General features: G+C 48.4%; 1 protein-coding gene across 1 annotated transcript; it reads left to right on the top strand.

Moving 5' to 3' along the window:
• Positions 1-33425: 33425 nt before the first annotated feature.
• LOC141053908 (ICOS ligand-like) lies at positions 33426-121355 on the top strand. The gene is made up of 6 exons (XM_073551075.1): positions 33426-33619; positions 48840-48874; positions 56479-56835; positions 57481-57765; positions 119588-119728; positions 120633-121355. The coding sequence occupies exons 1-6, from the start codon at positions 33603-33605 to the stop codon at positions 120668-120670; spliced, it is 873 nt and encodes a 290-aa protein (XP_073407176.1). The 5' UTR covers positions 33426-33602; the 3' UTR covers positions 120671-121355.
• The last annotated feature ends 19837 nt before the right edge of the window (positions 121356-141192 follow it).

Below are 141192 nucleotides of genomic sequence, written 5' to 3' on the forward strand. Positions count from 1 at the left end.
ATAGAGGGAGTCGGCTGTCTTAAATCCCAATCTGAAACCCCAGATCTCCAATTGTCATCCTCATTGTCAGGTGGCAAGCCTCTGTCAATCAGATCAGCTCCATTACCTCCAGTAACCACCAGAGGGAGCCCAGAAAGAGAACTCGCAACCCCTCTGTCAATCAGACCAGCTCCACTACCTTCAGTAATAACCAGAGGGAGGCTAGAAAGCAAATTCACAACAGCACCCCCCCTTGAGGAGGGGTCACCGAACCCTCATCCACGCCACCAGGCCGATTAGGTAGGGCTCGGTGAAAAGCACGAACCAATCTTTCGGCATGAATGTCAGAAGCAGAGACCCAAGAATTATCCTCCTGGCCATAACCTTTCCATTTGACCAAGCACTGGAGTCTCCGTCTAGCCAAACAAGAATCCAATATTTTCTCTCTCATACTCCAAATTGCCTTTAACCAATACAGGGTCAGGAGGCGCCACCATAGGAGCTACTGGCTCCACAAACCTCTTCAGCAAAGATTTATGAAACACGTTATGGATCTTAAACGTAACTGGAAGAGCCAATCGGAAAGAAACAGGATTAAGAATCTCCAAAATCTTATAAGGTCCAATGAATCTTGGCTTAAATTTTGGAGATGCAACCTTCATAGGAATGTTCTTTGAAGACAACCAAACCATATCACCCACTTTAAACTGGGGACCAATGGTCCTATGCCGGTTGGAAAACCGCTGGGCCTTTTCCTGCGAGAGTGACAACTTATCCACCACTTGGTCCCAAATCTGCTGCATTCTCTCTAGCACAGAGTCCACACTTGGGCAGGCCGAAGATTCCACCTGCCCTGAAGAAAATCGAGGATGAAACCCAAAGTTACAGAAAAAGGGTGACATCAAAGTGGCAGAACTAGCTCTATTGTTTAGCGCAAATTCGGCCAAGGGCAAAAATGAGACCTAATCATCCTGATCAGCAGATTTGAAACATCTCAAAAAGGACTCCAAAGTCTGTTTTTTTCTCTCAGTCTGCCCATTGGTCTGAGGATGAAATGCAGAGGAGAAAGATAACTGAATTCCCAGTTTGGAACAAAAAGCTTTCCAGAATCTGGAAACAAACTGGACTCCTCTGTCCGACACAATGTGTCGTGTAGACGAACCACTTGTTGTAAAAACAATGGCACCAACTCAGAAGAAGATGTCAACTTTGGGAGTGGTACTAGATGGACCATCTTAGAAAATCTATCACAAATCACCCAGATAACAGTCATTCTCTGAGAGACAGGAAGATCAGAAATAAAATCCATTGAGATATGGGTCCATGGCCTCCTGGGCACCGGCAGAGGCATCAACAACCCACTAGAACGAGAACAGGGCTGGACCGAGAACAAGTCCCACAGGACTGCACAAAATTCCTGACATCACGAGACAAGGCGGGCCACCAAAAAGACCAACTCACCAAATCTCTGGTACCAAAACTACCTGGATGACCAGCCAACGCAGAGCAATGAATTTCAGACATTACTATTTATCTCCACTGGTCAGGGACATACAATTTTCCCATAGGGCAACGTTCAGGTTTGTCCTCCTGAAATTCCTCCAGGGCACGTCTCAAATCGGGTGAGATGGCGGAAACAACTACACCCTCATTTAGAATGGTAGTAGGCTCGGTCACATCAAGAGAATCTGCAAAGAAACTCCTAGAAAGGGCGTCCGCCTTAACATTCTTAGTGCCCGGAAGAAAAGAGAACACAAAATTAAAATGCGTGAAAAACAAGGCCCACCTAGCCTGTCTAGGATTCAAGCATTTGGCTGATTCAAGATAAATTACATTCTTGTGGTCGGTGAGGACCACAACTTGATGTCTAGCTCCCTCCAACCAATGTCTCCACTCTTCAAATGCCCATTTCATGGCCAACAATTCCTGATTCCCCACGTCATAGTTACGTTCAGATGGGGAGAATTTTCGAGAAAAGAAAGTACAGGGATTCATTTTAGAAGTCACTGGATCTTTTTGGGACAAAACGGCTCCTGCACCAATCTCAGAAGCATCTACCTCCACCTGAAATGGGAGTGAGACATCAGGTTGCCGTAGAACCGGAGCTTAAGTGAATCTCCGCTTAAGTTCCTGAAATGCCGAGACTGCCTCTGGAGACCAATTCACCACATCAGCGCCATTTTTGGTCGAATCAGTCAGTGGTTTGACAATACTAGAAAAATTACTTATAAATTAATGGTAGAAATTAGTAAAAACCCAAAAACTTCTGGAGAGCCTTCAAAGAAGTGGGCTGAACCTGTATCTTGACCGGGTCCATTTCAATAGCTTACTGGGTCAAAATGAATTCCAAAAATGAAATCCTCTGTACACCAAAGAGGCACTTCGATCCCTTAACATCCAGAGAATTTTCCCTCAAAATCCGGCACACTATCCAGACATGTTCCACATGAGAATCCCAATCACTGGAAAAGATCAAAATATCATCCAGATAAATGATCAAAAACTTATCCACAAAGTCCCGGAAAATATCATTCATAAAGGACTGGAAGACAGAAGGGGCATTAGTGAGCCCAAAAGGCATCACCAGGTACTCAAAATGTCCCTCCGGAATATTAAATGCTGTCTTCCATTCATCCCCGTGCTTGATGCGAATAAGATTATACGCCCCCTGAGGTCAAGCTTGGTAAACCATCACTTTTCACTCTGGAAAATATATCAGAAATCAGGGGCAGCGGGTACTGATATTTAACCGTGATTTTGTTAAGGGAATGATAGTCAATACATGGCCTTAATGAACCATCTTTCTTGGCCACAAAAAAAACAGCACCTAAAGGTGAAGAGGATGGTCTAATATGACCCTTCTCCAACAACTCGCATAGCATCATGTTCGGGTACCGATAAGTTGAAAAGCCGACACTTGGGAAATTTACACCCGGGCATTAACTCAATTGCACAGTCCTATGAGGAGGCAAAGACGCGGACTTACTCTCACTAAATACATCAGAAAAATCAGCCAAATAGTCAGGAATATCATGAGACTGAGGAGAGGTGGAGAAAACAGGAGTGTCCCTAAGAACACACTGACAACCCCAACTTACCACAGACACAGATTTCCAATCAAAAACAGGATTATGAGTCTGCAACCAAGGAAAACCCAGAACAATAGTATCATGCAAATTGTGCAACACCAAAAATATACAATTTTCTTGGTGGTCCGGGGCGACCCGCATTATCACCTGGGTCCAAAACTGGGTTTTATTCTCCGCCAAAGGAGTAGCATCAATACCTCCCAAAAGGATAGGCGTCCGCAGGGGTATCATGGGAAAACCATAACGTTTAGCAAAGTCCAAATCCATCAGATTCAAAGCTGCTCCTGAATCTACAAAAGCCTTAGCGGAAAATGTAGACAAGGAGCAGATCAGGGTAATCGCCAAAAGGAACTTAGGTTGTACACTGCCCACCACAAATGTGTGAGCAAAATGCTTTTCTCGTTTAGGGCAAACAGAAATAGTATGAGAGGCTTCTCCACAGAAAAAACACAGCTTATTATGCCTTCTAAACGCCTGACGTTGCGCCCTAGACAAAACCCTATCACATTGCATGGGTTCAGACGTTCGTTCGAGAGGCAGCAACGCCTCTCGTGTAGTTTTATTTCTACGAAAACGCTGATCAATTTGAATGGCCAATGACATAGATTCGTCTAGACCAGAGGGAACAGGAAATCCCACCATAACATCTTTTACGGTTTCTGCCAAACCCTTCCAAAGGAGAGCTGCCAAGGCACCATCATTCCATGTAGTAAGGACTGCCCACTTTCGGAATTTTTGACAGTATAACTCTGCAGAATCCTGACCCGGTTCAATGCCAATAAGGTTTTCTCAGCTTGATCAATAGCATTAAGTTCATCATACAACAACCCCAAGGCTTGAAAAAATGCGTCCACATTAGTCAGAATAGGATCTCCAGGTGTCAGAGAAAAAACCCAATCCTGGGGATCGCGGCGCAGCAAGGAGAGGACAATTTTAACCTGCTACACAGAGCTCCCCGATGAGTTAGGCTTCAAGGCAAGAAATAGTTTACAATTATTCTTAGAATTCAAAAATTTGGACCGATCCCCAGAAAACACATCAGGAGTAGGGATCTTTGGTTCTACAACAGATGATTGAGCGAGATAGGCAGAAATTCCCTGCACTTCAGCAGCTCAACACGATCGGACAATTGCTTATGTGGCGCCCCCAGGAGTATGGTCGCCACAGTGGCTTTGCCTTCCTCCAGGGAAGGGTAATGCCAGGCTTGGAGGCAATCATAGAATCATAGAATCGTAGAGTTGGAAGGGACCTCCTGGGCCATCTGGTCCAACCCCCTGCTCAAAGCAGGATTCGCTAAATCATCCCAGTCAGATGTCTGTCCAGCCTCTGTTTGAAGACTTCCATTGAAGGAGAACTCACCACTTCCTGTGGCAGCCTGTTCCACTCATTGATCACTCTAACTGTCAAAAAGTTTTTTCTAATATCTAATCTGTGTCTCCTCCCATTCAGTTTCATCCCATTGCTTCTAGTCTTTCCTTGTGCAAATGAGAATAAAGTTGATCCTTCTACAATGTGACAGTCCTTTAGATATTTGTAGACAGCTATTAAGTCTCCTCTCAGTCTTCTCTTTTGCAAACTAAACATTCCCAAATCCTTCAACCTTTCCTCATAAGACAGGGTTTGCAGACCGGTCACCATTCTGGTTGCTCTTTTCTGAACTTGCTCCAGTTTGTTGATGTCTTTTTTAAAATGTGGTGCCCAAAACTGGACACAATATTCCAGATGAGGTCTGACCAAAGAGGAGTAGAGGGAAATAATGACTTCACGTGATCTAGACTGTATGCTTCTGTTAATACATCCTAGAATTGCATTTGCCTTTTTTGCTGCTGCATCACACTGTTGACTCATATTCAGTCTGTGATCTATTAGTATACCCAAGTCTTTTTCACATGTGCTGTCACTTAGCCCTATTCCTCCCATTCTATATATGCTTTTTTCATTTTTATTGCCCAGATGTAGTACTTTGCATTTCTCCCTGTTAAAAACCATTGTGTTAGTTGCTGCCCACTTCTCCAGTTTATTTAAATCTTTTTGAATCCTCTCTCTCTCTTCTCTAGTATTAGCTATCCCTCCTAGCTTTGTGTCATCAGCAAATTTAATCAGTTTACCCTCAATTCCTTCATCTAAATCGTTGATAAAGATGTTGAACAATACAGGGCCCAGGACAGAGCCCTGTGGTACCCCACTTGAGACATTCTTCCAACTGGATGTGCAGCCATTTACGACCACTCTTTGGGTCCGATCACTAAGCCAGTTATGAATCCACCTAACAGTTGCCTTGTCCATTCCATACTTAATCATTTTTTCAATAAGGATTGTATGAGAGACTTTGTCAAATGCTTTGCTGAAGTCAAGATATACTATATCTACAGCATTTCCTTGATCCACCCAATCAGTGATACCGTCATAGAAGGAAATTAAGTTAGTCTGACATGACTTATTAGTTACAAACCCATGCTGACTCTGTTTAATCACTTCATTCTTATCCAGGTATTGACATACATGTTGTTTAATAATTTGTTCAAAGATCTTTCCTGGTATAGAAGTCAGACTCACCGGCCTATAGTTGCTTGGGTCCACCTTCTTCCCCTTTTTGAAGATAGGAACAACATTTGCTCTTCTCCAGTCTTCTGGCACTTCTCCTGTTCTCCAAGAATTTTCAAAGATTATGGAGAGGGGTTCAAAAATTTCTTCTGCTATCTCCTTCAGTACTCTGGGGTGTAATTCATCTGGACCTGGAGACTTGAATTCATTTAGGTTAGCTAAGTGTTTCCTCACTATCTTTCTGTTTATAGATATCCTGGATTCTTCTATTCCCTTAATAGGACAGTGAATAACAGTTGATGTTACATTTCCTTTCTGAGAGAAAACAGATGCAAAATAGGAATTTAAAAGTTCAGCCTTCTCAACATCCTGTCTTACCATTTCATCATTTTCATCCTGTAAAAATCCTATAGCATCTTTGACTTTTCTTTTACTTTTGACATATCCCCAAAATCCTTTATTATTGCTTTTGACATCTCTTGCAAGCCTCAATTCATTTTCAGCTTTAATAATCTGATTTGTGCCCTGCAGGTTCTGCAGACCGCATTATATTCTTCTTTAGATATGCCTCCCTCTTTCCATTTTATAAACATTTTTTTCTTCCTTTTTAGCATGTGCTTAAGTTCTGTGTTCATCCATCCTGGTTTCCTTAAATGCTTCCTATTCTTCCCTCTTTTCGGAATTGTTAACAACTGTGCTTTGAGAATTTCATTTTTCAAGATTTCCCATCCTTCCTGGACATTTTTGTCTTTAAGGATATCCAGCCATTGGATCCCTCCAATTCTCTTTCTGAATCCCTTAAAATCTGCCTTTCTGAAATCTAACCTTGATGTCTGAGTCTTCACAGGTCTTCCGCCTCTAGTTATCCAAAATTCTAAAATAGCATGGTCGCTACCTCCTATTATTTATTATTATTATTATTTTTTTTTATATAGCGCTAACATATTCCGCAGCGCTTTACAGTTTGCATCATCATCACTGTCCCCGATGGGGATCACAATCTAAATTGCCTATTAGTATGTCTTTAGAATGTGGGAGGAAACAGGAGTGCCCGGAGGAAACCCACGCAAACACGGGGAGAACATACAAACTCCTTGCAGATGTTGTCCTTGGTGGGATTCGAACCCAGGACCCCAGCGCTGCAAGGCTGCAGCGCTAACCACTGAGCCACCGTGCCGCCCTGGGTCCCAGCCACTTTTACCTGGGAGTCTCTCTCGCAGTCAATCTATGCATGCAACACAGTTCCACTCCAGGCCAGCAGGGGGAACTCTGAACCGGGATTAAGGGGAGGAGTGCTCTCTGAGGGCCAAGAGGAAGGAGTGGTCAGTAGTTAGTCTGCGGAGGGTGAAGTGTGCAGACATGTAGAGAGAAACTGGAGGTTGAGCTGGGAAAGCAGAGCTCCCTCACAGTGAGCACATGAACTGGAGCCTGGTCTCCACGGTTGTATGGATACTAACGGTCCTACAACAGATACCAGAGGAGTAGGAGGCTGTGAATGCCCTACTCCTATCTAAGACTTGAGGGCACAACAGCAGCTTGGATAGAGAGCCGGGACTCAGGAGAAAGGAACCCCCAAGATAGGCTACAGCTGTCTGCCGTGCAAGTAAGGTTCAAGAGAACATCTGACAGGAGGAACTTCAGTGTAACTCGGTACTAGGAGTACTTCATTCAAACAAGCCCGTCTGCGAAGAGAGAATCCCTGAGTTGCTTCCAGGCTAGCCTTCTCCCTTACCATCTGTAATCAGGACTCTGGACTGCAGTTATCAAGTAAAGGTACAGAAATTGCACCCCGCTGTGTCTTGTCTGCTTCCTACCCTTACGGCACTGCTACATCCCCGTGCCAACCACCTCTACACTGCCCTGGGACTATAGCTTCACCTGTGGGGAGCTTTTACATTGTTGCTGCACCCTACCATCAGTCCCAGCGGATCTGCATGCAGCATCGGCTTAACACCTCCCTTGCCGAGTACCACAGGTGGCGTCACGAACTATTCCAATCCATTAACTACATTCCCCCATTACTTGGGTGCCCAGGGCCACGGACCGGGTCACCACTGCTGTGACACATTCCCCTGACACCGGCCAGGTACAGAGTACCCCACAGCCCTGGGAGGGCGACCCACTTAGTCTCCATTTAGAGAAAGAAAAAAAAAATTCCTCCTGCAACCCCTGAAAAAAAAAAGGAAAGAATATATATATAAAAAAATTTGACACTTTTTTTTTTAAATTCTTTCCTTCTTTAGAGTACCGTAGAGTCTACAGTTAGGCTGGCGATTCTGTTATGAATGAGTCACCGAGGAGGAGAGCAGGCCCAGGCTAAGCCACAGAAAACCAGAGAGGTTGGTAACTGAGCAGATTGCAGACCCCTGATCCTATCCACACAACTAGCAGCAGCCATGGAGCGTACCTACGATGATCCTAGATGCCTCGGCACAGCCGGAGAGCTAACTAAGCCTAAAGCAAGAAAGGGGAAATCTAAAATGCTCCAGAACAGACCCCAAAGGAATAGATAGCCCCCAAACATATATTGTTGAAAACACAAACGCAGGCAGGAAAATAGACTGAGCAAATGATGGGACCCACACTGACTAAACAGGAAAGGAAAGACACTGCCTGCAATCACGCAAAAAACCCTGCAAAAAAGTCCAACATGTCTGATGCACAAAAACACTGAAGTCGCACGACTTCGCCCCCTACTATATCAGCACTCTGGTATATTCTGAAAGCAGAGCAAAAAGAGACCAATCTAACAGGGAACAAATCAAACTGGCACAAGCACTAACATATGGGCGGTGATTCAGCACAGCCCCAGCCAGAGCTGTCTGACCCACACAAAACAGAGATAGACAAAACCAGATCAAATGGAAGCAGAATAGCAAATGAACCACTTAGCTGAACATGCAGAGACAGAGCTGGAGACATCAGACCTCAGGAGGCACTGGAAGAAAATCACCAGCAGGGATAGAGGGAGTCGGCTGTCTTAAATCCCAATCTGAAACCACAGATCTCCAATCGTCATCCTCATTATCAGGTGGCAAGCCTCTGTCAATCAGATCAGCTCCATTACCTCCAGTAACTCCCAGGTGGAGCCCAAAAAGAGAACTCTCAACCCCTCTGTCAATCAGATCAGCTCCACTAGCTTCAGTAATAACCAGAGGGAGGCCAGAAAGCGAATTCACAACAGAACTGGGTGGTTCGAACCTTCGTTGGCGCCAGGACTACAGGTGAGGCCCATGCGCTATTGGACTGTTGAATCACCCTCAGCTGTAACATCTCATCAAACTCCTGGCACATTCGTGAAAAGATGGCCAACAGTGCATCCGCCACCTTATCTGCCCTAGTTGAGGATAGAGCCACTGCCTCCGGGTACCGAGTAACGTAGTCTACCACAGGGAGGATGTATTGCTTTCCTGAACTGCTGGGGATGGCCAGTGGGCACACAATGTCCACCACGAACCTCTGGAAAGGCTCTATCACAGGCAGAGAGATCAGAGGAGCCTCAGAAATAGGCTCTGACTTTCCCACTCTTTGACAGGTGATACAGGAACGGCAGTAGTTGGTAACATCCGTTCCCATCTTGGGCCAATAGAAGTGTTGAGACAGCCGGGTCTTCGTTTTGCTGATCCCCAAGAGTCCAGTGAGTGGAATCTCATGGGCAATCCGAACATCTCACCCCTAAATTGTTACGGGACGACCAGCAGTCTTTCCCTTAACCACTCCTTTTGGGATTTACCAGGAACTGTCTCCCGGTTCAACCTCCCTCGTTCCCAGAACACCCTCTCCTTATCAGTCTTGGAGGTGGGCTCCTGGGCGAGGCGTCTCAAGGTATCCAGGCTCGCATCTGAGTACAGAGCAGCCTGGAACTCCTGGCTGGAGACAGCCAGAAATGATGTCAAGGTCCCCTCCTCATGGGAACCCTCTGGGACCTGCTCAGGGTCGTTCTCCGGTTCAGTCAACCGTCTGACTGAGGAGGGTCCAGAAGGCAGGGCGTTACCTACATTCTGGGCACTCTGACTGCGGGTGACAGGGGCTACAAAGGCTGCCTCCCTGGAGATTTCCACAGTCCCATCAGCCGGCGCTGCTATGTTTACTACCTCCCCATCCGCCCCCAACACCTCCTCAGGAGCAGTGCTATATATGGGGCAGTTACCTTCCTCTGTGGTACTGGTCAGTTGCATGGAGTCATCTTCCTCACGGTTCCCATGCATCTCCCTTAGCACTGTTGCTTGCTCCTGTTAGGGGTTACTTAGCCATTTCACTCCGCAGAATGACGTGGCTGAGCACTCCTGTACCTGTAGACACATCATCATTATCAGATAAATGGTTATCAGGTAAATCACTGTCAGGCAAAGCATGCAATTTCACATCGTTATCATTAGCATTATCAATACCCTTTGTAAGAATCTGAACTGTTAATGGCTTCATGGGGGCCATATTGTTTCCTGTTTGTTTGGTCTTGCCCTTAATTCTGCTGGACTTTGCCCTTACCTGAGATGGAGTTAATGGCTTCATGGGGGCCATTTTGTTTCCTGCTTGAGATGCCTTGTTTCCTGTCTGCTGCATATATAAAGGGACTCTGCACACTATACAGTGCTTGAGTATCTTGTACCTCACCTGCTACCAAGCTAGAAGGACTAGTATCTTGCTTGTCTCTTCGGTTCTTCGGGATACCCTGCTTACTTCCGGATTCACGTTCCACCTGAAAGACTGTTGCTTCGGACCTGCTCTGCACCCACCTCATCTGCGATTGGCTCTCCGCTTGGAGCCCGGTCCGGGCTACGGACCTCTGGATCCTGCATTCCCGGACTTGAACTCGCATCATTGGTCTATACTGATAGCTCCTCATGTTCCTGACTCTGCCTGATGCTTTAAACCACTGTTGTTTCCATACGTTACCTGGAGCTTGTTTCTCTGCTATATATTATAAAGCAGCAGGGAAAGAGTCTTGAGGAGATCATTTTCATATTCCCAGTGCCTTCTGGGATAAGTGAAGAGTCTCCGCGAGCTCAACGATCACTGGGTTTTGGCCGCTGCAGCTGAAAAGAGGAAATCGGAAAACCAGGGGAAGAGTCTTGAGGAGATAATTTGCATATTCCCAGTGCCTTCTGGGATAAGTGAAGAGTCTCCGCGAGCTCAACAATCACTGGGTTTTGGCTGTTGCAGCTGAAAAGAGGAAATTGGAAAACAAATTTTGGCTCCTCTTTCATCGTTTTTAAGAAATCTCAATATGGAAGAGGCCAGGAGCCATTTGGTGAGCTGCATTTCTTGCTACATGTTCACAGATTTACCAGTGGAAAAGCCAAACTTCACATGCCACAAATGCGAGCTTGTGTCCCTGTTGGAGGAAAAGTTGCAAAATCTCGAAGCGAGGTTAGCTACGTTGAAGATCATTAAGGAAGGTGAAGAGTTCTTGGACAGAGCAGAATTATCTCTTCATGTTACAGAAAGAGAAAAAATTTGAAGTGCACCTGAAGAAACAGAGGAATGGAGACATGTGACCCAGAGAAGCAGGAGGATCGGGAGACAGTCAGCACCCATACTGCTCAGAAACCAGTACCAGGCTCTCACGCAGGAAAACGATGAAGAAATACATCAGGATAAGACTTTGCCCACAAACAGCAACCTTGTACGCCCTCAGAGTCCTCCTGGATGGAGAAAGAAAAATGTTGTGAAGAAGAAACAGAGTGGTGGTCATGGGGGATTCCCTGTTGAGAGGAACAGAGGCCGATATCTGCAGACCGGATATAACTACAAGAGAAATGTGCTGTCTTCCAGGTGCAAAAATTAAAGATGTGTCTGACAGGATATCAGGACTCTTCAGACCTACAGATGACTACCCATTCCTGCTACTACATGTGGGGACAAATGACACCGCAAGAAACGACCTGGAAACCATCTGCAGAGACTTTGAAGACTTAGGCAAGAAAGTGAAAGAACTGGGAGCGCAGGTGGTCTTCTCTTCTATCCTCCCAGTGGATGGCCATGGAACAAGGCGGTGGAATAAGATTCTGCAGGTGAACAACTGGCTACGTCGATGGTGCCGTCAGCAACGATTTGGATTTATGGATCACGGAGTGAACTACTTATACGATGGACTACTTGCTAGAGATGGGGTGCACCTTACGAAGACTGGAGAACATGTATTTGGAAGTCGCCTTGCTACACTTGTAAGGAGAGCTTTAAACTAGAACAACATGGGAAGGGAAACAAAAGACCAGAAAAAGCCATACACCTGACAAATGCTATTGAGAACTCTGCTATTAGAAGTGGAAAGGAAGAACAAAGACAAAAGAATCTAAATAATACAAATATTGGAGAAAGAGAAACCAATCACAAACTAAAATGTTTCTATACTAATGCACAAAGCATGGGCAACAAACAAGGAGAATTGGAACTACTAACACAGGAAAAGAAATATGATGTCATTGGAATCACTGAAACTTGGTGGGACAATACACATGATTGGAATACAAGACTAGAAGGATACAACTTATTTGCTAGAAACAGACTTGATAAACGAGGAGGAGGTGTCGCATTGTATGTTAGAAACGCGTATATCTGCACAGAGATTGAAGCTTCAGAGACTGGGAGTTCTGTGGAAACTGTTTGGGTAAGAATACAAGGACAGAACAATGGAAAGGACACCATTGTAGGCATTTAATACAGGCCGTCTGTGCAAGCTGAAGATATGGATGAACTCTTTATGCTTCAAATGGCCAAGTTCTCCAAAAAATATGACATAGTGGTCATGGGAGATTTCAACTATCCAGACATTTGTTGGGAATCTCTCTCAGGCAAAACTAACAGGTCAAGGAAATTCTTATCCTCTCTTGCTGACAACTTTATCTTCCAAAAGGTAAAGGAGAAAACAAGGGGAACTGCTACCTTGGATCTAATCCTTATGAACAGGGAGGAAATGGTTGAGGAGGTAAAAGTGGCTGGGACCCTAGGAGGTAGCGACCATGCTATTTTAGAATTTTGGATAACTAGAGGAGGAAGACCTGTGAAGACTCAGACGTCAAGGTTAGATTTCAGAAAGGCAGATTTTAAGGGATTCAGAAAGAGAATTGGAGGGATCCAATGGCTGGATATCCTTAAAGACAAAAATGTCCAGGAAGGATGGGAAATCTTGAAAAATGAAATTCTCAAAGCACAATTGTTAGCAATTCCGAAAAGAGGGAAGAATAGGAAGCATTTAAGGAAGCCAGGATGGATGAACACAGAACTTAAGCACATGCTAAAAAGGAAGAAAAAAATGTTTATAAAATGGAAAGAGGGAGGCATATCTAAAGAAGAATATAATGCTGTCTGCAGAACCTGCAGGGCACAAATCAGATCATCTAAAGCTGACAATGAATTGAGGCTTGCAAGAGATGTCAAAAGCAATAATAAAGGATTTTGGGGATATGTCAAAAGTAAAAGAAAAGTCAAAGATGCTATAGGATTTTTACAGGATGAAAATGATGAAATGGTAAGACAGGATGTTGAGAAGGCCGAACTTTTAAATTCCTATTTTGCATCTGTTTTCTCTCAGAAAGGAAATGTAACATCAACTGTTCTTCACTGTCCTATTAAGGGAATAGAAGAATCCAGGATATCTATAAACAGAAAGATAGTAAGGAAACACTTAGCTAACCTAAATGAATTCAAGTCTCCAGGTCCAGATGAATTACACCCGAGAGTACTGAAGGAGATAGCAGAAGAAATTTGTGAACCCCTCTCTATAATCTTTGAAAATTCTTGGAGAACAGGAGAAGTCCCAGAAGACTGGAGAAGAGCAAATGTTGTTCCTATCTTCAAAAAGGGGAAGAAGGTGGACCCAGGCAACTATAGGCCGGTGAGTCTGACTTCTATACCAGGAAAGATCTTTGAACAAATTCAGTACCTGGATAAGAATGAAGTGATTAAACAGAGTCAGCATGGGTTTGTAACTAATAAGTCATGTCAAACTAACTTAATTTCCTTCTATGATGGAATCACTGATTGGGTGGATCAAGGAAATGCTGTAGATATAGTATATCTTGACTTCAGCAAAGCATTTGACAAAGTATCTCATACAATCCTTATTGAAAATATGACTAAGTATGGAATGGACAAGGCAACTGTTAGGTGGATTCATAACTGGCTTAGTGATTGGACCCAAAGAGTGGTCGTAAATGGCTGCACATCCAGTTGGAAGAATGTCTCAAGTGGGGTACCACAGGTCTCTGTCCTGGGCCCTGTATTGTTCAACATCTTTATCAACTATTTAGATGAAGGAATTGAGGGTAAACTGATTAAATTTGCTGATGACACAAAGCTAGGAGGGATAGCTAATACTAGAGAAGAGAGAGAGAAGATTCAAAAAGATATAAATAAACTGGAGAAGTGGGCAGCAACTAACAGAATGGTTTTTAACAGGGAAAAATGCAAAGTACTACATCTGGGCAATAAAAATGAAAAAAACATATACAGAATGGGAGGAATAGGCCTAAGCAACAGCACATGTGAAAAAGACTTGGGTATACTAATAGATCACAGACTGAATATGAGTCAACAGTGTGATGCAGCAGCAAAAAAGGCAAATGCAATTCTATTATGTATTAACAGAAGCATACAGTCTAGATCACGTGAAGTCATTATTTCCCTCTACTCCTCTTTGGTCAGACCTCATCTGGAATATTGTGTCCAGTTTTGGGCACCACATTTTAAAAAAGACATCAACAAACTGGAGCAAGTTCAGAAAAGAGCAACCAGAATGGTGACCGGTCTGCAAACCCTGTCTTATGAGGAAAGGTTGCAGGATTTGGGATTGTTTAGTTTGCAAAAGAGAAGACTGAGAGGAGACTTAATAGCTGTCTACAAATATCTAAAGGGCTGTCACATTGTAGAAGGATCAACTTTATTCTCATTTGCACAAGGAAAGACTAGAAGCAATGGGATGAAACTGAATTGGAGGAGACAGTTAGAGTGATCAATGAGTGGAACAAGCTGCCACGAGAAGTGGTGAGTTCTCCTTCAATGGAAGTCTTCAAACAGAGGCTGGACAGACATCTGACTGGGATGATTTAGCGAATCCTGCTTTGAGCAGGGGGTTGGACCAGATGGCCCAGGAGGTCCCTTCCAACTCTACGATTCTATGATTCTATGATATTACATTAAATTCTGAAATATCATGTCCTTGCCTTCACTCTGACCCATGTCACAGATCTCCACAGAACATTGTAATAATCGTATGACACCCTTAGTATCAGATTGGGGAGGGGGATCAGGGACATAATATGCAATCATTCTCCCCAAGTCAGTCCCCAACAAAACATCGGTGGGCAAGTTTTCGGACAACCCCACTTCCTTCACCCCTCTCCTGGCACTCCAATCTATAAAAACCCGGGCCATCAGCAAGGGACAGTGGACGCCCCCAATCCCGGTGACAGTCAGGGTTTTCCCCGCAATAATTTCTTTAGGGGCCACCAGTTCGGGTCGGATGAGGGTTCATTCAGGCCCGATGTCCTTGAGGCCTCGCGGCATGGTCCCCCACGGTGATTTGCTACACATTGTCACAGACCCTCCCAACCGCCCCATCTACAAAAAAAAATGGCTGCGTTAGGCCCTGAGGCCTTGGCTGGGGTGTTCTTCTGCTTCTCCAGACAGGTCGCGCTGATATATCTAGTCCGATTGCAGGAAAAACACTTGTGAGGGTCAGATGTAGGCCTGGTGTTGGCAAAGGGGGCAGGACCACCGGTGAGTCAGCTGGAAGGGGCACTGGGGTTGGTTGATGAGTCACCGAAGGAGGAAAAAACAAAATACCAGCTAAGTCCAGAAAAACCAGAGAGGTTGGCAGCTATCGGATTGCAGACCCCTGAACCTATCCACAACAACTAGCAGTAGCCGTGGGGGGTTCCTACGGTGCCCTAGACCCCTCGATCACAGCCAGAGAACTACGTAGCCTAAAGACAGAAAGGGGAAAAACTAAACTGCCCCAGAGCAGACCCCAAATCAATAGGCAGCCCCCAACATATAATGACGGTGAAGCAAGATGAAAACACTAACACAGATAGAAAGATAGGTTGAGCAAATGATGGGGCCCAAGTTAACTACATAGGACAGGATAGGAAAGCTGCTGCCATCCGCAAACACCCTATCAAAATGAGCCAACCGACTGATAGGAAAAACAGGCCCTGAATTCGCTAGGCTTCAAAAGACTATATCAGCATTCATGTATATTCTGAAGACAGAGCAAAAGATCAACAGATCAGAGACAAAAATGGAATTCAGCTCACCCCCGGCCGGGGATGGCAGAACTCCCAAAAAACAAGGAAAAACAAAAGCAAAACTGAAGAGTACAAAGCAGAGCAGAAAAACTTAGCTTTGAGATGCAGGAATCAGACTGGTCTCCAAGAATCCAGCAGGAAAATCACCAGCCAGGAAGAAGGGCGTCGGCAGCCTTATATCCAGTCCTCAATTCCAGCCACCCAGTCATCATCTAGCTGCCCAGGTGTTTGGTAATCAGTCTCACTACCTTCCTTCACTAGAGGAGGGAGTTCATCAGACCTCAATGGTGAAGGGAAAAATGAACTCACAACAGTACCTCCCCCTTGAGGAGGTGTCACCGAACCCTCATCCATGCCACCAGGGCGATCCGGGTGAGCCCGATGAAAGGCACGCACCAATATTTCGGCATGAATATCAGAGGCAGAGACCCAGGAATTAAACTCCTGACCATAACCCTTCCACTTAACCAAATACTGGAGCCTCTGTCTAGCCAGACGGGAATCCAGTATCTTCTCTACCTCATATTCCATGTTACCTTCAACCAATATAGGGTCAGGAGGTGCCACCACAGGAACTACTGGTTCAACAAACCTCTTCAACAAGGACTTATGAAACACATTATGAATTTTAAATGTGACAGGAAGAGCCAACCGAAAAGAGACCGGATTAATAATCTCCAAAATCTTGTAAGGTCCAATAAATCTAGGCTTAAACTTAGGAGAAGCCACCTTCATAGCAATATTTTTTCATGACAACCAAACCATATCACCCACCTTAAACTGGGGACCAACGGTCCTACCCCGGTTGCAAAACTGCTGGGCCTTTTCCTGGGAGAGAGACAACTTATCTACTACTTGGTCCCAGATCTGGTGCATTCTCTCCACCACAGTGTCAACACCTGGGCAGGCAGAAGGCTCCACCTGCCCTGAAGAAAATCGAGGGTGAAAACCAAAGTTACAAAAAAAAGGTGACATCAAAGTGGCAGAACTAGCTCTATTATTTAAAGCAAATTCGGCCAAGGGCAAAAATGAAACCCAATCATCCTGATCGGCAGAAATAAAACATCTCAAATACGACTCCAAAGTCTGGTTTGTTCTCTCCGTCTGCCCATTGGTCTGAGGGTGAAACGCAGAGGAGAAGGACAAGTGAATTCCCAGCTTGGAACAGAAAGTCCTCCAAAATCTAGACACAAACTGAACTCCTCTGTCAGATACAATGTTCTCAGGAGTCCCATGCAAGCGAACCACCTGTTGCAAAAACAAGGGCACCAACTCAGAGGAAGATGGCAACTTAGGGAGTGGTACAAGATGGACCATCTTAGAGAATCTATCACAAATCACCCAAATAACAGTCATTCTCTGAGAGACAGGCATATCAGAGATAAAATCTATTTAAATATGGGTCCATGGCCTCCTGGGCACCGGCAAAGGCATCAACAAGCCACTAGAGCGAGAACAAGGTTTAGACCGGGAGCAAGTTCCACAGGACTGCACAAAATTCCTGACATCACGAGACAAGGCGGGCCACCAAAAAGACCAGATCTCTAGTACCAAAAATACCTGGATGACCAGCCAATGCAGAGCAATGAACTTCAGACATCACTCTCTTCCTCCACTGGTCAGGAACATACAACTTTCCACTGGGACAACGCTCAGGTTTGTCCTCCTGAAACTCTTCCAGAGCACGTCTCAAATCGGGCGAGATGGCAGAAAGAACTACCCCCTCGCCTAAGATGGTAGCATTCTTAGTCACAACAGGAGAATCAGCAAGGAAACTCCTAGAGAGGGCGTCTGCCTTGACATTCTTAGTGCCAGGAAGAAAAGAGACCACAAAATCAAAACGTGTGAAAAACAAGGCCCACCTAGCCTGTCTAGGATTCAAGCGCTTGGCCGACTCCAAGTAAATCAAATTCTTGTGGTCAGTAAGGACCACGACTTGGTGTTTGGCTCCCTCCAACCAATGTCTCCACTCCTCAAATGCCCATTTCATGGCCAACAGTTCCCGATTCCCCACATCATAGTTACGTTTGGATGGGGAGAACTTTTGGGAAAAGAAAGCACAAGGATTCATTTTAGATGTCACAGGATCTTTTTGGGACAACACCGCTCCTGCACCAATCTCAGAAGCGTCCACCTCCACCTGAAACGGGAGTGAGACATCAGGTTGCCGCAAAACCGGAGCAGAAGTGAATCTTCGCTTCAGCTCCTGAATGGAAGAAACAGCCTCCGGGGACCAATTCAGCACATCAGCACCCTTCCTAGTCAAATCCGTCAATGGCTTGGCAATACCAGAAAAATTAGCTATAAATTTTCGATAAAAATTAGCAAAACCCAAAAACTTCTGGAGGGCCTTCAAAGAAGTGGGCTGAACCCAATCATAAATGGCCTGTACCTTGGCTGGGTCCATTTCAATAGTTGACGGAGACAAAATAAATCCCAAAAATGAAATCCTCTGTACCCCAAAAAGGCATTTCGATCCCTTGACATACAGGGAATTCTCCCTCAAAATCCGGAACACAGTCCGAACATGTTCCACATGAGAGTCCCAATTCTTGGAGAAGATCAAAATATCATCCAGATAGATAATCAAAAATTTATCCACAAAGTCTCGGAATATATCGTACATGAAGCACTGGAAGACAGAAGGGGCATTAGTGATCCCAAAAGGCATCACCAGGTACTCAAAATATCCCTCTGGAGTATTAAACGCCGTCTTCCATTCCTCCCCATGCTTAATGCGAATAAGATTATACGCCCCCCTGAGGTCAAGCTTGGTAAACCAGCAAGCACCTTTAACTCTGGAGAATAGATCAGAAATCAGGGGTAACGGATACTGATATTTAACAGTAATTTTGTTGAGGGCACGATAGTCAATACAAGGCCTTAATGAACCATTCTTTTTAGCCACGAAAAAAAAAACAGCACCTAAGGGTGAAGAGGATGGTCTAATATGACCTTTCTCCAATGCCTCCTTAATATAGGATCACATAGCCTTGTGCTCGGGTACAGATAAATTGAAAAGCCGACCCTTGGGGAATTTACACCCCGGGTTCAGCTCAATTGCACAGTCATAACTCCTATGAGGAGGCAAAGATGCAGACTCTTTCTCACTAAATACATCATAAAGATCAGCCAAATAGTCAGGAACATCATGTGACTGGGGAGAGGTGGAGAAAACAGGAGCATCACTAAGGGCACACCGACAACCCCAACTCACCACAGACAAAGATTTCCAATCCAGAACTGGATTATGGATTTGCAACCAGGGAAACCCCAGAACAATGGTATCATGCCAATTATGCAACACCAAAAATCTGCAATTTTCTTGATGGTCTGAGGCGACCCGCATTACCACCTGGGTCCAAAACTGAGGTTTATTCTTCGCCAAAGGAGTAGCATCAATACCCCTCAAAGGGATAGGCATCCGCAGAGGTGTCATAGGAAATCCACAACGTTTAGCAAAATCCAAGTCCATCAGGTTCAGAGCTGCTCCTGAATCCACAAAAGCCTTAGCGGAAAATGTGGACAGGGAGCAGATCAGAGTAATTGCCAGAAGAAACTTAGGTTGAACACCACCCACAGAAAACGTGTGTGCACAACGTTTCTCTCGTTTAGGGCAGACAGAAATAATATGCGAGGCATCTCCACAAAAAAACCACAGCTTATTACGCCTTCTGAACTCCAGACGTTGCGCCCTAGACAAAACTCTATCACATTGCATAGGTTCAGACATTTGTTCAACAGCTGGCAACACCTCTCGTGCAGTTTTGCGTTCACGTAAACGCCGATCCACCTGAAGGGCTAATGACATAGAGTCGTCAAGACCAGAGGGAACAGGAAATCCCACCATAGTATCTTTTACAGTTTCTGACAAACCTTTCCGAAAGAGGGCTGCCAAGGCACCATCATTCCAGGTAGTAAGGACCGCCCACTTTTGGAATATTTGACAGTACAACTCTGCCGAATCCCGACCCTGGCTTAATGCCAACAGGGTCTTTTCAGCCTGATCAATAGCATTAGGTTCATCATACAACAACCCCAAGGCTTGAAAAAATGCGTTCACATTATTCAGAATAGGATCATCAGGTTTCAAAGAAAACGCCCAATCCTGGGGATCGCCGCGCAGCAAAGAGATGACAATTTTAACCTGCTGCGCGGAGTTCCCCAATGAGTTAGGCTTCAAGGCAGAAAATAATTTACAATTATTCTTGAAATTCAAGAATTTAGACTGATCCCCAAAAAACACATCAGGAGCAGGAATCTTTGGTTCAGCAGCATGTGAATGAGCAAGATAGGCGGAAATTCCCCGCACTTCAGCAGCGAGCTGCTCCACACGATCAGACAATTGCATCATCTCCATTGAGAGAAAAATTCCCCCTACGGCCTCAGAGATAGAGGAAAAAATATGCACACAAAAAAAAAAAAAATTCTGACACTTTTTGTTTTTTTTTTTTACAATTCTCTCCTGCTATTGAGTACCCTAGAATCTGCGGTATGGCTGGTGATTCTGTTATGATGAGTCACCAAAGGAGGAAAAAGCAAAATACCAGCTAAGTTCAGAAAAACCAGAGAGGTTGGCAGCTATCGGATTGCAGACCCCTGAACCTATCCACAACAACTAGTAGTAGCTGTGGGGGGTTCCTACGGTGCCCTAGACCCCTCGATCACAGCCGGAGAACTACATAGCCTAAAGACAGAAAGGGGAAAAACTAAACTGCCCCAGAGCAGACCCCAAAGCAATAGGCAGCCCCCAACATATAATGACTGTGAAGCAAGATGAAAACACTAACACAGATAGAAAGATAGGTTGAGCAAATGATGGGGCCCAAGCTAACTACATAGGACAGGATAGGAAAGCTGCTGCCATCCGCAAACACCCTATCAAAATGAGCCAACCGACTGATAGGAAAAACAGGCCCTGAAGTCGCTAGGCTTCAAAAGACTATATCAGCACTCAGGTATATTCTGAAGACAGAGCAAAAGATCAACAGATCAGAGACAAAAATGGAATTCAGCTCACCCCCGGCCGGGGATGGCAGAACTCCCAAAAAACAAGGAAAAACAAAAACTAAACTGAAGAGTACAAAGCAGAGCAGAAAAACTTAGCTTTGAGACGCAGGAATCAGACTGGTCTCCAGGAATCCAGCAGGAAAATCACCAGCCAGGAAGAAGGGCGTCGGCAGCCTTATATCCAGTCCTCAATTCCAGCCACCCAGTCATCATCTAGCTGCCCAGGTGTTTGGTAATCAGTCTCACTACCTTCCTTCACTAGAGGAGGGAGTTCATCAGACCTCAATGGTGAAGGGAAAAATGAACTCACAACATTACCCCCTCTTCAGCTGGCGATGACTGGCTTCGGCACCTCCAGTTTATGGTTAACCTCATAGGTGTCGGCGATCTGCGCTGCTATGTCCGCGTCTTTTGGCTCTCGGTCCATTACGAACTGTCACACCTCAGCTGGGCAAAGATGTAGAAACTGGTCTTTGATCATCAGGTCCCTCAGCTGCTCAAAGGTGGTCGCTGACAGTCCTTGGGTCCACTGCTCAAAGTTGGTCCTGAGTCCATGCACCACATCGCTGTAACTCTCATGTGGGCCACGTTGGAGGTTCTGGAACTTTTTGCGGTAAACCTCAGGAGTTTGCTGGTACTTCTTTATCAGGGCCTGCTTGATGGCCTCATAGTCTCCATCTTTGTCTTGAGGTAGAGCAGCAAATGCCTCCAGAGCTTTGCCTTTTAGCCCTGGGGTCAAGTATTGGGCCCATTGGTTCTCAGGTAGCTGGTACTGTCTGCAGGCTTTCCATAACGGGAAAGTGCTCTTGCCAGGGTTAAGGGGGTTGAGCGTTGCTGGACTTGCTGCTCTGCGTGGTAGATGGTAGTACCCCCAAGTTGGGCCATCTGCAGTTCATGGGCCCTCCGAGCTTGGTCCTCGGCAGCTCGGGCCTCCCGCGTAGCTCGGGCCTCAGCCACTCGGGCCTCCCGCTCTGCTTCGAGCTCAGCTCTCTCTCTTGGAATTTGAGGACCATCTGCAGACATCTGCACGGGGTCCACACAAGAACCGTGCAAATTTTTAGTGAGAGGAATGATTGCTCAAACCAGATCACTAATGCTCTATTATCACACCACTCTGCTACCAATATGTCATGAACTGGTGTGTGGGGGGGGTGTATTTCCCCCCAGTTCATCAGGGGGGATTTATTTTATCCCACTTTCCAGTTCCGGTTTGGAACTTGTAGCTCTCTGGTGCCCTCCTTACCCTCAAGTCAGTCAGGGAACTACACCTAGTATAAGTAGTCACCAGAAAGGCTTCCTTGCTGTGTACTGGCTATTGGATATGGGTCGCCCCCCCAGGGCTGTGGGGTACTCGGTACCGGGCCAGTGTCAGGGGGATGTGTCACAGCAGCGGTGACCCGGTCCGTGGCCCTGGGCGCCAAGCAATGGGGGAAACATAGTTAATGGATTGGAATAGTTCGTGACACCACCTGTGATGTTTGGCAAGCAAGATGTTAAGCCAACGCTGCATGCAGATCCTCTGGGGCTGATGGTGTGTTGCAGCATAGATGGTGTAGCTCCCCACAGGTGAAGCTGTAACCCCAGGGCAGTATATAGGCGCAGGCGGTGTGAGGAATGTTGGTACCCAGGTGTAGCAGTGCCGGCAGCATTGGCGCACAATTGAATGGAAGACACCGGGGCTTGTAGTTCCAAAGCTTTACTCACAGTTCGTGGTACACACTGGTGCCTGCCTCCTTGCCGTGTCCTCCGGGGCAGAGACTCAATCAACCTACCGGGCAAGTCAGGCTTCTCTCCAACACTCCACCAACATGTACCTTTCCTGAATGACTCCTCTATTGCGCCTTTTAGTGTGAAGAGCTCCAGGACCGTGGTACTCTGAAGTTCCTCCTGTCAGATGTTCCTAACAACTCTCCTTGTACGGCAGACAGCTGTAGCCTACTTCGGGGACTCCCTTTATCCTGAGTCCCGGCTCTCTATACAGATGCTGTTGTGCCCCAAGTCTTGGATGGGAGTAGTGCATTTACAGCCAATTACTCCACCGGTGTCTGCTTCAGAACCATAAGTGTCCATACAACCTCGGGGACCGGGCCCCGGCCTTGTGCTGAGAACCTATAGGCAGGGTTCCTCTTCCAACCCACAACTCCTCTCTGTTCTCCTACTCCTTTGTTCCGCACTGTTCCTTCTCTCTTATGGAAGCTTAGGTTGCAGATCTACGTCTTTCTCCTTCTGTTCCTTTCCTAGGGAGCTTGTTCCACTATGACCATTCCTCAGCCTCACCTGACTGTCTTCCTCCGCCTTGAGCTCCCCTCAGGCTGACCTCTTGTCAGCCTGCTCTCTGACTCAGACTCCCCGTCTGACTGACCTCCAGACTGACTTGTAATTCTAAACCTTCCCAACCTTTTATATATCTCAACTCCACCCACCTCCCAGCACATCTCGTGTTACGAAGCAAGGACCCACGAAAGGTGCTCTGCTAACCTCTAAGCATGGAGCCGCAATCTGGTCCATTGCTGAACTATCCTGTGTGTGGGTGCAGGTGTTGGAGTGTGGAAAGGAGTTCCCAACTTACCTAGGTGGTGGGGCACTACACCTTAGGAGAAGTTGCAGTACCTCTGTGGCGCCTCAGGGGCGCCACAGATACACTGCAGTGAGGGCGGTGTGACTATTCCCAGTCTCTGGTGGGTAATACACTTATAAAACTCTATCCGTCACTGCCAGGGTCTCCCCAAAAGCCCAGAACACTTCGGTGCCACCAGCTCCTGATTTTATGACTAACAATGGGTCAGGAGCCAACCCAATCAGTAGCGTTGACTTAGTTCGGCGGTCGTAGCAATATGTTATTAGAGCAAGGAAAACCAAACTAGTAAATATTATAGCATTTACTCCAAAAAGAAATAGGCAGTGTTTGCAAAAATATGAAAAGGTATTACAAATGATGCAATTACAATATGTACAAACGATTACAAAATAAACATGGTTTGAAGGTTAGCTTACATGTTTCTGTTACTGGCAAGCCATGTGGCGATGGTTGGTGGGTGAAGGGAACGTCCCAATTCATCAGGTCAACTTGCATAGCCTCTTGTAGCTAGTTCCCCGGGTAAATGAGTTTTACACCCTTCCCCAAAACTAAGGGTCTGCCCCCCCGGATGACCTCATGGGGTGGGCGGAGATATGGAATGCACTCCCCTTCTCACAAGGACTGAGAACTTACTAACACTCCAGAAACCTTAGAGGGTGACGGCAAGACTATTGTTTATCTTGTTCCGAGATTAGCTTTCTATTAAGTCCACACATGAAGTGGCTGTGTACCTGGGATGGGTAGAAATCCGTTTCTCAGCTCCTGCTGGACGCTGAAGTTTCAAAACCCACCGGCAGGAAGTTATACCGATGCAGATGTCGCAAATATATTTGCTCTGCCTCTATGGATAATAATCGGTGCTAGGTTATTGAAGTTTGCAGGAACAAAGAGATTCCACAAGACCATTTTGCTGGCTGAGTGGGCAGCTTTCAACACATTCTCAAGAGAGGGGGGAGAAGGAGGGAGATAGACACAATCAGGCTGGGTGAGAAGAAAAGTTGCCGTGTGCAAGGAGAAGGGGGGCTGTAGTGGGCATCGTTGTTGCAGCGTGTGTACTTTACACAGACCTAATGGGGGGAAAGCAGCGTGTGAGTCAGTAAAGGTCATGGAAGGTTCTGGATGTGTGCTTAGGATATGAGCATATTCCTATTATCATAACAGGCACCATGCAAAATCTCACCTCATGGGGTATCCTTGATTATGAAGAAGGTGAGAGATCAGCCTAAAAGTACACGGGGGGAACTTGTTAATGATCTCAAGGCAGCTGGGACCACAGTCACCAAGAAAACCATTGATAACACATTACGCCATAAAGGTTTACAATCCTGCAAGGTCCCCCTGCTCAAGAAGGCACATGTGCAGGCCCGTCTGAAGTTTGCCAATGAACACCTGGATGATTCTGTGAGTGATTGGGAGAAGGTGCTGTGGTCAGATGAGACGAAAATTGAGGCCTTTGGCAATAACTCAACTCTCCGTGTTTGGAGGAAGGGAAATGCAGCCTATGACCCAAAGAACACCATCCCCACTGTCAAGCATGGCGGTGGAAACATTATGCTTTGGGGGGTGTATCTCTGCTAAGGGCGCAGGACTACTTCACCACATCAATGGGACAATGGATGGAGCCATGTACCGTAAAACCCTGAGTGACATCTTCCTTCCCTCCACCAGGACATTAGAAATGGGTCGTCGCTGGATCTTCCAGTTAGACAATGACCCAAAACATACAGCCAAGGCATCAAAGGAGTGGCTCAAAAAGAAGCACATTAAGGTCATGGAGTGGCCAAGCCAGTCTTCAGACCTTAATCCCATAGAAAACTTATGGAGGGAGTTGAATCTCCGAGTTGACAAGTGACAGCCTCAAAATCTTAATGATTTAGAGATGATCTGCAAAGAGGAGCGGAGCAAAATTCCTCCTGACATGTGCGCAATCCCCATCATCAACTACAAAACACATCTGACTGCTGTGCCTGCCAACAAGGGTTTTACCACCAAATATTAAGCCTTGTTTGCCAGAGGGATCAAATACTTATTTCTCAAAATGGAAATAAATTTATATAATTTATACAATGTGATTTTCTGGATTTTATTTTTTATATTCTATCTCCCAGTGTTAAAATTAACCTGCCCTTAAAATTATAGACTGTTCAAGTCTATGTCAGTGGGCAAACTTACAAAATCAGCAAGGGATCAAATACTTATTTCCCTCCACTGTATATACTATAATTGTCCAACTCACAGCGCCCTATGTAGTGTGATGGTGCGCCATAAAAATAAAAAAAATTAATTTACTCATCTAATCCAAACTCCTTATCCTCCACACCACCTGTTTCCTCTTCTTACCGTTGGATGCTGGCAGTGCGATGCATTGACGTCATTGCACCGCTGACAATCCCTGCTTGGTGCTGGCCTGCTGGGGTGACGGAGCCAGCGACTTTAGGGAACGGGGGGAGATGCGCGCTAGGCAGTCTCGGCTAAACTAAAGACGGTAAGGTGAGACAAACGGGAACACTTAGCTGAATCGCCAGATACGGATACCAGAAGAGGGATTCCAGATACCAAACTGGAGCACTCTGAAAAGGTCCAACACTCTAGCAAGCAGAAGTGGAAATGAAGCTATTACCCGCACTGGGTCACAGCTGAGCCACTAAATAGATCCAAACTTCTCAGGGCAGAAGGAGGTCGACGCTGGGTCCTAGAGGCAGATGGTTCAGGGAGCAGTCTGTATGTACAGGTGCTCAGACCTTCTGAGTCCTTGTAGAGAAGTTGGACTGACGGACAGACCTGCCTGTAGTGAGAGGCAGAGGGGTAGCGCAGTGTAGGCGTGAAAGCGCTGAGATAAAGAGGAAGGGTGCCGTATTATAGTTTGACCATTAGAGGGCAGTGGAGAGTGTAAGAGTGGGACTGAATAACTGCCATTGGTCAGAGAAACTGTCAGGTGATAGTGGGCGGAGCTTCCAGGACTGGGAGTATAAAAGGTTCTGGAAAGTTCAGTCAGTGAGGGGAGCACAATAGAGAGGAAGTTCTGCTGTGGAGATAGAGACAGTAGAAAAGCTCCAGAGAGGACTGACAGTTGAGGCGGTCCCGGGGGGTGACCCAGAGGACGGTAGCCGCAGACGACGACGGTCTGTGGGTATTGAACGGACGGTGTACTCAGATTGGTGAAGCGCTGTGGTGGATGGGCCTAGGGCAGCCACAGTGAAAAGAGCCACAGAGGACGCCACGATTATAGTAACAATGGAAGGGAAGGTACCCGGACCTGTACACAGAGAGGTGTGAAGCTGCTGTGGTGAATTGCGGTGGTCGTCAGAAAGACGGCCAATAGAAACGGACCTGTTGAATACAAACTCTGTCTCAGTCTCGTGTCTGCGGCAAGAAGAGGGTCGCCCCCCCAGTCGGTTACCCAACCTACATTTGGCATAGAAGGCAGGATAATTGCAGCAAATACAACATCTTCAGCGACAAGCCTGCCACAAAGTACCAAAGGACCCCAAGCTGTACGGGGTGAAGATTTTATTTTTCCTGTGGATTACGATTTGAGACTGTGCTTCGGATTGCTGGATGTCATTAAGTGGAACCGGAGCAGAAAAGTGTTCTGTCAGAATGGCTGTGGCATTTCAGCATCACAAAGAGACACAGGAGTTTGCAGCCGTATTGGACAATCTGGGACTATGTCGCATCCGCCCCTGGGGGGAGCGGCCTACATCAGGAGACAGCTGCCCTCCCATGCTGGACCTTGGAAAATGGGTGGAGAGGCCGACCAACGCCCCACCCCCGAGCGGGAGTGGCCCAGGTGAAGAGACTGGGTGCAGCTGCTTGGCGCCATTGTGTTTCAGGAACTCGGGCGAGATGCGATGCTGCAGCTGTCATGGCCTCGGACACCTGGAGTGGAAATGGCGTCAGGAGGTTGAATCTCATCGGGAGACCTGCCCCAGGGAGCCATTCTCGATATCCCAGACCTTGTCAGAACCGCCACAGGAAGAAGCGGCACGAGTTCACGCCGCGGAACCATTGGGCCTGGAGGCCGGCCCTGACGGACGGCAGGGTGAAGACCAACGGCTACTAAAAGAGCTGCAGGAAAGCCTGTCGGGAGCTGCAATGCCAGGGGAGGTGAGCGTTCCCTTGGTCCAGCCGGCAGCACCGCAGGCAGATCCCGCCCCCACGCCCTGTACACCAGACAGGTCCCTGGACCCTGACACCAGCCCTCGGCCCCCTCGGCCTACCTCCCGCTCTCCAGCAACCACAGCCCTGGATGACTTTATGGCTCCTGACCACCATCCCGAACTGCCCCACCCGGTGGTGCCGGTGCGGAACTAACCTGCGGCCGCCCCTGCCGCGCTCCGTCTTCCTGCCGCAGCCTATTCATCAGAGCTTGCCGTCACTTTGGGCCCGCCGCAGACCACCGTGGCCTATTTACCGGTATCTGCGGCCGCTGCTGTCTCATCCGCGGCCTCGGCTGCGGCCTACTCACCGGAGCCCACGGCCGCCTTGATCCCGGCTGCGGCCGACTCCACAGCCTATCCAACGATGCCTGTGGCCGCTTCTGTCCCGTCTGCTACTCCAGTTGCGGCCTGCTCCCCAATGTCTGTGGCTGCCTCTGTTCCACTCTCGATCACGGCCCGCCCACCGGACTCTGCGGCCTATACTGGACCCTCCGCTTGGCTTGCGGAGATTATGGAGAAGTGGAAGGCCAAAGAGCGAGAGGTGTGGGCGCTGCTCCATGAAAAAGGGGAGGCCACCATGTCTACTCCTCGGTCGTACAGGCGGCTGGTGTACATGCATACTGGCAAGGGCTACGGCTTTATTCGAGACCTCACCACTGGCTACAAAATTTATTTGAATGTAGCCTCAATCAAGCACGGCCGGACTCCGCGGGAGGGAGATCTGGTGTCTTATTATAAAGAGTACTGTCCCCGCGGCTACTATGCTGTGGCCGTCATCACCTACCCTGAGGGGTACGAGCTCCCATAAAGAGACGAGGATTCCTGGGTCTCGAGCATGAAGGACACGCGAGGCCCAGAGATACTACAGGCATCCCAGAGACTCTACGGCTGTGGAGTCCCCTGTTAAGGCGAGACATCGGCCGCCAGGTGATGGCCTGGAGTATCCAGTAAAATGGACTGCCGGGAGTATGGTCGCCACAGTGGCTTTGCCTTCCTCCTGGGGAGTGTAATGCCAGGCTTGGAGGCAATGATGGGTCTCTCTCGCTACATCTATGCATGCAACACAGTTCCACTCCAGGCCAGCAGGGGGAACTCTGAACCAGGATTAAGGGGAGGAGTGCTCTCTGAGGGCCAAGAGGAAGGGGTGGTTAGGGAGTTAGTCTGCGGAGGGTGAAGTGTGCAGACGTGTGGAAGGAGCGCTGAGATAGAGCTGAGAGGAAGAGCTCATCTCTGGAGAGAGCGCATGAACTGGAGCCTGGTCTCCACGGTTGTACGGATACTAACGGTCCTGCAACAGACACCAGAGGAGTAGGAGGCTGTAAATGCCCTACTCCCATCTAAGACTTGAGGGCACAACAGCAGTTTGGATAGTGAGCCGGGACTCAGGAGAGAGGCGTCCCCGAGATAGGCTACAGCTGTCCGCCGTGCAAGTGAGGTTCTTGAAAACATCTGACAGGAGGAACTTCAGTGTAACTTGGTACTGGAGATCCCGCAAATAAGCGCTAGTAAAGAGACTGCACAACCCATCTGCTGAGAGAGAATCCCTGAATTGCTTCCAGGCTAGCCTGCTCCAATACCATCTGTAATCAGGACCCTGGACTGCATTTATCAAGTAAAGGTACAGAACTTGCACCCCGCTGTGTCTTGTCTGCTTCCTACCTTTCCGGCACCACTACATCCCCGTGCCAACCACCTCTACACTGCCCTGGGACTACAGCTTCGCCTGTGGGGAGCTTTTACATCTTTTCTGCCCCATACCATCAGTCCCAGCGGATCTGCATGCAGCGTTGGCTTAACAACTCCCTTGCCGAGCACCACAGGTGGCGTCACGAACTATTCATCTAACTACATTTCACCATTCACATCTTCCTATTACTTGGGCACCCAGGGCCACGGACCGGGTCACCGCTGCTGTGACACATCCCATTGATACCGGCCCGGTACCGAGTACCCCACAGCCCTGGGAGGGCGACCCAGTTGCGCAACTAGGGGACTGTTCTGCATCCCCTCGGGGTAGAATACCCTACTCCTGGTGCAGCAGGGATGCCTAAAGGGAGTGGTCTACTTAAAGGAAGGGGGAGCACCCCTGTCCTATGTTTAATAGTTTTAGAGTATATAATGTTTAAAAAAAAAAAAAGTAAAAAGTATAAAAAAAAAAAAAAAAAAAAAAATGTTCTGATAAATACATATTGCAGTAAACGTGGTAAGATGTGTAGTAAATTTGAAATGTTGAAGTGTTTTTTTTTTAAAAAAAAAAGTGTGTTCAACAGGTCCCGGGTACTTGGAGTATGCCGACCATGACTTATTTAAGTTGGCAGGACGAAGAGATAAGTAGAATGGAGACAGACAGTGGTCCTTAAGTCAGGCCCCCAGTACCATATACCCCCAGAAGAATAGAAGGACGCTGACGACCTTATAGGTTAGGGCCTCGGTTATGGCGGTCTGAATGGAAAAGGGTCACAGAAAAGGAGAAAGGTGGAAGGTACACTCCTGCAGAATAGTGCAAGATTATCGAGGACGACAATGGATAAAGGAAGGGAGAGTGTAGGGAAGTTGGACTGACAGACAGACCTGCCTGTAGTGAGAGGCAGAGGGATAGCGCAGTGTAGGCGTGAAAGCGCTGAGTTAAAGAGAAAGGGTGCCGTATTATAGTTTGACCATTAGAGGGTAGTGGAGAGTGTAAGAGTGGGACTGAATAATTGCCATTGGTCAGAGAAACTGAGGTGACAGTGGACGGAGCTACCAGGACTGGGAGTATAAAAGGCTGAGGGAAGGTTCTGGAAAGTTCAGTCAGCGAGGGAAGCACACTAGAGAGGAAATTCTGCTAGGGAGATAGAGACAGTAGAAAGGCTCCAGAAAGGAATGACAGTTGAGGCGGTCACCGGGAGTGGCCCAGAGGACGGTAGCCGCAGACGGTCTGTAGGTATTGAACGGACGGTGTACTCAGATTGGTGAAGCGCTGTGGTGGATGGGCCTAGGGCAGCCACAGTGAAAAGAGCCACAGAGGACGCCACGATTATAGTAACAATGGAAGGGAAGGTACCCGGACCTGTACACAGAGAAGTGTGAAGCTGCTGTGGTGAATTGCGGTGGTCGTCAGAAAGACGGCTGTTGTGAGTTCATTTTCCCCTTCACTACTCAGGCCCGATGAACTCCCTCTGCTGGTTAAGAAAGGTAGTGAGCCTGATTATCAAACATCTGAGACTAATGATGATGACTGGCTGAGTGGAGTCACTGACTGGATATAAGGCTGTCGACGCCCTTCTGCCCTGCGGGTGATTTCTCTGTGGGATCCTTGGATACCAGTCTGAATTCCTGCTCTCCTAAAGCTAAGTTTTCTGCTCTGCCTTTTGCATTTGTGCTTTGACTTTTGTTTTGCTGATTTCTGCCATTCCCTGCTGGGGTAAGCTGAATTCCTTTAGCTCTGTCTTCAGAAAATACCTGAGTGCTGATATAGTTTTTGAAGCCTAGCTGCTTCAGGGCCTTTTTCCATATCAGCCTGTTGGCTTATGTATTTCATAGGGTTTTTGCAGATTGCAGACAGCAGCTCTCCTTTCCTGTCCTATTTTTAGTTAGCTTGGTCCCCATTGTTTGCTCAGCCTATCCTTCTATCTGTGTGAGTGTTTTTTCATCTTGCTTCACCGTCATTATATGTTGGGGCTGCCTTTTACTTTGGGGTCTGCTCTGGGGCAGTTTAGATTTCCTTTTCTGTCTTTAGGCTATTTAGCGCTCCGGCTGTGATCGAGGGGTCTAGGGCACCGTAGGAACCCCCCACGGCTACTGCTAGTTGTGTTGATAGGTTCAGGGGTCTGCAATCTGATAGTTGCCAACTTCTCCGGTTTTCTGGACTTAGCTTCTATTTTTGTGTCTGCCTCCTACGGTGACTTGATCATAACAAACTGCCAATAAAAACGAACCTGTTGAATACAAATTCTGTCTCGTGTCTGCGGCAAGAAGAGGGTCACCCCCCAGTCGGTTACCCTACCTACATCCTGACGCAGGATGATAGCCTGTCACCTCCAAAGCGCTCGTGACACCCACACTTCTGCCCTTAACCCCTACCTGCACACTCTTGAGGCCTAGCGGTCATACTACGCGTGTCCCTCCCTTTTGTCCCGGGCCATTACCGTCTCCCACACGTTTCAGGTCATTATCACACAGCTCATCTTCCCTCTTCTTTGCTCCAGATGTGACCAGGTTGGTGGATCCCAGTGCAACCCAACTCAGCGTTCCAGCACACTGACAGTCACCTTCCTTTCCTGCAGTCCCATTTCAAGCTCCCTAGGGTGTCATTATGAGCGACATTACGCCGTCTTTGACAGCTTACAGACTATATGTCCGCTCTTACTGCACACTAGTTCTTACCTGAAGTCTCTACAAAGAACCAACTCTATCCGTACCAGCTGACCCTTTCCCACTGTGGGCTAGTGCCAACAATCACTATCTCTGACCCTGCAGTCTGTTGATGGGCAGACTTATTCTTCCACATTGTTCTATGCAAACATTATAACACCCTACGTTGTGCCTATCTTAAAACAGTTCAGAACAGTACACTATTGGCAGGCACCATACCGTATAGGGAAGGCGCCTCTGACTGCGGAGCCCCCGGGCAGTGCTGCCTGCCCCCTCCCACTACTCCCCCACATGATGCCTTGAATGGGACACCCAGCTGACCAACGGGAAGGAGGAAGGGGCGTCCGGCCACGCCCTCAGGGGTTAAATTCAGTGCCTGGGGTCAGTGACTTCCTCTTTCTCCCCGGCTGACCCTCGGAAGCGCTTGTCCCTCCCTCCCTCGTAGATTAGTAGATTCGCGGCCGTGCTATGTGACTATTTTTAAAACTGATTAAAAAAAATAGAATTATTATTCACGTTGTTGTTATGACATCACAGCGGCGGTGTAGGGGGCACAGGGCCGTAAGCGCTCACCAGCTGCTGCCCAGCGGTCAGTGACGGGGCCTTCAGCGATGAGACCGCTGCGAATAATAAACTGTGACCGACCTGTTCCCCCATCCAGGCCTGCCGGGGCTTGTTATTACGGGGTTGGTGGGAGGCACCGCTTACGACACACAGGTCTCTGCAGTCTGTGCACTGCACAGCCGGATCATTTCACCTGGCAGATTACAATATTCCATTACACAGGATCTACTATAGACGCAGGACACAATTCACACCACACGACAACCGTGAAACCAGTCCTCTGCAGGAAGGAGCCTGGGCCGCCTGTCCACGTCCACAGCTATGGGGAAGGAGGCCACGGCACCTCCTAGTGGGCGAGACAGGAAGTGAAAGGAGAAGAAACCTGGGAACAGAGACACTGACAGCTGCGAAGAGAGCGACCCCAGGACGAGAGACTGCTGCGAAGAGAGCGACCCCAGGACGAGAGACTGCTGCGAAGAGAGCGACCCCAGGACGAGAGACTGCTGCGAAGAGAGCGACCCCAGGACGAGAGACTGCTGCGAAGAGAGCGACCCCAGGACGAGAGACACTGAGAGCTGCGAAGAGAGCGACCCCAGGACGAGAGACTGCTGCGAAGAGAGCGACCCCAGGACGAGAGACTGCTGCGAAGAGAGCGACCCCAGGACGAGAGACTGCTGCGAAGAGAGCGACCCCAGGACGAGAGACTGCTGCGAAGAGAGCGACCCCAGGACGAGAGACTGCTGCGAAGAGAGCGACCCCAGGACGAGAGACTGCTGCGAAGAGAGCGACCCCAGGACGAGAGACTGCTGCGAAGAGAGCGACCCCAGGACCAGAGACTGCTGCGAAGAGAGCGACCCCAGGACGAGAGACTGCTGCGAAGACAGCGACCCCAGGACGAGAGACTGCTGCGAAGAGAGCGACCCCAGGACGAGAGACTGCTGCGAAGAGAGCGACCCCAGGACGAGAGACTGCTGCGAAGAGAGCGACCCCAGGACGAGAGACTGCTGCGAAGAGAGCGACCCCAGGACGAGAGACTGCTGCGAAGAGAGCGACCCCAGGACGAGAGACTGCTGCGATGGAGCTCCACAGAAAGTGAGTCACCCCTATATACGGGGATATACACTGCCCATATATTATATACACTATATACACACGTGTCCGGGGTCTCTGTGCACAAAAGGGATTTTTCAGCTGCAGGATCCAAATCTCAGGGACATAAAAACCAATGAAGGGAAAAATCCGGGGAATTCCAGAATATTCCGATCTACACTGAACAAATAATAATAAAAGAGGAAACACAACTGTAATAACCTTTATAATAATCTATGTACAGGCACTGCACAGTCCCACTCCTCCTGTATATATACACTGCACAGTACCACTCCTCCTGTATATATACACTGCACAGTACCACTCCTCCTGTATATATACACTGCACAGTACCACTCCTCCTGTATATATACACTGCACAGTACCACTCCTCCTGTATATATACACTGCACAGTACCGCTCCTCCTGTATATATACACTGCACAGTACCACTCCTCCTGTATATATACACTGCACAGTACCACTCCTCCTGTATATATACACTGCACAGTACCACTCCTCCTGTATATATACACTGCACAGTACCACTCCTCCTGTATATATACACTGCACAGTACCACTCCTCCTGTATATATACACTGCACAGTACCACTCCTCCTGTATATATATACACTGCACAGTACCACTCCTCCTGTATATATACACTGCACAGTACCACTCCTCCTGTATATATACACTGCACAGTACCACTCCTCCTGTATATATACACTGCACAGTACCACTCCTCCTGTATATATACACTGCACAGTACCGCTCCTCCTGTATATATACACTGCACAGTACCACTCCTCCTGTATATATACACTGCACAGTACCACTCCTCCTGTATATATACACTGCACAGTACCACTCCTCCTGTATATATACACTGCACAGTACCACTCCTCCTGTATATATACACTGCACAGTACCACTCCTCCTGTATATGTACACTGCACAGTACCACTCCTCCTGTATATATACACTGCACAGTACCACTCCTCCTGTATATATACACTGCACAGTACCACTCCTCCTGTATATATACACTGCACAGTACCGCTCCTCCTGTATATATACACTGCACAGTACCGCTCCTCCTGTATATATACACTGCACAGTACCGCTCCTCCTGTATATATACACTGCACAGTACCACTCCTCCTGTATATATACACTGCACAGTACCACTCCTCCTGTATATATACACTGCACAGTACCACTCCTCCTGTATATATACACTGCACAGTACCACTCCTCCTGTATATATATATACTGCACAGTACCACTCCTCCTGTATATATACACTGCACAGTACCGCTCCTCCTGTATATATACACTGCACAGTACCACTCCTCCTGTATATATACACTGCACAGTACCGCTCCTCCTGTATATATACACTGCACAGTACCGCTCCTCCTGTATATATACACTGCACAGTACCACTCCTCCTGTATATATATATACTGCACAGTACCACTCCTCCTGTATATATACACTGCACAGTATCACTCCTCCTGTATATATACACTGCACAGTACCGCTCCTCCTGTATATATACACTGCACAGTACCACTCCTCCTGTATATATACACTGCACAGTACCACTCCTCCTGTATATATACACTGCACAGTACCGCTCCTCCTGTATATATACACTGCACAGTACCACTCCTCCTGTATATATATATACTGCACAGTACCACTCCTCCTGTATATATACACTGCACAGTACCGCTCCTCCTGTATATATACACTGCACAGTACCGCTCCTCCTGTATATATACACTGCACAGTACCACTCCTCCTGTATATATATATTGCACAGTACCACTCCTCCTGTATATATACACTGCACAGTATCACTCCTCCTGTATATATACACTGCACAGTACCGCTCCTCCTGTATATATACACTGCACAGTACCACTCCTGTATATATACACTGCACAGTACCGCTCCTCCTGTATATATACACTGCACAGTACCACTCCTCCTGTATATATACACTGCACAGTACCACTCCTCCTGTATATATACACTGCACAGTACCGCTCCTCCTGTATATATACACTGCACAGTACCACTCCTGTATATATACACTGCACAGTACCACTCCTCCTGTATATATATATATACTGCACAGTACCACTCCTCCTGTATATATACACTGCACAGTACCACTCCTCCTGTATATATACACTGCACAGTACCACTCCTCCTGTATATATATATACTGCACAGTACCACTCCTCCTGTATATATACACTGCACAGTACCACTCCTCCTGTATATATACACTGCACAGTACCACTACTCCTGTATATATATATATACTGCACAGTACCACTCCTCCTGTATATATATATACTGCACAGTACCACTCCTCCTGTATATATACACTGCACAGTACCACTCCTGTATATATACACTGCACAGTACCACTCCTCCTGTATATATACACTGCACAGTACCACTCCTCCTGTATATATACACTGCACAGTACCGCTCCTCCTGTATATATACACTGCACAGTACCACTCCTCCTGTATATATACACTGCACAGTACCGCTCCTCCTGTATATATACACTGCACAGTACCACTCCTCCTGTATATATATACTGCACAGTACCACTCCTCCTGTATATATACACTGCACAGTACCACTCCTCCTGTATATATACACTGCACAGTACCACTCCTCCTGTATATATACACTGCACAGTACCACTCCTCCTGTATATATACACTGCACAGTACCGCTCCACCTGTATATATACACTGCACAGTACCGCTCCTCCTGTATATATACACTGCACAGTACCGCTCCTCCTGTATATATACACTGCACAGTACCACTCCTCCTGTATATATACACTGCACAGTACCGCTCCTCCTGTATATATACCCTGCACAGTACCACCCCTCCTGTATATATACACTGCACAGTACCACTCCTCCTGTATATATACACTGCACAGTACCGCCCCTCCTGTATATATACACTGCACAGTACCACTCCTCCTGTATATATACACTGCACAGTCCCACTCCTCCTGTATATATACACTGCACAGTACCGCTCCTCCTGTATATATACACTGCACAGTACCGCCCCTCCTGTATATATACACTGCACAGTACCACTCCTCCTGTATATATACACTGCACAGTACCACTCCTCCTGTATATATACACTGCACAGTACCGCTCCTCCTGTATATATACACTGCACAGTACCACTCCTCCTGTATATATACACTGCACAGTACCACTCCTCCTGTATATATACACTGCACAGTACCACTCCTCCTGTATATATACACTGCACAGTACCGCTCCTCCTGTATATATACACTGCACAGTACCTCTCCTCCTGTATATATACACTGCACAGTACCACTCCTCCTGTATATATACACTGCACAGTACCTCTCCTCCTGTATATATACACTGCACAGTACCACTCCTCCTGTATATATACACTGCACAGTACCACTCCTCCTGTGTATATATATACTGCACAGTACCACTCCTCCTGTATATATACTGCACAGTACCACTCCTCCTGTATATATACACTGCACAGTACCACTCCTCCTGTATATATACACTGCACAGTACCACTCCTCCTGTATATATACACTACACAGTACCGCTCCTCCTGTATATATACTGCACAGTACCACTCCTCCTGTGTATATATACACTGCACAGTACCACTCCTCCTGTATATATACTGCACAGTACCACTCCTCCTGTATATATACACTGCACAGTACCACTCCTCCTGTATATATACACTGCACAGTACCACTCCTCCTGTGTATATATACACTACACAGTACCACTCCTCCTGTATATATACTGCACAGTACCACTCCTCCTGTATATATACACTGCACAGTACCACTCCTCCTGTATATATACACTGCACAGTACCACTCCTCCTGAATATATACACTGCACAGTACCGCTCCTCCTGTATATACACTGCACAGTACCACTCCTCCTGTATATATACACTGCACAGTCCCACTCCTCCTGTATATATACACTGCACAGCACCACTCCTCCTGTATATATACACTGCACAGTACCGCTCCTCCTGTGTATATATACACTGCACAGTACCGCTCCTCCTGTATATATATACACTGCCCAGTACCACTCCTCCTGTATATATACACTGCACAGTACCACTCCTCCTGTATATATATACACTGCACAGTACCACCCCTCCTGTATATATACACTGCACAGTACCACTCCTGTATATATACACTGCACAGTACCACTCCTCCTGTATATATACACTGCACAGTACCGCTCCTCCTGTATATATACACTGCACAGTACCGCTCCTCCTGTATATATATACACTGCCCAGTACCACTCCTCCTGTATATATACACTCCTGTGTCTCCATTCAATGTCAGCAAGCAGTTAATCCTGAATGCTATCTATGTGTTTTCAACTCTGCAAGCTTATATCTGGTATATAGTTTTTTCAACTTACTCTGCTTGTCCCCTTATGTTGTGAGGTCAAGAAACTTTTCAAAGTGCTTTATGATCCATGTAGTGCTGGACATGTGTTTATTTGACCACAACATTTTATTGGGTCCTGGTGTCTCAATTTAGTGTGATTGATTAACGAGCAGAGAGAGAGCCACAAAAAAAAACAAAAAAAAAAAACTTAGCCTTAACCTCCTATATATTCAGACCTAGCTAGGGGGAGCATTTATGCACATGTAATCGAAGTACATGTATCAAAGTACTTCTGGCAGTTATAACATGGCAGTTGGGCAGGAGACAGGTGAGACATTTATATACATCTACTCTCTGTACATTTGGAGTACAACAAATATATACCATATGCATTTGTGTAATTTTTATCCTGGCCGCTGCATTCACACACATCCACCGCCCTGGCATTAACTCTCCACACTCCATCCATATTGGCCCCTCGCTTCTTTCCTCTCCTATGTATAGCACTCATGCTCTTTTCACATTGTTAAATTGCACAGATCCAGCCAGTCCCACCATTCAACACCAGAGACGCTCTCACAAATCACTTAACCATCTGCTCACTCTTTCTATCCTCCTTCTCCTAGTTGCAGGAGACATTGCTCCCAACCCTGGTCCCCCATGTTATAGAAAGTTAAACCCCCCCACTGCTACACTCAGAAACCCCTCTAATCTTATTAATATTCCCTGCATGCCATCTGTCTCTCTTAATTGTGCCCTTTGGAATTCTCGCTCAGTGTGTAACAAACTCTCCTTCAATCATGACTTCTTCCTTTCTAATTCTCTTAACCTCCTGGCTCTTACTGAAACCTGGATCCAGCAGTCAGACACTACTGCTGCTGCTGCTCTTTCATACGGGGGGCTACACTTCTCTCATACCCCAAGATCAGACAATAGAGCTGGTGGAGGCGTTGGTCTGCTCCTATCACCAAAATGTACCTTTCAGGTTATCCCTCAAGTACCCTCACTTGTCTTCCCTTCTTTTGAGGTCCATGCCGTCAGACTCTACACCCCCTTCTCCATGCGAGTGGCGGTGGTGTATCGTCCTCCCGGCCCCTCCCATCAGTTCCTGGATCATTTTGCCACTTGGCTTCCACATTTTCTCTCCTGTGACATCCCTACCCTCATCATGGGAGATTTCAACATCCCCATTGCTCTTCCCCTCTCCCCATCTGCTACTCACCTTTTATCTCTAACCTCCTCATTTGGCCTTTCGCAGCTTACTAATTCTCCAACGCATGAAGACGGAAACTCCCTCGACTTGGTCTTCTCTCGGCTTTGTGCAGTGGATGATTTTGCAAACTCCACTCTCCCGCTCTCTGACCACAATCTTCTTTCATTCTCTATAAAGAACTGCCAGGCTGCTCAGGTCACCCCCACTGTCCAGACTTATAGAAACATACAGGCCATTAACACCCAGAAACTTATGAAGAACTTGCAGTCTTCATTGGCCCCTATCTCCTCCCTCTCATGTCCTGATTCTGCATTGAAGCATTACAATGAAACACTTCAAACTGCCCTGGATGAATTTGCACCCCCTATAAATAGAACACCACAACGCAGACGGTGACAACCCTGGCACACGGTGCAAACACGTTTCCTGCAGCGGTGCTCCAGGTGCGCCGAACGTCTGTGGAGAAAATCCAATCTACACGAAGATTTCATCCATTTTGAGTTTATGCTTAGAACATACAACACTGCCCTTCACCTCTCCAAACAAACCTATTTCACCACCCTCATCACCTCACTGTCCAACAACCCGAAACGTCTCTTTGACACTTTTCATTCTCTACTCAATCCAAGAGTACAGGCCTCAACCACGGAGCTCCGAGCTGACGATCTGGCCAATTACTTCAAAGAAAAAATTGACCAGATCCGACAGGAAATTATCTCCAAATCCCCTCATACCATGCACTGTCCTCCCTCCCCCACTGCATCTAACTCACTCTCTGATTTTGAACCAGTCACAGAAGAAGTAGTAAGCAGGCTCCTTGCATCTTCTCGCCCAACTACTTGCACCAGTGACCCATTTCCGTCACATCTCCTCCAGTCCCTTTCCCCTGCTGTCACCCCTCACCTAACTAAAATATTTAACCTCTCTCTCTCTTCTGGTATTTTTCCCTCATTTAAGCATGCCATCATACATCCACTACTTAAAAAACCATCCCTCGACCAAAACTGTGCCGCTAACTACAGACCTGTCTCTAATCTTCCCTTCATCTCTAAACTCCTGGAACGCCTGGTCCACTCCCGTCTTATCCGCTATCTCTCAGAAAACTCTGTTCTCGACCCTCTCCAATCCGGTTTCCGCTCTTTACACTCCACTGAAACTGCCCTCACTAAAGTCTCTAATGATCTGCTAACAGCTAAATCAAATGGTCATTACTCCATGCTAATTCTCTTGGATCTCTCTGCAGCATTCGACACTGTGGATCATCAGCTCCTCCTCACTATGCTCCATTCCATTGGCCTCAAGGACACCGTTCTCTCCTGGTTCTCCTCCTATCTCTCCGACCGCTCCTTTACTGTTTCTTTTGCCGGTTCCTCCTCCTCTCACCTTCCCCTTACTGTTGGGGTTCCTCAAGGATCGGTTCTAGGCCCCCTCCTCTTCTCCTTGTACACTGCCCCTATTGGTCAAACAATCAGTAGATTTCATTACCATCTCTATGCTGATGACACCCAATTATACGCTTCTTCTCCTGACATCACGCCAGCCTTTCTAGAAAACACCGGCGATTGTCTAAACGCTGCGTCTAACATCATGTCCTCACTATATCTGAAACTGAACCTGTCAAAGACTGAACTCCTTGTGTTTCCTCCCTCTACTAATGTACCTATACCCGACATTGCCATTTCCGTCTGTGGTTCCACTATTACTCCCCAGCAACAGGCCCGCTGTCTTGGGGTCGTACTTGATTCCGAGCTTTCCTTTGCCCCCCACATTCGATCACTGGCTCGCTCTTGTCATCTGCACCTCAAAAACATTTCTAGAATTCGACCTTTTCTTACTTTTGACTCTGCAAAAACTCTTACTGTTTCTCTTATTCATTCTCGTCTCGACTATTGTAACTCTCTTCTAATCGGTCTCCCTCTTACAAAACTCTCCCCTCTCCAATCTGTCTTGAATGCTGCAGCCAGGATCATATTCCTCACCAATCGTTACACCGATGCCTCTACCTTGTGCCAGTCATTACACTGGCTACCCATCCACTCCAGAATTCAGTATAAACTTATTACCCTCACCCACAAAGCCCTCCATGGCTCAGCACCACCCTACATCTCCTCCCTTGTTTCAGTATACCACCCTACCCGCGCCCTCCGTTCTGCTGATGACCTGAGGTTAGTATCCTCAATAGTCAGAACCTCCCACTCCCGTCTCCAAGACTTTACACGTGCCGCGCCAATTCTTTGGAATGCACTTCCCAGGTCAATACGATTAGTCCCCAATCCCCACAATTTTAAGCGTGTCCTGAAAACGCATTTATTCAGACTGGCCTATCGCCTCAACACATTAACCTAACCTATCCCTGTGTGGCAGAGCCAAAAGTTTTACCATAACCAGGTTCCCAGCATCATGTTCCCACATGCTTTATGCATCCATTAACCCTCTGCGTCTGTACTGTTACACACTTAACATTATGGCTGGTCCATACAATCAGGGCAACTGTTACCACCCACCTTTCGTGTCTACCTCTTTCCTCATAGACTGTAAGCTTGCGAGCAGGGCCCTCACTCCTCTTGGTATTTGTTATAATCTATGTGATTATTGTTATGCTGTAATGTCTATTGTCTGTACAAATCCCCTCTGAAATGTAAAGTGCTGCGGAATATGTCGGCGCTATAAAAATAACATTTATTATTATTATATATACACTGCACAGTACCACTCCTCCTGTATATATACACTGTGTACAGTACCACTCCTCCTGTATATATACACTGTGCACAGTACCGCTCCTCCTGTATATATACACTGCACAGTACCACTCCTCCTGTATATATACACTGCACAGTACAACTCCTCCTGTATATATACACACTGCACAGTACCACTCCTCCTGTATATATATACACTGCACAGTACCGCTCCTCCTGTATATATACACTGCACAGTACCGCTCCTCCTGTATATATACACTGCACAGTACCGCTCCTCCTGTATATATATACACTGCGCAGTACCGCTCCTCCTGTATATATACACTGCACAGTACCACTCCTCCTGTATATATACACTGCACAGTACCACTCCTCCTGTATATATATACACTGCACAGTACCACTCCTCCTGTATATATACACTGCACAGTACCACTCCTCCTGTATATATATACACTGCACAGTACCACTCCTCCTGTATATATATACACTGCACAGTACCACTCCTCCTGTATATATACACTGCACAGCACCACTCCTCCTGTATATATATGTGACGAACAGCCCACCGCCGTTCGTCCACTTACGGGCGACACTAACGGGAGTCCCGCTGCCACCAAAACGCGACGGACAGCGGACCCTGTGTCACCACTATGTCACAGTCCCACCACTGACACGGGTGTATCAGCGGACGGAGGGGCGTGACACAATGCCGGCACACGGCTATCACAGGCGCAGTGGGGCTTATCTTAGTTATCCCAACACTGGCACCATGTGACCAAAAATATCCAGCAAGCTAATCTCGCTCTACAATTTGCCGCAGGGGGAGTTTAATTTGGATGCCCCACCACTGCTATCAATCTTCCAAGTACTGCGGGGATTTATGTATATCCCACTTTCTCAGTTCCACCTTGGAACTCGCAGCTCTCCGGCGCCCCCCTTACCCTCAGGTCAGTCAGGGAACTGCACCTAGGATAATTGGTCGCCGGACGGGCTGCCTGTTGTGAACCGGCAATTAGGCTTCTGCAGTAAGGGAATTATCAATGCTGTGGCTGAAGCCCCTTATTCAGCAATATAAGACCCTTCTGTACTGCCAGCAAGCCGTAATAGCCGTACACAACGCGCTGCCACCAGTCACGGTTACTTAATTCACAGTGTTAAATTAAGAGGGTCCGTGGCAAACCCCTTGAATTAGTAGCGATTATCTATCAAAGGCGTATAGTTCGAGTCTTAGAGCATGGAGACAGATCTAAATAATTATTTCATTTATTTTCCGAAAGAGGACAGTGATTACAGATAAAAGTTGCTATAAAATTGAGACATAAAATATGTATAGTACAGGTATAAAATAAAAGTGGAGAAAACAAAGAGATTACACTCACAGTTCCATATTGTTCCTTAGGCAGACCATGCGGCTAAGGTGGGTGGAGGCGGAGCTGCACTTCTCTGCTCATCTGGATCTTTCTAGCACGACGACTTGAGCTGTTCTGAGCTGGTTCTGCCAGGGAATGCCTTATAGACTTTCCTATGTGACATCACAGAGAGGTGCATTCTGGGTTGATCCCACCTCTCTTATCCAAGTTATGTTTTGGCTACAAAACTTAGATTAGCTATAACTTTATGGGAGAAGCTGGTATGGACTCATCAGTGGTATCATGTTTCCCAGCGTAATGAGCCCATCAAGAAAACATCAAACATCTATGCGATATGACCGTCCATTTGGGCGCAAATCCTATCTCATGTTCTGGACAGGGTAGAACTTCGAAACATACGCGGTCTCGAAGCTGGGACCGCTCAGGTTACAAAAATATGATTTTCATATCTCTAGGGTATTTGGTTCTTATGGTATAGTCTCTCATAGTTTTATTCGTTTCAAACAAAGAAGTTTTTCCCGCTCTGAAGAGGAGAGAAGGCAAATGGTGTGAGGAAGATGGTCTAGCTAATTAACATTCCTGCTCTTCCAGAGGAAGTGGCAGGGTTGATAAAACCTGGGGGGAAGGAATTCCTACTACTGAGAGTTTACAATGTCCTAGGATGGAGGATTTGTTAGCACATTGCAACAGAAAACATATCTTGCAGACATGGTACATCACAATATACACTGCACAGTACCACTCCTCCTGTATATATACACTGCACAGTACCACTCCTCCTGTATATATATACACTGCACAGTACCACTCCTCCTGTATATATATACACTGTACAGTGCCACTCCTCCTGTATATATACACTGCACAGTACCACTCCTCCTGTATATATACACTGCACAGTACCACTCCTCCTGTATATATATACACTGCACAGTACCGCTCCTCCTGTATATATATACACTGTACAGTACCGCTCCTCCTGTATATATACTGCACTGTACCTCTCCTCCTGTATATATATACTGCACAGTACAACTCCTCCTGTATATATATACTGCACAGTACAACTCCTCCTGTATATATACACTGCACAGTACCACTCCTCCTGTATATATACACTGCACAGTACCACTCCTCCTGTATATATACACTGCACAGTACCACTCCTCCTGTATATATACACTGCACAGTACCACTCCTCCTGTGTATATACACTGTACAGTACCACTCCTCCTGTATATATACACTGCACAGTACCACTCCTCCTGTATATATACACTGCACAGTACCACTCCTCCTGTATATATATACACTGCACAGTACCACTCCTCATGTATATATACACTGCACAGTACCATTCCTCCTGTATATATACACTGTGCACAGTACCGCTCCTCCTGTATATATACACTGTGCACAGTACCACTCCTCCTGTGTATATACACTGTACAGTACCACTCCTCCTGTATATATATACACTGCACAGTACCGCTCCTCCTGTGTATATACACTGTACAGTACCACTCCTCCTGTATATATATACTGCACAGTACCACTCCTCCTGTATATATACACTGCACAGTTCCACTCCTCCTGTATATATACTGCACAGTACCACTCCTCCTGTATATATACACTGCACAGTACCACTCCTCCTGTATATATATACACTGCACAGTACCACTCCTCCTGTATATATACACTGCACAGTACCACTCCTCCTGTATATATATACACTGCCCAGTACCACTCCTCCTGTATATATACACTGCACAGTACCACTCCTCCTGTATATATACACTGCACAGTACCACTCCTCCTGTATATATACACTGCACAGTACCACTCCTCCTGTATATATATACACTGCACAGTACCACTCCTCCTGTATATATATACACTGTACAGTACCACTCCTCCTGTATATATACACTGCACAGTACCACTCCTCCTGTATATATACACTGCACAGTACCACTCCTCCTGTATATATATACACTGCACAGTACCGCTCCTCCTGTATATATATACACTGTACAGTACCGCTCCTCCTGTATATATACTGCACTGTACCTCTCCTCCTGTATATATATACTGCACAGTACAACTCCTCCTGTATATATACTGCACAGTACAACTCCTCCTGTATATATACACTGCACAGTACCACTCCTCCTGTATATATACACTGCACAGTACCACTCCTCCTGTATATATACACTGCACAGTACCACTCCTCCTGTATATATACACTGCACAGTACCACTCCTCCTGTGTATATACACTGTACAGTACCACTCCTCCTGTATATATACACTGCACAGTACCACTCCTCCTGTATATATACACTGCACAGTACCACTCCTCCTGTATATATATACACTGCACAGTACCACTCCTCATGTATATATACTGCACAGTACCATTCCTCCTGTATATATACACTGTGCACAGTACCACTCCTCCTGTATATATACACTGCACAGTACCACTCCTCCTGTGTATATACACTGTACAGTACCACTCCTCCTGTATATATACACTGCACAGTACCACTCCTCCTGTATATATACACTGCACAGTACCACTCCTCCTGTATATATATACACTGCACAGTACCACTCCTCATGTATATATACACTGCACAGTACCACTCCTCCTGTGTATATACACTGTACAGTACCACTCCTCCTGTATATATATACACTGCACAGTACCGCTCCTCCTGTGTATATACACTGTACAGTACCACTCCTCCTGTATATATATACTGCACAGTACCACTCCTCCTGTATATATACACTGCACAGTACCACTCCTCCTGTATATATACTGCACAGTACCACTCCTCCTGTATATATACACTGCACAGTACCACTCCTCCTGTATATATATACACTGCACAGTACCACTCCTCCTGTATATATACACTGCACAGTACCACTCCTCCTGTATATATATATACACTGCCCAGTACCACTCCTCCTGTATATATACACTGCACAGTACCACTCCTCCTGTGTATATACACTGCACAGTACCACTCCTCCTGTGTATATACACTGCACAGCACCACTCCTCCTGTATATATATACACTGCACAGTACCACTCCTCCTGTATATATACACTGCACAGTACCACTCCTCCTGTGTATATACACTGCACAGTACCACTCCTCCTTTGTATATACACTGCACAGCACCACTCCTCCTGTATATATACACTGCACAGTACCACTCCTCCAGTATATATACACTGCACAGTACCACTCCTCCAGTATATATACACTGCACAGTACCACTCCTCCAGTATATATACACTGCACAGTACCACTCCTCCAGTATATATACACTGCACAGTACCACTCCTCCTGTATATATACACTGCACAGTACCACTCCTCCTGTATATATACACTGCACAGTACCACTCCTCCTGTATATATACTGCACAGTACCACTCCTCCAGTATATATACACTGCACAGTACCACTCCTCCAGTATATGTACACTGCACAGTACCACTCCTCCTGTATATATACACTGTACAGTACCACTCCTCCTGTGTATATACACTGCACAGTACCACTCCTCCAGTATATATACACTGCACAGTACCACTCCTCCAGTATATATACACTGCACAGTACCACTCCTCCTGTATATATACACTGCACAGTACCACTCCTCCTGTATATATACTGCACAGTACCACTCCTCCAGTATATATACACTGCACAGTACCACTCCTCCAGTATATGTACACTGCACAGTACCACTCCTCCAGTATATATACACTGCACAGTACCACTCCTCCTGTATATATACACTGCACAGTACCACTCCTCCTGTATATATACTGCACAGTACCACTCCTCCAGTATATATACACTGCACAGTACCACTCCTCCAGTATATGTACACTGCACAGTACCACTCCTCCAGTATATATACACTGCACAGTACCACTCCTCCAGTATATATACACTGCACAGTACCACTCCTCCTGTATATATACACTGCACAGTACCACTCCTCCAGTATATATACACTGCACAGTACCACTCCTCCTGTATATATACACTGTACAGTACCACTCCTCCTGTATATATACACTGCACAGTACCACTCCTCCTGTATATATACACTGCACAGTACCACTCCTCCTGTATATATACACTGCACAGTACCACTCCTCCTGTATATATACACTGCACAGTACCACTCCTCCAGTATATATACACTGCACAGTACCACTCCTCCTGTGTATATACACTGCACAGTACCACTCCTCCAGTATATATACACTGCACAGTACCACTCCTCCAGTATATATACACTGCACAGTACCACTCCTCCTGTATATATACACTGCACAGTACCACTCCTCCTGTATATATACACTGCACAGTACCACTCCTCCTGTATATATACACTGCACAGTACCACTCCTCCTGTATATATATACTGCACAGTCCCACTCCTCCTGTATATATACACTGCACAGTACCACTCCTCCTGTATATATACACTGCACAGTACCACTCCTCCAGTATATATACACTGCACAGTACCACTCCTCCAGTATATATACACTGCACAGTACCACTCCTGTATATATACACTGCACAGTACCACTCCTCCTGTATATATACACTGCACAGTACCACTCCTCCTGTATATATACACTGCACAGTACCGCTCCTCCTGTATATATACACTGCACAGTACCACTCCTCCTGTATATATACACTGCACAGTACCGCTCCTCCTGTATATATACACTGCACAGTACCACTCCTCCTGTATATATACACTGCACAGTCCCACTCCTCCTGTATATATACACTGCACAGTACCACTCCTCCTGTATATATACACTGCACAGTACCACTCCTCCTGTATATATACACTGCACAGTACCGCTCCTCCTGTATATATATACACTGCACAGTACCACTCCTCCTGTATATATACACTGCACAGTACCACTCCTCCTGTATATATACACTGCACAGTACCACTCCTCCTGTATATATACACTGCACAGTACCACTCCTCCTGTATATATACACTGCACAGTACCACTCCTCCTGTATATATACACTGCACAGTACCACTCCTCCTGTATATATACACTGCACAGTACCACTCCTCCTGTATATATACACTGCACAGTACCACTCCTCCTGTATATATACACTGCACAGTACCGCTCCTCCTGTATATATACACTGCACAGTACCACTCCTCCTGTATATATACACTGCACAGTCCCACTCCTCCTGTATATATACACTGCACAGTACCACTCCTCCTGTATATATAGATAGTCAGGAGTGAGCAGGAAAGTCCCGGTATTTCAGAGGTGGCAGAGTCCACAGATAATAATGGGTTGATGACATTTTTATCAATGTGATAATTATTTCTTTCTTCTCCAGGTTTTCTGCAATTACTTTCTGCTATCTGACATTCGGTGAGCATTGTGATGTCTGAACATAAATACTAATTACACTGCATGACATGGCTCCTAGGTTATACCAGCTGTACATATATAATTATATACAGGAGATACCCAGGTTATACCAGCTGTACATATATAATTATATACAGGAGATGCCCAGGTTATACCAGCTGTACATATATAATTATATACAGGAGATGCCCAGGTTATACCAGCTGTACATATATAATTATATACAGGAGATGCCCAGGTTATACCGGCTGTACATATATAATTATATACAGGAGATGCCCAGGTTATACCGGCTGTACATATATAATTATATACAGGAGATGCCCAGGTTATACCGGCTGTACATATATAATTATATACAGGAGATGCCCAGGTTATACCGGCTGTACATATATAATTATATACAGGAGATGCCCAGGTTATACCGGCTGTACATATATAATTATATACAGGAGATGCCCGTGTTATACCAGCTGTACATATACAATTATATACAGGAGATGCCCGGGTTATACCAGCTGTACATATATAATTATATACAGGAGATGCCCAGGTTATACCAGCTGTACATATATAATTATATACAGGAGATACCCAGGATATACCAGCTGTACATATATAATTATATACAGGAGATGCCCAGGTTATACCAGCTGTACATATATAATTATATACAGGAGATGCCCAGGTTATACCAGCTGTACATATATAATTATATACAGGAGATGTCCAGGTTATACCAGCTGTACATATATAATTATATACAGGAGATGCCCAGGTTATACTAGCTGTACATATATAATTATATACAGGAGATGCCCAGGTTATACCAGCTGTACATATATAATTATATACAGGAGATGCCCAGGTTATACCAGCTGTACATATATAATTATATACAGGAGATGTCCAGGTTATACCAGCTGTACATATATAATTATATACAGGAGATGCCCAGGTTATACCAGCTGTACATATATAATTATATACAGGAGATGCCCAGGTTATACCAGCTGTACATATATAATTATATACAGGAGATGCCCAGGTTATACCAGCTGTACATATATAATTATATACAGGAGATGCCCAGGTTATACCAGCTGTACATATATAATTATATACAGGAGATGCCCAGGTTATACTGGCTGTACATATATTATTATATACAGGATATGCCCAGGTTATACCGGCTGTACATATATAATTATATACAGGAGATGCCCAGGTTATACCAGCTGTACATATATAATTATATACAGGAGATGCCCAGGTTATACCAGCTGTACATATATAATTATATACAGGAGATGTCCAGGTTATACCGGCTGTACATATATAATTATATACAGGAGATGCCCAGGTTATACCGGCTGTACATATATAATTATATACAGGAGATGCCCAGGTTATACCAGCTGTACATATTGTGAGAATCATGTGGGAATAGTGGATGAGGGCAGGTATATCTCGCCCAGATACCTTTCCTATGTGGCCTAGTCTGGTCAGTATCGCACCTGGTGACTAATGATTAATGGGAGGTGGATATAAAAGGATGCCAGGTGGTTGTGTGAGTGTCTCAGCCTGGGAACACAGAGAGCCTGTCTGTGTGAGAGACACACGTGAGTGGAAGCAGTGCCCACTGCAACTGTGGTTTGGCTGGACGGGAGAAACCCGCCAGTTGGTAGTTAGGTTGTACCTTGTTTAGTTAGTGCCAGACAGGCAAGGATTTGTTTTATGTTTTATTTCCTTTATGCATTGCTTTCACCGTTAATAAACCTGACCCAGGGTCAGTTACACCCGAATCCCAGCTCTGCGCCTGAGTTTCACTGAACGCACGTGACCTTTGACCCCAGCAAAGGCGATCCCGGAGTGTTTTATCACATTGTGGTGGAGAACGCGGGCATCACGTTGGAAGCATGAGCATGGAGGACGTGGTGAAAGCGCTGGTACAGTCCACCGCCGTCCAGCAAGAAGCTAATCGGGTGATGATGGCCCAGCTGAAGGAGTTGGTGGACATGACAGTTACCGATCGTTCGCTTCTCCAGCAGGTGGCGCAGCGCCTGGCAAGCTTACCTGAGGTTAACCTGGAAGCCGAGTCAAGAGTGATTCACGTGAGTCGGTACTGGCAGAAGATGATGACCGAAGATGACGTCGAGGCATACCTGACCACGTGTGAACGGACGGCGGTGCGAGAAAAATGGCCGAAGGCACGATGGGCCGGCCTGATTGCCCTGTTTCTTTCCGGTGAGGCCCAAAAGGCTTATTATGACTTGGAACCTGAAGCCGCGCAGGACTTTGACAAACTGAAAGCCGAGATCTTGGCCCGGCTGGGAGTGACGACCGCTGTCCGTGCACAGAGAGTGCATCAATGGACTTATCAGCCGGATAAACCACCGCGGTCACAGATGTTCGACCTGATCCACGTGACGAAGAAGTTGCTACAACCCGAGGTGCTGACAGCGCCAGAGATAATCCAGAGAGTCGTCCTGGACAAGTACCTGAGAGCTCTACCGCCAGCCCTGAGGAAGTGGGTAAGCCATGGAAATCCTACGACGGCAGATCAACTGGTGGATCTGGTTGAACGTTACTCCGTGGCGGAAGGACTCCGAGACGATGCTACCCCACCTCGTTCTTCATCATCTCCACGTGGAACCGGTAAGACTGTTCCAGGGAGTAGGGGAGATGGAAAAATCCCTAAGACAGTGGGGGAGGAAACCGGGACTGCCCGCACTGCGAGGCCGAGAGTAACGAACTATGGTCTAAGCAAGGGGCCCGTTAGGTGTTTCCGCTGCCAAGAGATGGGACACATTGCTGCGAACTGTCCGCTCACTACTGAACCCATGCAGTGCGACGTCACAGACTCTAAAAACCGCATGTCTATGGTTGCACGGGTAGTGAGTGTGAATGCCGGTCAAAAGGATGTGGAAAAACACTTGTGTGATTTAAGGCTGTGTGCACACGATGCAGATTTGCAGCGGATCCGCAGCGGATTTTACCGCGCAGAAATTTTGCATATCCGCATTGTGATGTACAGTAGCCTTAAAATGAATGGAAAAAAAAACCGCTGTGCAGACGCTGCGGATTTTTCCGCGCGGTTTTCCTGCGGTACAAAATCCGCAGCATGTTACTTCTTTTGTGCGGTTTTCCATCTCTCCTGTCACCAAATCCGCAGGGGGAAAACCGCAATGGAAAACCGCACAAAAACCGCAAGAAAACCGCATGAAAAATGGAAGAAATCCGCAGGAAAAATGCAGGTCATTTGACCTGCGGATTTCTTCCATTTTGCGCGGAAAAATCCGCAGGGCTTAAAAAGACCGTCTGCACTCAGCCTAACTGTTGATGGCAAAAAGGTGGTGGCATTGTTAGACTCGGGAAGTGTGGTGACTCTGGTGAAGGCCAGTCTGGTGTCAGCCCCGACTGGACCATCAGACAAATTTTCTGTAACGTGTGTGCATGGAGACACCTGTTCGTACCTCACCACGGTCATATGCATTACTACTTCCTATGGGTCTGTGCAACATAAAGTGGGACTCGTCCCGGCGTTATTGCATGATGTTATCCTGGGCCGGGATTTTTCCCCACTTCTGGCAATTGTGGGAGAATCAGTTGATACCCCAGGGTAATAGTGTACATGATTCTTCTCCCAGGGCACTTGTGGGTCCCGAACCCCTGGAAGAGTCTGCTGGAAATGACCTGCAGTTCCCGTTTTCAGTCATGGCGGGTGATACGGAGGAGACCGGGGAAGAGCAGGAGGCCGACAGCCGTCCACCTCCCCGTTTGCCGGATTTGGAAGTTCAGAAAGATGACTTCCAAAGCGAGCAAATAAAGGATCCTACCCTTTCTCAGGCTAGGACAAATGTAAAAGTGATAAATGGGGTACCCGTAGAACCTGGCTCTAGGCTGGCATATCCTTACATGGTTCTGGAGAATGATTTACTCTATCAGATAGAGAAAAAGGGGGAAGACACGGTGCAACTATTAGTCGTGCCAAAACCCTTCCGGCGGCAGGTGCTGGACCTGGCCCACGGACAGGTGATGGGAGGTCACCTGGGAGTCCAGAAAACCACCGAAAGGATATTACACTGTTTTGTTTGGCCAGGCATGCATCACGATATTCGTGTATATTGTGAGTCTTGTCCTGACTGTCAAGCCTCTGCACCTAAGCCCCGGTTCTGTAGCCCTTTGGTACCCCTACTTATTATTGAAGTCCTGTTTGAGAGGATTGGGATGGATTTAGTTGGGCCCCTTCCACGGTCTGCACGTGGATACCAACATATCCTGGTCATCTTGGATCTCCAGCTCATGGGCCCTCTGAGCTTCTGCTTGGCGCTCGGCTCTCTGCTCCGCTCTCTCCCGAGCTTGCTGGATCAGCTGCAGACGTCCCACATGGTCTTCGGCAGGGAGTTGCTGTAGGGCCAATTGCAGATAGGGGTCCAGGACTTCCCGGCTGGTGGTCTGCACCATATGGACCCCTGCGGCTGCACCATCGGCACTGGCGCTGCCTTCTGCGCCCTGGCTCTCATCCCATTGCACTAGAGCTGTGACCAACTGGGCTTTGGTCTTGTCGGCGACGTCAATCTGCATTGACGTGCACAGGGACCTCAGGGTGCTTATAATAAGATTCTCCCTGCGTAGCCATGGTTGCCAAATAAAAGATAGAAAAGAAAAACTGAGAGAAAGGGAGGGAATAATTGCAAGTACACAAAAATGTCTCAAGACTAGTAACCACTGAGTCTGTTCTCCAAAACCTATGACGCAGGATTCCCGCAGGAACCGTGCAGGTTTTTAGTGAGAGGAATGATTGCTCAAACCAAATCACTAATGCTCTAGGATTATCCCACCGCTCTGCCACCAATATGTGAAAAATGGGGGTCCCCGCTGCCACCAAAACGCAGCGGACCCTGTGTCACCAATATGTCACAATCCCACCACTGACACGGGTGTATCAGCGGACGGAGGGAAGCGACACACTGCCGGCACACGGCTATCGCAGGCAAAGTGGGGGCTTATCTTAGTTACCCCACCGCTGGCATCATGTGACAAAAATGCAGCAAACTAATCTCGCTCTAACAATTTACCGCAGGGGGGTTATTTTGGATGCCCCACCACTGCTAACAACCTTCCAAGAACTGCGGGGATTTATGTATATCCCACTTTCTCAGTTCCACTTTGGAACTCGCAGCTCTCCGGCGCCCCCTTACCCTCAGGTCTGTCAGGGAACTGCACCTAGGATAATTAGTCGCTGGACGGGCTGCTTGTTGTGCACAGACAATTAGGCTACCGCAGTAAGGGAATTATCAATGCTGTGGCCGCAGCCCCCCTTTAGCAATATAAGACCCTTCTGTCCTGCCAACTAGCCTAATCATTCGCACACACCACGCTGCCACCATCCACACTTTTCTTAATTCACAGAGTTAAATTAAGAGGGTCCGTGGCAAACCCCTGAAATCAGTAGCAATTATCTAAAAGAGGCGCATAGTTCGTTTCTTAGAGCATGGACACAAACTGATAATTTTATGATTTATTCCCAAAAGGGCAGTGATTATACAGATAAAAGTTGCTATAAAGTTGAGACATTAAATATGTACAAATGCAAATCTAAAACAAAGTGGATGAAAGAACAGAAAGTAACACTCACATGTGTTCAGTCGGTATCAGGTGGACCATGCGGCTTGGGGGATGGGCAGCAGCCAAACGTCCCAAGACATGGGGTAGGTCTGTTCAGCATCAGAACTCCAGCTTAACTGACTGGAACTTGCTAGGGGATAACTATAGACTTGGGTCTGTGACCTCATGAAATGGGCGGTCTGGAGAGGTCCAACCTCCGTCTCTCCAAGTTAGGATTTGGCTACAAAGCTTAGAATAGCTATATCTAAACGAGAAAAACCCGTACCAACACACATAGGGCATCATTGTTTGTGATTTACCGAATAGAATCCGAAGACACCAAGCATGCTATACTTAGGACCCTCCATATGGGAGCAATCCATACATCAGTTTCTGGAGAGGTTATAACTGTGAAAATTAGGAATTAATAAGCTGGCTTCGTGCCCTTCGCAGAAATGTGGGTTTTATATCTCTGCTGCGTATGGTTTTTACAATATGACTTGTTTTAATACTTCCCATATACTGGCATACAGCCTGTGTTTTCAACAAAGAGACCTTTTCCCCCTGGCTGTTCTTCGAGAGGAAATGGACGGTTTCAGGTTACCAGCAAGCCCAGAGCTAATAAGGACCAAAAGGAGGGGGCTGAAAGGTAGGGGGGATTGCAGTTACATGACAGGCTCGTCTCCTTGATGTGTAGCAATGGGAGATTCTAGAAAGTTCTAGAAACATCATACTTTAACATACAGATCTTACAGGCATTTTACATTACACCAAGGTTATACCAGCTGTACATATATAATTATATACAGGAGATGCCCAGGTTATACCAGCTGTACATATATAATTATACACAGGAGATGCCCAGGTTATACCGGCTGTACATATATAATTATACACAGGAGATGCCCAGGTTATGCCAGCTGTACATGTATAATTATATACAGGAGATGGCCAGGTTATACCAGCTGTTCATATATAATTATATACAGGAGATGGCCAGGTTATACCAGCTGTACATATATAATTATACACAGGAGATGCCCAGGTTATGCCAGCTGTACATGTATAATTATATACAGGAGATTGCCAGGTTATACCAGCTGTTCATATATAATTATATACAGGAGATGCCCAGGTTATACCGGCTGTACATATATAATTATATACAGGAGATGCCCAGGTTATACCGGCTGTACATATACAATTATATGCAGGAGATGCCCAGGTTATACCAGCTGTACATATATAATTATATGCAGGAGATGCCCAGGTTATACCAGCTGTACATATATAATTATATGCAGGAGATGCCCAGGTTATACCAGCTGTACATATATAATTATATACAGGAGATGCCCAGGTTATACCGGCTGTACATATATAATTATATACAGGACATGCCCAGGTTATACCGGCTGTACATATATAGTTATATACAGGAGATGCCCAGGTTATACCGGCTGTACATATATAATTATATACAGGAGATGCCCAGGTTATACCAGCTGTACATATATAATTATATACAGGAGATGCCCAGGTTATACCAGCTGTACATATATAATTATATACAGGAGATGCCCAGGTTATACCGGCTGTACATATATAATTATATACAGGAGATGCCCAGGTTATACCAGCTGTACATATATAATTATATACAGGAGATGCCCAGGTTATACCAGCTGTACATATATAATTATATACAGGAGATGCCCAGGTTATACCGGCTGTACATATATAATTATATACAGGAGATGCCCAGGTTATACCAGCTGTACATATATAATTATATACAGGAGATGCCCAGGCTATACCAGCTCGGGAGACCTGTAATTGAGATTACATGTAGGAAATTTGCAGTATTACCGTCTGAGTCTGCTCTTCCAGTGCAGATGGTGAGGCCTGATGTCCGAGCAGCTGGACTCTACATAACGTTAGTCTTGTCTTCCTCTCGCCGCCATGTCTCATGTCTAACGCTTTATGTCGCACAGCTTCTGGGTTCGTCTTCAGCCTGCTGGGTTCTCTACGTGGCTCGGTGGAGTTGCCGTGTGTCTACCATCAGCTGCCAGATGCCATAGAGAAGATCAATGTGTACTGGCAACTGAGGAACCATACACAAGATTTGGTGGTGGCTGCAGCCATGAAAGGGGTGGTGGACATGACATTTGTGGATGAGCGGTTCAAGGGCCGCGCTCATCTCCATCCTGAGGGTTTACGAGCTGGAAATTTCAACCTCAGCCTGAGAAACCTTTCCTTACATGATAGTGGCACCTATGTCTGCATCATACTGTGGATGCCATCCTATACAGACATCCTCAATAGTACTACGGTGGAGCTGGAGGTGACAGGTGAGGGCATTAATCCAGTTAAGAGCTCCCATAACTTACCCTAACCACATCTCAGTCATGAGCAGTCCTCACCTCCGCATCATGAGCAGGTCTCTCCTCTATCTTCACTCTCATCTCAAAGCTCATGGTATGTCCTTACATTCACCTCCAACACCACCTCATGAGCAGTCCTCACCTCCAACACCACCTCATGAGCAGTCCTGACCTCCAACACCACCTCATGAGCAGGATTCGCCTCCAACACCACCTCATGAGCAGTCCTCACCTCCAACACCACCTCATGAGCAGTCCTCACCTCCAACACCACCTCATGAGCAGTCCTCACCTCCAACACCACCTCATGAGCAGTCCTCACCTCCAACACCACCTCATGAGCAGTCCTCACCTCCAACACCACCTCATGAGCAGTCCTCACCTCCAACACCACCTCATGAGTAGGCCTCACCTCCAACACCACCTCATGAGTAGGCCTCATATTTACGTTTAGTCTCACCTCCACACCATGAGCAGTGCTCACCTTCACTTCATGGGCAGGCCTTACTTCTACCTACACCCTGACTCCCACCTCATGAGCAGGCTTCCCCGAGTTATACGGCAGTGTAAGCGAGCACTTACCATTACCCTTCAAACGTTTTGTATCTGCAGCTGAATTCAGTACCCCACTGATGGACATCCCTGAACCAGGAAAGCTGCTGTATGGCCAGGAGGTGAACTTGACCTGCAAGTCACAAGGAGGACTTGAGCTACCATTAATAATGTGGATAAACTCCAATGATGGCAGCAGAATCCAGGAAGGTCGTGTCCATGAAGCCATTCACCAAGATGGGGACTTCATCAATGTGATGAGCACAATCACCCTCAACATCACGTCTAACTTCAACATCTCGTGTGTCATAGTCACCAGGAATGGAAATCTGACATCCCAGCACTGTGAGTCCACCACGACACTAAACATTATAGGGCCCCATTATTGGATATGCATATTAGATGGGAAGCAGACCTCAGGCCTTTGAGAGAGAGCCCTGTAAGGGTCTGTGCACACGTTGCGGATTCGTGTGCGGATTTTTTCCACAGAATCCACAGGACAAAATGCCTTCGTTTTACCTGCGGATTTCTAGTGGATTTACTGTGGATTTCGCCTGCGTTTTTACACCTGCGGATTCCTATAATAGAATAGGTGTAAAAACGCTGCGGAATTCGCACAAAGAATTGACATGCTACGGAAAATAAACCCCTGCGTTTCCGCGCTGAATTTTCCACAGCATGTGCACAGCATTTTTTATTTTTCATAGGATAACATGGTACTGTACATCCCTTGGAAAACTGCTGCGGATCCGCAACGTGTGCACACACCCTTAAAATGCCCAAGCATAAAGTCGTCCAGTCTGGTGGAAAAGGGTGGGGAGGTGCAAGCCAACAAAAGACAGGCAGGACCCCAGCACTACAAGGCTACTGTGCTAACCACTGAGCCATGTGCTACCCAATACAGCTAAAGCAGAGCCAGGTGTGACACACAGTATTAGTATAGGAAGCTTACATCTTCGGCAGAGGAATGGTTAATAGCAGCAATGTTACAGAAATAAATGCAGTCTGGTATCTTCCACACAGACAATGGTTGAAAGCAGCAATGTTTGCAAACTGAAATTTGTATCATAGAAATAGTTAACAGCAGGAATGCAGTGAAGTATAGGCAAAGGATTAAACAGATGTCTTGCCTTAAGGCTATGTGCACACGTACCGGAACTCTCGCGGAAATTACCGCGAGAATTCCGGAGTTCCATTCCGCGGGAAAATCGCATTTTAAATTCCCGCAGAAAAAATAGCATTTTGCAAGCGATCTGTAGCATCACTTGGAGAACTGATTGACAGGTTGGTCACACTCGTCAAATATAGTGTTTGACGAGTGTGACCAACTTTTTACTACTGAGGCGGCCTATGCAGCATCAGTAGTAAAAGATAAAATGTAAAAAAAAAATAAAAAATGGTGTTATTCTTACCTTCCGACGTCCCGCGCAGCCGTTCCCAGTAATCCTTTGCGAAAATGCCCGCGATAACGTCCGTTCTCGCGGTAATTCGCGATCCCGCGAGAACGGACGTCATCGCGGGCATTTTCGCAAAGGATTACTGGGAACGAGAGCGTGGAGAGAGGCGGGAAGACTTCGCGGGACGTCGGAAGGTGAGAATAACAATATTTTTTATTTTAAATTCTATTTTTTACAGGGATATGGTACCCAAAGCCCGGAGGACAGTCTCCTCTCCTCCGGACCGTGGGTACCATCCGCAAATGTTCTGCTTACTTTCCGCATGGTGTGCACAACCACATGCGGGAAGTAAGCAGAATAATGCATTCCTACGGGTGCGGGATCGCCGCGATTCCGCAAAATTAATGAGCATGCTGCGGTTTTTACCGCAAAGCGATTCCGCCGCGGTGAAAACCGCAGCATTAGCACAGCATTGCGGAATCCCATAGGAATGCATGGGATGCTTATTTTTCGCGGCAAAATGGCGCGGTTAAAAGCGCCACGGAAACGCGAAAAAAACGCCACGTGTGAACTCAGCCTAAGAGTGCGACCTGCACTTATACGTGGTAGACCAGGAATTACATGCAGTACGAGCGCGACCTGCACTTATACGTGGTAGACCAGGAATTACATGCAGTACGAGCGCGACCTGCACTTATACGTGGTAGACCAGGAATTACATGCAGTAAGAGCGCGACCTGCACTTATACGTGGTAGACCAGGAATTACATGCAGTAAGAGCGCGACCTGCACTTATACGTGGTAGACCAGGAATTACATGCAGTAAGAGCGCGACCTGCACTTATACGTGGTAGACCAGGAATTACATGCAGTAAGAGCGCGACCTGCACTTATACGTGGTAGACCAGGAATTACATGCAGGAAGAGCGCGACCTGCACTTATGCGTGGTAGACCAGGAATTACATGCAGGAAGAGCGCGACCTGCACTTATACGTGGTAGACCAGGAATTACATGCAGTAAGAGCGCGACCTGCACTTATACGTGGTAGACCAGGAATTACATGCAGGAAGAGCGCGACCTGCACTTATACGTGGTAGACCGGGAATTACATGCAGTAAGAGCGCGACCTGCACTTATACGTGGTAGACCAGGAATTACATGCAGTAAGAGCGCGACCTGCACTTATACGTGGTAGACCAGGAATTACATGCAGTAAGAGCGCGACCTGCACTTATACGTGGTAGACCAGGAATTACATGCAGGAAGAGCGCGACCTGCACTTATACGTGGTAGACCAGGAATTACATGCAGTTAGAGCGCGACCTGCACTTATACGTGGTAGACCAGGAATTACATGCAGGAAGAGCGCGACCTGCACTTATACGTGGTAGACCAGGAATTACATGCAGGAAGAGCGCGACCTGCACTTATACGTGGTAGACCAGGAATTACATGCAGGAAGAGCGCGACCTGCACTTATACGTGGTAGACCGGGAATTACATGCAGTAAGAGCGCGACCTGCACTTATACGTGGTAGACCAGGAATTACATGCAGGAAGAGCGCGACCTGCACTTATACGTGGTAGACCAGGAATTACATGCAGTTAGAGCGCGAACTGCACTTATACGTGGTAGACCAGGAATTACATGCAGGAAGAGCGCGACCTGCACTTATACGTGGTAGACCAGGAATTACATGCAGGAAGAGCGCGACCTGTACTTATACGTGGTAGACCAGGAATTACATGCAGGAAGAGCGCGACCTGCACTTATACGTGGTAGACCAGGAATTACATGCAGGAAGAGCGTGACCTGCACTTATACGTGGTAGACCAGGAATTACATGCAGTTAGAGCGCGACCTGCACTTATACGTGGTAGACCAGGAATTATATGCAGGAAGAGTGCGACCTGCACTTATACGTGGTAGACCAGGAATTACATGCAGGAAGAGCGCGACCTGCACTTATACGTGGTAGACCAGGAATTACATGCAGGAAGAGCGCGACCTGCACTTATACGTGGTAGACCAGGAATTACATGCAGGAAGAGCGCGACCTGCACTTATACGTGGTAGACCAGGAATTACATGCAGGAAGAGCGCGACCTGCACTTATACGTGGTAGACCAGGAATTACATGCAGGAAGAGCGCGACCTGCACTTATACGTGGTAGACCAGGAATTACATGCAGGAAGAGCGCGTCCTGCACTTATACGTGATAGACCAGGAATTACATGCAGGAAGAGCGCGACCTGCACTTATACGTGGTAGACCAGGAATTACATGCAGGAAGAGCGTGACCTGCACTTATACGTGGTAGACCAGGAATTACATGCAAGAAGAGTGCGACCTGCACTTATACGTGGTAGACCAGGAATTACATGCAGGAAGAGCGCGACCTGCACTTATACGTGGTAGACCAGTAATTACATGCAGGAAGAGCGCGACCTGCACTTATACGTGGTAGACCAGGAATTACATGCAGGAAGAGCGCGACCTGCACTTATACGTGGTAGACCAGGAATTACATGCAGTAAGAGCGCGACCTGTACTTATACGTGGTAGACCAGGAATTACATGCAAGAAGAGTGCGACCTGCACTTATACGTGGTAGACCAGGAATTACATGCAGGAAGAGCGCGACCTGCACTTATACGTGGTAGACCAGGAATTACATGCAGTAAGAGCGTGACCTGCACTTATACGTGGTAGACCAGGAATTACATGCAAGAAGAGTGCGACCTGCACTTATACGTGGTAGACCAGGAATTACATGCAGGAAGAGCGCGACCTGCACTTATACGTGGTAGACCAGTAATTACATGCAGGAAGAGCGCGACCTGTACTTATACGTGGTAGACCAGGAATTACATGCAGTAAGAGCGCGACCTGCACTTATACGTGGTAGACCAGGAATTACATGCAGTAAGAGCGCGACCTGTACTTATACGTGGTAGACCAGGAATTACATGCAGTAAGAGCGCGACCTGTACTTATACGTGGTAGACCAGGAATTACATGCAGTAAGAGCGCGACCTGCACTTATACGTGATAGACCAGGAATTACATGCAGGAAGAGCGCGACCTGCACTTATACGTGGTAGACCAGGAATTACATGCAGTAAGAGTGCGACCTGCAGTAAGAGTGCGACCTGCACTTATACGTGGTAGACCAGGAATTACATGCAGGAAGAGCGCGACCTGCAATTATACGTGGTAGACCAGGAATTACATGCAGGAAGAGCGCGACCTGCACTTATATGTGGTAGACCAGGAATTACATGCAGGAAGAGTGCGACCTGCACTTATACGTGGTAGACCAGGAATTACATGCAGGAAGAGTGCGACCTGCACTTATACGTGGTAGACCAGGAATTACATGCAGGAAGAGCGCGACCTGCACTTATACGTGGTAGACCAGGAATTACATGCAGGAAGAGCGCGACCTGCACTTATACGTGGTAGACCAGGAATTACATGCAGGAAGAGCGCGACCTGCACTTATACGTGATAGACCAGGAATTACATGCAGGAAGAGCGCGACCTGCACTTATACGTGGTAGACCAGGAATTACATGCAGGAAGAGCGTGACCTGCACTTATACGTGGTAGACCAGGAATTACATGCAAGAAGAGTGCGACCTGCACTTATACGTGGTAGACCAGGAATTACATGCAGGAAGAGCGCGACCTGCACTTATACGTGGTAGACCAGTAATTACATGCAGGAAGAGCGCGACCTGCACTTATACGTGGTAGACCAGGAATTACATGCAGGAAGAGCGCGACCTGCACTTATACGTGGTAGACCAGGAATTACATGCAGTAAGAGCGCGACCTGCACTTATACGTGGTAGACCAGGAATTACATGCAGTAAGAGCGCGACCTGCACTTATACGTGGTAGACCAGGAATTACATGCAGTAAGAGCGCGACCTGTACTTATACGTGGTAGACCAGGAATTACATGCAGTAAGAGCGCGACCTGTACTTATACGTGGTAGACCAGGAATTACATGCAGTAAGAGCGCGACCTGTACTTATACGTGGTAGACCAGGAATTACATGCAGTAAGAGCGCGACCTGCACTTATACGTGATAGACCAGGAATTACATGCAGGAAGAGCGCGACCTGCACTTATACGTGGTAGACCAGGAATTACATGCAGTAAGAGTGCGACCTGCAGTAAGAGTGCGACCTGCACTTATACGTGGTAGACCAGGAATTACATGCAGGAAGAGCGCGATGTGACGAACAGCCCACCGCCGTTCGTCCACTTACGGGCGACACTAACGGGAGTCCCGCTGCCACCAAAACGCGACGGACAGCGGACCCTGTGTCACCACTATGTCACAGTCCCACCACTGACACGGGTGTATCAGCGGACGGAGGGGCGTGACACAATGCCGGCACACGGCTATCACAGGCGCAGTGGGGCTTATCTTAGTTATCCCAACACTGGCACCATGTGACCAAAAATATCCAGCAAGCTAATCTCGCTCTACAATTTGCCGCAGGGGGAGTTTAATTTGGATGCCCCACCACTGCTATCAATCTTCCAAGTACTGCGGGGATTTATGTATATCCCACTTTCTCAGTTCCACTTTGGAACTCGCAGCTCTCCGGCGCCCCCCTTACCCTCAGGTCAGTCAGGGAACTGCACCTAGGATAATTAGTCGCCGGACGGGCTGCCTGTTGTGAATCGGCAATTAGGCTTCTGCAGTAAGGGAATTATCAATGCTGTGGCTGAAGCCCCTTACTCAGCAATATAAGACCCTTCTAGACTGCCAGCAAGCCGTAATAGCCGTACACAACGCGCTGCCACCAGTCACGGTTACTTAATTCACAGTGTTAAATTAAGAGGGTCCGTGGCAAACCCCTTGAATTAGTAGCGATTATCTATCAAAGGCGTATAGTTCGATTCTTAGAGCATGGAGACAGATCTAAATAATTTCATTTATTTTCCGAAAGAGGACAGTGATTACAGATAAAAGTTGCTATAAAATTGAGACATAAAATATGTACAGTACAGGTATAAAATAAAAGTGGAGAAAACAAAGAGATTACACTCACAGTTCCATATTGTTCCTTAGGCAGACCATGCGGCTATGGTGGGTGGAGGCGGAGCTGCACTTCTCCGCTCATCTGGATCTTTCTAGCACGACGACTTGAGCTGTTCTGAGCTGGTTTGCCCAGGAAATGCCTTATAGACTTTCCTATGTGACATCACAGAGAGGTGCATTCTGGGTTGATCCCACCTCTCTTATCCAAGTTATGTTTTGGCTACAAAACTTAGATTAGCTATAACTTTATGGGAGAAGCTGGTATGGACTCATCAGTGGTATCATGTTTCCCAGCGTAATGAGCCCATCAAGAAAACATCAAACATCTATGCGATATGACCGTCCATTTGGGCGCAAATCCTATCTCATGTTCTGGACAGGGTAGAACTTCGAAACATACGCGGTCTCGAAGCTGGGACCGCTCAGGTTACAAAAATATGATTTTCATATCTCTAGGGTATTTGGTTCTTATGGTATAGTCTCTCATAGTTTTATTCGTTTCAAACAAAGAAGTTTTTCCCGCTCTGAAGAGGAGAGAAGGCAAATGGTGTGAGGAAGATGGTCTAGCTAATTAACATTCCTGCTCTTCCAGAGGAAGTGGCAGGGTTGATAAAACCTGGGGGGAAGGAATTCCTATTACTGACAGTTTACAATGTCCTAGGATGGAGGATTTGTTAGCACATTGCAACAGAAAACATATCTTGCCGACATTGTACATCACACCTCCCCCCTTAAGAGGGCGCTAAGGAGGCATTACCTCTCGGTAATCTGCCATGCGCACCTCAGCGGGTTCGCCCCGGCGGGACAACCCATCGGCATTGCCGTTTTCACTGCCCTTCCTGTGTTTTACAGTAAAATCGTACTGTTGAAGGGCAAGGCTCCAGCGGAGCAATCTTCCATTGGTTCCCGACACGGTGTGCAACCAGCTCAGTGGGTTGTGGTCGGTTACCACCGTGAAGGCGCGCCCATACAGGTAGGGCTGCAAACGCTGCAGTGCCCACACCATGGCCAGACACTCCTTCTCGATGGTCGAGTATGCCACTTCCCTCGGCAAAAGTTTCCGGCTCAGGTACAACACGGGGTGCTCTTGGTCCCCCGAGTCGACCTGGCTAAGCACAGCACCGAGGCCAAACTCGCTGGCGTCGGTCTGTACCAGAAACGGGCGACTGCTGTCGACTGCTCTCAACACTGGAGAGTTGCACAGGGCTGCTTTCAAAGCTTGGAAAGCCGCCTCACAGTCATCTGTCCAGTTGACTGTTTGGGGTAGCCTCTGCTTGGTGAGGTCAGTCAAGGGTTTGGCAAGGGCGCTATAGTCCTGTACGAACCGCCTATAGTACCCTGCAGTGCCCAAGAAGGACTTCACCTGTTTCTTGGTCCTGGGGGTGGGCCAGGACACGATTGCGTCCACTTTTTCTGGCTCCGGACTCATGGAACCCCCGCCTACCCGGTGCCCCAGGTAGTGGACCTCGCGCATGCCTATCTGGCACTTCCCCGGCTTGATGGTCAGGCCTGCCTGGTGAAGACGCTTGAGCACCTCCTGGAGGTGCTGAAGGTGTTCCTCCCAGGTGGAACTGAAGACGGCAATATCGTCTAAGTACGCCACTGCGTACTCCTCCAGTCCCCGAAGCAGGTGGTTGACCATCCGCTGGAAAGTGGCAGGGGCATTCTTCATGCCGAAGGGCATGACCGTGGACTCGTACAGTCCAAAGGGGGTGATAAAGGCGGATTTCTCCTGCGCCTCAGGGCTCAGGGGAATCTGCCAGTATCCCCGACTCAAATCCATGATGGATATGTAGTTGGCGTTTGTCAACCGCTCGAGCAGATCCTCGATGCGCGGCATTGGGTGGGCATCAGAGGTTGTGATGGCGTTGAGCCCCCTGTAGTCCACGCAGAACCGGGTGGTTCGATCCTTTTTAGGCACGAGGACTACAGGTGAAGCCCACGCACCCTTTGACCGTCGAATCACTCCCAGCCTTAACATCTCATCGACCTCTTGGCGCATGACTTGTTGCACCGTTTCAGAGATCCGATAAGGTGTTCGCCGTAATGGGGCATGATTCCCGGTGTCCACCTCATGAACCGCTAACTCCGTCCTCCTAGGACGGTTGGTGAACACGGGCCGGAAGAGTTCCAGGGTGGCCATCAACTGCAACCGCTGGGACACGGTGAGCGAACCACTTATCTCCATGTCCTCAATGGACCCATTGGCCTTGGCCTGGGCCAGCATGTCCAGGAGGGAATCTTCCTCCCCATCCTCTGGCAGATTGCAGACCGGTAGGACGCAAGCTTCACGTTCGTAGTGCGCCTTCAGCATGTTGACGTGAAAGGCCTTGCGCCTACCCCGAGCATGGTCAAGCGTGACCACGTAGGTGACCGGGTTGAGCTGTTGGTGGACGACGTACGGGCCTTCCCAGGCTGCCTGAAGCTTATCCGTTGGTACAGGGACCAGCGCCCACACCTTTTGACCCACCTGGTAGGTCCGCTCCCGGGCGTTCTGGTCGTACCAGTGCTTCTGGTCAGCCTGAGCCTGCGTCATGTTGTCATGCACCAACTGCGTCAAGGTCTGCATCTTGTCACGGAAGCGCATGACATAATCCACGATGGACACTTCTGTGGGGTTTGGCTCATCTTCCCAGGATTCTCTTATCAACCCAAGGGGTCCCCGGACTCGCCTGCCATACAGGAGCTCGAAGGGGGAGAACCCGGTCGAAGCCTGCGGAACTTCTCTGTAAGCGAACAGCAGGTGTGGGAGGTACCGCTCCCAGTCGCGCCCTTGGGTCTCAACCAGTATGCGGAGCATCTGTTTGAGGGTACCGTTGAAACGTTCACACAAACCGTTAGTCTGTGGGTGATACGGACTCGATACCAGCTGCGTCACCTGCATTTTCTCACAGAGAGCCTCCATTAGGCGAGACATGAATTGGGGCCCTTGATCGGTAAGCATCTCCCTGGGAAATCCTACTCTTGAAAAGATGGTCACCAGTGCGTCAGCCACCTTATCTGCCCTGGTTGAAGACAGAGCTACTGCCTCTGGGTACCGGGTAGCGTAGTCTACCACGGTGAGAATGTATCGCTTTCCGGAGCTGCTGGGGACGGACAGCGGTCCTACAATGTCCACCGCGATTCTCTGGAAAGGCTCCTCTATCACCGGCAAAGGAATAAGGGGAGCCTTAAGAGCAGGCCCCGCCTTACCCACTTTTTGACAGGTGGCACAGGAGCGGCAGTAGTGTGTTACATCTGTCCCCATCTTGGGCCAATAGAAGTGTTGAGACAGCCGTGCCTTTGTTTTGCTGATCCCCAAGTGTCCAGCGAGTGGAATCTCATGGGCAATCCGCAACAACTCAGTTCTGAACTGATAGGGGACGACCAGCTGTCTTTCCCTCAACCACTCCTTTTTAGGATCTCCGGGTACTGTCTCCCGGTACAACCTTCCTCGTTCCCAGAACACCCTCTCCTTATCAGACTTGGAGGTGGGCGTCTCGGCGAGACCTCTCAATTTCTCCAGGCTGGCATCTGAGTGCAGAGCAGCCTGGAACTCCATGCTGGAGGCTGCCAGAAGTGACGTCAGGGTCCCCTCTTTACTGGGACCCTCTGGAACCGGCTCTGGGTTCACCTCTGGTTCAGTCTCTCCTGTAGCAGCAGAGGGTCCAGAAGACAGTGCGTTACCTGCGATCTGGGCACTCTGACTGCGTGTGACAGCTGCTATGTATGCTGTCTCCCTGGGGATTTCTTCAGACCCACCAGCTGGTGCTGCCCTGGGCTCTACCTCCCCATCCACCCCCAACACTTTAGGAGCAGTGCTACTTATGGGCCAGTTACCTTCCTCGGTGGCACTGGTCAGCTGCATGGCATTACCTTCCTCATGGTCCCCATGCACCTCCCCATTCTCTTGAGCACCGTTGCTTGCTCCTGCCAGGGGTTCCTCAGCCGTCTCACTCCGCAGAGTGACGGGGCTGAGCACCTCGGTACCTGTGGACACATCTACCTTTTCAAAGAAAGGGTTAACGGGTTCAGTCGGCACAGATACATCAACATCATCATTCCTAGGAAAAGAATGGTTATCAGCTTGCTTTGGTACATTCACATCAGCATCAGCATCGTACCTGGGGAAAGAATGGTTGTTAGTTGCATCATTACTCATCAAGGCATTAGCAGGTAACACATTCAGTTTCCCATCATCAACATCATCAGGGTTAACGTTACCCTTATTATCAGTTTGGGGAAGGGTGTCAGGGACATAGTATGCAACCATCCTCCCCAAGTCAGTCCCCAATAAAACATCAGTGGGCAAATTTTCAGACACTCCCACCTCCCTCAACCCGCTCCCGGCACCCCAGTCAAGAAAAACTCGTGCCACTGGCAAGGGACAACGGGTGCCTCCAATCCCGGTGACAGTCAGGGTTTTCCCCTCAACAAACTCTTCAGGGGCCGCCAGTCCAGGACGGATGAGGGTTCGTTCAGCCCCGGTGTCCTTGAGGCCTGTAGCAAGACGGGCCCCCACCTGAACAGGTTGAACGTTGTCGTCAGCCCTCCCAACCACACCTCCCACCAAAAGAACAGAGGCATTGGGCCCGGGGGCCTTGGCTGGGGGGTTCTTCGGCCTGTTCGGACAGGTGTAAAAGAAGTGACCAGGCCGCTGGCAGTGGTGACACAGGCGACTGTCAGTAGCCGGCCTGTTGTTGGCAACAGGGACAGGGCCTCCGGAGGGACGGCTAGCTGGGGCATTGGGGTTGGTTGCTGGCTTACCCCCTTTCCAGCTGGTGGCGACTGGCCTCCGCGTCTCGGGCTTCCGGTTGGCCTCGTGGTTGTCGGCGATCTGCGCCGCTTTGTCCGCGTTCGTTGGTTCGCGGTCCAGGATGAACTGTCGGACCTCAGCTGGGCAGAGATGCAGGAACTGGTCTTTGATCATCAGGTCCCGTAGCTGCTCAAAGGTTTCAACGGACAGTCCATGGATCCACTGGTCAAAGTGGGTCCTGAGTCCTTGCACCACATCACTGTAGCTATCGTGTGGGCCACGTTGGAGGTGTCGGAACTTCTTTCGGTATACCTCAGGTGTCAGCCGGTATTTGGCGATCAGCGCCTGCTTTATGGCGTCATAGTCATCATCGGCTTCTGGCGGAAGAGAAGCAAATGCCTCCAGGGCTTTGCCTTTTAGCCCTGGGGTCAAGTACCTTGCCCATTGGTCTCTAGGCAGCTGGTACTGTCTGCAGGCTTTCTCAAAGGCTCGCAGAAATGTGTCCAAGTCCCCGTCCTTTTCCATCACGGGAAAATGCTCTGGCCGGGGTTTAGGAGTCTGGACGCTGCTGGGCTCACGGCTTTGGGCTGTGAGGGCATTCCCACCCCGCTGGAGTACCTCCAGTTCATGGGCCCTCTGCGCCTGGCGCTCGGCTCTCTCAGCCTCAGCTTGGCGCTCAGCTCTCTCCGCCTGGCGCTCGGCTCGCTGCTCTGCTCTCTCTCGAGCTTGCTGGATCAGCCTCACCCGCCCATCACTGTCTTCGGCGGGGAGTTCGTCCAAGGCCATTTGCAGATAGGGGTCCACCCCGTTCTGGTTGAATGTGGGGCCAGCGCTCAGGAGTGGAGCCTCTGCTGCAGCCCCATTGCAACTTGGGCCAACTTCTGCGCTCGCTGGATTCTGGTCGTTGTCCAGCTGCACTAGAGCCGCGATCATTTGAGCTCTGTTTTTGTTCGTGGCGTCAAGGCCTTGGTACGTGCATAACGCAGCAAGAACTTCCTTTGTCTGCCGGGTGTACCAAGGTTCTCCTTTTGCCGCCATGGTTGCCAAATAAAAGATAGAAAAAGAAAAACGAAGAAACGGGAGGGGGATACTTGCAAGTACACACTAATGTCTCAGGACTAGTAACCACTGAGTCTGTTCTCCAAAACCTATGATGCAGGATTCCCGCAGGAACCGTGCAGGTTTTTAGTGAGAGGAATGATTGCTCAAACCAAATCACTAATGCTCTAGGATTATCCCACCGCGCTGCCACCAATATGTGACGAACAGCCCACCGCCGTTCGTCCACTTACGGGCGACACTAACGGGAGTCCCGCTGCCACCAAAACGCGACGGACAGCGGACCCTGTGTCACCACTATGTCACAGTCCCACCACTGACACGGGTGTATCAGCGGACGGAGGGGCGTGACACAATGCCGGCACACGGCTATCACAGGCGCAGTGGGGCTTATCTTAGTTATCCCAACACTGGCACCATGTGACCAAAAATATCCAGCAAGCTAATCTCGCTCTACAATTTGCCGCAGGGGGAGTTTAATTTGGATGCCCCACCACTGCTATCAATCTTCCAAGTACTGCGGGGATTTATGTATATCCCACTTTCTCAGTTCCACTTTGGAACTCGCAGCTCTCCGGCGCCCCCCTTACCCTCAGGTCAGTCAGGGAACTGCACCTAGGATAATTAGTCGCCGGACGGGCTGCCTGTTGTGAACCGGCAATTAGGCTTCTGCAGTAAGGGAATTATCAATGCTGTGGCTGAAGCCCCTTACTCAGCAATATAAGACCCTTCTAGACTGCCAGCAAGCCGTAATAGCCGTACACAACGCGCTGCCACCAGTCACGGTTACTTAATTCACAGTGTTAAATTAAGAGGGTCCGTGGCAAACCCCTTGAATTAGTAGCGATTATCTATCAAAGGCGTATAGTTCGATTCTTAGAGCATGGAGACAGATCTAAATAATTTCATTTATTTTCCGAAAGAGGACAGTGATTACAGATAAAAGTTGCTATAAAATTGAGACATAAAATATGTACAGTACAGGTATAAAATAAAAGTGGAGAAAACAAAGAGATTACACTCACAGTTCCATATTGTTCCTTAGGCAGACCATGCGGCTATGGTGGGTGGAGGCGGAGCTGCACTTCTCCGCTCATCTGGATCTTTCTAGCACGACGACTTGAGCTGTTCTGAGCTGGTTTGCCCAGGAAATGCCTTATAGACTTTCCTATGTGACATCACAGAGAGGTGCATTCTGGGTTGATCCCACCTCTCTTATCCAAGTTATGTTTTGGCTACAAAACTTAGATTAGCTATAACTTTATGGGAGAAGCTGGTATGGACTCATCAGTGGTATCATGTTTCCCAGCGTAATGAGCCCATCAAGAAAACATCAAACATCTATGCGATATGACCGTCCATTTGGGCGCAAATCCTATCTCATGTTCTGGACAGGGTAGAACTTCGAAACATACGCGGTCTCGAAGCTGGGACCGCTCAGGTTACAAAAATATGATTTTCATATCTCTAGGGTATTTGGTTCTTATGGTATAGTCTCTCATAGTTTTATTCGTTTCAAACAAAGAAGTTTTTCCCGCTCTGAAGAGGAGAGAAGGCAAATGGTGTGAGGAAGATGGTCTAGCTAATTAACATTCCTGCTCTTCCAGAGGAAGTGGCAGGGTTGATAAAACCTGGGGGGAAGGAATTCCTATTACTGACAGTTTACAATGTCCTAGGATGGAGGATTTGTTAGCACATTGCAACAGAAAACATATCTTGCCGACATTGTACATCACACGCGACCTGCAATTATATGTGGTAGACCAGGAATTACATGCAGGAAGAGTGCGACCTGCACTTATACGTGGTAGACCAGGAATTACATGCAGGAAGAGTGCGACCTGCACTTATACGTGGTAGACCAGGAATTACATGCAGGAAGAGTGCGACCTGCACTTATACGTGGTAGACCAGGAATTACATGCAGGAAGAGTGCGACCTGCACTTATACGTGGTAGACCAGGAATTACATGCAGTTAGAGCGCGACCTGCACTTATATGTGGTAGACCAGGAATTACATGCAGGAAGAGCGCGACCTGCACTTATACGTGGTAGACCAGGAATTACATGCAGTAAGAGCGCGACGAGCGCGACCTGCACTTATACGTGGTAGACTAGGAATTACATGCAGTAAGAGCGCGACCTGCACTTATACGTGGTAGACCAGGAATTACATGCAGTAAGAGCGCGACCTGCACTTATACGTGGTAGACCAGGAATTATATGCAGTTAGAGCGCGACCTGCACTTATACGTGGTAGGCCAGGAATTACATGCAGGAAGAGTGCGACCTGTACTTATACGTGGTAGACCAGGAATTACATGCAGGAAGAGCGCGACCTGCACTTATACGTGGTAGACCAGGAATTACATGCAGGAAGAGTGCGACCTGCACTTATACGTGGTAGACCAGGAATTACATGCAGGAAGAGTGCGACCTGCACTTATACGTGGTAGACCAGGAATTACATGCAGGAAGAGCGCGACCTGCACTTATACGTGGTAGACCAGGAATTACATGCAGGAAGAGCGCGACCTGCACTTATACGTGGTAGACCAGGAATTACATGCAGGAAGAGCGCGACCTGCACTTATACGTGGTAGACCAGGAATTACATGCAGGAAGAGCGTGACCTGCACTTATACGTGGTAGACCAGGAATTACATGCAGGAAGAGCGCGACCTGCTCTTATACGTGGTAGACCAGGAATTATATGCAGGAAGAGTGCGACCTGCACTTATACGTGGTAGACCAGGAATTACATGCAGGAAGAGCGCGACCTGCACTTATACGTGGTAGACCAGGAATTATATGCAGGAAGAGCGCGACCTGCACTTATACGTGGTAGACCGGGAATTACATGCAGGAAGAGCGCGACCTGCACTTATACGTGGTAGACCGGGAATTACATGCAGGAAGAGCGCGACCTGCACTTATACGTGGTAGACCGGGAATTACATGCAGGAAGAGCGCGACCTGCACTTATACGTGGTAGACCGGGAATTACATGCAGTACGAGCGCGACCTGCACTTATACGTGGTAGACCGGGAATTACATGCAGGAAGAGCGCGACCTGCACTTATACGTGGTAGACCAGGAATTACATGCAGGAAGAGCGCGACCTGCACTTATACGTGGTAGAGCAGGAATATGAAGACAATGAACCACGAGAAGGTTTTCAGTGTACTTTCTTAAGGGCTGTAAAAGTGCCGCTGAAGTCCAGCACCACCGCCCGCACAGACACAGTCCAGAAGTTAATGCTCAGGAAATGATAAAAGTCTTCCAGACCTCAGCAGTTCCAGAGATGTGTAACTCCTCTCTTAGAAGTCTGGTCAGTAGGTGAGCACAGCCAGGACTGACGGCAGCTGGAAATGAAGAAGCAGAGCACCGAGTAAACGAGCAGCAGCAGGAACTGCAGACCCAAGTAAGGAGGGACGCTCAGAAGCCACCAGCCAACAAAATACTCAGGCAAGGAGGGTCCCTGACCCGGATTTAAATAACAGGACTGACAGGAAGTTCAAGGACATTACTCCCCTCTTAGAAGCGGCCTCAGGACGATCCAGGACCAGGCTTCCCAGGAAACGGATGTGAGAATTCATGAATCGAGATAAAAGAGCAGCCCATGGTGAAATGAGAGATTTAATTGCCTTAAGGCAGAGGTCTCAAACACACGGCTTGCGGGCCGCATGCAGCCCCTGAAGCAGTCATCTGCGGCCCGTGGTGCACCACGTCGCACTCCCTGAGGTAGGTAGAAGGGGGAAGGCAGTGGCATGCACTAGGAGTGTGAGATGGCTGCTGTGTGCACAGGACCTGTGATGAGGTCACAGGAGGGGAGGAGTCAGAGGTCACATGATCAGGGGCTTCAGTGTATGCAGGACGCTAAAGTCTGTGCTGGTTGTCATGGCGCTGGATGCCGGTAATGTGACGAACAGCCCACCGCCGTTCGTCTACTTACGGGCGACACTAACGGGGGTCCCGCTGCCACCAAAACGCGACGGACAGCGGACCCTGTGTCACCACTATGTCACAATCCCACCACTGACCCGGGTGTATCAGCGGACGGAGGGACGTGACACAATGCCGGCACACGGCTATCACAGGCGCAGTGGGGCTTATCTTAGTTATCCCACCACTGGCACCATGTGACAAAAATATCCAGCAAGCTAATCTCGCTCTACAATTTGCCGCAGGGGGAGTTTAATTTGGATGCCCCACCACTGCTATCAATCTTCCAAGTACTGCGGGGATTTGTGTATATCCCACTTTCTCAGTTCCATATTGTTCCTTAGGCAGACCATGCGGCTTTAAGGGGGGAGGAGCCACACGTCTCCATTCATCTGGAGTTCTTGTCAGCACGACGACTTGAGCTGTTCTGAGCTGGTTTGCCCAGGAAATGCCTTATAGACTTTCCTATGTGACATCACGGAGAGGTGCATTCTGGGTTGATCCCACCTCTCTTATCCAAGTTATGTTTTGGCTACAAAACTTAGATTAGCTATAACTTTATGGGAGAAGCTGGTATGGACTCATCAGTGGTATCATGTTTCCCAGCGTAATGAGCCCATCAAGAAAACATCAAACATCTATGCGATATGACCGTCCATTTGGGCGCAAATCATATCTCAGGTTCTGGACAGGGTAGAACTTCGAAACATACGCGGTCTCGAAGCTGGGACCGCTCAGGTTACAAAAATATGATTTTCATATCTCTAGGGTACGGTTTTCGCAGGGCAGGCTCTTATAGTTTTATTCAAACCTCTTTGTTTCAAACAAAGAACCATCCCGCACTTTTTTCTCTCAGCTGTGGAGAGGAAACAAATGGTTGTAACAGCAGGGGGTCTCCTATTACTAGTGCGAACACAGGCTGTAGAGGAGGGGGGGTGGCACTGCTCTGTGTGTGTGTGAAGGGAGGAGGGGTGAAGCTGCAGAGCTAGCAGCCTGGATTGTCATATGTGCCGGATCTTTCTGGAAAGTTACAACAGAAAACATCATATTTTGTAGACAAAACCCCATACCTCACAGACATTGTACATCACACCTCCCCCCTTAAGAGGGCGCTAAGGAGGCATTACCTCTCGGTAATCGGCCATGCGCACCTCAGCGGGTTCGCCCCGGCGGGACAACCCATCGGCATTGCCGTTTTCACTGCCCTTCCTGTGTTTTACAGTAAAATCGTACTGTTGAAGGGCAAGGCTCCAGCGGAGCAATCTTCCATTGGTTCCCGACACGGTGTGCAACCAGCTCAGAGGGTTGTGGTCGGTTACCACCGTGAAGGCGCGCCCGTACAGGTAGGGCTGCAAACGTTGCAGTGCCCACACCATGGCCAGACACTCCTTCTCGATGGTCGAGTATGCCACTTCCCTCGGCAGAAGTTTCCGGCTCAGGTACAACACGGGGTGCTCTTGGTTCCCCGAGTCGACCTGGCTAAGCACAGCACCGAGGCCAAACTCGCTGGCGTCGGTCTGTACCAGAAACGGGCGACTGCTGTCGACTGCTCTCAACACTGGAGAGTTGCACAGGGCTGCTTTCAAAGCTTGGAAAGCCGCCTCACAGTCATCTGTCCAGTTGACTGTTTGGGGTAGCCTCTGCTTGGTGAGGTCAGTCAAGGGTTTGGCAAGGGCGCTATAGTCCTGTACGAACCGCCTATAGTACCCTGCAGTGCCCAAGAAGGACTTCACCTGTTTCTTGGTCCTGGGGGTGGGCCAGGACACGATTGCGTCCACTTTTCCTGGCTCCGGACTCATGGAACCCCCGCCTACCCGGTGCCCCAGGTAGTGGACCTTGCGCATGCCTATCTGGCACTTCCCCGGCTTGATGGTCAGGCCTGCCTGGTGAAGACGCTTGAGCACCTCCTGGAGGTGCTGAAGGTGTTCCTCCCAGGTGGAACTGAAGACGGCAATATCGTCTAAGTACGCCACTGCGTACTCCTCCAGTCCCCGAAGCAGGTGGTTGACCATCCGCTGGAAAGTGGCAGGGGCATTCTTCATGCCGAAGGGCATGACCGTGGACTCGTACAGTCCAAAGGGGGTGATAAAGGCGGATTTCTCCTGCGCCTCAGGGCTCAGGGGAATCTGCCAGTATCCCCGACTCAAATCCATGATGGATATGTAGTTGGCGTTTGTCAACCGCTCGAGCAGATCCTCGATGCGCGGCATCGGGTGGGCATCAGAGGTTGTGATGGCGTTGAGCCCCCTGTAGTCCACGCAGAACCGGGTGGTTCGATCCTTTTTAGGCACGAGGACTACAGGTGAAGCCCACGCACCTTTTGACCGTCGAATCACCCCCAGCCTTAACATCTCATCGATCTCTTGGCGCATGACTTGTTGCACCGTTTCAGAGATCCGATAAGGTGTTCGCCGTAATGGGGCAAGATTCCCGGTGTCCACCTCATGAACCGCTAACTCCGTCCTCCCAGGACGGTTGGTGAACACGGGCCGGAAGAGTTCCAGGGTGGCCATCAACTGCAACCGCTGGGACACGGTGAGCGAACCACTTATCTCCATGTCCTCAATGGACCCATTGGCCTTGGCCTGGGCCAGCATGTCCAGGAGGGAATCTTCCTCCCCATCCTCTGGCAGATTGCAGACCGGTAGGACGCAAGCTTCACGTTCGTAGTGCGCCTTCAGCATGTTGACGTGAAAGGCCTTGCGCCTACCCCGAGCATGGTCAAGCGTGACCACGTAGGTGACCGGGTTGAGCTGTTGGTGGACGACGTATGGGCCTTCCCAGGCTGCCTGAAGCTTATCCGTTGGTACAGGGACCAGCGCCCACACCTTTTGACCCACCTGGTAGGTCCGCTCCCGGGCGTTCTGGTCGTACCAGTGCTTCTGGTCAGCCTGAGCCTGCGTCATGTTGTCATGCACCAACTGCGTCAAGGTCTGCATCTTGTCACGGAAGCGCATGACATAATCCACGATGGACACTTCTGTGGGGTTTGGCTCATCTTCCCAGGATTCTCTTATCAACCCAAGGGGTCCCCGGACTCGCCTGCCATACAGGAGCTCGAAGGGGGAGAACCCGGTCGAAGCCTGCGGAACTTCTCTGTAAGCGAACAGCAGGTGTGGGAGGTACCGCTCCCAGTCGCGCCCTTGGGTCTCAACCAGTATGCGGAGCATCTGTTTGAGGGTACCGTTGAAACGTTCACACAAACCGTTAGTCTGTGGGTGATACGGACTCGATACCAGCTGCGTCACCTGCATTTTCTCACAGAGAGCCTCCATTAGGCGAGACATGAATTGGGGCCCTTGATCGGTAAGCATCTCCCTGGGAAATCCTACTCTTGAAAAGATGGTCACCAGTGCGTCAGCCACCTTATCTGCCCTGGTTGAAGACAGAGCTACTGCCTCTGGGTACCGGGTAGCGTAGTCTACCACGGTGAGAATGTATCGCTTTCCGGAGCTGCTGGGGACGGACAGCGGTCCTACAATGTCCACCGCGATTCTCTGGAAAGGCTCCTCTATCACCGGCAAAGGAATAAGGGGAGCCTTAAGAGCAGGCCCCGCCTTACCCACTTTTTGACAGGTGGCACAGGAGCGGCAGTAGTGTGTTACATCTGTCCCCATCTTGGGCCAATAGAAGTGTTGAGACAGCCGTGCCTTTGTTTTGCTGATCCCCAAGTGTCCAGCGAGTGGAATCTCATGGGCAATCCGCAACAACTCAGTTCTGAACTGATAGGGGACGACCAGCTGTCTTTCCCTCAACCACTCCTTTTTAGGATCTCCGGGTACTGTCTCCCGGTACAACCTTCCTCGTTCCCAGAACACCCTCTCCTTATCAGACTTGGAGGTGGGCGTCTCGGCGAGACCTCTCAATTTCTCCAGGCTGGCATCTGAGTGCAGAGCAGCCTGGAACTCCATGCTGGAGGCTGCCAGAAGTGACGTCAGGGTCCCTCCTTTACTGGGACCCTCTGGAACCGGCTCTGGGTTCACCTCTGGTTCAGTCTCTCCTGTAGCAGCAGAGGGTCCAGAAGACAGTGCGTTACCTGCGATCTGGGCACTCTGACTGCGTGTGACAGCTGCTATGTATGCTGTCTCCCTGGGGATTTCTGCAGACCCACCAGCTGGTGCTGCCCTGGGCTCTACCTCCCCATCCACCCCCAACACTTCAGGAGCAGTGCTACTTATGGGCCAGTTACCTTCCTCGGTGGCACTGGTCAGCTGCATGGCATTACCTTCCTCATGGTCCCCATGCACCTCCCCATTTCCTTGAGCACCGTTGCTTACTCCTGCCAGGGGTTCCTCAGCCGTCTCACTCTGCAGAGTGACGGGGCTGAGCACCTCGGTACCTGTGGACACATCTACCGTTTCAAAGAAAGGGTTAACGGGTTCAGTCGGCACAGATACATCAACATCATCATTCCTAGGAAAAGAATGGTTATCAGTTTGCTTTGGTACAATCACATCAGCATCATACCTTGGGAAAGAATGGTTGTTAGTTGCATCATTACTCATCAAGGCATTAGCAGGTAACACATTCAGTTTCCCATCATCAACATCATCAGGGTTAACGTTACCCTTATTATCAGTTTGGGGAAGGGTGTCAGGGACATAGTATGCAACCATCCTCCCCAAGTCAGTCCCCAATAAAACATCAGTGGGCAAATTTTCAGACACTCCCACCTCCCTCAACCCGCTCCCGGCACCCCAATCAAGAAAAACTCGTGCCACTGGCAAGGGACAACGGGTGCCTCCAATCCCGGTGACAGTCAGGGTTTTCCCCTCAACAAACTCTTCAGGGGCCGCCAGTCCAGGACGGATGAGGGTTCGTTCAGCCCCGGTGTCCTTGAGGCCTGTAGCAAGACGGGCCCCCACCTGAACAGGTTGAACGTTGTCGTCAGCCCTCCCAACCACACCTCCCACCAAAAGAACAGAGGCGTTGGGCCCGGGGGCCTTGGCTGGGGGGTTCTTCGGCCTATTCGGACAGGTGTAAGAGAAGTGACCAGGCCGCTGGCAGTGGTGACACAGGCGACTGTCAGTAGCCGGCCTGTTGTTGGCAACAGGGACAGGGCCTCCGGAGGGACGGCTAGCTGGGGCATTGGGGTTGGTTGCTGGCTTACCCCCTTTCCAGCTGGTGGTGACTGGCCTCCGCGTCTCGGGCTTCCGGTTGGCCTCGTGGTTGTCGGCGATCTGCGCCGCTTTGTCCGCGTTCGTTGGTTCGCGGTCCAGGATGAACTGTCGGACCTCAGCTGGGCAGAGATGCAGGAACTGGTCTTTGATCATCAGGTCCCGTAGCTGCTCAAAGGTTTCAACGGACAGTCCATGGATCCACTGGTCAAAGTGGGTCCTGAGTCCTTGCACCACATCACTGTAGCTATCGTGTGGGCCACGTTGGAGGTGTCGGAACTTCTTTCGGTATACCTCAGGTGTCAGCCGGTATTTGGCGATCAGCGCCTGCTTTATGGCGTCATAGTCGTCATCGGCTTCTGGCGGAAGAGAAGCAAATGCCTCCAGGGCTTTGCCTTTTAGCCCTGGGGTCAAGTACCTTGCCCATTGGTCTCTAGGCAGCTGGTACTGTCTGCAGGCTTTCTCAAAGGCTCGCAGGAACGTGTCCAAGTCCCCATCCTTTTCCATCACGGGAAAATGCTCTGGCCGGGGTTTAGGAGTCTGGACGCTGCTGGGCTCACGGCTTCGGGCTGTGGGGGCATTCCACCCCCGCTGGAGCATCTCCAGCTCATGGGCCCTCTGAGCTTCTGCATGGCGCTCAGCTCTCTCAGCCTGGGCTTGACGCTCGACCCTCTCAGCCTCAGCTTGGCGCTCACGTTCGGCTTGGGCCTCCTGCCGATATTGCTGGATCAGCCTCACCCGCCCATCCCTGTCTTCGGCGGGGAGTTCGTCCAAGGCCATTTGCAGATAGGGGTCCACCCCGTTCTGGTTGAATGTGGGGCCAGCGCTCAGGAGTGGAGCCTCTGCTGCAGCCCCATGGCAACTTGGGCCAACTTCTGCGCTCGCTGGATTCTGGCCGTTGTCCAGCTGCACTAGAGCCGCGATCATTTGATCTTTGGTTCCGCCTGCGGCGTCTATGCCTCGGTACATGCATAACCCAGCAAGGGTGTCCTTTTTCTGCTTCTGATACCACTCCACTGTCATCGCCGCCATGGTTGCCAAATAAAAGATAGAAAAAGAAAAACGAAGAAACGGGAGGGGGATACTTGCAAGTACACACTAATGTCTCAGGACTAGTAACCACTGAGTCTGTTCTCCAAAACCTATGATGCAGGATTCCCGCAGGAACCGTGCAGGTCTTTAGTGAGAGGAATGATTGCTCAAACCAAATCACTAATGCTCTAGGATTATCCCACCGCTCTGCCACCAATATGTGACGAACAGCCCACCGCCGTTCGTCTACTTACGGGCGACACTAACGGGGGTCCCGCTGCCACCAAAACGCGACGGACAGCGGACCCTGTGTCACCACTATGTCACAATCCCACCACTGACCCGGGTGTATCAGCGGACGGAGGGACGTGACACAATGCCGGCACACGGCTATCACAGGCGCAGTGGGGCTTATCTTAGTTATCCCACCACTGGCACCATGTGACAAAAATATCCAGCAAGCTAATCTCGCTCTACAATTTGCCGCAGGGGGAGTTTAATTTGGATGCCCCACCACTGCTATCAATCTTCCAAGTACTGCGGGGATTTGTGTATATCCCACTTTCTCAGTTCCATATTGTTCCTTAGGCAGACCATGCGGCTTTAAGGGGGGAGGAGCCACACGTCTCCATTCATCTGGAGTTCTTGTCAGCACGACGACTTGAGCTGTTCTGAGCTGGTTTGCCCAGGAAATGCCTTATAGACTTTCCTATGTGACATCACGGAGAGGTGCATTCTGGGTTGATCCCACCTCTCTTATCCAAGTTATGTTTTGGCTACAAAACTTAGATTAGCTATAACTTTATGGGAGAAGCTGGTATGGACTCATCAGTGGTATCATGTTTCCCAGCGTAATGAGCCCATCAAGAAAACATCAAACATCTATGCGATATGACCGTCCATTTGGGCGCAAATCATATCTCAGGTTCTGGACAGGGTAGAACTTCGAAACATACGCGGTCTCGAAGCTGGGACCGCTCAGGTTACAAAAATATGATTTTCATATCTCTAGGGTACGGTTTTCGCAGGGCAGGCTCTTATAGTTTTATTCAAACCTCTTTGTTTCAAACAAAGAACCATCCCGCACTTTTTTCTCTCAGCTGTGGAGAGGAAACAAATGGTTGTAACAGCAGGGGGTCTCCTATTACTAGTGCGAACACAGGCTGTAGAGGAGGGGGGGTGGCACTGCTCTGTGTGTGTGTGAAGGGAGGAGGGGTGAAGCTGCAGAGCTAGCAGCCTGGATTGTCATATGTGCCGGATCTTTCTGGAAAGTTACAACAGAAAACATCATATTTTGTAGACAAAACCCCATACCTCACAGACATTGTACATCACAGGTAAGGACGGGTTTATAGGGTGGATGTAGCAGAGCCGCGTGTGTACGAGGTGTACGGAGCGGAGCCGTGTGTGTGTACGAGGTGTACGGAGCGGAGCCGTGTGTGTGTACGAGGTGTACGGAGCGGAGCCGCGTGTGTACGAGGTGTACGGAGCGGAGCCGCGTGTGTACGAGGTGTACGGAGCGGAGCCGCGTGTGTACGAGGTGTACGGAGCGGAGCCGCGTGTGTACGAGGTGTACGGAGCGGAGCCGCGTGTGTACGAGGTGTACGGAGCGGAGCCGCGTGTGTACGAGGTGTACGGAGCGGAGCCGCGTGTGGACGAGGTGTACGGAGCGGAGCCGCGTGTGGACGAGGTGTACGGAGCGGAGCCGCGTGTGTACGAGGTGTACGGAGCGGAGCCGCGTGTGTACGAGGTGTACGGAGCGGAGCCGCGTGTGTACGAGGTGTACGGAGCGGAGCCGCGTGTGTACGAGGTGTACGGAGCGGAGATGTGCGGAGTGGAGATGTGCGTGTATTTTGGCATGGCACCAGGGCCCATAATTTTGTAGTTACGCCACTGCTCATGCTAGACGAGAGGAGGAGTGCGCCGCTCCGTAGTGGCTGTGGCCCTGCGTGATGACATCCCTCTGGCGCTGTGTAATGGCATCACGCCAGTGCACACAGAGCGGAGGCGTGACTTTCCTCCCATTGCTGGATTTTGCAGGTGACTGTGGCTGTGCGTGTACAGCGAGATGATAGCGCCGGCTCACATGCAGAGCTGATACTATCATTTGCTGAGGTTAAGGCCCCGTCACACACAGCGATCTCGCGTGTGACGCGGGATCAGCGACCGGCCCCCCTGCCGGTTATCACTGATCGTGCAGCAGCTGCCTGGGCCGTTTTTCGATCGCTGGTCTCCCGCTGCCCAGCACACATCGCTGCGTGTGGCAGCGAGAGACCAGCGATCAGCGACGCTGGACACTGATTTCTAATGTAAACATCGGGTATCCAGGAGTCGCGCGGCTCCTGGATACCCGATGTTTACATTAGAAACTAGTGTCCAGCGTCGCTGGTCCTGATCGCTGGAGCGGCTATCTATGTGACAGCTCACCAGCGATCAGCCTAACGATGTCCCAGCGATTCCATCATGTCGGATCGTTCGTGGGATCGCTGGGACATCGTTATGTGTAACGGGGGCTTAAGCTGTACATCACAGCTGACAACCTATTTAAACGGCCACGATCGGTATTAACACCGATCGCGGCCATTGAGGCTGTGTGCACACGCTGCGGATTTTGCTGCGGTTCCGCAGCAGTTTTTGCTGCGGTGTACAGTACAATGATTCCCTGTGGGAATCAAAAACCGCAGTGCAGACGGTGCGGAATTTTCCGCGCGGATTATCTGCGGTTTTCAATCCGCAGCAAGAATTGACATGTCAATTCTTTCTGCGGATTCCCCTGCGGTTTGCCATCTCCTCCATTGAGGAGATGAAAAACCGCAGGGCAGAACCGCAGAGCAATCCGCAGGTAAAACCGCAGGTCTTTTGACCTGCGGTTTCACCTGCGGATTTTACAAAATCCGCGCGGATGAATCCGCACCTAATCTGCAGTGTGTGCACACAGCCTTAACCCCTTAGATACTGCTATCAATTGTAACTGTGTTAAGTTTGAAAGGAATGTGGCCCGCCAGCTTAAATTTTTTTATGTGCAGCCCATTTACTCTGCCGAGTTTGAGACCTCTGCCTTAAGGGCACCCGAGACAATACGCTATATATACACAATGGTTATACATACATAATGGTCAGATATGCAAATACAATAGTGGTAGAACAAAAGATATAAGCAGAACATACGGTCAGTTACCTACAGATAACGATGTCCCAGGGATCCCACCAACGATCCGACATGGATGGGATCGCTGGGACATATTAGACAGCCCCTCCAGCGATCAGGACCAGCGAGCATGCTGGTATCCAACATAAACATTGGGTTTCTAAGAGCCCTGTGGCTCTGAAACCGATGTTTACCCTAGATACCAGCGTGCACTGCAGGGCTGGAGGTGAAGGCAGAGCGGCGCACAGACAGACCGGAGTAGCAGATAGCAGAGCTACTCCCGTCTGTCTGTGCACCGCTCTGCCTCCACCTCCCGCCCTGCCTGTGTGGGAGGAACGGCCCCCGTCGAGTGTCCGGGCCGGAACCAAGGGAGCCGTCATCTGGGTTCCGGGGGAAACTCCCCGGGGGGCAGAATTCATGGACGGACCGTTGTGACAGACAGATGGGCTGTGGGAGGGACCAGTACAAAAGAGGGGGGGAATTCCCGGGACGATGAGTCAGCAGACCGACGCAGAGACAGCAGGAGACCGTGGGAGTGGCTGAAAGCGAGAGCGACTCACCAGTGCCAGGGAGGACGCTCACCGAGGCGATTATCCGGGACTTGCTGCCCCGATCCAGCCCGCGGCCCCAGTTCAACCCGCGGCCGCTGCCGCCTCCCCTCAGCCCACGACTGCGGCCTACCCGCAGTCACCCGCTGCCGTCTCGCCCCAGCCCGCGGCTGCGGCCTGTTCCCCTCCATCTGCAGCCGCCCTGGTCTCACCAGTGGCCGCGGCAAGTACAGTACCGCCGGCGGCTACCACTGTCCCGCTCCGGTCCGCAGCAGGGGCCGGGCCTCTGCTGACCGCGGACCCCCCCGTCGCAGCCGTTAGCTGCGCAGGTGGCCTGTCATTCGCCACCACACATCGCTGCCGCTTGCCCCAGGCCAGGGGCTGCGGCCCAACCGTCCAAGGACAACGCCGGAGCCTGTGGGGCTCCAGTGCCGTCATCGCCTCAGCAACTGGGCCCAGCAACTACTACGCCGAAAGACCACCAACCCGAATGGCGAGGGACGTCTGGATGGCTAAGTTGACTTTGTAATTAAGGACCCGTAGTTGGCCATACCGCGGCCCTATAGTGACCGACTGTTGCCGGAAGTAGTCGTTTTCTACCCGTTTGTGTGTGCTTGTATAGAACCCCTGTGAGGGCAACCCGTGTTATCCCTTTTGGTGATGAGGCCGGGACTGAGGAAAGTTCCCTCTAGTCTTTTAAACGTTAATGTAATTTTCTCGCGACTCGTCACTGCATCCTGCGTACCTGCAAACACCACATTTGGCGTAGTCGGCAGGATGCAGTCTCCGAGCGCAGATGGCGGTGCGCCTGATCAGAGTGGGGCTGCGGGCGCTGCTGACGATGGGGGTCCCCGCTCCAGCCTCTCCCTGGGGGCTATGCTAAGTAACTTGCCCCGGTTTTCTGGCTCCGATACCCTGTTGTGGAGCTGGACCGAACGTATGCGGGGCCTCTTCTGTATGCACCCCATGACCCCCGATTTAGAGGCTGAGGTGGCCCTTATGGCACTAGCTGGTGAAGCCCGGAAGTCGGTTATGTTGAGACCCCCGGAGCGTCGCAACACCTTCGCCAGGGTCTTACAGATCCTGGAAGAGACCCACGGGGATCCAACAGACATGGGAGAGTTGAGAACCCAGTTGTTCAGTCGGATGCAGGGGGAGGGGGAGACCATCACCCAGTATATGAACGCCCTCCAGGAGCTACACACCGCCATAGAAAGGAAGGACGGAATAGGGGTAGGGCCCATCGACATTACCCTGCGTGACCTGTAAGTGACTTGACTCCGGGACCCGCTAATCAAGCAGGCATTGCGGGTACAGGTCCGAGTGAACCCACGTTTAGCCTTCTCCGAAGTGGGGAGTCAGGCCCGGGTGCGAGAGCAAGAGCAGGGGATGACGGCTCCTGTGCGGAAGGCCCGGAGCCTGGAGTCTTCCGTAAGCGTTGTTGAAGAACCTCGATGGATCGAGGAAATGAGACAAGAACTGAAGAGTATCCGGGGTGAGCTGGCTGAAGTGAAGAAAAGAACAGAGCCCGCGCCCGGCCGACCTGGCTACAATTCCGGGCCCTGGAGGCCTCGCAATACCCGGGGTGGCCGAACCTCACCACTCCGGTGTTATGAGTGTGGAGAACTGGGCCACTTCGAACGGGAGTGTCCGCGGCATGGGAAATACCCACCCCGGCGGACATTAAACTAGAGGGCTCCGGGCATGGGGGACGCTGCTCGGAGCCGGAAGCCACAACGAGGGGTGGTGGAAGTCCCGAAGAACTGGTTGCTAAGTGCCCAATAGCATGGGCCGAAGTCGAAGGTCGTGCTGTACGGTGCCTAATGGATACAGGGTCGCAGGTAACGACCATGCTGGCAATGTACTTCCGGCAGCATTTTCCGGAAGCAACAAAGCCCCAATGGGGGGCCCATGATACGACTAGTGGCCGCAAACCAACTGCCGGTACCTGTCGCCAGAGTGGTGTGGCTTCAGATGACATTATGTGGTAAATCCCTCGGCCGCCGGGGAGTGGTCCTAACCCAAGGAGAGACTAACGACTGTCATCCGATCATCTTGGGCAAGAACATATTGCGGGAGTTCTGCAATCTACTCCTCAACGATACCACGCAGGAGACCCTAAGTCAATGGGGTTCTCCCATGGCCCAGGTGCAGGTCTTCCAGCGGTTGGTGCGGGAGGCGCGAGTGCTCCAGGAGGGTGAGGCGCTGGGCAAGGTCATCGCACCGGCGGCCCCTCCGCTCGTGCTTCCTCCGGAGCAGACGGTGGTGGCTCTGCCGATCCAAGCCCCGATACCACTGGAGGGCATGGAGGTGCAGGTGGAACCATGTTACTCAGAGCGCCTGCTTCCTGGCATCCTGGTGGCCCGTTCTCTGGCCACAGTGCGGGAAGGGACCGTCTTGGTACGTTGTGTCAACCTGGGAGATCAGGATATCTCCCTGAAGCCCCGGGCCGAGATTGCCAAACTAGTAATTCCATTGGAGGAGATGCTGCCGGACCCCGCGGTCCAGTTGAGGGTGCAACCCAAAGATCCCTGGGCAGTGACGGTACGAACCCAACAGGCTGCCGCATCCTCGGCCCAAGAAAAAGGTTGAGTCATCCTGGAGAGAATGCGGGCCGAGCTTTCCGGCCTAGCGCCAGCCTAGCTTCTCCAAGTAGAGACACTTCTTGGACAATTTTACAGTGTCTTCGCCAGCCACGAGGATGACTTCGGATGTACCACGACCATTACGCATGGGATCCCCACGGCAGGAGCGGCCCCCATCCGAGAGCGATATCGGCAAATACCACCCCAGCAATACCAGGAAGTGAAAACTCTGTTAGCCCAAATGTTACGGAAGGGGATCATACCAGAAAGCCAAAGCCCTTGGGCGGCCCCTATTGTCCTCGTTCAGAAAAAAGGTGGCACTTTGCGTTTTTGCATGGATTATCAGAAGTTGAACGCCTGCACCATCAATGATTCGTATCCACTGCCCCGCATAGAAGAGTCTCTGTCCACCCTGGGGAACGTGACGTACTTTTCAACCCTTGACCTGGCCAGTGGGTACTGGCAGGTGCCGATGTCGGAGGAAGACAGGGCAAAGACGGCATTCATCCTTCCCATGGGACTGTTCGAGTTCAATCGGATGCCGTTTGGACTGGCCAACGCCCCAGGAACTTTCCAGCGGTTGATGGAGCGGTGTCTAGGAGACCTCAACTTTGAAGCCACGTTGATATACCTGGACGATATTATCATCTACTCCGCCACGTTCGAGGACCACCTGAAGTGGTTGGGGCAGGTGCTCGGCCGGATGCAGAAGTACGGGTTAAAGGTAAAGCCCCAGAAATGCCACCTGTTCCGCACCCAAATCGAGTACCTGGGGCATACCTTTTGTCAAGTCTGGGAGGCCTGAAAACCGCCCCAACCGGTTTGACTCTCCCTGGACATAATGAGGGGGCTGGGGAGGACAGGGGCTGGGCAAGTCAGTTGCTGTGTGCAGAGCATGGTGTGAAGACAGGACTTCGGAGAGAAAGAAGAATATATGGAACATGTTATCACTGTCAGCTGGATTTTGGTGGACCATTTCACCAAGTTTGCCGTGGTCACCCCCACCCGAGACCAAACAGCAGAGTCGGCCGCCTATGCGATTTGTAAGAACTTTATTCAAGTGTACGGTTGTCCACAAAGAATACATTCGGACCACGGGGTGTGCTTCCTAGGAAAAGTCATGGAAGAGCTACACCATCTTTACGGTATCGATAAATCGCGGACTACGCCATACCACCCGCAGGGAAATGGAGCTTGCGAACAATTCAATCGTACGCTAATCCAAATGCTGCGCACTCTGAAGAGCGACCGCAAGGCCCGCTGGCCTAAATATGTCCCCGAGCTGGTGTGGGTATATAACAATCGGGTGCATCGAGTGACTTGTTACACCCCCTACTCATTGCTGTTCGGGCGGGAAGGAAAAGGAATTACGGAGGTGGAATTGAATCTGGAAGAACCCCAACCCTGTACCGGGGTATCCTCGTGGGTCCGAAACCACCCGCACCGGTTGCAGATCCTCCACTTTATCGTCCATACATAGCTCCATGATCTAGAACACCAGGGGGTAGCACTGCCCCCACCCATTGACTTTCAGACAGGGGATCGGGTACTCGTACTTGATCAACGGCCTCAAAACAAGTTAGAACCAGGATGGGAAGTGAACCTGTACCGAGTGTTGCGCCGAATAAGCCCCAGCGGGCCTGTGTACGAAATACAATCCGAAGGAAACAACGCGCCTCTCACTCGGGTTGTGCACCGTAACATGTTACGACCTTGTACGTCTACCGATCCCCCACGGCTCGAACCGACCCTCCAGGTCCCCGACCCCCTGCTCCCGATCTGGGACCTGGATGATGAAGAGGACTTCCCCGTCGCATCTGCGGGTCGCCCTAATAGTGGCACTACAGTAGACCCGGGCATCCTACCAGAACCAACTATTCGACCACCCTCCACCACCCCAGAAGACTCCACTACACCCGAGCTTCGACGCTCCGAGCGGTCAACAGCTGGCAAACCCCCTGAACGTTACAAACAGGACCAGTTCGTATGGCGACAAGGACTGTCGTCCCAAAAAGCTAACCCGAATCTACAAAAACCCTCGCCCGAGGACTGGCGAGCATACAGGGCGGGGGAGTGTGGGAAGAACGGCCCCCGTCTAGTGTCCGGGCCGGAACCAAAGGAGCCGTCATCTGGGTTACAGGGGAAACTGTCCCTGGGGGGCAGAGTTCAGGGACGGACCGTTGTGACAGACAGATGGGCTGGGGGAGAGACCAGTACGAAAGAGGCGGGGTTATTCCCAGGACGATGAGTCAGCAGACCGACACAGAAACAGCAGGAGACCGTGGGAGTGGCTGACAGCGAGAGCGACTCACCAGTGCCAGGGAGGATGCTCACCGAGGACTCCAGAAGGACGGTGCCGAGGCGATTATCCGGGACTTGCTGCCCTGCTCCAGTCCACAGCCACTGGGCCCCAGTTCAACCCGCGGCCGCTGCCGCCTCCCCTCAGCCTGCGGCCTACCTGCGGTCACCCGCGGCCGCTGCCATCTCGCCCCAGCCCGCGGCTGCGGACTGTTCCTCGCCACCTGCAGCCGCCCTGGTCTCACCAGTGGCCGCGGCAAGTACAGTACCGCCGGCGGCTACCACTGTCCCGCTCCGGTCCGCAGCAGGGGCCGGGCCTCTGTTAACCGCGGACCCCCCGTCGCAGCCCTTAGCTGCGCAGGTGGCTTGTCATTCGCCACCACACATCGCTGCCGCTTGCCCCAGGCCAGGGGCTGTGGCCCAACCATCCAAGGACTCCGCCGGAGCCTGTGGGGCTCCAGTGTCATCAGCGCGCCGGAGTGCGCAAAGACTTCATCATCGCCTCAGCAACTGGGCCCAACAACTACTACACCGAAAGACCACCAACCCGAACGGCGAGGGATGTCTGGACGGCTAAGTTAACTTTGTAATTAAGGACCCGTAGTCGGCCATACCGCGGCCCTATAGTGATCGGCTGTTGCCGGAAGTAGTCGTGTTCTACCCGTTTGTGTGTGCTTGTATAGAACCCCTGCGAGGGCAACCCGTGTTACCCCTTTTGGTGATCAGGCCGGGACTGAGGAAAGCACCAAATTGTCTCGCGACTCGTCACTGCATCATGCGTACCTGCAAACACCACACCTGCAGTGCACGCTGGTATCTAGGGTAAACATCGGGTTTCTAAGAGCCCCACGGCTCTTAAAAACCCGATGTTTACGTTAGTAACCAGCGTGCAGCGTCGCTCATCGCTGGCCCCCGCTGCCACACGCAGCGATGCGTGCTGGCCAGCGGGAGACCAGTGATGAAAAAATGGCCCAGGACCATCCAGCACGATCAGCGATACCCGGCAGGGGGGCCGGTCGCTGCTGGATGTCACACACAGCAATCTCGCTGGAGAGATCACTGATGTGTCACAAAATTAGCGATCTCGCCAGCCTTTAGATGAAAGGCCTGCCTTGTGGGGGAGCGGCTGCCACATGGGGGGGCTCATGATCCCCCATTGTGTGCGACTTGTCCTCACACGATGTGTTGTCGCAACCTCCCATAGGAAAAGGATATGCTTTCACACAAGCATTGAACCGTCGGGGCTGAACAAAAATCCCCCAAAACCTATGAAAGATCATAGCACCGTTCTGGGCAGTCCTAGGGCATTGGTTCTGGCACCATATGATCCCACTGGGCCGCTGCTACTCGTCGAGACTAAACACAATTTTGCTACTGGCTGATCTCTGCGCATCATTTTACGCATGACGGAAAAAAACAGCTGCATTTGTATGCATGTGCATGCGTTTTTGCATGCGTTTGCATTGTTTATGCGCATGTGTTCGATATGACATCAGACAAAAATGGGCGTGTGTCATGGGATTTCCATTTCCATTTTGAAGAACGCATGTGTATTGAACACATGCGTACGCATGTCCTTGCGTGCCAACGCGTTCCCATAGACAGTAATGCGTCTTTTGACGCACTCATCCACATGCGCATGCCTGCGCATATTTTACCCCTAAAAAAAATGCAACATGTTGCGTTTGCCGGATACCACAAAATGACGCATACGTGCGCAAAAGAAACGCATGTTCCTGCGTACACCATGTTAAATATACAGTATGTACGCATGCGGATCTATGCAGATAGAAAGCTGCGCACACAAACGCTAATGTGAAACCAGCCTTACCCCGCATGGATTGGATCCACAGGGGGTCTTCCATACCAGCTAGCTAGTGGGGGTGTGAATCCCTGAAGCTGGCCAGGTGTCATGTCACCACGTGATGAAGGCGAGTTTATAATTCTAAATAGGATACAGATGATTGACATGGAATTATGTCTCCAATATTCTTCACAGACACCAACTCAATGTAGCAAGTATGTGTGACTGGTGAAGGAAATGATACGGGGTGTACTAATTATTTTATAAATATAAATCTGATAATTGTCCTGTGCATTTGTATTTAGCCTCCCTGAGTCATTACTTTGTAGGACCACCTTTCTCTGCAGTGTTTTGGGGTCTGTCTCCACCTTTCTCTGCAATCTTTTGGGGTCTGTCTCTCCACCTTTCTCTGCTGTCTCTTGGGGGTCTGTCTCTCCCACTTTTCTCTGCAGTTTTTTGGGGTCTGTCTCTCCACCGTTCTCTGCAGTCTTTTGGGGTCTGTCTCTCCCACCTTTCTCTGCAGTCTTTTGGGGTCTGTCTCACCAGTTTTCTCTGCAGTCTCTTGGGGGTCTGTCTCTCCCCCTTTCTCTGCAGTCTTTTGGGGTCTGTCTCTCCCACTTTCTCTGCAGTCTTTTGGGGTCTGTCTCTCCCCCTTTCTCTGCAGTCTCTTGGGGTCTGTCTCTCCCACTTTCTCTGCAGTCTTTTGGGGTCTGTCTCTCCACCTTTCTCTGCAGTCTTTTTTAGTCTGTCTCTCCCAACTTTCTCTGCAGTCTTTTGAGATCCGTCTCTCCTGCTGTCTCTGGCAGCATTTTGCGGCATTTAGGGCTATCAGAAACCTGGGAAATTAATTTCTGCCCACCAGCAAATCACAGACATACTGTGTGTGAATGCTAAAAAACGCTAAAATCGCAAGGGAAAAAATAATGCCAATATCGTTGGCCAGTGAGCTTCCAGGGCAAAGATATGAAGAAAAGGAGTTATTGATAACTTTCAAAGCTATGGGTACCACCCAGGAAACAGCCCATAGGTGAGGTCAGCAAAGTGGGAGTTCTTAGTTTTATGGCCGAAGCATAAAACAGGAATGTCCACATTTGGCCTTCATTCAGAGCCAGGAGAGACAGCTGAACACCAAGCTGTGGTACTGGATAATTTCTTTGGGGTCTCTCCTCCTTTTTATCGACACGTCATACCTATGACTGAGATTTAGTACGTTTTCGTATTTCTATCCCTTTTATTTCATAGCTTTTTATCCATATTTGTATTTTTTGTCTCTTGTAATATCTTTTTATCTTTTGTAAACACTGCCGATTCTTCCAGAGTAAAATTATAAATTTGCTAGCTTCGTTCTTCTTGCTCTATGAGCGATCTGCCACCTACTCTGCGCAAATACATGTTACCAAACGGGTGTCCGATCCACTTATAAGAGGTCGGTGGTGGCAGCATAGTTTTTGTATTTATTTGGTGTTGGGGACTTGAGGGTGACTGGATCGAGGAATATATATATATACAGTCATATGTAAAAGTTTGGGCACCCCTATTAATGTTAACCTTTTTTCTTTATAACAATTTTGGTTTTTGCAACAGGTATTTCAGTTTCATATATCTAATAACTGATGGACTCAGTTATATTTCTGAATTCAAATGAGGTTTATTGTACTAACAGAAAATGTGCAATCTGCATTTAAACAAAATTTGACCGGTGCAAAAGTATGGGCACCCTTATCATTTTCTTGATTTGAACACTCCTAACTACTTTTTACTGACTTCCTGAAGCACTAAATTGGTTTTGTAACCTCATTGAGCTTTGAACTTCATAGCCAGGTGTATCAAATCATGAGAAAAGGTATTTAAAGTGGCCACTTGCAAGTAGTTCTCCTATTTGATTCTCCTATGAAGAGTGGCATCATGGGCTCCTCAAAACAACTCTCAAATGATCTGAAAACAAAGATTATTCAACATAGCTTTTCAGGGGAAGGATACAAAAAGTTGTCTCAGAGATTTAACCTGTCAGTTTCCACTGTGAGGAACATAGTAAGGAAATGGAAGAACACAGGTACAGTTCTTGTTAAGCCCAGAAGTGGCAGGCCAAGAAAAATATCAGAAAGGCAGAGAAGAAGAATGGTGAGAACAGTCAAGGACAATCCACAGACCACCTCCAAAGACCTGCAGCATCATCTTGCATCGGTCAACAATACAGCGCACTTTGCACAAGGAGAAGCTGTATGGGAGAGTGATGCGAAAGAAGCCGTTTCTGCAAGCACGCCACAAACAGAGTCGCCTGAGGTATGCAAAAGCACATTGGGACAAGCCAGTTACATTTTGGAAGAAGGTCCTGTGGACTGATGAAACAAAGATTGAGTTGTTTGGTCATACAAAAAGGCGTTATGCATGCGCTGTATTGTTGACCGATGCACAGTGACACCATCTGCAGCAAGATGATGCTGCAGGTCTTTGGAGGTGGTCTGTGGATTGTCCTTGACTGTTCTCACCATTCTTCTTCTCTGCCTTTCTGATATTTTTCTTGGCCTGCCACTTCTGGGCTTAACAAGAACTGTACCTGTGTTCTTCCATTTCCTTACTATGCTCCTCACAGTGGAAACTGACAGGTTAAATCTCTGAGACAACTTTTTGTATCCTTCCCCTGAAAAGCTATGTTGAATAATCTTTGTTTTCAGATCATTTGAGAGTTGTTTTGAGGAGCCCATGATGCCACTCTTCATAGGAGAATCAAATAGGAGAACTACTTGCAAGTGGCCACTTTAAATACCTTTTCTCATGATTTGATACACCTGGCTATGAAGTTCAAAGCTCAATGAGGTTACAAAACCAATTTAGTGCTTCAGGAAGTCAGTAAAAAGTAGTTAGGAGTGTTCAAATCAAGAAAATGATAAGGGTGCCCATACTTTTGCACCGGTCAAATTTTGTTTAAATGCAGATTGCACATTTTCTGTTAGTACAATAAACCTCATTTGAATCCAGAAATATAACTGAGTCCATCAGTTATTAGATATATGAAACTGAAATAGCTGTTGCAAAAAACAAAATTGTTATAAAGAAAAAAGGTTAACATTAATAGGGGTGCCCAAACTTTTACATATGACTGTATGTTCCTCTCCAGAATCGGTGGTATATATACATCCCGTCACATCACGTGCCGGAATATTCAACATAAATTAGAGCAGCTGTGCTCATTGTCTTATCCCTGGCAATACCCTAATTGGTCAACAGGGTAAGGGGCGCCAGATAGCTGAAAGTTCCTGACTAAAAGATAAAGTGGTTTTGTGACAAATTATGATCCCACCGCTGTGTCACCAGAGCATTAGTGATCTGGTCTGAGCAATCATTCCTCTCATTAAAAACTTGCACGGTTCTTGCGAGGACCCTGCGCAAGAAGTTTTGAAGATCGAACTCTGTGTTTATTAAATCTGAGACAATACTGTATGTGTAGCAGTTACACCCTACCCCTCTTAGTTTTTTCTATTCTTTTATTTGGAGATCATGGCTGCAGTTGGGGAGTCCTGGTATAACCAGCAGACCAAGGATGTCCTTATTGCCCTCTGTACGATGAGACAGATTGATTCCAAGGGCAAAACCAAGCAACAAATTATTGCGGAACTGTTGCAATGTGCCATGGAGCCAGTCCGTCACCAGAGCCCTGATGACGCAGAAGCAAGCCCAAGCACAGATGGTGCTGCTGCGTAGGTCCAACTGGTGAATGCCAGCCGTACTCACAACCAGAGTAATGTGGACCCCTTCTCCAGATGTCCTTGGAGCAACTCCGCACAGAAGATTGTGATAGACGTCCCCAGCTGATTCAGCAACAGCGACAGGCGGGAGCGGGAAGAGCGACAGGCCCAGGCTGAGCGGGAAGAGAGGCAGTACCAGCTGGAGTTAACCCGAATTTACCCAGTACAGCGGTGGGTCCATCAACGCTCATTTCTTTAAACCCCATCCTGAGTTTTTTCCTGTGATGGATAAGGATGGGTGTGGCACCCCCAGGAGTATGGTCGCCACAATGGCATTACCTTCCTCCTGGGGAGTGTGATGTCATGCTCGGAAATAATGAAGGGTCTCTCTGTCAGTTAACCACAGCACACAACACAGCTCCCACTCCAGGCCAGCAGAGGGAGCTCAACCAAAACTGCAGGAAGAGCTGCTCTCTGGGAGCCAGGAAGGGGAAAGAGGAGTTCATGTGAGGAGGGCAACGTGTGTGGACGTGAGGAGAAGAGCTGGGAGATTGAGCAGAGAGTTCAGTCTCATTCCCAGCTATAGCGCATGTTCTGGAGCCCGGTATCCAAGGCTGTACGGACACTGATGGTCCTGCAACAGAAACCGGAGGAATAGGAAGCTGTAAATGCTCTATTCCCACATAAGACTCTGAGGCACTACAGTGATGTGTGAGCCAGAAGATAAAGGCTACAGCTGTCTGCCATATGAGGGAGTTCTAAAGAGAATAAGCAAGTCGAACTTCAGTGTAACACAGTACTGCAAGTACCTAAAACTAAGCACTAGGAAGGAGACTACACAACCCATCTGCATAGAGAGATTCCTAAGTTGCTTCCAGGCTAGCCAGCTCCTGTGCCATCTGTAATCTGGACCCTGGACTGCATTTGCCAAGCAAAGTAAAGGTAAAGAAACTGCACCCTGTTGTGTCCTTGCCTTCTTCCTGCAAACTCTTCAGCACTGCTACATCTCTGTGCTAAACACTACACCCTCTTCCTCAACACCTATCCTCTTCATCTATTCTGCCCTGGGACTACAGCCCTGCCTGTGGAGGGCTACACCATTATTGCTGCACCCCACCATCTGTCCCAGAGGATCTGTCCGCAGCGTCGACTTAACATCTTCATTGCCGAACACCACAAGTGCGTCACGAATCATTCACTCATAAACTTTATTCCATCACCTCATCCCTTTTACATGGGCGCCCAGGGTCACGGACTGGGTCACCGCTGCTGTGACAATCCCCTCTGAGAGACCGGCCCGGTACCGAGTACCCCACAGCCCTGGGAGGGCGACCCATTTTGGCGTCACGAACAGGATTAACAGAGCCCGGTGTCACTGGGTCCTGTGTGCCAGAGACTGTGTTGTGTGCCACAGACTGTCGGCGCCATCGCCGCCATTACCCCGCTGCTTGGCGCGCGCAGGAAATGAAAGGGGCGGGCCGTCGTGGGCGGAGCCAGACGGAGAGCGCGAAAAGTGAAGTGCCGCGTGGGAAGAGGCCAGCGCGCGAGATGCCGAGTCCTGCAGTCCCGGCGTCCCCCGATCGTCCAGCCGGTGTAGAGGTAGCCGGTAAGCCAGCGCGACCCAGGGCCTGGCAAACGTTAACTAGTGGGGAAGAGAATGTCTGAAGCAAGAGCAGACGCAGCGGCGGACGCCACTGCAAACCCCACAGTGCCACAAGCTGCAGGGCCCAGCGCAGCTGCGGCTCCCATAGCGCCGCTGCATCCAGCTGCCAGCGCTGCTTCCACAGCACCACAAGAATCAGCACCCACCTCAGAGGTCCCCATAATGCCGCTGTCCATGCCCTATATACCGGGAGCGGCCTGGCTACTGCAGTACTCAGGGGAGTCACATAAACCTGAGTGAATTTAAAGACAGACTGTGCAGTTTGTTTGAGGTGTATCCTCTGAAAGCCAGAAAGTGAACATCCTTATTGGGCAGCTAACTGGTGCAGCGCAAAGGGAAGTAAAAGCCTGGCAGGACACTGATAAAGAGACTGTTAAAAAGATCCTGGCTAAGCTAAGAAGCACCTTTGACACTCGCACTGCAGCTGAAATAAAAATGAGATTCTTTGGGTGTAAGCAGAGAGCGCAGGACAGTATACGGGACTATGCTCTTAACCTGCAGGAGGCGCTGTGAGCCATCAAGCAGATTGACCCCAACAGTGTGAAAGATGGAGACAGACTGCTAAAGAAGCAATTTATTGAGGGCCTCTTATCCCGTACCCACAGAGCACAGCTGCACATCATAGCCCTACAGAACCCTGACCTAGACTTTGCAGACTTCAAAGACAGGGCTATCCGGGTGCTGCATGAACCAAATGTCAGCTGTCCAGCGCCCCCTAGGCGCCCAGTGATCACATACCATCAAGAAGCGGCAACATTCCCTCTCAGCCCGGTGGAGGCTGATGCACAGACTCTGGACAAAGACCCATCTGCCGAACTGCGTCTTCAGGTCCAGAAGCTGACCAAAAATATGGCTGCACTTGCCAAAACTGTGCAGTCCCTGCAGGTGTCATCAAAGGAGAAGATCCAGCTGGCCTCCAGTCCAGAGGATGTCCCATGGCTACGGAAGAAGAGGATCCCGCCACGCCGAGGGAGAGACAACAATCGCTATAACCCGGACGGACGTCCCATCTGTCGTCACTGCCACAAGGCAGGCCACATTGCAAGGTTCTGTTATTTAAATGAGCAATCCCTGGGGCAGAGGGCTAACCCCCAGGAGTAGGACCACGGGGCCCAAAGAACTGGCGAGCCAAGTATGTTGGAGGGCGACCGGTCCTCCCAGTGGTGAGTGACGGCATCTCCATGAACGCTTTGCTGGACACTGGCTCTCAGGTGACAAATATGCCATATATCCTTTACAAGCGGTGTTGGGCTGACTCTGAACTTACCCGTGGCCCAAGTGATGAACTGACAGTAGTTGCCAGCAATGGTCAGTCTTTGCCACAAGTAGGATGTAAAGAGATTACCATTAAAGTGGGGCGAGTAGAGTTAAAATCTCAAGGTCTGATAGTTGTAGACATTGATCGACGAGAATGTAACCCAATGATGACCCTTGGTACTAATGTGATTGAAAATTGTCTTTCCGAGGTTATTGTCTTGTTGCAACAGGTGGCTGAGACTGCTGGTTCCAGTGAACAACGAGTCCTACAGAAGGAGATCAAGACCCTGATGCAAAGACAGCAGGTAGAACTCTCTGGCGGAGAGATTGGCAGCGTCAGAGTGAGTGATTCTTTCCCCATTGCGATACCCCCCAGATGTGAAATGTTGATTTGGTGTCGGGCAGCCATAGGCCCCAGAGGAAAAGATTACCAAGCGTTGGTAGAGCCAGTGTACTCTGATAGCAGGCCCACTGTCCTGATAGCCAGAGGGGTAGTCGATGTCCGCAAAAGGAGAGTACCTGTACGCCTCTTGAATTGTGGGGAGGAAGAGGCCACAATACCTCGGTATGCCACAGTTGCTAAGCTGCTCACTGTCAGTAACAATGCAATACGGGCAGCAGAGCCCTTGGTCTCATCCGACCAGGTGGAGGACAATGGCTCTGTAAAGCAGCTGGAGGAGTGGTGTCAACAGCTGCAGGTGGGAACTGACTCCACCCCTTCATACCAAAAGAGTGGGGTTTACCGAGTGACTCAGGAGTATGAGCGGGTATTCAGTAAACACCCACTAGACTTTGGGAAGGCAAAAGGGGTTCAACACCATATCCCCACTGGAGATCATCCACCCATTAAAGAAAGGTACCGGCCTATACCCCCAACACAATATCAATGTGCCAAAAGTATGTTGCGGGAAATAAAGGAGGCTGAGGTGATCAGAGACAGTTGTAGCCCGTGGGCAGCTCCAATAGTCTTTGTGAAAAAGAAAGATGGTACCATGAGAATGTGTGTTGATTACAGAAAAATTAACAGCATTACACATAAGGATGCCTACCCATTACCCAGAATTGAAGAGTCATTAGCTGCACTTAAAACTGCTAACTACTTTTCCACCTTAGATCTCACTAGTGAGTATTGGCCGGTTCCCGTGGCAGAGGCAGACAAGGAGAAAACAGCGTTTACTACACCAATGGGTCTCTGCGAGTTCAACTACATGCCGTTCGGGCTCTGTACCGCCCCAGGGACATTTCAACGGCTAATGGAATGCTGTCTTGGACACAAGAACTTCGAGACAGTCCTGTTGTACCTTGATGATGTCATTGTTTTCTCCAAGACTTATGAAGACCATCTGAAGCACCTGTCTGAGGTGTTCGAAGCCTTGTCCAACTTTGGTCTGAAAGTGAAGCCTTCCAAATGCCACCTCCTGAAGCCCAAGGTACAGTACCTCGGTCATGTAGTGAGTGCAGAAGGTGTGGCATCGGATCCTGACAAAGTCACTGTTATCCGAGACTGGCAGAAGCCCAGCAACCTCCATGAAGTACGTCAATTCCTCGGGTTGGTAGGCTACTACCGAAGGTTCATCAAAGGCTTCACTGAGATAGCCACGCCTATGCAAAATCTTCTGGTGGGCCAGCCCAAGAAAGCCAGAAAGAAGAGTCCTACATTTGAATGGAATGAGGAACTGGAGAGGTCCTTCACTCGACTGAAGATGGCTCTCACAGGAGATGAAGTTCTGGCCTACCCAGATTATGACCAGCCATTTGTTCTGTATACTGATGCCAGCAACGTGGGTCTGGGAGCAGTACTGTCACAGGTACAGAATGGCAAAGAAAGTGATCTCCTACGCCAGCAGGAAGCTTCGTCCCACTGAAAGGAACCCTGACAACTACAGTTCCTTCAAACTGGAGTTCTTGCCATAGTCTGGGCTGTGACTGAGAGATTCAAGCATTATCTAGCTTCAGCCAAGTTTACCATCTTCAAGGACAACAACCCGTTGACTCACTTGGAAACTGCCAAACTAGGCGCACTGGAGCAGCGATGGATGGCCCGGCTGTCTAACTATGAATTTACCATCAAGTACCGAGCAGGGCACAAGAATGCCAATGCTGATGCGCTGTCCAGAATGCCTATTCTGCCAGATGCAGGAGAAGACCCTGAGGCACTAGAAGAAATAGTTACCTGCCTTCCACCGGCCAATTGCGGCCCAACGTGCCCAAGGAGTGAGAAACCGACGGTCTGTCGTGAAAGAGGCCACCCTAACTCCATTGCCTCATCATGACTGGGCAGAAACCCAGGATAGCGACCCTGCAGTCCGCCTGGTAAAGGAGCTACTGTCACAAGTTGACTCATGCCCAGATCCAGTTGCTCCGGAAGAAACGCAGCAGTTGTGGAAGGAGAGATGCAGGCTGTTAATCTACGAGAGAAAGCTGTGTCGGAGGAGTATCAATGCCCGCACTCATGAGTTGGTCTGGCAAGTGGTAGTCCCAAAGAGGGAGGCATCAATGGTCTTGGAAGCAAACCACAATGGAGCTGGACACTTCAGATGGAAGAAGTTGGAGGCCTTGCTCCGGGAGAGATTCTACTGGGCTGGTATGAGGAAAGCCATTGAAAATTGGTGCTGGGAGTGTGGACAATGTAACCTGCGCAGAAAGGACTGTAACAGCCAGCGAGCTCCTTTGCAGCAAATAATAACCAAACAACCCCGTGAGTTGGTTGCCCTGGACCATGTGAAGCTGGTTCCAAGCCGTTCAGGCTACATTTATGCTCTTACCATCGTTGACCACTACTCAAGATTCCTGGTAGTTGTGCCTGTCAAGGATCAAACAGCCAGGATAGCAGCTAGAGCATTCCAACAGCACTTTTGTTGACCACACGGATATCCCGAGCGAGTGCTTACAGATCAAGGTCCAGCCTTTGAGGCAGAAGTGTTCCAGGAATTCTGTAACTTGTACGGTTGCAAGAAGATCAGGACAACACCATGCCATCCACAGACCAATGGCATGTGTGAAAAGATGAATCAGGTGGTGATCGATCTACTGAAGACCTTGCCTTTGCAAGAGAGGAATCTGTGGCCAAAGAAGTTGCCAGATCTGGTAGACCTCTACAATCACATTCCTGTGAATTCCACCAACTGCACTCCAGCCTACCTAATGAGAGCGAGGCCTGGCAAGCTGCCTATTGATTTGGATATCGGAGTCCTTACACCTGAGGTAACATCACCAGATTCTGACTGGGATACAGAACGGCAGCAGCAGTACCGTAGAGTACAAGAGTGTGTCGAAAAGAGTCTAGCTCAGGCAAGACAAAAACAAGAAAAGAACTACAATCAGCATGCACCTGCAGTTCCCTTTTCACCAGGAGAACAAGTCCTAAAGAGGAAAAGAAGGATGCATAAATTGGATGACCAATGGGAAGCTGAACCCTACACCGTCTTACCATCAAACTTTGACAACACCAAAGTGTGCCTTATCAGTAAGGATGGAGGAAAAACCTCATCAGCAGTATCGAGGGATCATCTGAAATTGTGCCCTCACCAACTAAAGGACAGAATGGAAGAACAAAACAACCTTCAGCCCATAGAAGAAGAAGAAGAAAAGGTCAGCACAATACTCGGAGAATTCCCTGCAAATTGGACTAGAGCGAATCAAGCCATACTGGTGCCAGCTTTGACCTTTCCCCAACTGGTAGTGCAAGAAGAAGTGACTCAAGACCACTCTGAAAACCAGCAAGTACAAGCAGCGGATGCCACACCAGCAGTGGAACAAGAGAATTCTCACACTGCCAGTGGTGAATCTGTCATGCCCACACTGAGTAGAAGTGGTCCTAGGAAATCTAGTATCCCTGTGCTATGCAGAACCAACAGTAGTGCAGCCAGTACAGCACACACTACACCATTAGTTAACACAAGGCATTCAGTAAGGTCCCCAACAACACCAGTGCTACGTAGGTCTGTCCCTAGTACCCAAGGTATTCCACCCTTAAGGTTCCGCATATAGATAAGTTTTGTAATTGTTAATCTGTAAATATGCAACGTTTCAAGTTTTGTGCCTACAGAGACTCTGTAAGACTTTTTGGATATTTTATTTTTGTTTCAATGGACAGCTGGACCACAGGACTATGTGTGGCCAAAACTCTACTTGTAAATAGTTCACCAACTTGCTCAGGAATTGGACCATGGACATTGACGCATGGACTAATCGTCATCAGGACTATTTTTGAGATTATTTTTGTAATTTTTCATTTTTGAGATCTTGTTATAATTGTTAATTTGTTAATATGTTTTACTTGTTTTCTTCAGTCCGGGAGTACTGAATTGCACTAGGGGGGAATGTGGCACTCCCAGGAGTATGGTCGCCACAATGGCATTACCTTCCTCCTGGGGAGTGTGATGTCATGCTAGGAAAGAATGAAGGGTCTCTCTGTCAGTTAACCACAGCACACAACACAGCTCCCATTCCAGGCCAGCAGAGGGAGCTCTGAAACAAAACTGGGGGAAGAGATGCTCTCTGGGGGCCAGGAAGGGGAAATTTAGTCAGTTCCTGTGAGGAGGGCAACGTGTGTGGATGTGAGGAGAAGAGCTGGGAGATTGAGCAGAGAGTTCAGGCTCATTCCCAGCTATAGCGCATGATCTGGAGCCCGGTATCCAAGGCTGTACGGACACTGATGGTCCTGCAACAGAAACCGGAGGAATAGGAAGCTGTAAATGCTCTATTCCCACATAAGACTCGGAGGCACAACAGCGACGTGTGAGCCAGAAGAGGAAGGCTACAGCTGTCTGCCATACGAATGAGTTCTAGAGAGAATAAGCAAGTGGAACTTCAGTGTAACACAGTACTGCAAGTACCTAAAACTAAGCGCTAGGAAGGAGACTACACAACCCATCTGCATAGAGAGATTCCTAAGTTGCTTCCAGGTTAACCAGCTCCTGTGCTATCTGTAATCTGGACCCTGGACTGCATTTGCCAAGCAAAGTAAAGGTAAAGAAACTGCACTCTGTTGTGTCCTTGCCTTCTTCCTGCAAACTCTCCTGCACTGCTACATCTCTGTGCCAAACACTACACACTCTTCCTCAACACCTATCCTCTTCATCTACTCTGCTCTGGGACTACAGCCCTGCCTGTGGAGGGCTACACCATCATTGCTGCACCCCACCATCTGTCCCAGAGGATCTGTCCTCAGCGTCGGCTTAACATCTTCATTGCCGAACACCACAGGTGGCGTCACGAATCATTCACTCATAAACTTTATTCCATCACTTCATCACTTTTACATGGGCGCCCAGGGCCACGGACCGGGTCACCGCTGCTGTGACATTCCCCTCTGAGAGACTGGCCCAGTACCGAGTACCCCAAAGCCCTGGGAGGGCGACCCATGTGGACTTGGACATATTTCTGCGGGGGGTTGAAAAAGCCTGCTGCCTGAGGACCAATGGGCTCGATATTTAACTCTAGGGCTCAGATGAAAATCTCTGGAGGTGTTTGTTTCTCTCCCTCGAAAATAAGATGGAGACTATGAGGCTATCAAGCAGGCCCTGATAAAAAGTATCAGCTGACTCCTGAGGTCTGCCGTAAAAAGTTCCGGAACCTCCAACGTGGACCACATGACAGCTACAGTGATGTGGTGCATGGGCTCAGAATCCACTTTGAGCATTGGTCCAAGGACTGTCAGTGACCACCTTTCAGCAGATAAAGGACTTGATGGTGAAAGAGGCGAATAAAGAAGCGAATAAAGCAGCGCAGATTGCTGACACCTACAAGGCCAGTCATAAACCGGAGGTGTGGAAGACGGTCATCGCCAGTGGGAACGGGGGTAAGCCATCAAAACACCCCAGTGCCCCTGCAAGCTGGCCTTCAGGGTGACTGGTCCCATCTTCCAGCACCCGGCCTGCATATGACTCCTGGCGCTGCTATTCCTGTGACCGGACCGGTCACATCAGCCTTGTCTGCACGGAGAGGCAGAAGATGAACCCCACACCTGAGTCCCCAGGGCCTAGTGCAGACATTCTTTTTGTGGGTAGGGCAGTTGGGAGAGCCTGTGAAAATTTGCAATCAGTTACTGTGGGCAACACCATTACTGTTGGTCTAAAGTACACTGGCGCAGAACTAACTCTTGTGCACCCTGAGTTTGTGTTACCGGACAAACTCATTACTGGGATGACCCTGATTGTCACTGGTTTTGGGGGTTGAGACACAGGGGGTCGGGCACCCAGGGTCCGCTAGTCAGAACCGCATGAACCAGGGATCGTCCCGCCGAACGCCGCTCCCTTTAATATGGGCGTAACGCTACTCAGACAACACAGGGTGAGGGTAAAACAGTGGTCAGTCAAATCTTTGATTGATGGGTCTTCTGGGATCAGTGGGCATATTGTGTCTCCAGCTGGTTCGGTTGACTGCAAACTCGTCAACCAATCGGGCTGCTTGCTTTGGGGTGTCGGGCTTCTGGTTGGCTACCCACTCTCGAATTTCTGGGGCCATGTTCTCCATAGGTTGCTCAAGCACGATCATGTCCCATAGGGCAGCAGCGGAGTAGGCAGCCCTACAGTCGAGGCTGCAGTTGCAGTGTCTCCGGAGATGACTGCTAAATTCTACATAAGAGACCCATTGGCGAGACAATGTCCGGAACTTGGTGCTATATCTCTCAGGGGTGATGGTAAAAAGTGCCAGCAGGGTGTCCTTAATAGTTCCATAGTCCAGGCAGTATTGAGGCTCAAGTGACCGAGCAGCATCCACGTCCCGACCAGTCAAACTAGTCTACAGGTATTTAGCCCAGTCAGCTGTGGGTACCTAGTGCATCAGCATTAGAGTCTCAGAATTTTGCAGATGTCCGTCAGCCTGTGTTGGACTCATTAAACACTGGCACGTCTCTGCAGCGAAGATGATTTCCTTGGTGGTGGGCCATCATGGGCCGACTTTAGTGGTAGGGATATTGGAACTCCGAAAATTGATTCAATAACACAAGCCCTCTTCTCACTTGAGGCTCCTGGTCCCAATGCAATCAACAATTCCTGGATTCTGGCAGCTGGTGACTGGGTATTAGATTCCTGACTTCCACTGGATCCTGGATTTGGCAAGCAGCTTAATTCCTCTGGGTCCACTTCAGCGGAGTTTTCATTGACCTCCATGACGTTCTGGGCATCCCGACGGACCAATTCCTTGATCATATCCGACCGAGTGGCGGCCAGTGAACAATAATTTAGAGACAGTAAGGGCCACAGTCATTCTCACATGACCTCCAGCTCATGTTCCTCGGCCTCCTGAAATAATATGTCAGGATAACTCAGATTAAATGCGATGTCGCCACAGGGTGTTCGCCATGTCTTACCGATAGCCTGGGTTTTTCTGGATTGGGGTGCGGGGGATAAAGGAAGTGGGGGTGTCAGAGAACCTCACCACAAATGTTTTATTGGGAACTGATCTGGGACGGTTGGTTACCAGATATATCCCTGACAACCCTCCTAAATCTGATATGTCATGTGATGCAAGCGTTCATAATGTTAATATGATACGTAAAATGTGTGTTGTGGTACAGGAGGACTCAGCCACATCATGGTACGGGGTGATGCTGCCAAGGGTCTCCTAAAAGGAGCCAGCATAAGTGTTAAAGGGCGATGGGAGCAGGCCCGGAGATCATGAGGCATGTGGTCCCATGCACCAGTGTCACGACGGACTGTGACGTGGCCAGTGATAGCTGCCACCCAGATAGCAAAACCTCTAAGTTAAAAAGGAGGCCAGGGAAGGTGTTAACCCCAGCCTATCCTACAGCCTGGCAAGGTGAGGGAAATGTGTGTCTCACTCTCTGTCAGGTGGATGGGGAAAAGGTACCCCGAGCTTGTCAGAGGAGTAGGAAAATTGTACCCAGTCCGTCAAGGTGGTGGGCAGGTATATCCCACCTCCTGTCGAAGAAATAGGAAAAAGTTATCCCCCGAGGAGACAGCCTGTCCAGGTGCGGTCACCCACGGCCTGAGAGCCCAGAATGCAGGAAGCATCCTGTCTCCTGGACTCTCATCATCAAGTGGGATAACAGGACCAGTGACTGACCCAGAACAGGTCCCAGAGGGTTCCTGTAAATTTGGGGCCTTAGCGTCACGTCTGGCTACCTCTAGCAGACCTGGCGGAAGACGCTGAGTAACCTCCCGGAGAAGCCTATCTCCGAAGAGCCCGCATATAGCCTCCATATCTGCTTCTCTCCTGAGAGGACGGTCATATAACCTCCATATCTACTTATCTCCTATGAGGGCGGTCATATAACCTCCATATCTGCTTCTCTCCTGTGAGGGCGGTCATATAACCTCCATATCTGCTTCTCTCCTGTGAGGACGGTCATATAACCTCCATATGTGCTTCTATCCTGCGAGGAATGTTGTGAGTTCATTCTCCCCTTCACCTTTGATGTCTGATGAACTCCCTCTGCTGGTGAAGAGAGGTAGTGAAATTGATTGGGATGGGAAGAACCTGTCATCTGAACAGGCGGAGTGTGATTGGACATCTGGAATTTCTGAGTGGATATAAGGCAGCCGACGTCCTGCAGGGCTGCTGGTGATCCTTTCTGCTCTGAGCTCTTGCATCCAGCTTAGTTCCTGTCTACTAAAAGCTAAGTTTTTTGCCCTGCTATTATTCCTTGAGATTTTGTCTGGTTTCCTTAGTGTTTGTATTCAGCCAGTCCTGGTTGGGACTGGCTGAATTCCATTTTTGTCTCTGATCAGTTGATCTCTTTGCTTTGTTTTCAGAATATACCTGAGTGCTGATATAGTGATTTTGAAGTCTAGCGACTTCAGGGCCTTTTTCCCCTATCAGACGGTTGGGACATTTTTGGTAGGGTTTTTTGCGGATTGCAGCCAGCATCTTTTCTGTCCTGTCCTATCTAGTTAGTTGGGCCCCATCGTTTGCTCAGCCTGCCTTTCTGTCTGTGTTTGTGTTTTCATCTGTTTTTCACCAACAATACATGTTGGGGGCTGTCTATTGCTTTGGGGTCTGCTCTGGGGCAGTTTATATTTCCCCTTTCCTTCTTTAGGCTTATGTAGTTCTCCGGCTGTGACGAGGGGTCTAGGGCACCGTAGGAACCCCCCACGGCTACTGTTAGTTGTGGTGTATAGGATCAGGGGTCTGCAATCCGATAGCTACCAACCTCTCCGGTTTTCTGGACTTAGCTTGTATTTTTGTTTTCTCCTCCTCCGGTGACTCATTCATAACAGAGGACGGTCATATAACCTCCATATCTGCTTCTTTCCTATGAGGGCGGTCATATAACCTCCATATCTGCTTCTCTCCTGTGAGGACGGTCATATAACCTCCATATCTACTTCTCTCCTGTGAGGGCGGTCATATAACCTCCATATCTACTTCTCTTCTATGAGGGCGGTCATATAACCTCCATATATGCTTCTCTCCTGTGAGGACGGTCATATAACCTCCATATCTGCTTCTCTCCTGTGAGGACGGTCATATAACCTCCATATCTGCTTCTCTCCTGTGAGGACGGTCATATAACCTCCATATCTGCTTCTCTCCTGTGAGGACGGTCATATAACCTCCATATCTACTTCTCTTCTATGAGGGCGGTCATATAACCTCCATATCTGCTTCTCTCCTGTGAGGACGGTCATATAACCTCCATATCTGCTTCTCTCCTGTGAGGGCGGTCATATAACCTCCATATCTGCTTCTCTGCTGTGAGGACGGTCATATAACCTCCATATATGCTTCTCTCCTGTGAGGACGGTCATATAACCTCCATATCTGCTTCTCTCCTGTGAGGACGGTCATATAACCTCCATATCTGCTTCTCTCCTGTGAGGGCGGTCATATAACCTCCATATCTGCTTCTCTCCTGTGAGGACGGTCATATAACCTCCATATCTGCTTCTCTCCTGTGAGGACGGTCATATAACCTCCATATCTGCTTCTCTCCTGTGAGGACGGTCATATAACCTCCATATCTGCTTCTCTCCTGTGAGGACGGTCATATAACCTCCATATCTGCTTCTCTCCTGTGAGGACGGTCATATAACCTCCATATCTGCTTCTCTCCTGTGAGGACGGTCATATAACCTCCATATCTGCTTCTCTCCTGTGAGGACGGTCATATAACCTCCATATCTACTTCTCTCCTATGAGGACCGTCATATAACCTCCATATCTACTTCTCTCCTGTGAGGGCGGTCATATAACCTCCATGTGACGAACAGCCCACCGCCGTTCGTCCACTTACGGGCGACACTAACGGGGGTCCCGCTGCCACCAAAACGCAACGGACAGCGGACCCTGTGTCACCACTATGTCACAATCCCACCACTGACACCGGTGTATCAGCGGACGGAGGGGCATGACACAATGCCGGCACACGGCTATCACAGGCACAGTGGGGCTTATCTTAGTTATCCCAACACTGGCACCATGTGACCAAAAATATCCAGCAAGCTAATCTCGCTCTACAATTTGCCGCAGGGGGAGTTTAATTTGGATGCTCCACCACTGCTATCAATCTTCCAAGTACTGCGGGGATTTATGTATATCCCACTTTCTCAGTTCCACTTTGGAACTTGCAGCTCTCCGGCGCCCCCTTACCCTCAGGTCAGTCAGGGAACTGCACCTAGGATAATTGGTCGCCGGACGGGCTGCCTGTTGTGAACCGGCAATTAGGCTTCTGCAGTAAGGGAATTATGAATGCTGGTGCCGCAGACCCTTCTAGACTGCCAGCAAGCCGCAATAGCCGTACACAACGCGCTGCCACCTGTCACGGTTACTTAATTCACAGTGTTAAATTAAGAGGGTCCGTGGCAAACCCCTTGAATTAGTAGCGATTATCTATCAAAGGCGTATAGTTCGAGTCTTAGAGCATAGAGACAGATCTAAATAATTATTTCATTTATTTTCCGAAAGAGGACAGTGATTACAGATAAAAGTTGCTATAAAATTGAGACATAAAATATGTACAGTACAGGTATAAAATAAAAGTGGAGAAAACAAAGAGATTACACTCACAGTTCCATATTGTTCCTTAGGCAGACCATGCGGCTAAGGGGGGTGGAGGCGGAGCTGCACTTCTCCGCTCATCTGGGTCTTTCTAGCACGACGACTTGAGCTGTTCTGCTCTGGTTTTGTCCAGGAAATGCTTTATAGACTTGCTATGTGACATCACGGAGAGATGCATGCTGGGTTAATCCCACCTCTCTCTTTTGGATGTAGAATTACACTAGAAAACTTATACTAATCATAACTCCGTGGGGGCAGCCCGCACAGACACATATAGGGCATCATTGGTTGTGATTTGTTGAGTACAATAATTCAAGACCAAATATGCAGTAGTTCTGATACACCGTTTAGCTGGAACACATATCTCAGGTTCTGAAAGGATTACGCTTCGCCAGAACCACGGCAGCGACGCTGTGACCGCCCGGATTACAAAAATGTGATTTTCATATCTCTAGGGTATTTGGTTCTTATGGTATAGTCTCTCATAGTTTTATTCGTTTCATACAAAGAAGTCTTTCCCGCTCTGAAGAGGAGAGAAGGAAACAAATGGTTGTAACAGCAGGGGGGTCTCCTATTACTAGTGCGAACACAGGCTGTAGAGGAGGGGGGGTGGCACTGCTCTGTGTGTGTGTGAAGGGAGGAGGGATGAAGCTGCAGAGCTAGCAGCCTGGATTGTCATATCTGCCGGATCTTTCTGGAAAGTTACAACAGAAAACATCATATTTTGTGGACAAAACCCCATACCTCACAGACATTGTACATCACACCTCCCCCCTTATGAGGGCGCTAAGGAGGCATTACCTCTCGGTAATCGGCCATGCGCACCTCAGCGGGTTCGCCCCGGCGGGACAACCCATCGGCATTGCCGTTTTCACTGCCCTTCCTGTGTTTTACAGTGAAGTCGTACTGTTAAAGGGCAAGGCTCCAGCGGAGCAACCTTCCATTGGTTCCGGACACTGTGTGCAACCAGCTCAGAGGGTTGTGGTCAGTTACCACCGTGAAGGCGCGCCCGTACAGGTAGGGCTGCAAACGTTGCAGTGCCCACACCATGGCCAGACACTCCTTCTCGATGGTTGAGTATGCCACTTCCCTCGGCAAAAGTTTCCGGCTCAGGTACAACACGGGGTGTTCTTGGTCCCCCGAGTCGACCTGGCTAAGCACAGCACCGAGGCCAAACTCGCTGGCGTCGGTCTGTACCAGAAACGGGCGACTGCTGTCGACTGCTCTCAACACTGGAGAGTTGCACAGGGCTGCTTTCAAAGCTTGGAAAGCCGCCTCACAGTCATCTGTCCAGTTGACTGTTTGGGGTAGCCTCTGCTTGGTGAGGTCAGTCAAGGGTTTGGCAAGGGCGCTATAGTCCTGTACGAACCGCCTATAGTACCCTGCAGTGCCCAAGAAGGACTTCACCTGTTTCTTGGTCCTGGGGGTGGGCCAGGACACGATTGCGTCCACTTTTTCTGGCTCCGGACTCATGGAACCCCCGCCTACCCGGTGCCCCAGGTAGTGGACCTTGCGCATGCCTATCTGGCACTTCCCCGGCTTGATGGTCAGGCCTGCCTGGTGAAGACGCTTGAGCACCTCCTGGAGGTGCTGAAGGTGTTCCTCCCAGGTGGAACTGAAGACGGCAATATCGTCTAAGTACGCCACCGCGTACTCCTCCAGTCCCCGAAGCAGGTGGTTGACCATCCGCTGGAAAGTGGCAGGGGCATTCTTCATGCCGAAGGGCATGACTGTGGACTCGTACAGTCCAAAGGGGGTGATAAAGGCGGATTTCTCCTGCGCCTCAGGGCTCAGGGGAATCTGCCAGTATCCCCGACTCAAATCCATGATGGATATGTAGTTGGCGTTTGTCAACCGCTCGAGCAGATCCTCGATGCGCGGCATTGGGTGGGCATCAGAGGTTGTGATGGCGTTGAGCCCCCTGTAGTCCACGCAGAACCGGGTGGTTCGATCCTTTTTAGGCACGAGGACTACAGGTGAAGCCCACGCGCTTTTTGACCGTCGAATCACCCCCAGCCTTAACATCTCATCGATCTCTTGGCGCATAACTTGTTGCACCGTCTCAGAGATCCGATAGGGTGTTCGCCGTAATGGGGAGTGATTCCCGGTGTCCACCTCATGAACCGCTAACTCCGTCCTCCCCGGTTGGTTGGTGAACACGGGCCGGAAGAGTTTCAGGGTGGCCATCAACTGCAACCGCTGGGACACGGTGAGCGAACCACTTATCTCCATGTCCTCAATGGACCCATTGGCCTTGGCCTGGGCCAGCATGTCCAGGAGGGGATCTTCCTCCCCATCCTCTGGCAGATTGCAGACCGGTAGGACGCAAGCTTCACGTTCATAGTGCGCCTTCAGCATGTTGACGTGAAAGGCCTTGCGCCTACCCCGAGCATGGTCAAGCGTGACCACGTAGGTGACCGGGTTGAGCTGTTGGTGGACGACGTATGGGCCTTCCCAGGCTGCCTGAAGCTTATCCGTTGGTACGGGGACCAGCACCCAGACCTTTTGACCCACCTGGTAGGTCCGCTCCCGGGCGTTCTGGTCGTACCAGCGCTCCTGGTCAGCCTGAGCCTGCGTCATGTTGTCATGCATCAACTGCGTCAAGGTCTGCATCTTGTCACGGAAGCGCATGACATAATCCACGATGGACACTTCTGTGGGGTTTGGCTCATCTTCCCAGGATTCTCTTATCAACCCAAGGGGTCCCCGGACTCGCCTGCCATACAGGAGCTCGAAGGGGGGGAACCCGGTCGAGGCCTGCGGAACTTCTCTGTAAGCGAACAGCAGGTGTGGGAGGTACCGCTCCCAGTCGCGCCCTTGGGTCTCAACCAGTATGCGGAGCATCTGTTTGAGGGTACCGTTGAAACGTTCACACAAACCATTAGTCTGTGGGTGATACGGACTCGATACCAGCTGCGTCACCTGCATTTTCTCACAGAGAGCCTCCATTAGGCGAGACATGAATTGGGGCCCTTGATCGGTAAGCATCTCCCTGGGAAATCCTACTCTTGAAAAGATGGTCACCAGTGCGTCAGCCACCTTATCTGCCCTGGTTGAAGACAGAGCTACTGCCTCTGGGTACCGGGTAGCGTAGTCTACCACGGTGAGAATGTATCGCTTTCCGGAGCTGCTGGGGACGGACAGCGGTCCTACAATGTCCACCGCGATTCTCTGGAAAGGCTCCTCTATCACCGGCAAAGGAATAAGGGGAGCCTTAAGAGCAGGCCCCGCCTTACCCACTTTTTGACAGGTGGCACAGGAGCGGCAGTAGTGTGTTACATCTGTCCCCATCTTGGGCCCATAGAAGTGTTGAGACAGCCGTGCCTTTGTTTTGCTGATCCCCAAGTGTCCAGCGAGTGGAATCTCATGGGCAATCCGCAACAACTCAGTTCTGAACTGATAGGGGACGACCAGCTGTCTTTCCCTCAACCACTCCTTTTTAGGATCTCCGGGTACTGTCTCCCGGTACAACCTTCCTCGTTCCCAGAACACCCTCTCCTTATCAGACTTGGAGGTGGGTGTCTCGGCGAGACCTCTCAATTTCTCCAGGCTGGCATCTGAGTGCAGAGCAGCCTGGAACTCCATGCTGGAGGCTGCCAGAAGTGACGTCAGGGTCCCCTCTTTACTGGGACCCTCTGGAACCGGCTCTTGGTTCACCTCTGGTTCAGTCTCTCCTGTAGCAGCAGAGGGTCCAGAAGACAGTGCGTTACCTGCGATCTGGGCACTCTGACTGCGTGTGACAGCTGCTATGTATGCTGTCTCCCTGGGGATTTCTACAGACCCACCAGCCGGTGCTGGCTTGGGCTCTACCTCCCCATCCACCCCCAACACTTCAGGAGCAGGGCTACTTATGGGCCAGTTACCTTCCTCGGTGGCACTGGTCAGCTGCATGGCATTACCTTCCTCATGGTCCCCATGCACCTCCCCATTTCCTTGAGCACCGTTGCTTACTCCTGCCAGGGGTTCCTCAGCCGTCTCACTCCGCAGAGTGACGGGGCTGAGCACTTCGGTACCTGTGGACACATCTACCGCTTCAAAGAAAGGGTTAACGGGTTCAGTCGGCACAGATGCATCAGCATCATACCTGGGGAAAGAATGGTTGTTAGTTGCATCATTACTCATCAAGGCATTAGCAGGTAACACATTCAGTTTCCCGTCATCATCATCATCATCATCATCAGGGTTAACGTTACCCTTATTATCAGTTTGGGGAAGGGTGTCAGGGACGTAGTATGCAACCATCCGACCCAAGTCAGTCCCCAATAAAACATCAGTGGGCAGGTTTTCAGACACTCCCACCTCCCTCAACCCGCTCCCGGCACCCCAGTCAAGAAAAACTCGTGCCACTGGCAAGGGACAATGGGTGCCTCCAATCCCGGTTACAGTCAGGGTTTTCCCCTCAACAAACTCTTCAGGGGCCGCCAGTCCAGGACGGATGAGGGTTCGTTCAGCCCCGGTGTCCTTGAGGCCTGTAGCAAGACGGGCCCCCACCTGAACAGGTTGAACGTTGTCGTCAGCCCTCCCAACCACACCTCCCACCAAAAGAACAGAGGCGTTGGGCCCGGGGGCCTTGGCTGGGGGGTTCTTCGGCCTGTTCGGACAGGCGTAAAAGAAGTGACCAGGCCGCTGGCAGTGGTGACACAGGCGACTGTCAGTAGCCGGCCTGTTGTTGGCAACAGGGACAGGGCCTCCGGAGGGACGGCTAGCTGGGGCATTGGGGTTGGTTGCTGGCTTACCCCCTTTCCAGCTGGTGGCGACTGGCCTCCGCGTCTCGGGCTTCCGGTTGGCCTCGTGGTTGTCGGCGATCTGCGCCGCTTTGTCCGCGTTCGTTGGTTCGCGGTCCAGGATGAACTGTCGGACCTCAGCTGGGCAGAGATGCAGGAACTGGTCTTTGATCATCAGGTCCCGTAGCTGCTCAAAGGTTTCAACGGACAGTCCATGGATCCACTGGTCAAAGTGGGTCCTGAGTCCTTGCACCACATCACTGTAGCTATCATGTGGGCCACGTTGGAGGTGCCGGAACTTCTTTCGGTATACCTCAGGTGTCAGCCGGTATTTGGCGATCAGCGCCTGCTTTATGGCGACATAGTCGTCATCGGCTTCTGGCGGAAGAGAAGCAAATGCCTCCAGGGCTTTGCCTTTTAGCCCTGGGGTCAAGTACCTTGCCCATTGGTCTCTAGGCAGCTGGTACTGTCTGCAGGCTTTCTCAAAGGCTCGCAGGAACGTGTCCAAGTCCCCATCCTTTTCCATCACGGGAAAGTGCTCTGGCCGGGGTTTAGGAGTCTGGACGCTGCTGGGCTCACTGCTTCGGGCTGTGGGGGCATTCCCACCCCGCTGGAGTACCTCCAGTTCATGGGCCCTCTGCGCCTCCCGCTCGGCTCGCTGCTCTGCTCTCTCAGCCTCAGCTTGGCGCTCGCGTCTCTCCGCCTCCCGCTCGGCTCGCTGCTCTGCTCTCTCTCGAGCTTGCTGGATCAGCTGCAGACGTCCGTCACGGTCTTCGGCAGGGAGTGCGTCCAAGGTCGCTTGCAGGTAGGGGTCCAGCGTGCTCTGATTGAATGTGGGCCCCGCGCTCATGAGTGGAGCCTCTGCTGCAGCCCCATTGTCACTTGGGCCAACTTCTGCACTCGCTGGATTCTGGTCGTTGTCCAGCTGCACTAGAGCTTCATCATTTGAGCTCTGTTTTTGTTCGTGGCGTCAAGGCCTTGGTACGTGCATAACCCAGCAAGAACTTCCTTTGTCTGCCGGTTGTACCAAGGTTCTCCTTTTGCCGCCATGGTTGCCAAATAAAAGATAGAAAAAGAAAAACGAAGAAACGGGAGGGGGATACTTGCAAGTACACACTAATGTCTCAGGACTAGTAACCACTGAGTCTGTTCTCCAAAACCTATGATGCAGGATTCCCGCAGGAACCGTGCAGGTTTTTAGTGAGAGGAATGATTGCTCAAACCAAATCACTAATGCTCTAGGATTATCCCACCGCGCTGCCACCAATATGTAACGAACAGCCCACCGCCGTTCGTCCACTTACGGGCGACACTAACGGGGGTCCCGCTGCCACCAAAACGCGACGGACAGCGGACCCTGTGTCACCACTATGTCACAATCCCACCACTGACACCGGTGTATCAGCGGACGGAGGGGCGTGACACAATGCCGGCACACGGCTATCACAGGCGCAGTGGGGCTTATCTTAGTTATCCCAACACTGGCACCATGTGACCAAAAATATCCAGCAAGCTAATCTCGCTCTACAATTTGCCGCAGGGGGAGTTTAATTTGGATGCCCCACCACTACTATCAATCTTCCAAGTACTGCGGGGATTTATGTATATCCCACTTTCTCAGTTCCACTTTGGAACTTGCAGCTCTCCGGCGCCCCCCTTACCCTCAGGTCAGTCAGGGAACTGCACCTAGGATAATTGGTCGCCGGACGGGCTGCCTGTTGTGAACCGGCAATTAGGCTTCTGCAGTAAGGGAATTATGAATGCTGGTGCCGCAGACCCTTCTAGACTGCCAGCAAGCCGCAATAGCCGTACACAACGCGCTGCCACCTGTCACGGTTACTTAATTCACAGTGTTAAATTAAGAGGGTCCGTGGCAAACCCCTTGAATTAGTAGCGATTATCTATCAAAGGCGTATAGTTCAAGTCTTAGAGCATAGAGACAGATCTAAATAATTATTTCATTTATTTTCCGAAAGAGGACAGTGATTACAGATAAAAGTTGCTATAAAATTGAGACATAAAATATGTACAGTACAGGTATAAAATAAAAGTGGAGAAAACAAAGAGATTACACTCACAGTTCCATATTGTTCCTTAGGCAGACCATGCGGCTAAGGGGGGTGGAGGCGGAGCTGCACTTCTCCGCTCATCTGGGTCTTTCTAGCACGACGACTTGAGCTGTTCTGCTCTGGTTTTGTCCAGGAAATGCTTTATAGACTTGCTATGTGACATCACGGAGAGATGCATGCTGGGTTAATCCCACCTCTCTCTTTTGGATGTAGAATTACACTAGAAAACTTATACTAATCATAACTCCGTGGGGGCAGCCCGCACAGACACATATAGGGCATCATTGGTTGTGATTTGTTGAGTACAATAATTCAAGACCAAATATGCAGTAGTTCTGATACACCGTTTAGCTGGAACACATATCTCAGGTTCTGAAAGGATTACGCTTCGCCAGAACCACGGCAGCGACGCTGTGACCGCCCGGATTACAAAAATGTGATTTTCATATCTCTAGGGTATTTGGTTCTTATGGTATAGTCTCTCATAGTTTTATTCGTTTCAAACAAAGAAGTTTTTCCCGCTCTGAAGAGGAGAGAAGGAAACAAATGGTTGTAACAGCAGGGGGGTCTCCTATTACTAGTGCGAACACAGGCTGTAGAGGAGGGGGGGGTGGCACTGCTCTGTGTGTGTGAAGGGAGGAGGGATGAAGCTGCAGAGCTAGCAGCCTGGATTGTCATATCTGCCGGATCTTTCTGGAAAGTTACAACAGAAAACATCATATTTTGTGGACAAAACCCCATACCTCACAGACATTGTACATCACACTCCATATCTGCTTCTCTCCTGTGAGGACGGTCATATAACCTCCATATCTGCTTCTCTCCTGTGAGGACGGTCATATAACCTCCATATCTGCTTCTCTCCTGTGAGGACGGTCATATAACCTCCATATCTGCTTCTCTCCTGTGAGGACGGTCATATAACCTCCATATCTGCTTCTCTCCTGTGAGGACGGTCATATAACCTCCATATCTGCTTCTCTCCTGTGAGGACGGTCATATAACCTCCATATCTGCTTCTCTCCTGTGAGGACGGTCATATAACCTCCATATCTGCTTCTCTCCTGTGAGGACGGTCATATAACCTCCATATCTGCTTCTCTCCTGTGAGGACGGTCATATAACCTCCATATCTGCTTCTCTCCTGTGAGGACCGTCATATAACCTCCATATCTGCTTCTCTCCTGTGAGGACGGTCATATAACCTCCATATCTGCTTCTCTCCTGTGAGGACGGTCATATAACCTCCATATCTGCTTCTCTCCTGTGAGGACGGTCATATAACCTCCATATCTGCTTCTCTCCTGTGAGGACGGTCATATAACCTCCATATATGCTTCTCTCCTGTGAGGGCGGTCATATAACCTCCATATCTGCTTCTCTCCTGTGAGGACGGTCATATAACCTCCATATCTGCTTCTCTCCTGTGAGGGCGGTCATATAACCTCCATATCTGCTTCTCTCCTGTGAGGACGGTCATATAACCTCCATATATGCTTCTCTCCTGTGAGGACGGTCATATAACCTCCATATATGCTTCTCCTGTGAGGACGGTCATATAACCTCCATATCTGCTTCTCTCCTGTGAGGGCGGTCATATAACCTCCATATCTGCTTCTCTCCTGTGAGGACTGTCATGTAACCTCCATATCTGCTTCTCTCCTGTGAGGACGGTCATATAACCTCCATATCTGCTTCTCTCCTGTGAGGACGGTCATATAACCTCCATATCTGCTTCTCTCCTGTGAGGGCGGTCATATAACCTCCATATCTGCTTCTCTCCTGTGAGGACGGTCATGTAACCTCCATATCTGCTTCTCTCCTGTGAGGACTGTCATGTAACCTCCATATCTGCTTCTCTCCTGTGAGGACGGTCATATAACCTCCATATCTGCTTCTCTCCTGTGAGGACGGTCATATAACCTCCATATCTGCTTCTCTCCTGTGAGGACGGTCATATAACCTCCATATCTGCTTCTCTCCTGTGAGGACCGTCATATAACCTCCATATCTGCTTCTCTCCTGTGAGGACGGTCATATAACCTCCATATCTGCTTCTCTCCTGTGAGGACGGTCATATAACCTCCATATCTGCTTCTCTCCTGTGAGGACGGTCATATAACCTCCATATCTGCTTCGCTCCTGTGAGGACGGTCATATAACCTCCATATCTGCTTCTCTCCTGTGAGGACGGTCATATAACCTCCATATCTGCTTCTCTCCTGTGAGGACGGTCATATAACCTCCATATCTGCTTCTCTCCTGTGAGGACGGTCATATAACCTCCATATCTGCTTCTCCCCTGTGAGGACGGTCATATAACCTCCATATCTGCTTCTCTCCTGTGAGGACGGTCATATAACCTCCATATCTGCTTCTCTCCTGTGAGGACGGTCATATAACCTCCATATCTGCTTCTCTCCTGTGAGGACGGTCATATAACCTCCATATCTGCTTCTCTCCTGTGAGGACGGTTATATAACCTCCATATCTGCTTCTCTCCTGTGAGGACCGTCATATAACCTCCATATCTGCTTCTCTCCTGTGAGGACGGTCATATAACCTCCATATCTGCTTCTCTCCTGTGAGGATGGTCAAATAACCTCCATATCTGCTTCGCTCCTGTGAGGACGGTCATATAACCTCCATATCTGCTTCGCTCCTGTGAGGACGGTCATATAACCTCCATATCTGCTTCTCTCCTGTGAGGACGGTCATATAACCTCCATATCTGCTTCGCTCCTGTGAGGACGGTCATATAACCTCCATATCTGCTTCTCTCCTGTGAGGACGGTCATATAACCTCCATATCTGCTTCTCTCCTGTGAGGACGGTCATATAACCTCCATATCTGCTTCTCTCCTGTGAGGACGGTCATATAACCTCCATATATGCTTCTCTCCTGTGAGGACGGTCATATAACCTCCATATCTGCTTCTCTCCTGTGAGGACGGTCATATAACCTCCATATCTGCTTCTCTCCTGTGAGGACGGTCATATAACCTCCATATCTGCTTCGCTCCTGTGAGGACGGTCATATAACCTCCATATCTGCTTCTCTCCTGTGAGGACGGTCATATAACCTCCATATCTGCTTCTCTCCTGTGAGGACGGTCATATAACCTCCATATCTGCTTCTCTCCTGTGAGGACGGTCATATAACCTCCATATCTGCTTCTCTCCTGTGAGGACGGTCATATAACCTCCATATCTGCTTCTCTCCTGTGAGGACGGTCATATAACCTCCATATCTGCTTCGCTCCTGTGAGGACGGTCATATAACCTCCATATCTGCTTCTCTCCTGTGAGGACGGTCATATAACCTCCATATATGCTTCTCTCCTGTGAGGACGGTCATATAACCTCCATATCTGCTTCTCTCCTGTGAGGACGGTCATATAACCTCCATATCTGCTTCTCTCCTGTGAGGACGGTCATATAACCTCCATATCTGCTTCTCTCCTGTGAGGACGGTCATATAACCTCCATATCTGCTTCTCTCCTGTGAGGACGGTCATATAACCTCCATATCTGCTTCTCTCCTGTGAGGACGGTTATATAACCTCCATATCTGCTTCTCTCCTGTGAGGACCGTCATATAACCTCCATATCTGCTTCTCTCCTGTGAGGGCGGTCATATAACCTCCATATCTGCTTCTCTCCTGTGAGGACGGTCATATAACCTCCATATCTGCTTCTCTCCTGTGAGGACGGTCAAATAACCTCCATATCTGCTTCGCTCCTGTGAGGACGGTCATATAACCTCCATATCTGCTTCTCTCCTGTGAGGACGGTCATATAACCTCCATATATGCTTCTCTCCTGTGAGGACGGTCATATAACCTCCATATCTGCTTCTCTCCTGTGAGGACGGTCATATAACCTCCATATCTGCTTCTCTCCTGTGAGGACGGTCATATAACCTCCATATATGCTTCTCTCCTGTGAGGACGGTCATATAACCTCCATATCTGCTTCTCTCCTGTGAGGACGGTCATATAACCTCCATATCTGCTTCTCTCCTGTGAGGACGGTCATATAACCTCCATATCTGCTTCTCTCCTGTGAGGACGGTCATATAACCTCCATATATGCTTCTCTCCTGTGAGGACGGTCATATAACCTCCATATCTGCTTCTCTCCTGTGAGGACGGTCATATAACCTCCATATCTGCTTCTCTCCTGTGAGGACGGTCATATAACCTCCATATCTGCTTCTCTCCTGTGAGGACGGTCATATAACCTCCATATCTGCTTCTCTCCTGTGAGGACGGTCATATAACCTCCATATCTGCTTCTCTCCTGTGAGGACGGTCATATAACCTCCATATCTGCTTCGCTCCTGTGAGGACGGTCATATAACCTCCATATCTGCTTCTCTCCTGTGAGGACGGTCATATAACCTCCATATATGCTTCTCTCCTGTGAGGACGGTCATATAACCTCCATATCTGCTTCTCTCCTGTGAGGACGGTCATATAACCTCCATATATGCTTCTCTCCTGTGAGGGCGGTCATATAACCTCCATATCTGCTTCTCTCCTGTGAGGACGGTCATATAACCTCCATATATGCTTCTCCTGTGAGGACGGTCATATAACCTCCATATCTGCTTCTCTCCTGTGAGGACGGTCATATAACCTCCATATCTGCTTCTCTCCTGTGAGGACGGTCATATAACCTCCATATCTGCTTCTCTCCTGTGAGGACGGTCATATAACCTCCATATCTGCTTCTCTCCTGTGAGGACGGTCATATAACCTCCATATCTGCTTCTCTCCTGTGAGGGCGGTCATATAACCTCCATATCTGCTTCTCTCCTGTGAGGGCGGTCATATAACCTCCATATCTGCTTCTCTCCTGTGAGGGCGGTCATATAACCTCCATATCTGCTTCTCTCCTGTGAGGGCGGTCATATAACCTCCATATCTGCTTCTCTCCTGTGAGGGCGGTCATATAACCTCCATATCTGCTTCTCTCCTGTGAGGACGGTCATATAACCTCCATATCTGCTTCTCTCCTGTGAGGACGGTCATATAACCTCCATATCTGCTTCTCCTCTCAGATAAGATGGATATTACACCAGAAGTGCCGTCTCCTCCAAACTTCCTGATCATCTTCCTGATCGCTGGAGGATTAGTGGGAGTCTTCCTTATTGGTTTCCTGCTGAGAGGACGATGTCGCGACCGCACCCCAACATATGAAGGTGAGATAACATCACAGCACAGATGTAACTGATGCAGAGGGACAGAATCTGGACGCCGTCCCCACCGAGGACTTACTCTAATAAGAGAACCCACCATACAGTATAGATACTGATGATGGAGGCAACGGGCGGTCATTAGATACTGATGATGGAGGTGATGGGCAGTTACCAGATACTGATGATGGAGGTGACGGGTGGTCACCAGATACTGATGATGGAGGGGACGGAGGGTCACCAGATACTGATGATGGAGGTGACGGGCAGTTACCAGATACTGATGATGGAGGTGGCGGGCAGTTACCAGATACTGATGATGGAGGTGACGGGCAGTTACCAGATACTGATGATGGAGGTGGCGGGCAGTTACCAGATACTGATGATGGAGGTGACGGGCAGTTACCAGATGCTGATGATGGAGGTGACGGGCAGTTACCAGATACTGATGATGGAGGTGACGGGCGGTCACCAGATACTGATGATGGAGGTGACGGGCGGTCACCAGATACTGATGATGGAGGTGACGGGCGGTCACCAGATACTGATGAGGGAGGCCATGATGCCCACGTCAGCTGCCTGCCTCTAGTTGGCGTGTTTTGCAGTGCAGGATCCCGGCGGGTCTCTGTGCTGCAATACATTTCAGATGAATGGGTTTCCGAGGACGAGATATCTGCTGGCATCGGTGGGCTCCACCTCCACCATGGGCTCGGGTGCGGCCCCAATCATTATGCCCCTGTGTGTCACATTACACAGGGGAGAGTCTGCACATGTGTGCTATTCTGGGTTCCGGTGGGATGTATGGTGCTGAGTTTCTTTTGGTCTTGTGGGGGCTACAGATCGGTCACACGGGTCAGTCGTCACGTTCTCTTCTGATCATCCATTTTTCATGTTTTTCTTTTCCTCTTAGTTCCATCCAACCAAGTCAGCGATCTGGGAAGCGGCTGAGCCATGACCGCACCAATAGAATGTGATCACCGCCCTCCGCGGAGGCTGGGCAAATGGATGTCACACAGGGTCAGGAAAGGAAAGTCCAGGCCAATATGGAGAAGCAGCATGGAGGATGACGGTGAAAGGACACAGGGGCCATCACCTCCAAGGGCCTTGACCAAGCAGGCGGGGTATATACAGAAGGATGATGCTGAGTGATGGGAGGGGCATATGGAATAATGGGAGGAGTCCCATACAGTAATAGGAGGGGTTGTACAGATTCAGGGGAGGAGCTCTATCTACAGTGAGTGGAGTGATATGGAGTAAGGGGAGCAGATATATGGGCAGGTGCAGGAGGGACGGTGGGGGTGCAGGAGACAGTGAATGTGCAGGACGGCGGGAGCGCAGGAGGGACGGCGGGAGCGCAGGAGGGACGGCGGGAGCGCAGGAGGGACGGCGGGAGTGCAGGCCCAGAAAAAGAAACCCTTCCTCGGCAATTTCCCAATCACTCATCTTAATGCATCAGGTGCCAACTACTTTTATCAGAAATCCAAAAAAGTGAGATATAAATAACCAACTGAGAAATCCATTATCCGTTTGGATTGATAATTCTGAAGAAGAGCGCAGAGCTCCCGTCAACCCCGGACAGAAAACAAAAACACTCTGATCCCTGAATGGACACAAATAAACGCACATCCCAAAACTTCTCTTGCCTGGGCAGAAATATAAATTGCAGATAAACCGCACAGGCCGCTACTCTGTACATCCCCAGTAGTGAGGATGAATAGTGACCGTGTAAAGTCGTCCGTCCACCAGGACTCCAGAGAATAGCTGATGCCAGGACAGGGGCCGACGGCGTAGCGTCTCACCCAGAGGATCAGGACGGCTATGCTAATCACGCTGATCACATGTGAAGATAGTGAGATCTGATTCTTTCAGAGGAGCAGAAGATGGAGAAAAAAATGTCTCCATCTTCTCCACTGTGTATGTCGGTGGAAATCAGGCTGCACTCAGATGTCATCCGATGCTTCCCACAGACTCACTGCCTTTCATGGAATATTGGATCAGACTTAGACATGCAGAAATTTTTTTCTCGGACAGATGTTGTCTGACAAAAGTATCAGACGTGTGCACGGCCCCATAGATTAACATTGGTCCGAGTGTGATCCAGTGTTTTAGATGTGAATCTGCAGTTTTCTTCAGCCTGTATTGGGATCTTTGGTTCTTGTGCCCGTCCTGGGGATATGTTGTTTTACTTCTGACATTATGGAGGATCTGTGACTTTTTTCCTGACTGTAAGGCTCTGTGCACACGCTGCGGATTCTGCTGCGGATTCTGCTGCGGATTTGGCCTCTGCGGATTCTGCAGCAGTTCCGCAGACAGTGTACAGTAGCATGTAAGTCTATGGGATTTACAATCCGCAGTACACATGCTGCAGTTTTTCCACTGCGGAAAAGCTGCGGTTTTGAATCCGCAGAAAGAATTCACATGTCAATTCTTTCTGCGGATTCCGCTGCGGTTTGCCACCTATTCCACTGTCCAGGTGTCAAACCGCAGGGGAAAACCGCTGCCAATCCGCAGGTAAAACCGCCGGTCATTTTAGCTGCGGTTTTACCTGCGGATCCGCAGATACAAATCCATGGGTGAATCTGCAGCGTGTGCACATAGCCTAAGAGGGTTCTGAAGTTTTTCTTCCTCCCATACCTGGAATCTGCTATTTTCTTCTGACCATATGGGGATCTGCTATTTTCTTCTGACCATATGGGGATCTGCTATTTTCTTCTGACCATATGGGGATCTGCTATTTTCTTCTGACTATACGGAGATCTGCTATTTTCTTCTGACTATACGGAGATCTGCTATTTTCTTCTGACTATACGGAGATCTGCTATTTTCTTCTGACTATACGGAGATCTGCTATTTTCTTCTGACCATATGGGGATCTGCTATTTTCTTCTGACTATACGGGGATCTGCTATTTTCTTCTGACCATATGGGGATCTGCTATTTTCTTCTGACCATACGGGGATCTGCTATTTTCTTCTGACTATACGGAGATCTGCTATTTTCTTCTGACTATACGGAGATCTGCTATTTTCTTCTGACCATACGGGGATCTGCTATTTTCTTCTGACTATACGGGGATCTGCTATTTTCTTCTGACCATACGGGGATCTGCTATTTTCTTCTGACTATACGGAGATCTGCTATTTTCTTCTGACTATACGGAGATCTGCTATTTTCTTCTGACTATACGGAGATCTGCTATTTTCTTCTGACCATACGGGGATCTGCTATTTTCTTCTGACTATACGGGGATCTGCTATTTTCTTCTGACCATACGGGGATCTGCTATTTTCTTCTGACTATACGGAGATCTGCTATTTTCTTCTGACTATACGGAGATCTGCTATTTTCTTCTGACCATACGGGGATCTGCTATTTTCTTCTGACTATACGGGGATCTGCTATTTTCTTCTGACTATACGGGGATCTGCTATTTTCTTCTGACCATATGGGGATCTGCTATTTTCTTCTGACCATACGGGGATCTGCTATTTTCTTCTGACCATACGGGGATCTGCTATTTTCTTCTGACTATACGGAGATCTGCTATTTTCTTCTGACCATACGGGGATCTGCTATTTTCTTCTGACCATATGGGGATCTGCTATTTTCTTCTGTCCATACGGGGATCTGCTATTTTTCTTCTGACCATACGGGGATCTGCTATTTTCTTCTGACTATACGGAGATCTGCTATTTTCTTCTGACCATATGGGGATCTGCTATTTTCTTCTGTCCATACGGGGATCTGCTATTTTCTTCTGACCATACGGGGATCTGCTATTTTTCTTCTGACCATACGGGGATCTGCTATTTTTCTTCTGACCATACGGGGATCTGCTATTTTTCTTCTGTCCATACGGGGATCTGCTATTTTCTTCTGTCCATACGGGGATCTGCTATTTTCTTCTGACCATACGGGGATCTGCTATTTTCTTCTGACCATACGGGGATCTGTTATTTTCTTCTGACTATACGGGGATCTGCTATTTTCTTCTGACTATACGGGGATCTGCTATTTTCTTCTGACTATACGGAGATCTGCTATTTTCTTCTGACCATACGGGGATCTGCTATTTTCTTCTGACTATACGGAGATCTGCTATTTTCTTCTGACCATACGGAGATCTGCTATTTTCTTCTGACCATACGGGGATCTGCTATTTTCTTCTGACCATACGGGGATCTGCTATTTTCTTCTGTCCATACGGGGATCTGCTATTTTCTTCTGACTATACGGGGATCTGCTATTTTCTTCTGACTATACGGAGATCTGCTATTTTCTTCTGACCATATGGGGATCTGCTATTTTCTTCTGACCATACGGGGATCTGCTATTTTCTTCTGACTATACGGAGATCTGCTATTTTCTTCTGACCATATGGGGATCTGCTATTTTTCTTCTGACCATACGGGGATCTGCCATTTTCTTCTGACCATACGGGGATCTGCCATTTTCTTCTGACCATACGGGGATCTGCTATTTTCTTCTGACCATACGGGGATCTGCTATTTTCTTCTGACCATACGGAGATCTGCTATTTTTCTTCTGACCATACGGGGATCCGCTGTCTTCTTCTGCCCATAGGGGGATCCGCTGTCTTCTTCTGCCTGTGCAGTGGATCCGCAGTATTCAATGTTTATATATTATGTGAATCTCTTCCGCAGCTTTTCGTCTCACCTCGTGGGCACCTTCAGTGGACATACAGTTAGGTCCATATATATTTGGACAGAGACAACATTTTTCTAATTTTGGTTCTAGACATTACCACAATGAATTTTGAACGAAACACTTCAGATGCAGTTGAAGTTCAGACTTTCAGCTTTCATTTGAGGGTCTCCACATTAACATTGGATGAAGGGTTTAGGAGTTTCAGCTCCTTAACATGGGCCACCCTGTTTTTAAAGGGACCAAAAGTAACTGGACAGATGAAATAATTGTAAATAAAATGTTCATTTCTAGTACTTGGCTGAAAACCCTTTGTTGGCAATGACTGCCTGAAGTCTTGGACTCATGGACATCACCAGACGCTGTGTCTCCTCCTTTTTGATGCTCTGCCAGGCCTTCACTGCGGTGGTTTTCAGTTGCTGTTTGTTTGTGGGCCTTTCTGTCTGAAGTTTAGTCTTTAACAAGTGAAATGCATACTGAATTGGGTTGAGATCAGGTGACTGACTTGGCCATTCAGGAATATTCCACTTCTTTGCTTTAATAAACTCCGGGGTTGCTTTGGCTTTATGTTTTGGGTCATTGTCCATCTGTATTATGAAACGACGACCAATCAGTTTGGCTGCATTTGGCTGGATCTGAGCACACAGTATGGCTCTGAATACCTCAGAATTCATTCGGCTGCTTCTGTCCTGTGTCACATCATCAAAAAACACTAGTGATCCAGTGCCACTGGCAGCCATGCATGCCCAAGCCATCACACTGCCTCCACCGTGTCTTACAGGTGGTATGGTATGCTTTGGATCATGAGCTGTACCACGCCTTCGCCATACTTTTCTCTTTCCATCATTCTGGTAGAGGTTGATCTTGGTTTCATCTGTCCAAAGAATGTTCTTCCAGAACTGTGCTGGCTTTTTTAGATGTTTTTTAGCAGAGTCCAGTCTAGCCTTGTGATTCTTGATGCTTATGAGTGGCTTGCCCCGTGCAGTGAACCCTCTGTACTTACTTTCTGGCAGTCTTCTCTATATGGTAGATTTGGATATTTTTTACACCTTCTCAAATAAATGAATAACCCCAAATCCAAATGAATGGAAATATTAAAATATTTTATTAAATTCTCTTATTAAAAAGACAAAAAGGAAAAAACCAGCAGCAATAGACATATATAATACCATAAACATTAGGCGTTACATGGTGGACATAGGGCAAATACAATTTGATAACATACAATCCTCATAGGACAAAACATAAAGTGCAATAGTGAAGAGATACATCTGAATTAAAGTTCATAATATGTAAACAAGATTATATATACCAGTAGTAAGGTGCCCAATGCCTCTCCAACTCCAACGTACGTTTCGCCTGATGTGGCTTTCTCAAGGAGTGAAATAACAATGGATATGGGGAAGTTTTTATATGTTACACGGTCCAATGAAAACAATGGTTCCCACATATTTAAATTAAACTAATCATTTATAATATTAGGGATCAGGTCCCAGATACAAAATAGTACGCCCTGACGGAATGACGCAGTCAAAGCAAACAGAAAAATATATGTATATTAGCAAGACACACATCACATCCTATAGGATGCGTTCCACAATGGAACGCACGCCACCGCCGATATCGCGGGACACTGAAGACACGTCATATGCTGCAATAACAGGAAACATGCAGCGCAAGCCGGATCAGTGTACCCGAAACCGGAAATTACGTTTCCCCATCAATGCGCCCTGGAATAAGATGTGCATTACAAATATCTCCCCCGAAAGCGGAAGTTGTGGATTACCATAGCAACACTCCCGCTTAATATATACACTAATAGAATCGATAAGAACCCAATGAAATATAACATACTAACACCAACGGGGGACACGTGAAGAGCATAAAAGAGAATGGTAATGGGGAAAAAAATATTATTATACCGATAAACGGGGACCGGATATGACGTCTCGCAACTTTTCAATGGCAAATAGACAGACTATTATATGACGCCTGAAAAAGAACATATATACTGTCCCACAATATAAGTACAAAAAGAACACAATAACCAAAGATAACATATCCAGGTCAATAATAAATGTCAATATCTCAGGCATCTAAAATAATTAATCCATATAAAAGTTAGTCTCATAGAAATGCACAACAACGGTGAGTCACCGCTGGCATGTAAATCTGAAACCAAAAAAGACTTATACAGCAATATATAATGCAATATAGTATATCAAATATATGGGACAAAAACATAAGAAAAAGAATACAATAATGTGAATAAATACATATATATATATTAACACAATAATAAAATACCTAATAAAAAACAACCAAAAAATCAAAAGTGCAAAGCGTAGTGATCACACGTGTGCTCGAGTGAACTAAAGTGAACACAATGGTGATACAAAATTTGTTATTAATAATTTATTAATGCAATAAATAATAAGTAAATGCATAATCAATTAGTGCAAGGTAATATATGATGAAGATGCATTCCTTTTCAAAAAAGTCCAAGAACCGGGTACGAGCTAAAGCAGAAAAAAGAAAAGAGAAGAAAAAAGACAAAACATAAAAAAATGCGCCTACCTCCTGGAGAGTGTTGGTCACTTGGTTGGCTGTTGTGAAGGGGTTTCTCTTCACCATGGAGACTATTCTGCGATCATCCACCACTGTTGTCTTCCGTGGGCGCCCAGGTCTTTTTGCATTGATGAGTTCACCAGTGCTTTCTTTCTTTCTTTCTTTCTCAGGATGTACCAAACTGTAGATTTTGCCACTCCTAATGTTGTAGCAATTCCTCGGATGGGTTTTTTCTGTTTTTGCAGCTTAAGGATGGCTTGTTTCACCTGCATGGAGAGCTCCTATGACCGCATGTTTCCTTCATAGAATCGTAGAATCGTAGAGTTGGAAGGGACCTCCTGGGCCATCTGGTCCAACCCCCTGCTCAAAGCAGGATTCGCTAAATCATCACAGTCAGATGTCTGTCCAGCCTCTGTTTGAAGACTTCCATTGAAGGAGAACTCACCACTTCTCTTGGCAGCCTGTTCCACTCATCGATCACTCTAACAGCAAGACCTTCCCAATGCAAGCACCACACCTCAAATCAACTCCAGGCCTTTTATCTGCTTAATTGAGAATGACATAACGAAGGGATTGCCCACACCTGTCCATGAAATAGCCTTGGAGTCAATTGTCCAATTACTTTTGGTCCCTTTAAAAACAGGGCGGCTCATGTTAAGGAGCTGAAACTCCTAAACCCTTCATCCAATGTTAATGTGGAGACCCTCCAATGAAAGCTGAAAGTCTGAACTTCAACTGCATCTGAAGTGTTTTGTTTCATATTCATTGTGCTAATTATGCAAATTGTCTCTTCAGAGAGGAAGATGACTAGAACTGTAGTGCCACCTATTGGAGGTACCAATCCTAAAAGTCAATGTTAACCCTTTAACGAGCCTAGTTACATGACTTAGGATAAAAGCCAAGCCAGAATCTCCATTTGCAGACACTGTGTTTCGGGGTACTGCCCCTCATCAGTGCAAAGTGTGAGATCTGGTTTGGCTGTGAGAGAGGCGTCTGACCGATATCCAAGAAGTATCATTTCTGCTTGTGGAGAATGACATGCTAAGCATGTCGAGGTGAGGAGACTTAAAGCCGCAATGCTCCTCTGGGAAATATGCTAATTATGCAAATTGTCTCTTCAGAGAGGAAGAGGACTAGAACTCTAGTGCCACCTATTGGAGGTAGCAATCCTAAAAGTCAAATTCATTGTGGTAATGTCTAGAACCAAACTTAGAAAAATGTCTCTGTCCAAATATTTATGGACCTAACTGTATACAGGTATTATATACAGATATATATGGACCTAACTGTATTGTCAGCACATCCACAGAGGCAGATGTTCAATATTTGTGATAAAAATGTAATTGTGTTGAAATATTTTCCTGAAATCTGAGTTGTCCCTTGGCCCCCGAGCAGCGTGGTAGACTGAGACTTTGCGTGGTATAGACTCCTGCGCAGAATACAAGAGCGGGGTTAAAGTATTAGACATCAGTAGGTAGAGAACACAGGATCCTCGGATAGGTGATGTGACCGCTGCCCTCCCTGCACAGGTCACAGAGCATGATCACAACACTCTCATAGATGTCAGCAGTTGCTACACACCTGTCCTGGGTATTCTCGGCTCCACGTCCTTCCCTGGGTCCGCTGCCCTCTTCTGTGCTCCACACTAGGTTTCGCAGGTTGTCCAGAGTGGATCTATGACACTCTCAGGCTTATCATGCAGGTAAAAAGTCAACATTTCTGAAAAGGAAACAGGTAGTGTTCTCAGTCACAAAAAACAAAACAACATTAAGCCGTAGCATCCACTAGAACAACAATCATATAATATACATACACCATGACTCTATGATGTATGCTCTGCCATCTTTCCCGTCTGCATTTCGTAAAGCGCTTGATGAACCGGGTCGTGTTCACTCCACCACTGACTCCATACTGCCGCTCTGACAAGGGACCCACTCTGAGACATCATCCGCACTCTGTTAAATGGACCTAAAACTCTGACTCTCTCCTGGCTGTCTTCTATGTCGGCCTGTCCAGTAGGATAAAAGATCAACTCTCTGGTAGAGACTTACCGTCCTTCCTTGATGATTTGATTTACATTTGTCACATACTGAAACATCTCCAAAATCTCCTCCCAGAAAGACTGAACTCGGACCCATGGAGATCAGCCAAATTATCTCCATCTGACAGATCCCGTCACCTTACTGGTGAATGGGGAGAACTTGAGACTTCTCTTTGTCCAGTGCACCATCAGTCCTTGCCTCTGTTCTTCCTGACCTGCCTGCGCCTGAACAGACTGTTGGTACGAGGGACTTTCTATCCGGTGTAAGGAGGTTGATCGGACCACAGGTACCTGCATGCCGGGTTGGAACTAAAAAGGCTGCATCCTCTTTCTGGGGGGAAGCCTGAGAGACGGACCTTCCCCTGCTGCAGGAGGGAAGAAGGTGAGAGAAGGAGCTTACTGCTGACAGGAGGAGGCGGGGAGAGCCTAGAAAGAGCGTGCAGCCACAGGAGTATAAGAAGGAAAAGCGTGCGCTGCAGGAGGGGTTGACGCCAAGTAAGTGCAGCGCGCAGGGTGGTGAGCAGTGTGCTCTGCTTGCCCCACCTGAGAGTGCTGGGCCTGTGACAAGCTGTGCTGCTGCTGTCCAGGATAGGAGCTGTAGTGCTGGGGAGATTAGCCATGCCAGCAGAGTCGTGCCTGCAGTGAAGAGTCGAACCAGCAGGGCAGAGCTGTGCCAGCAGTATCGTGCTAGACACGTTTAAGCACGGGAAACCTTCCTACCTCTTAGAGATCTCACTGAGATGTCAAGTGCCGGTGCCAACTTTGGATACCCGCTTGTTACAGACATGACCGAGACGTCACGTGCCGCTGTTGCTGGTGCCACCGTTGGAACACAGAGGAGCTGCACCCAAGAAGACTACAGAGTGATAAGTTTCACCTCTTTATTACTGAACTTTCATTAGTCCCTGACCTACCTTGCCACTTTCCCAGGTATGTCCCATTCCTTACCATCACCTGTATTGCCAACTGTTAAGCAATAAAGGTTCGGATACGGCTTTAAAGAAGGCTACTACTTGGATATAACACAATTTTATTATACAATGATCAATCCAAGTGACAAAAACACCAAATCAATGGAATGTATGACAATGATATCGAAATAGAAAATAGTAGGATATTGCGTATACTTATATATTCAAACTACAAAGGTTTTAGTACATATACTTACATCAGAAAGAAGAGAAAAGAATCTTCACTAGGGGCATTTACACCTGTCCGGAAATACTGCAGCTGAAGGAGCAGTCAGCGAAGACAGAATGCTTCCTAGGATCTACACTGTGAAGAGCGTCCTCTCACACAGGTCCACAAAGCTCCTGCCTTCAGTGACTGCTTCACCAGCTTTTATATGCTTTAAACAAAAGGTTTACACAACATAATATTGTGTAAACATGAAAATACACAAGTTAGTTGTCTGATGTTCCAATCACACGACAGTGGCCAGCTATCATGAATAAATAACATCAAACAAAACTTGCCTCTTCGGACTATTTACTCCTGCCCTAACATTTACATATGATAAGAGTAAATCATACACCAGAACAAAGTTTACAACAACATGCTATGATCAGAACCCTAGCACAAAATATATATATTTCAGACTACAGTTAAAGAGATCTTTAAGATTGAATACACTATAATGGTTTCAGATCGCCAACTATATTTCTGGTTTTACATCAGACTTCCCCAGCTATATTTCTATAGCTTTATGTAAAAGAATCTGCAATTGTCTATATGCCTGGTCCACTTTTAACCCCCATATGACACAAATATTAGGTGATGCCTTGTCAATATACCCACACCATTCACTGCTCTTAAAATTCAAGTAAGTCAACAGCGTACACAAAGGTTAATCCTTTCCAGTAATCCAGATTAAACATACAGTTTCAACAAGCATTGTCTTTAGTATACTCCACATTGTGTCACTGCGGGAACATCACATCAGAAATGCAGCTAATGGTCTGATAAACTCACCACAGACAGAGGTCGAATAAACCTTAATGTTTTACAATGACAAACAGCAAACAGATTCTCAAGATTGTCACTGTAACCATTATCTTGTCTGTCCTGGTCTAAATGCAGTCTGTATATTTCAGGTTCCTAGATTTCAATATACAGTAATTTCAATATGGACTCAAAAATAGGTATCTTTTATATAATTCACACTACATCACCCTACAATCCCTCACTCCCTGTGTGGAGTACATTCCCTGTTTAATAAATACTTTAACTCTTGATCTGTCTCCTGTCCGTGGCGACATCCCGCGTTCCTGCGAAATTCTACACCGGCATTACAGGTTCACTGAGGCCCACCATCTTTCCCTCTCTCTGCAACCCCACCAGCCTCTTCCACCTAGGGACAAGGGTCATGGAATCCGATGCTTCTTCTGGGTCTTATACCCTGGACCGCCTCTGGATCTGCGTGAAACTTCAGATGTGTCCTGTTTGGAGACTCGATACTGACAGGACCCTTCACCGCTACTGCATCCATTGAACTTGAACCTGTCACTAAGACTTCCTCACAGATCGCCTGAAGTAGGAAGTGTTTCCCTTAGCAGATCTAACCCCTCCCCATCTGGGCTATTCCCAAGCTTTTAACCATATACTAGCCTGAGTGCTGCAAACTGCATCCTTATGCCTTCCAGTGTTTCCTCGATGGACCGCCCTTTCCCCTCTCCCCTAGTTCGGCCTTGAGGTAAAACCTGCAGGAAAACCGAGACAAAAACCTACCATAAGGATAAAGTGTAGATTTATATAAAGCACAACCATAAAAACATTAATACTTAATACTATACAAGTTAACTCTTCTTTACTCTGCATCTTCTTTCCACCATTCTTACACTGGCATCAATCTGCTCATGACGTTCCTCCGATGGGGCAGATGCTTGCTCGGGGGCGGGTACAGCTGGGTTCATAGGTGGATTAATCCCATAACATGAGAATTGCTGGGCTTACTGCCATGTACATCATTAACACAATACACGGTTTAATGGCCAGTCTGATACTGAGCACATGATGCCGGTGTGACGTCAGCACACCCTGCGCCACCAATATGTCACGATCCCACCACTGACACGGGTATATCAGCGGACGGAGGGACGTGACGCACTGCCGGCACACGGCTATCACAGGTACAGTGGGGGCTTATCTTAGTTATCCCACCACTGGTACCATGTAACAAAAATACAGCAATTTAGTCTTGCTCTAACAATTTATCGCAGGGGGGTATTTTGGATGCCCCACAAATGCTAACAACCTTCCAAGAACTGCGGGGATTTATGGATATCCCACTTTCTCAGTAACACTTTGGAACTCGCAGCTCTCCGGCACCCCCCTTACCCTCAGGTCAGTCAGGGAACTGCACCTAGGATAATTAGTCGCCAGATGGGCTGCTTGTTGTGCACGGGCAATTAAACTACTGCAGTAAGGGAATTATCAATGCTCCGGCCGCGGCCACTCATTCAGCATCTAAGACCCTTCCGTACTGCCAACTAGCCCAACCAACCAAAAACACCACGCTGCCACCAGCCACGATTCACTTAATCAAAGAGTTAATTAAGAGGGTCCATGGCAAACCCCCAAATTAGTAGCTATTATCTAATAAAGGTGCATAGTTCGTTTCTTAGAGCATGAAGGCAAACTGATAATTTTATCATTTATTACCAAAAGGTGGGCAGTGATTACATAGAAAAAAGTTGTTACAAAGTTCAGACATTAAATATGTACAATGCAAATATGAAAATAACATGGATGAAAAAACAGAAATTACACTTACAGTTGCTTATGGTTCTTTAGACAACCCATGTGGCTGGGGGGAGGGGCAGCCAACCACACATCCCCAGACATCTGCAGGTCTTTCTAGCATGGCATCTGCAGCTTCAACTGATGAATTGTCAGGGAGGGGTATCTTATAGCCTAGGGTTGGTTACATCACGAAAGGGGCAGTGTTATGAATGGGTCACCGAGGAGGAAAAAATAAACAACAAGCTAAGTCTCAGAAAACCAGAGAAGTTGGTAACTATGCAGATTGCAGATCCCTGAACTTAACCGCACAACTAGCAGCAGTTGTGGAGCATTCCTACGATGGTCCTAGATGCCTCGTCACAACCGGAGAGCTACATAAGCCTAAAGCAGGAAAAGAGGAAAACTAACTGCTCCAGAGCAGACCCCAAAGGAAAGACAGCTCCCACATGTATTGACGGAGAAACAAGATGAAAACACAAACAAAGGCAGGAAAATAGGCTGAGCAAACGATGGGCCCGGCTAACTAAACAGGACAGGAAAGGAAAGACACTGTCTGCAATCTGCCAAAAAAACCCTACAAAAATATTGTCCAACACTTCTGATAACAAAATTAACCCTGAAGTCACTAGACTTCTACACCTATATCAGCACTCTGAAATATTCTGAGACAGAGCATAAAGAGGCCAATCTAATAAGGGACAAAAAGCAGCTTGGCAAATACTGATACATAGAAGTGGAAATTCAGCATAGCCCCAACAGGGGCAGGCTGACCACAAGAAACTGAACTGACCAACAAGCGCAAGTGTGAACAATAGCAAAAAACAAACTTAACTTGAGAAGACTGGAAGAGAGCTGAAGTTCAGGACCTGAGAAGCAGACTGACTCACCAGCACTAGGATAGGGCGTCGTATATCTAGTCTGATACTCCAGAGATCCAATCGTTAGCTTCCTCATCAGGTGGCAGATCAATACCACTTAAACCAACCTCACTACATCCTGTCACCACCAGAGGGAGAACGGGAGGGGAACTCTCAACTGGTGGAGCCGAAAATGAGTTCATAACAGTATCCCCCCTTGAGGAGGGGTCATAGAATCATAGAATCGTAGAGTTGGAAGGGACCTCCTGGGCCATCTGGTCCAACCCCCTGCTCAAAGCAGGATTAGCTAAATCATCCCAGTCAGATGTCTGTCCAGCCTCAGTTTAAAGACTTCCATTGAAGGAGAACTCACCACTTCTCATGGCAGCCTGTTCCACTCATTGATCACTCTAACTGTCAAAAAGTTTATTCTAATATCAAATCTGTGTCTCCTCCCATTCAGTTTCATCCCATTGCTTCTCGTCTTTCCTTGTGCAGATGAGAAAAAAGATGATCCTTCTACAATGTGACATTCCTTGAGATATTTGTAGACAGCTATTAAGTCTCCTCTCAGCCTTCTCTTTTGCAAACTAAACATTCCCAAATCCTGCAACCTTTCCTCATAAGACAGGGTTTGCAGACCGGTAACCATTCTGGTCACTCTTTTCTGAACTTGCTCCAGTTTGTTGATGTCTTTTTTAAAATGTGGCACCCAAAACTGGACACAATATTCCAGATGAGGTCTGACCAAAGAGGAGTAGAGGGAAATAATGACTTCACGTGATCTAGACTGTATGCTTCTGTTAATACATCCTAGAATTGCATTTGCCTTTTTTGCTGCTGCATCACACTGTTGACTTATATTCAGTCTGTGATCCATTAGTATACCCAAGTCTTTTTCACATGTGCTGTTGCTTAGCCCTATTTCTCCCATTCTGTATATGCTTTTTACATTTTTATTGCCCAGATGTAGTACTTTGCATTTTTCCCTGTTAAAAACCATTCTGTTAGTTGCTGCCCACTTCTCCAGTTTATTTATATCTTTTTGAATCCTCTCTCTTCTCCAGTATTAGCTATCACTCCTAGCTTTGTGTCATCAGCAAATTTAATCAGTTTACCCTCAATTCCTTCATCTAAATCATTGATAAAGATGTTGAACAATACAGGGCCCAGGACAGAGCCCTGTGGTACCCCACTTGAGACATTCTTCCAACTGGATGTGCAGCCATTTACGACCACTCTTTGGGTCCGATCACTAAGCCAGTTATGAATCATCCACCTAACAGTTGCCTTGTCCATTCCATACTTAGTCATTTTTTCAATAAGGATTGTATGAGAGACTTTGTCAAATGCTTTGCTGAAGTCAAGATATACTATATCTACAGCATTTCCTTGATCCACCCAATCAGTGATTCCGTCATAGAAGGAAATTAAGTTAGTCTGACATGACTTATCCAGGTACTGACATACATGTTGTTTAATAATTTGTTCAAAGATCTTTCCTGGTATAGAAGTCAGACTCACCAGCCTATAGTTGCCTGGGTCCACCTTCTTCCCCTTTTTGAAGATAGGAACAACATTTGCTCTTCTCCAGTCTTCTGGCACTTCTCCTGTTCTCCAAGAATTTTCAAAGATTATGGAGAGGGGTTCAAAAATTTCTTCTGCTATATCCTTCAGTACTCTGGGGTGTAATTCATCTGGACCTGGAGACTTGAATTCATTTAGGTTAGCTAAGTGTTTCCTCGCTATCTTTCTGTTTATAGATATCCTGGATTCTTCTATTCCCTTAATAGGACAGTGAAGAACAGTTGATGTTACATTTCCTTTCTGAAAGAAAACAGATGCAAAATAGGAATTTAAAAGTTCGGCCTTCTCAACATCCTGTCTTACCATTTCATAATTTTCATCCTGTAAAAATCCTATAGCATCTTTGACTTTTCTTTTACTTTTGACATATCCCCAAAATCCTTTATTATTGCTTTTGACATCTCTTGCAAGCCTCAATTCATTGTCAGCTTTAGGTAATCTGATTTGTGCCCTGCAGGTTCTGCAGACAGCATTATATTCTTCTTTAGATATGCCTCCCTCTTTCTATTTTATAAACATTTTTTTCTTCCTTTTTAGCATGTGCTTAAGTTCTGTGTTCATCCATCCAGGTTTCCTTAAATGCGTCCTATTCTTCCCTCTTTTCGGAATTGTTAACAATTGTGCTTTGAGAATTTCATTTTTCAAGATTTCCCATCCTTCCTGAACATTTTTGTCTTTAAGGATATCCAGCCATTGGATCCCTCCAATTCTCTTTCTGAATCCCTTAAAATCTGCCTTTCTGAAATCTAACCTTGACCTCTGAGTCTTCACAGGTCTTCCTCCTCTAGTTATCCAAAATTCTAAAATAGCATGGTCGCTACCTCCTAGGGTCCCAGCCACTTTTACCTCCTCAACCATTTCCTCCCTGTTTATAAGGATTAGATCCAAGGTTGCAGTTCCCCTTGTTTTCTCCCTTACCTTTTGGAAGATAAAGTTGTCAGCAAGAGAGGATAAGAATTTCCTTGACCTGTTAGTTTTGCCTGAGAGAGATTCCCAACAAATGTCTGGATAGTTGAAATCTCCCATGACCACTATGTCATATTTTTTGGAGAACTTGGCCATTTGATGCATAAAGAGTTCATCCATATCTTCAGCTTGCACAGGCGGCCTGTAGTAAATGCCTACAATGGTGTCCTTTCCATTGTTCTGTCCTTGTATTCTTACCCAAACAGTTTCCACAGAACTCCCAGTCTCTGAAGCTTCAATCTCTGTGCAGATATACGCGTTTCTAACATACAATGCAACACCTCCTCCTCGTTTATCAAGTCTGTTTCTTGCAAATAAGTTGTATCCTTCTAGTCTTGTATTCCAATCATGTGTATTGTCCCACCAAGTTTCAGTGATTCCAATGACATCATATTTCTTTTCCTGTGTTAGTAGTTCCAATTCTCCTTGTTTGTTGCCCATGCTTTGTGCATTAGTATAGAAACATTTTAGTCACTGAACCCTCATCCATGCCACCAGGCCGATCAGGATGGGCCCGGTGAAAAGCACGAACCAATTTATTGGCATGAATATCAGAGGCAGAGACCCAAGAATTATCCTCCTGACCATAACCCTTCCATTTGACCAAATACTGGAGTCTCCGTCTAACCAAACGAGAATCCAATATTTTCTCTACCTCATATTCCACATTGCCTTTAACTAATACAGGATCAGGAGGTGCCGCCACAGGAACTACTGGCTCAACAAACCTCTTCAACAGTGACTTGTGAAATACGGTATGGATTTTGAACGTAACTGGAAGAGCCAATCGAAACAGGATTAAGAATCTCCAAAATCTTATAAGGTCCAATAAATCTTGGCTTAAATTTTGGAGATGCAACCTTCATAGGAATATTCTTAGACAACAACCAAACCATATCACCCACTTTAAACTGAGGACCAATGGTCCTACGCCGGTTGGAAAACCGCTGGGCCTTTTCCTGAGAGTGTGACAACTTATCCACCACTTGGTCCCATATCTGCTGCATTCTCACAACCACAGTGTCCACACCTGGGAAGGATGAAGACTCCACTTGCCCTGAAGAGAATCGAGGATGAAACCCAAAATTACAGAAAAAGGGTGACATCAGAGTGGCAGAACTAGCTCTTTTGTTCAGCGCAAATTCGGCCGAGGGCAAAAATGAGACCCAATCATCTTGATCAGCAGATATAAAACATCTTAAATAAGACTCCAGGGTCTGGTTTGTTCTCTCAGTCTGCCCATTGGTCTGGGGATGAAACGCGGAGAAGGATAACTGAATTCCCAGATTGGAACAAAAGGCTTTCCAGAATCTGGAAACAAACTGGACCCCTCTATCGGACACAATGTTCTCAGGAATCCCGTGTAACCGAACCACCTGTTGTAAAAAACAAGGGCACCAACTCAGCGGAAGATGGCAACTTTGGGAGTGGTACAAGATGGACCATCTTCGAAAATCTATCACAAATCACACAGATAACAGCCATTCTCTGAGAGACAGGAAGATCTGAAATAAAATCCATTGAGATATGGGTCCATGGCCTCTTGGGCACCGGCAGGGGCATCAGCTACCCACTAGAACGAGAACAGGGTTTAGACTGAGAACAAGTCCCACAGGACTGTACAAAATTCCTGACATCACGAGATAAGGCAGGCCACCAAAACGACCGACTCACCAAATCTCTAGTACCAAAAATACCCGGGTGACCAGCCAATGCGGAGCAATGGACTTCAGACATCACTCTCTTTCTCCACTGGTCAGGAACATACAATCTTCCCATAGGGCAACGCTCAGGTTTATCCTCCTGAAATTCCTCCAGGACGCGTCTCAAATTGGGCGAAATGGCAGAAAGAACTACCCCCTCACCTAAGATAGTAGTAGGCTCGGTCACATTAAGAGAATCAGCAAAGAAACTCCTAGAAAGGGCGTCTACCTTAACATTCTTAGTGCCCGGAAGAAAAGAGACCACAAAATTAAAACGCGTGAAAAACAAGGCCCATCTAGCCTGTCTAGGATTCAAGCGTTTGGCCAACTCCAGATAAATCAGATTCTTGTGATCAGTGAGGACCACAAATTGATGTCTAGCTCCCTCCAACCAATGTCTCCACTCCTCAAATGCCCATTTCATGGCCAACAATTCCCGATTCCCCATGTCATAGTTGCGTTTAGATGGGGAGAACTTTCGAGAAAAGAAGGCACGGGGTCTTTTTGGGACAAAACAGCTCCTGCACCAATCTCAGAAGCGTCCACCTCCACTTGAAATGGAAGTGAGACATCAGGTTGCCGTAAAACTGGAGCTGAAGTAAATCTCCGCTTAAGCTCCTGAAATGCTGGGACAGCCTCAGGAGACCAATTCAACACATCAGCTTCCTTCTTGGTCTGATCAGTCAGTGGTTTGACAATACTAGAAAAATTACCTATAAATTTACGATAGAAATTAGAAAAACCCCAAAACTTCTGGAGAGCCTTCAGAGAAGTAGGCTGAACCCAATCATAAATGGCCTGTACCTTGGCCGGGTCCATTTCAATAGTTGATGGAGACAAGCTAAATCCCAAAAATGAAATCCTCTGTACACCAAAGAGGCATTTCGATCCCTTAGCAAACAGGGAATTCTCCCTCAAAATCTGGAACACAGTCTGGACATGTTCCACATGGGAATCCCAATCACTAGAAAAGATCAAAATATCATCCAGATAGATGATCAAAAACTTATCCATAAAGTCTCGGAAAATATCATTCATAAAGGACTGGAAGACAGAAGGGGCATTAGTGAGCCCAAAAGGCATCACCAGGTACTCAAAATGTCCCTCCGGAGTATTAAACGCCATCTTCCATTCATCCCTGTGCTTGATACGAATAAGATTATACGCCCCCTGAGGTCAAGCTTAGTAAACCAGCAGGCACTCTTAACTCTGGAGAATAAATCAGTCATCAGAGGTAATGGGTACTGATATTTAACCGTCATCTTGTTAAGGGAATGATAATCAATACACGGTCTTAATGAACCATCTTTCTTGGCCACAAAAAAAACCCAGCACCTAAAGGTGACGAGGATGGTCTAATATGACCCTTCTCCAACAACTCCTTAATATAGGATCGCATAGCATCATGTTCGGGTACTGATAAGTTGAAAAGCCAACCCTTGGGAAATTTACACCCAGGCATCAACTCATTAGCACAGTCATAACTCCTATGAGGAGGCAAAGACGCAGACTTACTCTCACTAAATACATCAGAAAAATCGGCCAGATAATCAGGAACATCATGAGACTGAGAGGTTGGGAAAACAGGAGCGTCCCTAAGAACACACTGACAACCCCAACTCACCACAGACACAGATTTCCAATCCAAAACTGGGTTATGAGTTTGCAACCAAGGAAAACCCAGAACAATAGTATGCAAATTATGCAGCACCAAAAATGTACAATTTTATTGGTGGTCTGGGGCAACTCGCATTGTCACCTGGGTCCAAAACAGGTTTATTCTCCGCCAAAGGAGTGGCATCAATACCCCTCAAAGGAATAGGCGTCTGCAGAGGCGTCATGGACAAACCACAATGTTTAGCAAAGTCCAAATCCATCAGATTCAGAGCTGCTCCTGAATCCACAAAAGCCTTAGTGGAAAATGTGGACAAGGAGCAGATCAGAGTAATTGCCAAAAGGAACTTAGGTTGTATACTGCCCACAGCAAATGTGTGTGCAAAACGTTTCTCTCGTTTAGGGCAGACAGAAATAGTATGAGAGGCATCTCCACAGAAAAAACACAGCTTATTACGCCTTCTAAACTCCTGACGTTGTGCCCGAGACAAAATCCAATCACATTGCATAGGTTCAGACATTTGTTCAAAAAGTGGCAGTGCCTCCCGTGTAGTTTTTCGTTCACGTAAACGCCTATCAACTTGAATGGCTAATGACATAGAGCCATCCAGACCAGAGGGAACAGGAAATCCCACCATAACATCTTTTACGGTCTCTGACAAACCTTTCCGAAAGAGAGCTGCCAATGCACTATCATTCCATGTAGTAAGGACCGCCCACTTTTGGAATTTTTGACAGTACAACTCTGCAGGATCCTGACCCTGGTTTAATGCCAACAGGGTTCTCTCAGCTTGATCAACGGCATTAGGTTCATCATACAACAACCCCAAGGCCTGAAAAAATGCATCCACATTAGTCAGAATAGGATTTTCAGGTGTCAGAGAAAAAGCCCAATCCTGGGGATCGCCGCGCAGCAAGGAGATGACAATTTTATCCTGCTGCACCGAGCTCCCCGATGAGTTAGGCTTCAAGGCCAGAAATAATTTACAATTATTCTTAAAATTCAGAAATTTAGACCGATCCCCAGAAAACAAATCAGGAGTAGGGATCTTAGGTTCAGCAGCATGTGAATGACTGAGGTAGGTGGAAATTCCCTGTACTTCAGCAGCAAGCTGCTCCACATGATCAGACAGTTGCTTAATGTCCATGAGGAAAAAGAAATCCTCCTACGGCCCCAGAGAAAAAGAGGAAAAAATACATGAAAAAAAAATTCTGACACTTTTTTTTTTTCTTTAACAATTCCTTCCTGCTTTTGAGTACCCTAGAATCTGCGGTATGGATGGTGATTCTGTTATGAATGGGAAACCGAGGAGGAAAAAAAGACAACAAGCTAAGTCTCAGAAAACCAGAGAAGTTGGTAACTATGCAGATTGCAGATCCCTGATCTTAACCGCACAACTAGCAGCAGTCGTGGAGCGTTCCTACGTTGGTCCTAGATGCCTCATCACAACCGGAGAACTAAAGCAGGAAAAGAGGAAAACTAACTGCCCCAGAGCAGTCCCCAAAGGAAAGACATCCCCCCACATGTATTGACGGTGAAGCAAGATGAAAATACAAAGGCAGGAAAATAGGCTGAGCAAACGATGGGGCCCGGCTAATTAAAAAGGACAGAAAAGGAAAGACACTGTCTGCAATCTGCCAAAAACAACCTGCAAAAATATTGTTCAACACTTCTGATAGCAAAATTACCCTGAAGTCACTAGACTTCTAAACCTATATCAGCACTCT

This window comes from Dendrobates tinctorius, unplaced genomic scaffold, assembly GCF_039654945.1.
Source record: "Dendrobates tinctorius isolate UK_male_01 unplaced genomic scaffold, ASM3965494v1 ptg000172l, whole genome shotgun sequence".
NCBI classification, from domain to species: domain Eukaryota; kingdom Metazoa; phylum Chordata; class Amphibia; order Anura; family Dendrobatidae; genus Dendrobates; species Dendrobates tinctorius.

Excerpts from the sequence above, each read along its gene's own strand:
- LOC141053908 (XM_073551075.1), top strand. Across the intron at positions 57,766-119,587 it reads AAATCTGACATCCCAGCACT|ATAAGATGGATATTACACCA; the intron begins GTGAGTCCACCA and ends TTCTCCTCTCAG. Across the intron at positions 119,729-120,632 it reads CCGCACCCCAACATATGAAG|TTCCATCCAACCAAGTCAGC; the intron begins GTGAGATAACAT and ends TTTTCCTCTTAG.